This window comes from Zootoca vivipara, chromosome 2 (assembly GCF_963506605.1).
Source record: "Zootoca vivipara chromosome 2, rZooViv1.1, whole genome shotgun sequence".
In the NCBI taxonomy this organism is placed as follows: Eukaryota; Metazoa; Chordata; class Lepidosauria; order Squamata; family Lacertidae; genus Zootoca; species Zootoca vivipara.
Window position 1 is genome coordinate 47,403,394 of NC_083277.1, and position 142,018 is coordinate 47,545,411.

A 142,018-nucleotide genomic window follows, 5' to 3' on the forward strand; every position below is an offset into this window, starting at 1 on the left:
AGACAAAAGATGCTACGTTGCACAATGTCCCAGCAAATTGGCATGGGGGTAAATAAGCAGATCAAGAGGCTCAAAGTATCTTTATTGGCTCTTTGTGGATAGGAATCCCAGATGCTGTTGATTACTGTGAACTCAACAGTGGTGGATGAAAGACACAAAATGAACAAAGTGACCCTGGACAAAGGAACAAAGAATGTAGGAAATACTGTTTAGCCAGTGACTAAAGAAAGCTCCAGTACATTGCAGTCTCCTTCTGTACTCCCCTCCCCCCAATCAGCGTATCATTTTCTAGGCAAAAAGACATAACTACCTGAAAACAACAGATTGGTGGAGACCTTTCTATAGAATCCATCTGATACTAAGAAGGTATCTGAAGAAGTGTGCATGCACACGAAAGCTCATACCAAAATAAAAACTTAGTTGGTCTTTAAGGTGCTACTGAAAGAATTTTTTTATTTTAAGAAGGTACAGAAACCCTGAAAACCTACCTTGCCAGTGTGGTATAGTGGTTAGAATATTGGAAATGGACAGGGGAGACCCAGGTTCAAATCCCCCCCTCAGCCAAAAAGGTCACCAGATGTTCTTCAGCTGTTCACTCTCAGCCTACCCTACCTCAGAAGTTTGCTGTGAAGATACAGTTGGTGGGACAAGTGTGTACATAGCCCTCAGCTCTTTGGAAGAAGAAGTCGAGTCAGATTCCCTTCCTGATATCAAGCAGCCTGTTTGTTGAGAAGTGTATGTATATTATAGCTGTAGATTAGTTAACGCCATAAATAATGCACTTTAACTTTCAGTGTGTCTGCCTTTCAACCATATTGGTGATTTCAAGAGCTTAGTCATATTTGTGTGGCTAAGCCATTGATGATAAGCCTGAATCCTATTGATGGAGAAAAGGAATCCATTGTCTCCTGTACTGATCCTGAAGCCACATCTTAGTTCTGCTGCACATCAGGCAGAATCCGCCTTTTAAAAATAAGCCTGGTAACAGCCAGATTTATTTAATGCAAGTTCAATAATGTCAAGATTTTCAGCTACAGCTTCCTACATGCAGCTGCTTAATCCCTTACAATACATCTTCATTTCATTTGTTTCCACATGAGCAGATTGTTTATCTGCAGTTGCTTCTACAACTTTCTAGTATCATCACATTGTTTGGCACCAGCTGTCATATTGTAATAATTATTGCAAAACATTTCCATAGCAGAGAAGTGGCACTCTAGCTAGCAATAGCAGAAACCTTCACAGCAGCTAAATGGTGTTGATGAACTGGAGGGTATTTTACCTTTGTGTTGCTCAGTCCTGCTCTCAACAGGTCGCATGGCTTGACCACCTTTCTACACAATAATACTGCAGTCTTGTCCCCACTTACCTGGGAGTAAACCCTATTAAACAAGTAAAGGACTGCAGCATAAGGAAGGCTCCATAGCCCATAACTATGTGACTCTTACGTGGTTAATGTGTCTTTAAATGGTTCAGGAAAGGGGATTTGATGCAGCTAATATGTGCTGGGACAATTTTTTTACAATAATTATTGTTACTATTTATTAGTCCCCTATTCACAAATGTGACTCAAAGCAACATACTACAAAGTATAAACACTAAAAATAATTACAGCAAACAAACCAATACACCCCCCCCCCAAAAAAATAACCCACCTCCATACAAATAAAAGACGGGTCTTACAGAACCTGCCCTATTAAAAGAGATACCTTGGTTCTCAAACTTAATCTGTTCCAGAAGTTCGTTCCAAAACCAAAGCATTCCAAAACCAAGGCACACTTTCCCATAGAAAGTAATGCAAAATGGATTAATCCATTCCAGACTTTTAAAAACAACCCCTAAAACAGCAATTTAACATGAATTTTCCTATCTAACGAGACCATTGATCCATAAAATGAAAGCAAATCAATCCACTGTACTATAAAATAAACAGTATTGTAGATGATAAAAATTTAAATTACTTTTTTTTCTTACCTGCACTGATTATAGTCATTGTTTGGATGTTTTTATCCATTTCTGCAGTCACACAGTCAATCAATCAGTAGTTGAACTGGGTTCCACACAGTCAGAAAAACAAATTAACTGAAAAAGCCTCAAAAACAAAAACGCAAAATAAACAGCGAAAGCAAAAGTGTCAAACTTAATCCATTCCGGAAGTCCATTTGACTTCCAAAATGTTCAAAAACCAAGGTGCAGCTTCTGATTGGTGCAGGCGCCCCGGAAACAATAGCTAACAACTGCATCAGACGTTTGGCTTCCAAAAAATGTTCGGAAACCGGAACACTTCTGGGTTTTCTTTGTTTGGGAACCAAGGCATTTGAAAACCAAGGTACCACTGTAATGAATCCAGAAGTACCCCCAAGGCTATGTAGCTTTAAGTAGCTGTGTAGCTTTAAGTAGCTATGTGTAAATATAAGATTGATACTGGGCTTGGATTCTTAAGTCTCACCTCAACTAGCTATCACTGGGTGGATTTCAGGAGGTTGGCATCTCTACACATAGGCCAGTGTTCTATGAGGTGGCTTGCTTCCCATGCTATTTGGCACATCCTCCTTGAAGGGCGTGGGAGCGTGCGGCTGTGCGCGCCCATGCGCAAATGCTATTTCTGGCACACTCCTGACCTGGAAAGCGCCAGAAATAGCTTGTGCGCATGTGCAGAAGCCTCCTCTGATCCGGAAGTACACCGGAAAAGACGCACGTGTGCACAAGCTATTTCCATCGCTTTTCCGGGTCGGAAATCGGCAGCTGCACTGCGCCGGTAAGAGCGGGCAGCGGGGTTACCCGGGGGCCGCATAAAAGAGCCTCAGGGGCCATATGTGGCCCCCGGGCTGTAGTCTGAGGACCCCTGGGGCCCTGGTGTAGACTATACCTATACAGTAAAGGTAAAGGAGTCCCTGACCATCAGGTCCAGTCGTGTCCGACTCTGGGGTTGCGGCGCTCATCTCTCTCTATAGGCTGAGGGAGCCAGCGTTTGTCCGCAGACAGCTTCCGGGTCATGTGGCCAGCATGACAAAGCTGCTTCTGGTGAACCAGAGCAGCGCACGGAAACGTCGTTTACCTTCCCGCCGGAGTGGTTCCTATTTATCTACTTGCACTTTGATGTGCTTTCGAACTGCTAGGTGGACAGGAGCTGGGACCGAGCAACGGGAGCTCACCCCATTGCAGGGATTCGAACCGCCGAACTTCTGATCAGCAAGCCCTAGGCTCAGTGGTTTAACCCACAGCGCCACCTGGGTCCCTGTTATACCTATACAGTACTGCTGTTCAAATTCTTAAAGTCAAAGTGTGGGTTCTCTGACCAATGGGTTACATGCTTTGAGGACTCTGCATTGAAATCAATGAGACTGAAGGTTACTAACACTGACTTCAGTGGATATACTCTCAGCAGGATGCAATCCTAAACCTGGGAGTAGGTCCTATTTAATTAAATGGGACTAACTTCTGAGGGCACAAGGAGAAGGGGACGTCAGAGGACGAGATGGTTGAACAGAGTTCTCAAAGCTAGGAACATGAGTCTGACCAAACTGCGGGAGGCAGTGAAAGACAGGAGTGCCTGGCGTGCTCTGGTCCATGGGGTCACGAAGAGTCGGACATGACTAAACGACTAAACAACAGCAACTTATGAGGCGGGTGGCACTGTGGTCTAAGCCACAGAGCCTAGGGCTTGCCGATCATAAGGTCGCCAGTTTGAATCCCCGTGACGGGGTGAGCTCCCGTTGCTCGGTCGCAGGCAGCTCCTGCCAACCTAGCAGTTCGAAGGCACGTCAAAGTGCAAGTAGATAAACAGGTACCGCTTCAGTGGGAAGGTAAACGGCATTTCCGTGCGCTGCTCTGGTTTGCCAGAAGTGGCTTAGTTATGCTGGCCACATGACCCAGAAGCTGTACACCGTCTCCCTCGGCCAATAAAGCGAGATGAGCGCTGCAACCCCAGAGTTGTCTGCAACTGGACCCAACGGACGTAACCTTTACCTTTAACCTTTGAGCAGACATAGCCAAAATTGCACTGCTTACCAATTGCTAAACAATTGTCTGATACTTTACAGCAAATACTTCTTGATAAGAGAGGTTAGCCCGAGAAGTGTTGTATCCTCACTTCAGGTACTGCATTATCTAGTAATGGTTCCTAAGGAAAATGCCAAATAGACACTAGAGTTTTCCATATTTGTTGGAGCAGTGACCTGTTCACTCTGCAGTTATACTGTCTGCATTGTGCTGAATTATTTCAATTACAGAATAATAATGTTATGGAATGGAATCTCGTGCCCTAGAAATAAGGGGAAAGAAGGACAGAGTATGTATTGTATCTCAAAAGGCTGTATGAGTTTATTTAATTATGGATTGTCATCATGTTGACCTTTTTGTTGTTGTTTAGTCGTTTAGTCGTGTCCGACTCTTCGTGACCCCATGGACCATAGCATGCCAGGCACTCCTGTCTTGCACTGCCTCCCGCAATTTGGTCAAACTCATGTTCGTAGCTTCGAGAACACTGTCCAACCATCTTGTCCTCTGTCGTCCCCTTCTCCTAGTGCCCTCAATCTTTCCCAACATCAGGGTCTTTTCCAAGGATTCTTCTCTTCTCATGAGGTGGCCAAAGTATTGGAGCCTCAGCTTCACGATCTGTCCTTCCAGGGAGCACTCAGGGCTGATTTCCTTAAGAATGGATAGGTTTGATCTTCTTGCAGTCCATGGGACTCTCAAGAGTCTCCTCCAGCACCATAATTCAAAAGCATCAATTCTTCGGCGATCAGCCTTCTTTATGGTCCAGCTCTCACTTCCATACATCACTACTGGGAAAACCATAGCTTTAACTATACGGACCTTTGTCGGCAAGGTGATGTCTCTGCTTTTTAAGATGCTGTCTAGGTTTGTCATTGCTTTTCTCCCAAGAAGCAGGCGTCTTTTAATTTCGTGACTGCTGTCACCATCTGCAGTGATCAAGGAGCCCAAGAAAGTAAAATCTCTCACTGCCTCCATTTCTTCCCCTTCTATTTGCCAGGAGGTGATGGGACCAGTGGCCATGATCTTGGTTTTTTTGATGTTGAGCTTCAGACCATATTTTGTGCTCTCCTCTTTCACCCTCATTAAAAGGTTCTTTAATTCCTCCTCGCTTTCTGCCATCAAGGTTGTGTCATCTGCATATCTGAGGTTGTTGATATTTCTTCCGGCAATCTTAATTCCGGCTTGGGATTCATCTAGTCCAGCCTTTCGCATGATGAATTCTGCATATAAGTTAAATAAGCAGGGAGACAATATACAACCTTGTCGTACTCCTTTCCCAATTTTGAACCAATCAGTTATTCCATATCCAGTTCTAACTGTAGCTTCTTGTCCCACATAGAGATTTCTCAGGAGACAGATGAGGTGATCAGGCACTCCCATTTCTTTAAGAACTTGCCATAGTTTGCTGTGGTCGACACAGTCAAAGGCTTTTGCATAGTCAATGAAGCAGACACTGCATAAAAAGTAAAAGATTTACCTTCAAATTATTCATCGTCAATTCTTTTAAATCAAAAGACCAGCAGATGGGCAGTTAGCAGTTCAACAAAGGCCCAGTGTCCTTCAACACCATTTTAATGCCTTTGTTCCAGTGAGAGAAGCAACCAAGAAACTCAATCACCACTCATGTGGAAACTGCAGGTGTTGTGGTAAAATTTACGCTGACACTTTTATCGCCTGGTAAAGATTTTGTTAGTCTTTAAATCAATTATCTCCACTTGGGGACATTTACTATTTAAAATAGCTGAGACAAACCAAATGTAATTGTTTCAACATCTGCCCCCTCAGGATCCTTCTGCTGTAGTTCTTCCCTGAGAGCCATTCAGTCGACAAATGCAGAAAAACAGATGTAACTTTACACAGTATTTGGTGGAAGAATTTAAATGGGCGAGGCTTTTCTACTTATTTTTCCTTTTCTTATTTAATTATTAATCAAACGAATATATTTTACTCAACCTAAAAATGTTGTACGAATCAAGTCAATACAAAAAGATGTATAACCCCCTTAGAGAATTGTTCAGTGTGACATGGATTTTTGTCGGTACAGCCTATTTCCCTTTCCTTGTATCTGCCAACCCAGCCTTTGCAGTTTTCATGGAAAGTCCTTCTCACGGACCCGTCAATGGGTAGAGCCCATTTGTCCTTAGGGTCTTTTGGCGGTTCAGTTGCTTTCCTCAAAGTCTCCTTCACTTTTCTGCATCAGCTTAAGACACATCTCTTTTACCTCCATTGCTGATTTCCTTTATTACTGGATATTGTGGCTTTAATTTAATAGTGTTGAGAGCTATTCGAATGGGATCCTATAGAACAAAAAGCGCTTTGAAATATAATACATAAATAAATACATGAAGATGGTGGCTGCTACAGAATAACTTCATGTTATGGGCCACCCAACCTCTGTTGAGCATTGTGGGATTCCAGGAGTCTTGGGCTGTGTTTCCTTCAGAAATTGGGCACAGCGGAGACAGCAGTGTCTTTCAGCTATATGGTTCTAATTACACATGCACACTTGAGTCTACTGTGGAGAGACAGAGCATTTATATCTCAGAGGGACTTGCTTCCTGTTGATGTGAGGCAATCTTACCTTTTGCAGAGTCTGACCACAATAGATAATATTGGGTCCAAAAAGGGGACCCAAGCTTCCCGCTTACTGAGCTATGCAATAAGCAATCAGACAATGGGCCTATTTTCCAGATGGATAGACACAGAGCTGGCCCAACCATTAGACAGAGTGAAGCAATCACTTCAGGTGTCCTTTAAGGGCAACAGACTGTTGGTTATTACAATATTTTGTTATGGTATTTTCACTGCCAGGGATGGAAAGAGAGACACTTTTGATATTTTCTACCTTAGGTGTCAAAGAAGTTTGACCTGTATTGGGGTGGGATAAGGTAGGAGGAATCATTTACTGCTTTTCCTTGGACACCAAAAACGTATTGGGCCAACCCTGGCTGGAAGGAGAGATAGGCCATATAACCCAGAACTGAGAAGACCTTTGCTTCAGGCTGTAGTTCACTAGAAGAACATAGGCTTAAAATAGTTCAAGTGCTCAATCATTGGCTTTTGCACCACAGGAAAAAAGCCAGGGAGCCTTGAACCAGTACCTTGGCTTTGATCCTAAAAGAAAGTTTATAATGTACCACCAGCCGTAGTGATCAATGATTACTTATTGTTGTCTACCTACAAGCAAAAGATGGTCATGCCTCTATGCCTAACCTAGCTCCCAAGGTTTCTGGGGGATTAAATAAGGAGGGAGAAGAACCAGATGCATCACCTTAAGATCCTTGGAGAAACAGGTGAGGCATAAATGCAATAGAATAAATAAATCTCCAGTTCAGAGCAATGTCACCCTATCAAGCACACCCTGAATGGGTATGGGATACTTGCTAACCTGCTCCCCTTTACCACTACATCATAATTCCATCCTTCACTAGATCTTCATGCACATGCACCGGCACATGGTTCTGGCATCGTGTTCCCGCACTGCATAAAACTAGTGATATAGTAACACACTGCTGCCATAAATCCACTGAGTGTTTGGTTGTTCCCTTGTCATCAAGGATTTAGTAGTCCCATTTCCACCCATTGACTGTAACATGCAGATAGAAATCTGTTAGGAAGATGTTACTAACATTTCCCTTCAGTTTATGGTCCTGTCAGCCTACAGGACTCAAGTGCGTATGGGAACACAAGGCATTACTCCTGCCATTTTGAGCTGCTAACTCACGGGATGGGGATGGGGGAGCCTAAAAAGTGCTTATGTTATGAATGTGCACATTTCATCATATGAATAGCCAGAAATCTGAATTTTATTAAAGCAGACAGGTCAATGGGCTCCTTTGTTCCTCGGAAACTGTTTGCTGTGGATATTCCCAGACCGATGAAATTAAGTAACTACTGTATTCTCAACTCGCTGTGAAAGGACAGTCATTTTAATCAGCAAACATTTATTATACCAAAAGCTGCCTGTCCTAATTGGGATGGGAAGCTCAATTTATCGCAACTACTCATGTGAAAGAAAAGGGGACAGTTTTAAAATCTGTACAAGCACAACACACATGCTTTCAACCACTCTATGCTTTGCCAAACATTTTGTAGGGTTAAGGGGCAAGTTACTTCATCAGTGAAGTATTTCTGCCTTCACAGCTTTTTTCGAAAACATGTTGATTTGAAGCAAGGTACTTTTAATTATATGTTGTGGCGGAGCAAATAAACATCTTTTAGAAGTTATAAGCAGCAAATCGTAAGATGCATAATTATTTTTAACCAGAATCCGTTGAAATCCATGGCATAATGCAGAAGAAGTGGAGCAAGGTGTTTTAAAGAGTTTGGCTACATGTAAACACCTGAAAGCCTGTCTCTGTCCCTACCAACCTTCAGGTACTGATATTTCCAGAGGGTGGGGGCCTCTCTTGATAGTTTCACCACCCTCAGAAGTGCAGGGAAGTGCCTGGAGACCACTTTTCCTGTGGCTGCTGAACTCTCTTCCCAAAGAGGTGTGTCGAGCTCAGGGGTCAGCAACCTTTTCCAGCCGTGGGCCAGTCCACTGTCCCTGAGACCATATGGTGGGCCAAACTATATATTTTTTTGGGGGGGGGGTGAACGAATTCCTATGCTCCACAAATAAACCAGAGATGCATTTTAAATAAAAGGACACCTTCTACTCATTTAAAAACACGCTGATTCCCCGACCATCTGCAGGCCGGATTGAGAAGGCGATCGGGCCGCATCCGGCCCTTGGGCCTTAGGTTGCCTACCCTGGGAGTCTCACATCTTCCTTGCAAAGCTGAAGATGCATTTATTTACCCTGGCCTGTGACAGTTAAAGTACAGTGGTACCTCGCAAGACGAATGCCCTGCAAGACGAATTTTTCGCAAGACGAATGCGTCTTGCGATCTGATGGTGACTCGCAAGACAAATTCGTTTTCCGAGAAATTCGTCTTGCGAATCGCGGTTTCCCATAGGAATGCATTGAAATTTAATGCGTTTCTATGGGCAAAAAAAGAAAATTCAATGCATTCCTATGGGAAACCGCCATTCGCAAAATGAATTTTTCGCAAAGCGAATTGACTTGCAGAACGAATTAATTTTGTATTGCGAGGCACCACTGTAATTTGTTTAGTTGGACCCACCCCTTTTATATAGTCTGTTGTTGAATCCTGCCTGGGACCTTATGGTGAAGAGCAGGTAACAAATAAATAAATGCCCAAGTAGTTTCGTTGTCTTCTGGGAGTCAGTTCAGCTTTGTGAAATGTTAAACATACAGTGCAATCCTATGCATGTCTACTCCAAAGCCTTAGGTCTGCTGAGATTGACTGCCATGTGATTATATATGACTGTCACCTTATGTGCCTTGAAAAATGGGCCCATAACATTTCTGTTCCGAGTGACAGCTTAATTATTGAAACTTTATGAAGTTAGAAATGAACACTGAGACCAGCGCAAATGCAATAAAATAATAATTAAATAATGAGCTATTTGCCGACAAAACCCAGGAATGAATAAGCTGAGTCATTTTTTTTATCCTTCAGCAAAAACATGGTTGAATTTATTACTGTTGCTCTTGAGTGGTGCTACTATAACAAAGGTTTTGTAAACATTCCCATTTTAAAGTCCTGTTTCTGAAGATTAATTCTACTGAAAAAAATTGCTTCAGGTTGACAAAGTGGGAATGTCTTCAGAATGAATAGGCTATTTTAAAGGCTCAGCTAATTAGGAGACTGAGATTTACCAGTTTCAAGTGCATTTTTAAATTGCCTGATCACCACTTATTTTTCCAATTGGCTGGCCTCTAAAATTCACACAAAAAATAAAAATAAGAACCTCTTCATTTTGCACCAACTTGAAAATAGAGTGTGCCGTTTAAACAGAGGTATTTAAAAAGCGAATGCACATTTCTGACCAAGGGGGGAGGTATTTCACATGCAAGTACAGATGTGGGAAGATCCGAAAACTGCTGTCAGCCTCATGTGCAAAAAGTTTGCAGAGTTTATTGATCTGAATCAGATGCACGGCAAGCTTCTATGCTTGCAAGCGGTTTTTATCATATTTAGAGCCGTTTAGCAGGCCGGCAGGCGTGGTGATGGTTGCTATTACCGGTATAAACATCTAGCAAACCAGGAGGGAGGCGCCTTCTCGTTTCGCAAGGCAGGGGCGGAGCGAGGCAGGAGGCGTGGCCCGGGAGCTCTGCCCGTCCGGAGCCGGGGAACTCGATTGCAAGCGGGAAGCATGGTCGGAGGGAGCGGTAAGCAGAGTTGCGAGGAGGAGGCGGCGGCGCGCCAGGATGGAGCCGTCTGATGGCTGGGATCCCTACGGCCGCCCGGCCCGCCGGACCCAGTGGCTGGTCAGTGCCCTGGCATACCACTATGGGCTGGACCGGGGCGTGGAGAACGAAATCGTGGTACTGGCCACGGGCTTGGACCAGTACTTGCAAGAGATCTTCCACCACCTGGACTGCGAGGCCGAAGGCAGGATCCCCGGCGAGGACTTCCGCACCCTGTGCGGGGTGCTGGGGCTGCAGGCGGACGGCGGGGACGAGGCGGCCGCCGACCCGGAGGAATGCGCCGGCCTCTGCGAGGACGTCGCCCCGGAGCTGACTTTCCGGCAGTTCCACGCCAAGCTGTGCGGCTACTTTAGCGCCAAGGCCGGCTGCCCCGCGACGGGCCGGGGCGTCGCGGGGGTGGCGCGGCTGCCGGCCGGCAAGGAGAACGAGCACATCGAGACCCAGATCCGGCTCCGCAGCCCGCTGCGCCGCCGCCGGGAGAATGAGGCGGGGGTCGGGCACGGGCCGTCGAACAAGAAAGAGGGCGGCCGTCGGAGCAGCAGCAGCAGCAACGCGAGGGGGTCTGGTTCCACCTCGTGCACCTCCTCACCGTCGTCCTCGCCGTCCTCTCCGCCACCTTCTCCTCCCGGCCCCGGCTCGGATCGCCGGCTCGTGCCGCCGGGCTCGTGCTCCCGGGAGTGCTACGAGGAGATCGTGGCCTTGGAGCAGGCGGAGGACCGCATCGTCAAACTGGAGGACGAGAACGCTAGCCTGCGCGAGCTGGTGGAGGACATGAGGGCGGCTCTGCAAAGCAGCGACGCCCGGTGCTTGGCGCTGCAGGTGAGTTGGCCGGAGGGGGTTGGGGGGGGGAGGCGGCTGTCCAAGCCTGGGCCCACTTCGTTGGAATTCAGGCAGAAAAGAGGTCATAGGAAGGAAGGAAGGAAGGAAGTGCCTGTAGGCATGTGCAAAAAAGTGTCTTTCTCTCAGCACCCTGTAAAGTCCCTGTAAAGTTTCATCAAATAGTTTTCAGATAGTTGAAGGACTGTTACATAGACAGCGCGCGGCCCTCTAGGGTTCTCTGGGCCTGGGAAATCTCCCCAGGCCACGCCTCCTCCACAGGCACGCCCACTCAAGGCCACGCCCCACAGCAGTGTCAGTTTCCACCTTCTATTCTGACTTCTCTTCAGATCTTATAGACCCCCTTTTACTGATTCCTACTTTTCCTGAGTGTTTTTACCTGAATGAAATGTGTCCTTGATTCTGAATAATGGCCCTCTTGGTTGCTTCTTGGACGAAGGAAAGAGACATGGATATGGGGGTGGGTGTAGAAAAACTAGCCCACCAAACAGGTCAACTTTTCATTTCTTGCTTCATGCGCTTTTGTCTCTGGTCCTGCCCAGCACTATCATGTGGCTGCCAGAAGGTTGTCTAGATGGGAAGGAGCCCCTTGATGTGAATGGAATTCAGAGCTCTGGCACAGGTGGTGGAGCAAATTTGTTTTTTGTTGCCCAGAGGGCAGGACCTGGAGGGAAAGGTCACCAACTAAAAGAAAATGGATTTTGACCAAACATGAGGAATAACTTTCAAACTGTAGCACTTGTCGCTGCTGTCACTCCCCACAAGTTTTCCTCATCTTCTCCTTCCTCAGCTCAGGGGATGGGTGGTCATAAATAGTACTCATCAGAGTTACTACCAGATCTGACTCCGCTATGCATAAGGTCCCTTACTGCAACTTGCAGACATCTGAGAAGGTGTAATCCCACTCTGTGATAACACAAGGCCTTATTAGCGGGAGCCCCCACTTTGTGGAGCTTCCTACCCAGGGAGGGCCCTCTGGCGTCCATGTTTCCTCTTCTTTTTCATATCAAAATTGTCCCGTTTCTAAAGCATTTTTGGTTGTGTGCATGTGTGAGTACACTTTGTCATTTGCTTAAAAAAAGACCCGCTGTGCCATTTTTATTGTTTTGTTTATATGTGATGATAGGTTGGAGCAACTCTTTTGAAAATGGAATATACCGGTAAATGTTTTAAATAACATTGAAAACTCCTGCCTGTGCCAACATGACTTCCTCTTCCTCTTTCCCGCCTCCCCACATGCACCCCCAGCTCTGTTCCAGAGGGTCCTCCAACTCCCTGGAGCAGATTGTGAGGAGTTCCACTGCACAGGCTGAAGCCTATATTCTCATGCATGGGCACCACTTGGATACAACCCAATAAAAACAAATGGTCATAAAAGCAGCTTTATCCTGTACTGATGTGTGGGTATATTTACTTTGAAGATAAACGTAAATACAAATTCAAAAAAACTTAAGTTTGTGTTCATAGTGATGATACAGTCTGCACTTCTACATTTGGTGCAACAAATCATACTATCAGGCTGTTAGTATGGGTACCCTGGTGCACTTCTGAATTTCTGGCAAGTTATTACATCAAAGTGTTTGTGACTTTGTGAGAGTCAAAGATACACAGAATACACTCTCAATTGTGTGTTCTGCAAGTTTGTTCTTGTATGGCTTCTAATGTGTTCATTGCTTAGCATGCATCATGATGACCCACCTTAAAAAATTTAGTACCATTCTGCTAAGATCCTAAGACCCTCCTGTTCACGGGTGATGCCTTGATCAGTTCTTGTATTACAAGGAAGCCACCCCATGTAATTGAAATGGAGGTGGGGAGGGAAAATTTGAGTACGATACAGTAAGCCCACAACTTACGCACTTAACTACAGCACATTCAGCTTTGCACACTTGGCTCTTTTTTGTAATTTATTTAAAAATAATAATAATTGGGGGCAGGCGTCTGGGGGAAAAAAGACTTTGGCAATCCCATCCACCACTGAACCCAACATGTTTTGACCACATGTGACTTTGGCTTTAGGAGTGATCCCCAAAATGTAACCCTGTGTAAGTTGTGGGCTGACTGTATTCATATTAATGTAAGAAAATGTAATGTACGGTAGTCACAGGTTTGTGCATAGGTGGCTATAGGAAGGAACGTAAAATGGCAGCAGTTTGCTTTCCAGCCTGTAACCATCACAAAGCAGTACTGTTTCTGTTCCACTGCGGTTTGGTTTCCACCAAATACTAGGTTATTTGTCTGATTGCCCACTATTTTAATGCTACTGTTAGATGTAAGCTATATAACATACATTGTTTTTACATTTCATTTACATTAGAAATCAATGTTAAAAGAATCCATTAATTATGTGTTGTTTGGGGACTTAAAACAACAGTGATGTTAACAAATATAGGTCATATTTGCTGACTGATTTCCATTCCTGACCATAGACTAAGATGCAAACTATAGCAATTTCATTTCCTTTTCTTGTTTTAATTGGAAATTTCTGACATCTATAGGTCTATGGTTCACTCTTTGTGGTACTTTAGCCTTGTTTGAGACCTATATGAGCTGCACTTTCTAAAACATCATAGACCAAAAGTGCATTTGAAACAAATTTGCTTGATTAAAGTGTAGCTTCTTTCCTTCTAATTTATATTTCTACCTTTGCCCTGTTGATTGTAGGTAGGATTGTGGAAGAGCCATGCTAACCATAAGAATAATGGGACCTGTTTTATAAGCAACCGGAGACAATTAGCTAACAGTCAGTCCCAGACTTCCAGGTGCCTTCAAAGTGTTCTAAAGGAGGTTGAATTAATCCGGAGTTCTAGGGATGGACAAATTGAAGAAGCAATTAGGTTCAACCAAGAACTGGAAAAAGAGCTGAGGAATTCTCACGAAGCTCTGGTCGCCCTGGAAGACTGCAACCGCAGTCTAAAGAGAGAGCAAGCGGAAATGAGGAAAAAGGTTGAAGAAGCACGGTATGCTGTCCTAAACAGCCTTGGAAAAGTAAAGGAACTCGAAGCTAAAGCCCATAAATTGCCACAGCTGCAGATATATATTCAGCAGCTAGAATCAGAGCTACAATATTATAGGTAAGCCTGAAATCGCCAAAAATAAATATCAGATGCAGCGTATATGTGTGGTTTGCAAACTCAGTTGTAAACGTCTTCTGAAATGTGGTGGGTAAAGAATTGGCCTCTACCTAGTTATTTTCTTAGTAGGGACTCTCAGCAAAGCGTCACTTATCTCCCTTCTAGTTAAGGCCACAGCAAGCATGATTGAGTTGGGAACAGGAAAGGCTATCAAAGAAAAGCCCAACATGCCATTGACAGAAATCAGCAGATGTTAACAATCTAATTTAGGAGACATTATTAATGGTCTTGTGGGAGTTGATGTTTAGAAAGGGCAACATGTAATCTAATGGGAGAGGCTGTTTTTTTGGGGGGGGGAGGCAGAACCCACCAGCTGGTTATCATTAAGGGCCCTGGTTTCAGGCTGCATTTTAGCTTTATGTGAATATTTGTACAGCGCTACCCATTGGGATTCCTCATGTTTTGGCACTTCATGACTTTTCTTTATGCTGTTATACCAAATATTTCAGGCCACGCTTGAAGAAAGTTTCTACAGGAAGTTAAGAATGGTCATTTACATTGTTGTTTCTTAGGTTAGGCAACAGCTGCTTTGTCAGGATGATCTTCTAAAGTGAACTGCATTTGTGGGTTTGTCCATTTAAAACTAGTTTTAAAACTTGAAACTTAGTTATCAGTATGTGTTGCCATAACTGTATTCGCTAATCAAAACGGCAGTATGATGTGATATGTGCCAGCGTCTCGTTTTGCATATAGTTGTGAGCAATTATTCCCATTTCCCCAGTCGTGATGAAAAGAGCTAAGGGATCATAACACTACATGGATGTACTATGGAAGCTTATTACAATGCAATCCTATATGTATGCCTAGTTAGAAGGAAGTCCCATTCAGTTTAATGGGACTTGCTTTCCAGTTAAGTGCATATAGGATTTTTGCTTTAATGACTTGACTTTCTTTGCCTTACAGAAGTGGGGTGAAAATTTAAGGAGGAGTGAGCCACCTTTGCTTGAATTGTCAAAGGACTGTGGCTCACTGGTAGAACATCTGCCCTGCATATGGAAGATCCCTGGAATCTCTAGGAAAGATACCTGTTCCCAGGGCCGGCTCTAGGTAGAGTCCCGGTGGCGCGGGGCGCCAGGCTGGTAGGCAGGGCACTGCGCCGCAAAGCCGCGCGGAAGCCATGCTGCGCCCTGCGAGGGCGGGGGCGCTGGAGCGATCTCCGCCCCTCAGCGCCAGGGCGCGCGACCTGCTCGAGACTGCCCTGCCTGCTCCAAACCCTGGAGAGCTGCTGGCTGTTAGCATTCATAGACAGTGTAGTGATAGATGGACCAATAATTTGGTAAGGCAGATTCTAGTGTCCCTAAGTAATTTGACATACTAGTATCTTAAGTCCTAAAGATCTGGTGCTTGTATTAGCTGTATGTGCAGTGCCCTTCCAACATAACCGTATATGAGCTTTGAAATTTATTTATGCACACATGTACATTGGGGCTGTGTTTGGCACACTTATTTGCAGGTGCAGTACATTTTTTAGGACTGGACTGTAAGTGACATAAGTAGACTATAAATGTCTGCTTATAGTCCTTTTTTTAAGGTTAAGATAGTATCAATCCTTTCTCATGGTTAGTCAGTGCATTGATAAGCACTCTTAGGCTCCATAGATTCTGGAGAGACAAGCATCCATAGATATGTGTAGAATTATAACTAGTGTTTACTACTGTAAAGAAGGCATTTTGCTGCTTCGTTCTGTGCTCCACGGGTAAAACCAGATGATGACCCTCCAAGACAAAATGAGCCAAGGTGCATAGCTCTCATTATTGCTGACATAGTATACTTGGCTCTCCAAACAAACTTAATAGTGACACCAATCGTGGATAGTACCAATTCCATGCCTGGTAGCCACTAAATAGCCTTTCACTCAAGACGGACTAAATCAGCAACCAAAGCCAGAAGCAATTGAATAGACGGCTTTGCATTTTTTAATATACCCGGGAGCTCACTTTACCGTTTTTCTTAATAATGAGAACAATTACAGCATTAATTTGTATGGGGTATATCTGACCAAGCATGTTGCACTGAAATCTCATACAGCCCTAATGTAAAGAGGGTTGAGGGGGGTTGTGGGCCAAAGACCTTTTAGCTGGAATGGTTATTTCCAGTGTTATTTTTCTAGAAGAAGAGGTGGTGGAATTCACCATAAACACCTCCCTCGTTCTCTTAGAATGGCAATGGCACCCAGCTGAGAGGTGCAGGAATAGAGTTCCGGCTGAAAAAAAGTGCTGGTTATTTCCAAAGTGGCCTAAAGTGCATTATGGGCTTAGACCACTCAAACACACTATATATGTGTTAGTGTATTTATACAAGTTATTCAAAAGCGGAGATTTTGAAATCTCTGAGCAACTACAATAGCCATTTCCCTCCGTAACCTGACATTTCCTCTCAGAGCTTACAAGAGTTCCAAGTGAGTTATATGGGGAATCAAAGCTATTGTGTCCTGTAATTGTGAAGTAAAAGAAGTTTTTAAAATAGCCCGGTACCATTTTTATAAACACTGTATACATAATGAAACAGTTTGTTAAATGGTTGAGGGTTTTTTTAAATAAAAAGTTAATAAATGCTTTTGTCATTGGCAAGTAGATTCTTTTGACTTTCACCCCAATTTTAAGCACATTTCTAAAAAAATTAGTTCCATTAATTTTAGTGGTGGACAGTTCCCAGTGCTGTGTAGAATTGGGGCACTGTACAATTGTCAGTGGGACGCGGGTGGTGCTGTAGTCTAAACCACTGAGCCTAGGGCTTGCCAATCAGAAGGTCCGTGGTTCGAATCCCTGCAACGGGGTGAGCTCTTGTTGCTCGGTCCCTTCTCCTGCCAACCTAGCAGTTCGAAAGCACATCAAAAAGTGCAAGTAGATAAATAGGTACCGCTCCAGCGGGAAGGTAAACAGCGTTTCCGTGCACTGCTCTGGTTTCACCAGAAGGGGCTTTGTCATGCTGGCCACATTACCTAGAAAAACTGTCTGCGGACAAACGCCGGCTCCACTGGCCAGTAAAGCGAGATGAGCGCCGCAACCCCAGAGTCGTTCGCGACTGGACTTAACTGTCAGGGGTCCTTTACTTTTTACAATTGTCAGACGTGGGCGTTGACCAAGAGTTCCCTCTGCATCATTGTTGGGAGAAAAAGGGCTTGCAAGCGGGTATGTACTGGCCTTGGTACTGAGGGCTGAAGCTCAGCTCTAGAATCTTGCAAAGTTTTTTCCCCATTGTTTAATGGTGCATGAAATTCATCTTTTAAGAAAAGGGAGATTACCTGGTTACAGATCAATGGGAAATGAAGCCTGGGCTTGCCCAGGGAACACTTCAGAGAGCTACAGCAATATGACAATCTATGGCTGGAGAGTTTTATGTGTACAGCATGTGAGTAAAGGCATGTTCCTTGTAATAAATGATGATCATCTTATCTCAGGCCTGCTTGGAGGAAAATGTGAAAGCGTGTAATTTGGGAAATTCAGAATATGGCTTCCAATGCACAGTGTAGGAGGGCCCATAGAAACCTGGAATCTTTACTTCAAAAGAGAGAGGAAGTGAAAGAGGAAGTTTCTGTGTAATTTAATAAACTGTAGAATTGTGGAAGAAATTCTGTAGGAACCAGAATACTTATGTGCTTACCTCTGTATCCAGCTAGGGCAGGTGTGGCTCAGATCTCTGTTCACATTTTATTATTTGATGAGACAACTCTTCCCCCTCCCTTCTTTCTTTTTTATTTTTGGGAGCCCCTTTAGAAGCTTCAGAATTTAATGGCAGAAGAGGGGAAAGGAAACAGGATACACACGAGCAGGCCATGCTTCCTATCCTGTGTGCTGCTTTGTTATGATGCCCATAGAGAGGTGTAAAGCTTGTTTTGTATTAACAGCTTGCACATTTTACCACTGACGGAGTTTCAAAGCTTATGTTTTCAGCTGTTCTTTCGGCCGTTTTAAAGACTTGCAGAAAGCAGATGCGATTGACGCAGAGTCACCTCAAAGCCCTCCAGAGCTTTGCTTCCAGCCTATAGTTGAAAACATTCTGTTTGTTTTAGCTTTTGCTTCTTCTTACAAGGCCACCAGTCACTGTTTGCAGCTAATCCTTTGATTATTAGATTGTCTGCTGGAACTTCAGTCTGGGAGTGAATTACCCTTGTACTGGCTGGAGGCTGCGTTAACCTGAGCTGGATAGGACACAGTGAGAGCTATATAAAAGGAAGCACTCCGTGTTTCAGGGATCAGGATCATGTTTCTCTGAAGTGGGATGATAACCTTGTTTATTTGTGGTGCTGAGAAACCAGGAGAAACTAGAGCACTTTCATGAATGTCCATAGACAGCATTAATTACTGTATAGCAAAATGTTTCCATTGTGGTTTTGCAGCACAGGAGCAACACCACCACTGCTACCTAAACTGGGTGCACGCCAGACATTTAAAGCACATGGCTTCTCCTGAAGAAACATGGGAACTGTAGTTTGTCAAGGGTGCTGGGGATTGTAGCTCTGAGAGGGGTAAATGGCACCCATTTGCTCAGTCCACATGGCACTGAGGGAGGCTGGAGGACAGAGTCTGGAGAACAGATCACATGTGTTCCCTTGTCCAGCAGCTGGGCACTGTAGAACCAACATTTTTGTTATCGTTTCTGTTTCGAACAGTTAATTTATTTAAGAATTTACCCTTCCATGATGCTAAACTGTGAATATGTTGCAGGAGAGTACAATTCCACCCTGTTTTCCCCCCCCCGCCTGCTTTAAATCTTGCTGTTCTTTTGAGTTTGTCTTTCGCAGCATATGCACGAAAGTTGGTTATAGCAGGAAAGCAAGTATTGCCTTGATCCCATGGAGACAAATCCCTCAAGTACTTTACCTGTTTAAAGTATCATGTTGGAAGTGGTCACAAATAGCAATAGGATTAAGGGTTTGGGGGAGTCCTCAACCAATATTCCAATTTAATTAATTTAAAGCCAGAGGTGGGCAGAATAGATAATAATAATAATATAATTTTTTATTTATACCCCGCCCATCTGGCTGGGTTTCCCCAGCCACTCTGGGCGGCTTCCAACAGAAAAATAAAACACAATAGTCTATTAAACATTAAAAGCCTTCCTGAACAGGGCTGTCTTCAGATGTCTTCTAAAAGTCTGGTAGTTGTTTTCCTCTTTGACATCTGTTGGGAGGGCGTTCCACAGGGCAGGCGCCACCACCGAGAAGGCCCTCTGCCTAGTTCCCTGCAACTTGGCTTCTCGCAACGAGAGAACCGCCAGAAGGCCCTCGGTGCTGGACCTCAGTGTCCGGGCAGAATGATAGAGGTGGAGAGGCTCCTTCAGGTATACTGGACCGAGGCCATTTAGGGCTTTAAAGGTCAGCACCAACACTTTGAATTGTGCTCGGAAACATACTGAGAGCCAATGTAGATCTTTCAAGACCAGTGTTATGTGGTCTCGACGGCTGCTCCCAATCACCAGTCTTGCTGCCGCATTCTGGATTAGTTGCAGTTTCCGAGTCACCTTCAAAGGTAGCCCCACGTAGAGCGCATTCCAGTAGTTCAGGCAGGAGATAACTAGAGCATGCAGTAGATGAGAATCTACTGCTGGATTTGTGCAGTCTATCATGGATTTCTGACTTAATTGTTCAGCAACAGCGGCAACTCTTCCCCCCCACCCCAATTTAGGTTGCTGCAATTAAAAAAGCTTTTTTGGGGAAAAATGAATGGATTTTTGTGAGAAAGGACAGTGAGGTTACTTCTGGCACAGAAGGACAGTGAGCACACTAATTTGCATTTGGCTTCTGTTGGTAAACCTGTGAGTTCTAGGGAGGGGGGAGCAAAGTAGATATTGCTAGCTTGGAGGCATGTAGACGTTACGGGCTTAAAACACAGCAAGCTCCATTAAATCACCTCTGGTGTCATGACCTCCACCTCCTTGATCCAAGAACCAAGATCTGCAAGTTTTCTCTCTGATCCTTAAGGGTTCTCAGTTGTTGTGCCATTCCTTCCATTGTATTAAGAGAATAATCTGCCTGAGTTCCCCTGGTGGCTTTCTGTTATGCTAGCTGCCATTTTGGAAGCACCTAGAAGAAGAGGAGCTTAAGGAGTCTCCTCCTCCACAACAAACACTCAGTGAGGTGAGTGAGGCTGAGAGACTTCAGAGAAGTGTGACTAGCCCAAGGTCACCCAGCAGCTGCATGTGGAGGAGCTTGGAAGTGAACCCGGTTCACCAGATCACAAGTCCACCGCTCTTAACCACTACACCACGCTGGCTCTCAGCAGCTACAGCAGCTGGAGACCTCTAGGAGGCGGTTTTATATTTTAGTCTAAAAAAGTAAATAAGATAGGAATCGTTGCCTTTGCCCACTCCTGTCAGCACACTGTACCCAGAGCTGCTGTTTATAGCCAAATTGGCATACACAGGTCTTTGTTGTGGGCCAGAATCGGTCAAAATTTTGAGGAGCTCCACCACTGCATGTCCTTCTATAAGTTCTGCCTTCTCCACAAATTTCATTCCTTAAATTTCTTTTCAGTGAATATATTCAAGAAGGTGTCGAATTTTGTCTTCTCTTAGAACAATTCCATACTATTTTCATCTTACTCAAGTGGGACCTGAAACAAGATGTTGAAGTGTGGAGTACTCCTGTCCAGGTGTACTCCATACCCTTTCCCAGGAGAGCTGGATGTTTAATGAGGAACACTGAGACACCTGCCTTAGGCAGCAGATCACAAAGGGTGGTGGATTATGCCCAGCCTATTTGCCACCCATAGACCTGCCCTGACTCCCTGCCACTGCCACCAACTCTCTGACTAGCTGCTCCCAGCCCCCACCCCCGGCGGTGTTAGTGCCATGGCAGCTATCACCACCCCCACTAATAATCTCCCTCTTGAATGTGGCTGGATGCCATATTGGCTGCATAAGGATCCATACTTGGAAAAATGAGTTAGCTATTGGTTTATATAATGTACTGATAAATTGACAATGGTGCTGTGCACATGGATGTTTTGATTGCTGTCTTTAAAGCTGAAAGAGAAATATGGAACTGGGAAATGAAAATATGAATACTTAAGAACAGCTGACGTGGCTACCATAAATACAATCACTTTCAAGGTTAGTGGGAAAACACTGTATGGGTGTTGAACGAAGCATAGATTTCTCGCTTTTAGTTTGACATTTCAGCTGTTTACCACAAACCTCCAGCCTTTTCTAGATGATTGCACCTCCTTTTATTCTTGCCACCCTCATCCCCTCCATTGTTCCCATCGTCTGAGTGTAGTTTATAATTAATTTGCATGCTGAGCATCAAAAAAGAAAAAGTGATTTCACGATACGTGAGTGCATTTTCTGGTCTGTTAACTACAGTTATAATGTTGAGCTGTAAAGAGTATCCATTATACTAAGTTATCTAGAATAAGGGATGAGAGTGTATTATGTGTGAGCTAATCACATTTTCAATATGCCAGCCTTATCTATTGTTGTCCTTATCTGTTTAACATGACAACTGGACAAAGCAAAACCTACCCTTCACAAGCCTTTTCAGTTTTGGAAATTTTATGGAAGTTGCATTTTGTTACAAAGCGTGTATTTTTAGGTAAGATTGCTAGACTTCTAATTAAATCTCCCATTTTCTCATTTGTTCTTTGTATAGAAAAAAAGGCTGGGGGCATTGACTTAGTTGGGTTGGAGCAATTCCATGGAGGCACAATATAGTGTCACCCACTGTTCATTCAATCAGTTCTACATTTGCACAGTCTGAGAGATTCCATAAGCCTGTGTGGGAGCTGTTTGTTGCACATATTGTAACTGTCACTTAGCAACCTGCATTGTGATGCACACCTTCTCTATGCTAAATACTAAGGCTGTGGAGCAGTGGAATGGAAAACGGGGACATAAAAACCTTGCAGGCCAAAGGATCAAGGGAATTTTGTCAGTGTGTGTGGTACATTCTTCACCATAACAAAGAATCTTACAAGGTTCTGCCTTAAAAAAATAAAAATAAAGTATGCATATATCAAGAATTAGAATGCACACCATGTATATTTCTTCTTCTTTTTCTTTTTTTTTCCTGAATGCCATTTTCAGTTTATTTGCTTTTATAACCGTTGCATTTTTTGTTTTGTTTAGTATTTTAAGCTAAGTTCTATTTTGCGATTAATCATGTACTATACCAGTGCACTGGGTTGTATACGGTGTTAGTTGGAATAGTCCCATTTAATGGACATTACTAACTGGAAGGAATTTTTTTATTTTGTTACTGTGAGGGACAGGGGATATCGCGAAGTCCCTCCCCTCCTGAGTTCAAGCCCGTCCCCGAGCAAAGGGGAAAGCAGGGAGAGTTCCGATTCCAGTGGGGAAGCAGGAAGTCGTGTCCGAGGCTCAGGCAAGGTAGAGGAGCCAGGGTCCCAGGTGGGACAGGAAGGGGCAAGTAAGGGGGGAAGACCCATCCCCCCAACTCCAGAATTACGCAGGAAGAGGAGGGGCAAGAGGATGGGTCTGCCAAAGCTTTTGTGTTGGAGAAAGACGCGCCAAAAGCCATTAGGAGGTTCTGAAACCGACTGACAACATCGCTCCGTGTAAATAGCAATGACTTGAGCACTGTAAATACGCAGCACCAATAAAAGAATAAAATGCAGAGCTGCGTAGCGTCGTTACTCTGAAGTAGTCCACTCCGGCCACTGTGACAGCAACCTCCTAATCATTTTTGGGCTACTTTGGAGTTGCCGGGATGAGCGTGTCAGAGGCGGAGAAGTGGCGGCAGATCGCTGAGCAAGCCCAGCTAGAACTGCAACAGCTGTCGCTGCAGGCGCAGGGAGAATTGAAGGCAGCTAAAGAGGAGACTAAGAAGGTCCAGGACGACCGGCTACAACTTGCGGAACAGGTGAGAGAGCTCCAGGAAAAAGAGCAGCATTTAAGGGCGGTGGCGGTAGACCTCCAAAACAAGCTGGATGCAGAGAAAAACAAGGCGGGAGGGGCACCCCAAGTCCAAGTGCTGCCAGGAAGGAGAGCTGGGACCCTAGTAAGCAAGTTCAATGGAGACCCGAAGGAGTTTCAGGGCTTTGAGACTGAGATTGTGTATGCTCTTGAGCTGCACCACGATGAGTTCCCTGATGATGAGCACAGAGTAGCGTTTATTGTGGAGCACCTTACAGGGGCGGCCAGGGAGTGGCTAAGACCGTTAATTGCAACAAGGAATCCTTGCATGAAGAATGTCAAACTCTTTCTAGAAGGTTTGAAAACGATGTATTCGTCCGATAGTCATATGGACCAGACTAAGGAGGAACTTCATAATTTACGCCAAGGAAATATGACAGTTCGCGCGTATTGGGCGAAATTCACCATGCTGGTGCACAGATTGGGGTGGGATCTGGAGTCTGCCCCAATGCAAGCGGCGTTTTACTTGGGGTTGCATGAGGAGGTGAAGGATGAGCTCTCGAGAGGTCCAAAGCCCAGTAATATGGATCAACTGAGCAAAGCGGCTCTGGCGGTGGGGGTGAGGCAGGAATCCAGATGGAGCGACAAGCAAGCAACGCGCGCAAAGCGGGCTTGGTTCCCACGGTCGCAGGAGAAGCCACTCCCTCGACAACCCTTTCAAGCCACGCCTGGGGCCAGTCAGGACCAGGAACCCATGCAGATTGATAGCGCGCGCGCGCGGGCTTTTCAAACCCCAGCGGCGCCAAGACGCAAGGAGGGAAGGGGTGGGAATTGCTTTCTCTGCAACTCCCCCCAGCATCTCGTCAGAGACTGCCCACATCGCAGGGAGTGGCAAGGAAAGGCGGGAACGGTTGTGCCCTCCCCCACTGACGCAGCACCACAGCAGGGAAACGGGAAAGCCTGGCTGCAGGAGACAAGGGGCGGCAGCCAGGCACAGTCAGCAGACAACAGCCCCAGCCCACCCACCCGCACAGAGAGGAGCAGAGCCAGCCCACCCCTCCCAGAGCAGGAGTGGTTCTAGAAGTGACGCTCACGCTCCCTAATGGCTATCCCCTGACAGTCCTCGCCTTAATTGACAGTGGGGCGTCAGCGAACTTCTTCTCGAGGAACTTTGCAGAAGAGCACCAGATCCAGCTTCTGCAGCTGGATTTTCCTCTGCACGTGGCAACCATTGACGGCAGAGAGCTGCTGGGAGGGGCCATCACTCATCAAACCCCCCCCATGAGAATGACGGTTGGAAGGCACTCAGAGACACTGGCATTCAACGTCACCACCATCTCAGACCCCCCAATCGTTTTGGGCATGAGCTGGCTGGCGCGCCACGACCCCTCCATAAGTTGGCATCAGAGATGCATCACTTTTGGATCGGACTTTTGCCTGGAACATTGCATGCAGCACCAACCAGGGGAGGGGCCTCCGATAGCCACGGTGGCCACCATGCACGTCAAAGGGGGTGAGGCGATACCCAAACCATACTGGGACCTGCAGGAGGTCTTCAGTGAAGCGGAGTCCGACCACCTGCCCCCACACAGGCCTTTTGACTGCCAGATCAACCTGGTGCCTGGGGCAACTATACCCCCAGCCAAGCTGTACGCCATGTCAGACCAGGAACTGGAGGATCTGCGCGCTTTTATCGACAAGAACCTCAAGCGGGGGTTCATCAGAGAAAGCAAGGCAGCAGGGGGCAGCCCGGTCTTCTGGGTGGACAAGAAAGACACGCAACAGCGCCGTCTTGTGGTGGATTTTAGACGGCTGAATTCGGTGACAGAGCCAGTGGCTTTCCCCATGCCCAGAGTGGATGATCTCCTGACAGCGGCACGCAGGGGCAAGATTTTCACCAAGCTAGACCTGAGGGGGGCGTACAACTTGATCAGGATCCGGGAAGGCGATGAGTGGAAAACCACGATGTTCACGCCTCTGGGCTCTTTTGAATATCTGGTGATGCCCTTCGGGTTGCAAGGGGGCTCAGCATGCTTCCAGGCCTTCATGCACCACGTCCTGGGGTCCCTACTCTTCAGGAAATGCTTGGTCTTTCTGGATGACATCCTTATTTACTCCAACGACCCAGTGCAGCACGTGAAGGACGTCAGGGAGGTGTTACAGCGCCTGAAGGAGAACCACCTGTATGTGAAGCTGGAGAAATGCAAGTTTCACACCAAGGAGGTGGACTTCCTGGGCTACAAGCTGTCAGACAAGGGGCTGGCAATGGACAAGGACAAGGTGCAGACCATCCTGGACTGGCACAGCCCCAGGACGCGCAAAGATGCCCAACGCCTACTAGGCTTTGCCAACTTCTACAGGAAGTTCATCAAGAACTTCTCTCGAGTTACGGCTCCCATCACTGACTGCCTGAGAGGCAAGCAGAAGTTCAGGTGGACACCAGAGGCGCAAGCAGCGTTCGAAAGCCTCAAGAGGGTGTTCGCCTCAGACCAGAACCTGTTCCACGTGGTTCAGGACGCGCCCCTACGCATTGAAACTGATGCTTCTGATAAGGCTGTGGGCGCCATTTTGTTGCAACTGGACGCCAACAGAGAGTGGAGACCCTGTGCCTTCTTCTCCAGGAAGTTGACCCAGCCCGAGCGAAACTACACAGTTTTTGATCGGGAACTTCTTGCGATCCACGCGGCGTTCCAGCACTGGAGACACTTCCTGGTGGGCGCCAAGCACCCCATCCAGGTGTGCACAGACCACAAGAACCTGGAGTTCTGGAGAACTGCCAGGGTGCTCAACCAGCGGCAGATACGGTGGGCGGAGTTCTTCTCGAACTTCAACTTCTCCATACACTACATCCCAGGAGAGCAGAATGTCAGGGCGGATGCCCTCTCCCGCAAGCCAGAGTACATGGAGGAGGAGGCGCCACCAGCCCCAAGGCACATTTTCCCCCCGTCGGCATGGTCCTGCGGAGCAGCAGTGGTGAGCGAGGCAGAACTCACAGCACTGACGGCAGCGGATGAATTTGCCAACCGCATCTTCAGAGAACTGAGAGGGGGGAGGGAGCAGGCAAAAGACTTTGCAGAACGCAGAGGGCTGCTTTTCTACAAGGGTGCGCTGTACCTACCCACCACCCAGCTTCGACGTACGGTCCTCAAGCAGATGCACGACAACCCTACAGCGGGGCATTTTGGAAGGGACAAGACCACTCACCTAGTCATGAGACACTTCTGGTGGCCAGGGGTGAGGGAAGATGTTCGAGACTATGTAAGGGGCTGTACCACCTGCCAGCGGGCGAAGGTGGTCAGAGCAGCGCCACCAGGGTTGCTGGAGCCCTTAGCCACACCACACAGGCCGTGGGAAGTGGTGTCCATGGACTTCATCACAGATCTGCCTTCGTCCAGGGGTAAGACTGCAGTGTTGGTGGTGGTGGACCTCATGTCCAAAATGTGTCACTTTATACCGTGTGCCAGGGCAGTCTCGGCAGAAGAGACAGCCAAACTGTTTGTTGATCACATTTTCAGACTGCATGGATTACCTTTAAGGGTTATTTCGGATCGTGGCCGCCAATTTGTTTCCAGGTTCTGGCGGCGGCTCATGAACCTCCTGCAGGTGGAGGTCAGCTTGTCGACGGCTAGACACCCGCAGACCAACGGACAAGCGGAGAGGGTCAACGCCATTCTGCAGCAGTACCTGAGATGCTACGTCAGCCAGCGGCAAACGGACTGGGTGGATCGCTTGCCACTAGCAGAATTTGCCTACAACAATGCAGTGCACGTCTCCACAGGGGTGTCGCCCTTTAAGGCCAATTACGGGCGCGACCTCAGATCTTTCCCAGAGAGGGAGAGGGAGGAGGAGGAGGAGGGCCCACAGGCTGAGGATTGGGCAGAGGAACTGGAGACGGTGCACCAGCAGCTCAGAGAACACTTGGAGAGGGCCAAGGAAGCGTACAAAAAGGGGGCAGATCGCCACAGGCGACAAGGGGAGGTCATCAGGGTGGGGGACAAGGTGTGGTTGTCCTCGGAGGGCCTTCCCACCAGAGGGAGGTGCAAAAAGCTGGCACCCAAATGGCTGGGCCCCTTCACGGTCACGCAACAGGTCAACCCGGTGGCATACAGGCTGGCACTGCCAGAGGACATGAGGGTGCATCCAGTGTTTCATAGATCGCTGCTGTCGCCGTACAGGGAAAGCAGCAGGCTCCGAGACAGCGAACAAACCCCCGAGGGAGGGGGGGAGAGGGAAAGCAGGGAGCAACTCAATGAGGCCACGGCCATCCTGGATTCAAGGTGGGGGGTGGGGGGCCTGGAGTACCTCATGGCATGGGAGGATGCTCCACCGTCCCAGAATGAATGGGTTCCCGCCACTCAGATACAGGAGGAATTCTTGGTGGAAGAATTTCACGCCCTCTTTCCCCACAGACCCAAGCCCTGGCACATGGAAAGGGAGGGGGAGGAGGAGGAGGCACGGGAGAACAGCTCACCATGGCGCTGGGAAGCGGAGTTTGAGGAACCAGAGGATGAGGTATGGGTGTCGCCAAGATCCACCCAGTCAGAGGAAGAAGCAGATTGGCAAAACATTTTTACCCCCACCAGCTCTGACGCCACGGACTTTTTGGGATTCCCGTCCTCCCAGGCGGAAGGGGGGGGGCTCGCAGGACTGGGGGGAGGTGTTCACACCAACGGGCTCGGAGAGCACCGAGTTTTTAGGCTTCCAGTCGTCACCGACACATGGGGGGGGCCTGGGGAGGGGTGAAGGAGAGCTTGGGAGGGGGGTGGATGTGAGGGACAGGGGATATCGCGAAGTCCCTCCCCTCCTGAGTTCAAGCCCGTCCCCGAGCAAAGGGGAAAGCAGGGAGAGTTCCGATTCCAGTGGGGAAGCAGGAAGTCGTGTCCGAGGCTCAGGCAAGGTAGAGGAGCCAGGGTCCCAGGTGGGACAGGAAGGGGCAAGTAAGGGGGGAAGACCCATCCCCCCAACTCCAGAATTACGCAGGAAGAGGAGGGGCAAGAGGATGGGTCTGCCAAAGCTTTTGTGTTGGAGAAAGACGCGCCAAAAGCCATTAGGAGGTTCTGAAACCGACTGACAACATCGCTCCGTGTAAATAGCAATGACTTGAGCACTGTAAATACGCAGCACCAATAAAAGAATAAAATGCAGAGCTGCGTAGCGTCGTTACTCTGAAGTAGTCCACTCCGGCCACTGTGACAGTTACTAACTTTGGTTCATCAATTTCTGTGGGTCTTCTCTGAGTAGAACTTAGCTGGATATAGTCGCTTGAAGATAAGTAGCGAGGTCCAGTTACGTTTTTCTGTTGACTCTATTGCTTGTTGTATTTTTCTTCAGGAAGCGATCTTATTTATGCAGCTGATGTTTCCTGTCTTACATGTGTGAACTGGAACTAACAGTGATACAGCATCACAAACCTAAACTTCCATGTTCTTCACATAAAACAAACACAGTATATATGGTTTGTGATATAAAGAATCTAAGTAAAACAAAAGCCTTTCCAGACTTTAAGCATTTTCATGATACCAGCTGTATCATGCTTAATGCACTTGAATAATACCAAACTACAAACACATGGCAAGTTGATGAAGATTATAAATGATGGAGCAATTGCAATTGCAACATTGCATTGTATAATACCAGCTCTGCAAAACTATTGAAAAACTTGCACCCCTCCTTTTAGGCAACTACTATCTTCTTGTTTAATAACCAAGGGATTTTAGCACTCTCATCTCAGTACCCATATTCACTGAAAATTTGGACAGTCCCTGCAACATCTAATCTATGTGTCCCTATCTGTGCAGCTGAAAATGAGCCAATACAGTCATACCTTGGGTTACAGGCACTTCAGGTTGCGTCTTTTCAGGTTGCGTCCCGCGCCGAACCCGGACATACCCGAACGGGTTACTTCCAGGTTTCAGTGCTCGCGCATGCGCAGAGGCACTAAATTGCGCATATGCAGAAGCGCCGAATCGCAACCCGCACAGATGCGGCGCTGTGGGTTGCAAACGCTGTGGGTTGCAAACGTGCCTCCCACATGGATCATGTTCGCAACCCGAGCGTCCACTGTAATGGCTTTTAGCCCTGATTAAACTTTGAGAAGTCTTTGAGAAGTTAATGCTCAAGAGACCAGGAACACACACAGTAGATGTGCATGCTATTGATGGAGATGCTTGTGAGTTTCCTGGGTGTACAGAATGCTGGACCTTGGGCCAAATGCATAAAAGTGATCCATGTGGTCTTGTGACTTAATGGTCCTTTGAAAATGCACATTCCTGTGAAATAAAATTGGTTTACTGAAAGCAGCTTCTTTAGAACCTACTGAATGCTACTATGTGTCTGTGACAAGCTATGGAAAGTTTCCACTTTCCAGGTACTAGCTGACAGCTCCTATCATTGACATGGATGATAGAGGTGCTAAATACTAGGTAGCAGGTGGCTTTGGAAAACCTCCAGAGATTCTTTTTTTTTTGCCATAGAACAAGATTAAGGTTGAGTGCTTTGTTGTGATGGAGTGTTTGTTTTCATAGTGCAGTGATTTAGTGGCGACTCACAATGTCACATTAGTCATAACACTGAGAAATTGGCACACAGTGCGTATCTGCTCTGTTTTTTATTCTCTACTCTTGACACGACCCCCAACCCAGTATACTTGGCAGTAGTTCATATAACACACTGGAGGTATTTAGTAAAACATGTTGTGAGGTTAGCCAACTTTTAAGGTCCGGGAGATTTGAGTTTAGCTACTGGTTGCTTGAGTTAAGAATAATTGAAAATTCTTCACAGCAACCCAGTAGGTCTAGCATTGTGTTTAATGTCAGACTTGAAAGAAGCCGTTGAAGATGAAAACCAGCCTTTGGCCACCTGGTGCCAGCCAGATGTTTTGGAAAGCCGATGTAAACAATCCAGCTTCATGTAAAGCAAAGGCATCAGCTTATGCCATTTTGGATTGTAAATAAGAGAACACAGTGCCTAGACTTGTACTCTACTTGGCAATGAAACTTGCTGCAGAATTAGGTGGAGGAAGTTGAACTCAAACCCTATGCATGCTGATAGCACTATATAAGTAATGAAAGTAATACTGGGATTTTGAAGAGTCACCAGACCAACTTCAGCACTGGAGCAAAGTGGATGTCCTTGACAACTTCTACCCAAGAAGCCCGAAACAAGATTCAAAGAGGTTGGTGCTTCTCACAAACATTTGCATACACACAAACCAGGCTGCACATGCAAATGTTGGCATCCGTCTGGCTCAAGAGACAATGCAGTGCTCCAAGGCTGGGCAGTGTGTATGGAGGTCCTAGGCTGCCCAGACAACAATTCTCAAAAAATTGTAAGATGGCTTTTCATAAAAGAAAAGTGAGTTGCTGTGGAAAGGGATGGAGCCCAAAGTTCATTCTCTTCCTCAAAATACTCAATAGCAAAGTCCAGATTCTGGGTTTTTCACCTGCTTTTAAATAAGTGTGATAGCCCGGTTTGCATGTTTATCTCTCTATTCTGGTAGCAGGAAGTATACATCTCCTCTATCCTCTCCCAGCCCCTCAATTCCTGTTTTCGATTTAAGCAGGTGAACTTGAGGGTGCAACGTTAATGAATTTGTGAATCATCAGATGGGTCTATACAGGCTGCGATTTGTATTATTATGTGAGTTAATTCAATTTCTTCTCTTTTCCACTCAAGAAACTCTTAGCTGGCTGCTTGCATCCTGATTCTGACTTCATTTCTGCCCTTCAGTGGAGCTGGATTACTTCATGATATCCCTATGACTATGCTGTTTCTTCCATTCTTTGAATGCTTTGTTTCTTTTCCCTCATTTCTTTTAACATAAAAAGAATGTGAAAAAAAGATAAATCCAGAAATAGCAGGGCAGCATCTTCAAAAAGGGACATGGTGTAGAATTTCATATAAATAAAACACTACGTTTTGCAAGAAGATGGATTGTGCAGGGATTCAAATCTCCCAGGATGTAGAGTAGTATTAATCATTGGCGAAGTGTTCTTGAGCGGACAAACCGCATGTGAACAAATCATTGCAGTGAATCCTTATGGGATGATACCTATCAGAAAAGCTATGATGAATGTGTACAGATAGAGGTCATGCATTGGGAAATGGTACTGGAAGCAGAAGAAACCACATTTGCTATTCTCTCCATTCTTATTCTAGTAGCTTGTGTGCTAGTTAATGTTTGGTCGGATCTGGTTGCAGCACACAGCAGAGGTCATGCACTGGAGAGCCCATGTGGTGTGGTGGTTAGAACTAGGACCTGAGAGGCAAGAGCTGAAATCCCATGAAGCTTGATGGGTGACTTTGAGGCAGTCAGTGCCCCTCAGCCTAATGCAAGCATAGGCAAACTCGGCCCTCCAGATGTTTTGGGACTACAACTCCCACCATCCCTAGCTAACAGGACCTAGCTAACAGTGGTCAGGGATGAGGGGAATTGTGGTCACAAAACATCTGGAGGGCCGTGTTTGCCTATGCCTGGCCTAATCAATCTCATAGTTGCTATAAGGATAAAATAGGGGGAGGCCCTCTCCCACCACCTGCAATCAGGTAAACTTGGCTCTGCTGGGAGGAGGAGCCCCTTGCTTCTGGGTGGGAGGCCCAGCAAGCTGTCTTTGATCACAGCCCTCTGAAACCTGGTGCCTGGGCTTACAAAAATAAAAACACAAAAAGCTATTAAATTTAATGGGCAGTTGCTAGGAAAACAGAGAACCTTTCTGTGACTGACCAGGCCGAATATTGTCTTACACACTGTCCCCTTCCAATATGTACCAAAGAAAATTCTGCTTATTCATTCTTTTTCTGTTGCTCTCTAGCTGAGAACTATTTCACATTTTCTTGTCTTAGAAACCCTGGGCATTTTCTTTTTAAACTTAGAAGCTTATCACAATCAGGCTCGAGAAGCCTTATTGTAGACACATCATGACAACAAGTATATAATTGATTCTGAAGTGAAACTGGAGCAGACCCATTGAGCAAAGACACCTTTACCCCCAAAGTTGGAACAGTTTCCTTAAAACATCTTAATTCAGAATATTGATTTTGCCAAATACTCTTAAAAGGTTGCGGACCTACTTGCAGCATGCCCCATAGGCACAGTCATGAAGTGATAATGGGTGGAACAAACCTGACACAACTTTATGGAGTTAAGACTTGGCCACAACTTTATTCATTACAGATTTAGGTAGGCTTTGGCTGAGGCATTGGGTGTGTATCCTATATCAGCCTTCTGTGGGAAGGCTGACGTTTGGACAGGGTCATGCCTAGGTTATGGACCACCTCAAGACACAGGTCAATTAAGCTGGCCCTCCCCAGGCTGATTCCAGAAGTTCTATGGCACTTCTACACCCGCTTGGCTTCAGGACTGAAACTTCTACTCAAACCCCTTTACCGAGGTACCCTGATATTGGTTATAGATAGAATAGCACCTGATATTGGACTGAAAAAAATCTGTGTTTTGCTTTTGCAAAGCAAAGAACACAATAAAGCATCCAGTTCTACAAAGATCGCCTCCTGTCTTCTTATCCCTTGCATGCAAATCTGATTTATTCTTATGGATTAAAGTCTGATTGATACTGGAGATATAGCAGTAACCTTTTAGATCATTGAACAGACCTGAATGTCCTGTTTGCCAATGTAAAGAAACTTTGTTTTTGATGAGAGCCAAAAGTCATTGGTGTGCAGCCTGCACGCTTTCTGACTGCGAGGTACCCTGATGAAACTTTAATGCCATTTGTCAACAGATATCCTTTTATTGTATACAGGAAACAAGCAAGAGTTAGATAAGCTAAAAATAATCCTCGGGCTCAGCAGGGGATCCATTGGAAAAGCCCACATGTGGAGGCACAGAACATTATATGTGGAAGAGACTTCTGAGCTGATCCCCCCAACCTGCCCCTCTGTCCCCTCGGGGTTCCTTTATAGATGAAGAAAAGATGATAGTAAAAGGCCGGCAGGGAGAAGAGAGTGCAGTTTGGTTCATTACTGTGAAAAAGAAGCTGTCAATGTGTCACTTTCTTTCATTCTTCCTCCCTCGCCAGGCCTTTCTTGATCCAGGGAATGGAGACTTAAATCAAACAGTCAGGATGAATGATGAAACCACACAGTGTGTGTAAAACAAAACAAAGAAGAAGAAGAGGGCAACCAAGAGCGGGGCTGGATGTGGGGCACCATCTGGAGGCAGTGGAGAACAGTCATATGATTGTTTCCTTTATTTCGCTGAGGGCAGAGTCTGGTAGTTGAAAGGACTTGGTGGGGAGGCATTCCCTTGTCTCTGTGTAAAAAACAATAGCCAGGCCTTGTAAAGCCCCGGCATCTTCGAAGCATAGGTACTGTTTTTTTTATGGTATGATAAGACCAGAGGAGCAAAGAAGTAGCATTGCCTATCAGCGTTGGCGGGACAATGCCATCAGTTTTTAAAATGGAGCCTGATAGGTCCTTCTGTGTAGACTCTTACTTGGTTTTGTTTCTATTTATAGTTGTACCTCCGTTTACGTAACCCTCTCATTACGTACACGGCAAACCTGGAAGTATTTTATTGGGTTTCGCCGCGCATGCACAGAAGCGGTCCTCAGGTTGCGGAAACCTCGGGATCCGACTGGACCTCTGGAACAGATCCCATACGCAACCAGAGGTACCACTGTATTTATTTTGCAAAGACATTGGTTCTACTGGGCAGGTGATTGACCTGCAGCACCAGCAGGTTCCTTGCAGCTTATGCAACCTGGTGCAGAGGCACATTTAAGGGAGTGCGGCCCATTTGCCCACCCTGGGCACCGAGTCAAGAGGGTCCAGCAGGGGGCACCGCAACAATGTCTAAGGATGGGGAGAGCACAAAATTTTGGCATCTCGGGGCACTGCTGAAATTTTGATGCCCAAAGTCTGCCATTTCCTGGTGCCCTCCTTGTTCAACTTGTACATTTTCTTTTAGTCCAAAACACGTGGAAGGCACCAGGCTGGCAAAAATTGGTATATGCTATAAAGATTGCTTTATGGAGATGTTGCAAAATAGAGTCTCTTTGCAAAATCCTTTGCAAGCTGTAAGTGCAATGTATGTTCTAAATTGCCAGTGGTAATAATCATAATGTTTCCAAATAAATAAATAAATAAGCACTGAAACCTCCTTGGGAAAATGGGGTTGGGAGACTGGGCCTTGCAACAGAAGAGGCCCCAACTCCAGTAGCCACCCACTTAGCCTTTGAAGGTGCCTGAAGCTAGGCCTCAAATAATGTTCTCAGCACGTTCACACAAGCAGCCCTCCCTCAGTTTGCAAAGTAGTTCATCAGGAGTGTGTCACTTCCTAACGTTAAGAAACACTAAGATTAGAAGCCTGTTGGCGAAGTTGCCAGAATCCCTTGTGTGTTGTTTGGAGATCAGGACTGTTAATTTACATTTGTTTATTTTCATTGTTTGCTGACCGTTTTTCATACATTTTTATGGATGTTTTGGGTTTGTGAAGTTTTGAGGGTTTAAAAAATTATGATTTGCTGAGCTACTTGGAAGGGTTCTGTGGAAAAGCACATTATAAATGTGATAAATTGAACAGGGTATTTTTTTTACCTCTTTTTAATGCATCTGTTGATACCACAATGAACTGTGTCATTATGCAAATATGGCAGTTCTGTGGCTCATAGTTTCCTCAACTGTGTGCGGTCTAAACTCCCCTCATTATTGTTCACAGCCTGCCTCCACTGAGCAACCAGCAGAAGGACTTTTCCTGTGTTTACATTCAGCTTCCACAGATCCTAGCTTGCTATTACTTAGCAACAACTCATTTAAGACAAACTTGCAAGTTTCCAACCACGCTATTTCCAAACCATGGGTTATGAAGCTAGCTTGTTCATCTAATCCAGGTTTGATTTAAACCACAAGCCCTAGTTTGTACATAATAACAAACCAGGTTTTGTGGATATTGAAAGTAAACACAGTAGTAGGCATTTTGTTTTCTGTTCTCAGGTTTTATATATATATAAAAATAAAAGGCCACTTAAAAAGTAGAAGGTTATATTTAACTTCCTTCTGCCTTTTATTTTTTTTCAAGATTTGAGAAACTTATTTAAATTCTTTCTTGACTATATTAAAGGCAGTACTGTTAAAAGGATGAAAGAACAATCATTTGCAATGTACTGTATTCTCTTATTCATCTCAGAAAATAACTGAAAAAAATTATATTGTCTTGTTGGGTTTATAGTTTCCTGTTCTCTTTATGTGCATGTCCCTCTCTGTGTGTGAACAAGTCATACACATATATATATTCATAAAATAGATGTATGGATGCACACACAAAATATTTGTGTATGTGTGTACACATTCGGTAGACAGATAAAATATGGTCCACTGGTAATTCTGCATAATTTTGGCTGTGTTCCTTGCAGCATATTTATTAATTTATCACTGCTAGAAAAAACTCTGATATTCCATATATCAATATGTTGTAAATATTGGCTAACCTCCCCCCCCCCCAAATGGCATGCATAGTTTTCTGCCTCTAAACAGGTTCAAATATCAGGTTCAACTTTCCTTTTTAATTTCTCAATGTAAAAATGAAATTCCTTAGCATTTTAAGGTACTCATTCTTGAGATCCATGTTGGTGCATATGCCAAGATCCCTGTTTGGGGCAAGTCTTCTTTGGTCAGAGAACCACAGCAGAGATATAAAATCACAAAATATGCAGCAAAGTAAAGCACGGAAATATAGGTTGTTGGACCTTTAAAATATGCCCCTCCAAGTGAGTTGCAAAATGTCCACTTAAAAAGTTTTTTTCCAAAGTTTTCTCAGGTTTTCCCCCAGCATAGGAATGGTATGTTAAAAATTGGTTTACTTACAAACTCTTCAAAGGTCAGGTTCATGTGCTGCAGAAAAAGTTGCACAGGCAGTAAAACGTAGCTTAGCTAGCAGGTGATAAAAGTTCCTAGTTTATTGGTATGGGAACAGGGTGAGCTCCCATTGTTCGGTCCCAGCTCCTGCCAACCTAGCAGTTCAAAAGCATTTCAAAGTGCAAGTATATAAATAGGTACCGCACGGGTAGGAAGGTAAACGGTGTTTCCATGAGCTGCTCTGGTTCACCAGAAGCGGCTTAGTCATGCTGGCCACATGACCCAGAAGCTGTCTGCGGACAAACACCGGCTCCTTCAGCCTGTAGAGCAGGATGAGTGCACAACCCCAGAGTTGTCCGCAATTGGACCTAACTGTCAGGGGTACCTTTACCTTTACCTTGAAAAGTATTGCAACCCTTTGAAGTTTGGGATAAGAGTGAAACCATAGTAAACAAAAATGGGGCTAAGTTGTTCCATGCCCTAGTTAGATGGATCGTCACCTGTGGTGCCTTAAGAACAAAAGGTTACAAAGGCTGTTGATATAATTAAAAGTTCATTTAGTCCTGCCCTAAGGATGTAGATACGGTAGATGTGTGGCTCTTAAAATTGGATTTCCACAAGAGAATGCAGCCCCACACGGTTGCAGTCCAAACCTCAGCAGGGTGTGCACTTGTTACCGTGTTCACCAGAGTTATTAGTCTGGAGCAGTTCTGAATTCCTATGTCTTCAGAATCACAATGCGAACTTGCATATTATGACTTCTATATGGAGGAATCTCTCCTTGGCAGCTGTTACCACAGTATGCCTAGTTCACGTGCAGCAATTTGCCACATGGATCAAACCGTCTTCATATCCCTTCAAACATCCAGAAAGGAAGATGGTATGAGCATTGCCAAATCTGCATGTTGAGCCACTGCACACAAATGATTTCAAATGTCATATACATGTTGGTCATTGTATGCAAACCAGGCCTTAGAGAATGCCTCTAGACATCTTGAAACAAGTTTATATATGGTCATTTCCTCCCCATGTTAAACTCTTGGCAATGATGGCAGAGCCCTGCAGATAATATCTGGGTGGAGTGGTGATGGAGAGGGTTTCTATTTTGTGCGACAGGGATATTTAATGCTTATTGCGAACATTCAAGATGAGCTGCTTATGAAGTATTGCTTATGTGATGCTCCATTGACTGTGCTTGCAACATAGAACAGGAGTTAAGTAAAGATCTATTATTTCATGACAGGTGAGTTGAGCATTCCCAATGAATGCATGCCCCACATTACTGTATACCGGTACTTAGGACAAGTTATTGATTTCAGTGGAAGCACGTGGAAGAAACCAGTTTTGCCAATAGTTGGAGGTAGTATAGTTGGAGGTAGTATATAGTAAGTCTTTTATGAATTGAGAGACACGGTCAGTAATAATGTTTTGGGGAAATGTTATATACTATGGGGTACCGGTAGCTATCCTAAGCATTTCCAGTACAGAATCTATGAACCACTACATCAGCATGCATTATGGTGTATAATGGTCTCCCAAAGTCTGATGAGAGGTACTAGTGAGTCAGTTTGTCCAGTCTCTGTGAATAAATAAATACAAATCTTTAATGTAAGTATAACTCTTATTATTCAGTGGGACCATGAAAATAAAGAAACAGCCTGGAGGCTTTATAATATATAGTTTCTTTTTCTTTTTTTTTAAGTGCCTTTGGGTCCCTCCAGCCCCATGTATAAGATCACAGTCTGGGTTTATTATGATACTGTAAACAGAGGAAGTGGTCTGTCTATTCAGCTAATAACTACGAACAGCTGGCTGTCTAGTGTCCCCTGATGCAACTAAAGCTGGAAACAAAAAATAAATAACTTGTGTCCAATTTCCATCCTGTATGGGGCCACCATTTTGTACGTTCCCATCCACCAACATTAAACTTTATGTGTCCTTGTAGTGTTGTATCATGGCAAGAACAGCTACAGTGGGAAAATTCCATGAACTTGTGAAATTGCTTACTGAGCAGCCTTTAACACAGATCACAATGCTCACACTATTAACCTGATAATATATCAGCAGCCCTTCACCAACACCATAGACTGATATACGACTACCTTTAATTTAGCTCATTTGTTGTTCTTATTATTATCCCTACTGTACCTTTTCTCCAACATAATTATTCCATTACATTGCCTCACTGTGGGTTTTCCTTATTCTGTAGCCTCCTTTCTTACTCATTCTGTAGATGTAGAATATGCCATTTTTCAAAAGTTGGAATTTATTTGGGGCAAAGCAACCTCTCAAATAATTAGCAGGAGATGCAGATGCAAGGAGACTTTTGTCTTGGAATCCTATTAATGTTAACATTCGAATTCTAAAGTAAAGTGTGAGGGAAAAGTGAAGCTTATGTTGTGTTGTCCCGCCCCCGCTACTGACATCTTTGACTTTAGAAGAAACTAAATTGCAAAACTGACACTTCCCTCACCATCTAGAATATTTTTGCTTGGTATGGAGAGCTATTGCTATGTTAGTTCTCTGAGCAAGATAATAATTAATAATAATAATAATTTATTATTTATACCCTGCCCATCTGGCTGGGTTTCCCCAGCCACTCTGGGCGGCTTCCAACCGAATATTAAAAACAGTACAGCATCAAACATTAAAAACTTCCCTAAACAGGGCCGCCTTCAGTTGTCTTCCAAATGTAAAATAGTTGTTTATTGCCTTGACATCTGCTGGGAGGGCGTTCCACAGGGCGGGTGCCACTACCGAGAAGGCCCTCTGTCTGGTTCCCTGTAACCTCACTTCTTGCAATGAGGGAACCGCCAGAAGGCTCTTGGTGCTGGATCTCAGTGTCTGGGCTGAATGGTGGGGGTGGAGATGCTCCTTCAGGTATACAGGACCGAGGCCGTTTGGATGTAGAACAGGCAATGTTATGCACCAAACAAAGTGCCTTTTTATTTGATCTTATGATCCTGCTGATTTTCTCATTGTTGTACATTCTTGCTGCATGGTGTATATTTTTTTAAAAATCTTGATTGTTTCTATTTTTATCACTCTGTGAATTGTACAAGCCACCTGGAAAGCTAGGGTGAACCCTAAATCAGTAAAGACAGCTCATTTTCAAACAAAATTCAATCTGCGAAACCCCAAAGAAGGGCACATTTGATATATTGGTTAGAGTGACAGACCCTTGTTGATATTCCTCCTCAGTGATTGGGAGTAGGACCAGGAAACGTTTGCTTCTGTGTGTGGCATCCCCATATGGTGAACTGCTAGAACATGGGTAGGCAAACTAAGGCCTGGGGGCCAGATCCAGCTCAGTCACCTTCTAAATTTGGCCTGTGGACGGTCCGGGAATCGGCGTGTTTTTACATGAGTAGAATGTGTCCTTTTATTTAAAATGTATCTCTGGGTTATTTGTGGGACATAGGAATTTGTTCACCCCCCAGAAAAAAATAGTCCGCCCACCCACATGGTCTGAGGGACAGTGGACTGGCCCCCTGCTGAAAAAGTTTACTGACCCCTGTGCTAGAACTTCAACTGAGAACATCTTCCTGGTAGTGAAGTATTTCTCATAGTCTACATTGCCCCCCACCCCACCCAAGGTGGTACTGCACCCTCCTGGAGAGTGTAATAAAAGGTGTGTTGTTGTTTTTAATTGCAGCAGGGAAAGTATTCTTGACTTCGATGTGTTTCCATGGATTCCGTGAATGTGGCTCACTGGTTCAGCTCCTGACCTGAAAGATGGTTATGGGTTCAATCTTGACACCCAGGAAGCTCACTGGGTGGGCCAGTATCTCAGTGTCCCTAATCTACTTCCTAGGGCAGTTTGTGAGGGAGAAAAATGGGAGGAAGGCATCTGCTCTAACCTACCCACCCCACCCCTACAGGCTGCTATTTGCTAACGGCGAAAAATATATGGATACCTATATCTGTTGCTGATTTAGATTGGAAAAAGTAGGAGGAGGGAAGGGGTGAAGTTTTCCTTTCTCCTATGTACCATTGGTGAAAAGCAGCTAGGAGATCTGTGGCTTAGTTATTTTTCATCATTTGTCAGATTTCTTTCAAATTCATTCAGCGTGAATATATGTTACAGGGAATTCAGATTTGCCACCACATATTAGTTTATAGACTGGAGAGGAGGCAAGAGTAACCAAATTGCAGCACACAAGGTACTATAACCGTTTCTCCCTCTGTAGATTTAAGAAATACTTGCATCCCATTAAATGTAGCAGTTCAGGTTTTTTTTATAATTGTAAAGGGAATTGGTTTAGACGAATGCTGTAGTTTTGATCATAATATGCCCTTTAGAAAATGGGAGCTGATAAATGACTTCAGAATGATATATGATATCTGGTAAAGCCATTTGAAAAGGGAACAGTGGCAATGAATCACACTTTTCAGCGGTGTGGTTGCAAATATTGCATGTAAAGCGGCTCATTTCCCGTCGCATTCAGAATCAGCGTCCTTTGCTGGATTTTCCTTCCATGTTTGTTTCATTACTGCATTTTTATTTCAAGAGAATGGTTGTCTGTTTTCTGCGGCAGTTGTTGCTGAGCTCCATAGCTTACTTAAACAGACTGCCTACCAATTATATTTTGCTTAGAGAAATTTATCTGAGGTGTTTTAAACACATGTAAACCTCATGTGGGTACCATATTGCGGATGGAATTATAAATCCAGATACTGTAACTATCTCTCTAAAATATGGCAGACTTTGGTCATTTTCACTAATGGTCTGTATTTAAGTATACAAGATGGGGCTCCAAGCAGTTAGAGAGAATAATTTTGTCTCCTGAAAAGAAACCACTTTCTCTAGAAAACACAGATTCCCTAGCTTGAGCTTTGACCTTTAGGCCTGGGCAGGAGAGCAGTGAAGTATAGAAGAGGAATGTGACCCTGGGCCAGCCCCACCTACCCAGACTGCCTTTGGTTCTTTGGATTCTGGTCACTGTTGCTTGCTCTGAGCCCTTGGGACTGTCAGTGCATAAAATAAATAATTTTGTGTGCAGAATCATTGTTATTCATGTAATTGTTTACTTTTCACAGAATTTGTGGGTTTGATACACAAAGACAGAGCAGCCTTTGTGCTAAGGTACTCCCTGGTATACTGAGTAGGGCCTAGCTTTTAGCGTTTTTATATTATCTGAGCAAAAAAGCCTATTGCCAATCTGTTTAACAGTAACGATACTTTGTGAGCTATCCTTTGATCCAGCCTAACTTTTCAAAGGGCTCAAGTAAACAGGCAGATGTTTTGAGTACTTGTATTTTAGCTATAGCTTCGCACTCCAGTAATGTTCCTTTCTATTATTATTGTTTCATTTAAAATAACTTGCATTGAAAAATAATGTGGGATTCGGGAGGTGACTCACTGCAGTCTGTGCTGTGCTCCTGTTTTTTTGTCGCCAACAGTGTTTGAAATGAAGCAGTTGCAATACAAATGCAAGGCGTCTTCAGAGGAGATTGGGGCAGAATTGTATGTGGGTAGCGCCTTCACTTATTCTGGCAATAATTAAACATTTTAATTAGAATTTTTCAGTCAAAAACCTGGATACCTCACAACTAAACAAACAAAATATCCTGGAAAGTTTCCGTTAATTTACAAGGCATGCCAATGATTTCCATCAGACAGTTCTTAATGGAAGTTAAAATTCATTGTCGGCTAGTACCGTAGTTTCCCCTTAGATTTGAACTGGGATCAGTTATAGACTGATGTGTTCATTCTGGTGTTTCCTAATTTTTGGACAGGACAAACATTAAACGCCCTCCCTCCGACTCTCCTGATGGAATCCAGATTTCTGAATGCTTATGGGATGGCATCATTAATTCCTTAAGGAAATGAATTTACAGCTGGCTTCAGTTACAGACAGCAGTTTCCCTCCTCAGAAGCATAATTTCTTGTGAAATATTTGTATTTACATTGTATCCTATTCAACTTGCTTACTTGTAAATCATGTTTGATGGGAAGCTGTTGTTATAAGGGCAGTTAAAACTATTGGCCTATAGTTCCTAAAGGAGGAAGTCCGATAAAATAAAACTTTTTATTTTAAAGCTTATTTAGGTTGCAGTCCTGTCCACATTTACTTGGAAGAAAGCCCCACTGAACTTGATAGGACTTACTACTGAGCAGGCATCTATACACATTAAACTACCGGTATGTGATCTTCCCCCCTGTACCCCCGCCTCTCTCTAGTGACCATGTAGACCCAGGAGATTATTGGGATTTATAATTGTTGAGAGTATGTGAGTGAGTACTGTGACTACCATAATCAGAAAGCATAGACTGAAAATGTTAAGATACAGGGTTGTATCCAATAAAGTACGTTTCCGAGCACAATTCAAAGTGTTGGTGCTGAAGCCCTAAATGGCCTCGGTGCTCAGTTGGTGCTGAAGCCCTAAATGACCTCGGTCCAGTATACCTGAAGGAGCGTCTCCACCCCCATCGTTCTGCCCAGACACTGAGGTCCAGTGCCGAGGGCCTTCTGGCGGTTCCCTCGTTGCAAGAAGCCAAATTGCAGGGAACCAGGCAGAGGGCCTTCTCGGTAGTTGTGCCCACCCTGTGGAACACCCTCCCATCAGATGTCAAAGAGAAAAACAGCTACCAGATTTTTAGAAGACATCTGAAGGCAGCCCTGTTTAGAGAGGCTTTTAATCTTTAATTGATTATTTTATTCTTCTGTTGGAAGCCGCCCAGAGTGGCTGAGGAAACCCAGCCAGCTGTGCAAGTAGATAAATGGGTACTGCTGTGGTGGGAGTGTAAATGGTGTTTCTGTGCACTCTGGCTTCCGTCACGGTGTTCCATTGCATCGGAAGCAGTTTAGTCATGCTAGCCACATGACCTGGAAAGCTGTTTGTGAACAAACGCCGGCTCCCTCAGCCTGAAGGCGAGATGAGCGCCACAACCCCATACCGGTGGTCACTTTTTACTGGACTTAACTGTCCAGGGGTCCTTTACCTTACCTTTACCTAGGGAAAACCTCAGGGATGATTGGGAGGGGAGAAAGGGGGGGTGTTGCATTGTGGAAGCAGAAGTTGTTCATTCAAGCAATGACTTTGTTGCATGCAACAACACATTTTTTTGAGAATGCCCACATTCATTTCTCCATAGTTAAAAGTGAAAGGAAATGCAATATTCAGAAAAGATAACATATTCATGTTGGGAGGAAAAAGTAGTTCTCTCCTTTCCATATTGTGATGTAGCTTTATTGGTTGCTTTTGCATCAAATGTTACCTTATGATTTGTAGCTTGAATTACATTTATTTCAGGTTTTCCTCCCATCACTGTGGCTTCCCTTTTCCAAGTGTTGTTATTCTGTTTTCATCCTCCTTTCCTCCTTTTCCGGTAATTGAGGAAATTACCGAAAAACAGGAAAAAGCTGTATCTGGGAACTTGCAAGGTTGTCAAAATGCATTTTTAAAAACAATTTCCTAAATTCATGGTGATCCTACCGTTTTGAGCTGAAACTCAAATCAGAGGAAGTTGCGATTTGCAAATGATGGATTAGAACTCTGCAGGACAGGCACCATTTCAGATTTTATTGATGGGGGCGAGGAGAGCAAAAAACATCCAGGGACAGGAATATTCTCAGCAAAGATCAAGGGCTGACTCTTGGTTGTGTTGAACAGTAGGCTTCAAAAAGTAGAGTTTTTAAAAGCATGTCTTATGGCTGATACATAGTGACGTTATCGACACCGTGATTTGTGCATTTGGCATGTGTACCTGGCACATGGATCCATTCCATTGTTATGATAATAGTTGCTCAGCGTATAAATTCAGAGAATTGGCTAGAAATCTTGGCACCCCTGAAGAATAATTTAATGGGATTCTGAAGCCTGGGAGAAGGCCCTCCTCTTTTTTTCTCACTCCCACTTTCAGCAGTGGATTGTGTGAGTGGACTCCTCAATGCTGTCAGTGCATGAGAGACTGTTTGCTCTTTCTCTCGGTTCCTCTTTGCCAGGGGTAAGCAAACTTTTTCAGCAGGGGGCCGCTCCACTGTCCCTCAGACCTTTTGGTGGGCCAAACTATTTTTGGGGTGTGGGTGTGTGAACGAATTCCTATGTCCCACAAATAACCCAGAGATACATTTTAAATAAAAGCACACATTCTACTCATGTAAAAACACGCTGATTCCCGGACTGTCCGCGGGCCGGATTTAGAAAGCGATTAGGCTGGATCCGGCTCCCGGGCCTTAGTTTGCCTACCCATGCTCTTTGCATTAGCTCACTGACTGCTGATTACTGACTGCTCCCATAGGTATTCCAATGTGACCCTGTGATGCTGAAAGATACATACTGCCACTTACAGTGGTGTACCTAGAGGATGGTCAGGTTGGCCCCTGCCAAGGGCGGCATGAAAACGGCACCTCTCTACACTGGCTTGGAGTGACTAGGAGCCCGTCCGCCTGCTCTCCGGGCTTCTCCTCTGGGCACCCAGTGTGCTGGTTCCTTTGGGCGCCTGGACAGAAGAATCTAGTTGCTGTTGTAGGCCGTTGCAGCAGCCCTGCGGGGCCCCCCTCCCCAATTGACCAGTGGTGCTATTAGAAGTGTTAGTGGAGCACCCAGAGGGGCTCAGAGGGAAGAAAGAGGGGGGGTTGAGAGTTGCAGCAGGAGGGAAATAGAAGGGAGGGAGAAAGGAGGCAGAAGGGATAGCAGTGAATAGAGGGAGGCAGAAAGGTAGGCAAGCAGACGAGAAGCGGAGGCAGACCCAACCCCAGTGGCCACAGAGGAAATCACTGGTGGAACGCAAAAGGCGACGAAAGTAAACTTTCTGCGTTTCTGGTCACAGTCTCTCCTGATTTTGGTCAAATGTCATCTACTGTGATTGCAAAAGGTTTTTGAAACTTGCTCTCCCCTCTCCTTTTGCCCTCTTTATTCAAAAAAGAAAAAGCCTATATCCACATTTGTGATTTGGTCACGCCTCCTTCGGCCACATCTGCTTTCATGTGTGGCCCTAACCCTGCAAATGTTGCTCGTGGGTCAATGTGGCAGCAATGTATGGTTGATTGATTCGTTAGAGTAATGCATTAAATATTTCTGATCAACTAAAAAAGGTGCCATCAATTGAGCAGCAGATTTTAAGTCCTGTTTAATGCAAGTACATTTATGTACCAATAAGTGTGAGAAAAGGGGGAATTCCTCTTCTCAGATGATGCCTCATGAAAAAGAAAGTATGCACTTTTCTTTCTTTAGAACAGTTGTAAAAAAATGTGTTTGACAGATTAATAATTTAATAGTGTGATATAATGGTTAGAGAAGGTTTCAGGAACCTGTGGCTCTCCAGGTGTTGCTAGAGTACAGTGGTCATAATCACTTACTGTTGGCCATGCTTGCTGATGGGAGCTCAACTCCAACTACACCTGGACGGCCACAGGTTCCCCATTGCTGAGTTAGACATTGTCTGGGGAGATCCAAGTTCGAGTCTCCACTCGGTCATGAGCATCTCTCAGCCGAAGCTTCAGGGCTGTTCTGATGGTAAAGTGGAAGGAGAAGAACCATGTGTGCGGCCCTAAGTTCACTGGAGGAAAGGCAGAATATAAATGTTACCATGAAATAATTAAGTTGTTATCTGTTTAATCCGATGATTACCTTAGTGATATTGCCTATAGTTTTGTAGCTGGCTGACTCGGCCTATTTCAGTTTCTATGCTGGCCTGTATTATGTTACAGGGAGCAAACATAGTAATTACAGATAAGCAAGATATACCTTGGATTAGATAATATTTTTGGTTAAAAGACACATAATGGAGAGCAAGTGGGCTTGTTGGCAGACATGTCTCCTCAGCTCCTGTCCTTCGTGAACATGACAAATGTTTAAAAATCACACGTGATTTCAGTACAGCACGGCCTACTTAATGGCTCTAGCCTGAAATGAGTTCTTATCCAACATCTCTTGACTGTGTGACAGTGACTATTCACAAGGAATGCTAACCCTTATGAATAATATTATAGGGCCATTGTTGTTGGAGAGAACAGAACAAGCTGTTTTCAAAACTGATATAATGGGGCAAAATTTCACCAACAGTAGCTAATGATGCACTGAATGAATTGAATGAATTTAAATGAATGAGCTTAAACGAATTTGAACAAATCCTATATCTAATTTTTTTCAACTAGATTTAATTTATTCTGACTGTCCAATATATTTAAAGTGCCAGTAAAATGGGAAGTACTTTGAATGTACTCACTGAATTCTCCCCCACCCCACCCCACCCCACCCCCTTTAACTTAACTAGTTCTGCTTCCAACTTCTCTGCTTCCAAACTCTGGCACAACAACAACAACAAAAAACCTAAATAAACAAACAAAATCCTGGGACAAGATATTGCTACATAATTTACCATCTGTTTCTGGTTTCTGACAGTCTGCTAGGCTCCACGGAATCTGGATGAAATGTACTCCTGAAAGGATTTGTATTTTAGCTCCTAGATGAGGATTTTTCAAAACCCAAGTTGAAAGCAGTCAGCATAAGAAGCCTTCCAGCACTGCCTGATTTCCAAATCAAATCCTCTTTCATCTTTTTTTTTTGAGCCCTAACTCACCTATCCCCCATTAGATCATACCAAAATACATTAGACCAATGATATGGAGACCTTTGATTTAATTATTTATTAAGGAATTCCTACATTGCTTTGGCCAAAAATTGGCCAAGACTTGCCTTGAAAAATAACAAATGGCTCCGGGTAGGTTTCATCACTGCTACATGTAACATAAAAAGGTAAAGGTAAAGGGGCCCCTGACCATCAGGTCCAGTCGTGTCCGACTCTGGGGTTGCGGCGCTCATCTCGCTCTATAGGCCGAGGGAGCCGGCGTTTGTCTGCAGACAGCTTCCGGGTCATGTGGCCGGCATGACTAAGCTGCTTCTGGCGAACCAGAGCAGCGCACGGAAACGCCGTTTACCTTCCCGCCGGAGCGGTCCCTATTTATCTACTTGCACTTTGATGTGCTTTCGAACTGCTACATGTTTCTAATTCGGTTCCATCCTTGACAGATGATGAAATATAAGAAGACTCCGTTTAATAATGAAGCAAAGCCAAGATGGGTGGGAGAAAAATGAACGCGAAAGCAATAGTAAGCTTTATTTACAAACCCGTTCATTGGTAATTGCTTAGAGCAGTTGTCTCTTGTCTAACTAGAATTTCAGACCCAAACCCCATTCTTATAGGTATTCTACCGTATTAGAAGAAGCGAGGGAGAGGAGAGAATGTCAGTGGCCTGTAACTTCCTCATGCAAGACCGCAGCAGCCATTTTGTGGCATAGCTAAGGCATAATCACTTAAAGATTTATAAGCAGTACTTAAGTATGCCAGTCTCCAAGAGTAGTCCTCTGGAGGAATATAGATTGAACCCTGGGTTTAGACAAAAGTATATGTGTATCTATTGGGCACTGAAACACTTCCTCAGATTTTTCTTACTCACTAGTTTGTGGAGTAGTGCAGTGTTTCTCAACCTTTTTTGGGCCACGGCACACTTGTTCTATGAAAAAAAATCCCGCGGCACACCAACTCTGTGCCGCCCTATATTTGGTTTAGTTTGGAGGGGAGACGTAAAGCATGCCACTGAAGAACTGCTGCGCGGTAGCCAGGCGGACCCACCAGGCGCTCTCACCTGGGTTGGGGGGTGGCGAGGGGCCCTCTCCTCCCTATCTTTCCCTTTTCCCCTCACCTGGGGGGGGGCCTCCCTCCTTTTCCTCTTCTCCTGGGGCGGCTGGGGTGGCGATGGCTGCGGCGACGAGGCAGGGCCGTCGCGTGGTGGGAGGTCCCGGGCTTCGGAGCTCTTCCCAGCCGCAGGCGGGCTCGCTGGGGGGCTTTAGCTGCTCCCCGCTTGATCCGCCGGGCGATTCCGATGCCCACGCGGCTGCCGCGGAGCCCAGGGGTCTGTCGATCCTCCAGCCGGGCGCTTTCGGTGTCACTCCGGTGGGGTCGCGGGGGGGGCCTCCAGCGGCTCCCCGGTTGATCCGCCGGGCTCACTTGGCGCCCGCGTACCGGCGGCGGCGGTTCCGGCGGTCCGGAGGCTAGGCTGGCAGCATGGGCACGCTGGTTGCTCTCAGGAGCTTCGCGCTGCCGTGCCGCGCGCCATCTTGCCTCGCCGGAAGTCCGTCAGCAATGCAAAGCGCCCTTTTCCTACTGTGCCGCGGAACACCAGTTGAGAAACGCTGGAGTAGTGCATTAGCTGTAATAGGAGATCTCACTGAACTGTAACACGTACCTTAATCGAAGAAAAGGCTTCGACAATAAATTGTACTCAATTAGCAAAATGGAATGGAATTATTTTGAAGGCATTGGAACAAAAATCCTGACTTCCCTGTTATCATTATTAATTGTTGTCTGAATGATATGCTTAACAGCAGACACATTGGCTGCAGTCAGGCAGGGGCTGTTTGGAGAGAGGATGCTCGATTTTAAATATTAGCTTTAGATTGTGGTTTCTAAGAAGAATGTGCTCATGAATAGTTGTGTTGAAATTAGAGCTAATTTGTATTTGGCTGCACTATATGGTGACAAATTTCTCAGGCCCCTCGCAATGATGAGATGTTTCTCCTGTTCCTAAATTTTATTTTCTTTAGCCCCATTTATCAGGATATTTTTTAAAAAAAACCTCAGAAGCGATTTATCACAATGTAATCAAAGTAATACAGGGATGCGGATGGCGCTGTGGGTTAAACCACTGAGCCTAGGGCTTGCTGATCAGAAGATCGGCGGTTCAAATCCCCGTGATGGGGTGAGCTCCTGTTGCTCAGTCCCTGCTCCTGCCAACCTAGCAGTTCGAAAGCACATCAAAAAGTGCAAGTAGATAAATAGGTACCGCTCCGGTGGGAAGGTAAACGACGTTTCCGTGCACTGCTCTGGTTCGCCAGAAGCAGCTTAGTTATGCTGGCCACATGACCCGGAAGCTGTACGCCAGCTCCCTCGGCCAGTAAAGCGAGATGAGCGCTGCAACCCCAGAGTCGTCTGCGACTGGACCTAATGGTCAGGGGTCCCTTTACCTTTACTCAAAGTAATATCAGAGTGACGCCTAGAGGAGAATGAAATAACATCATGCTCTTCTGTAAAATGCTACATAACACAAAAAATGGTGGATAGCTGCTGTTAACTGCATAGAAATAACACCGTTATTCAAGGTGCTTAAATTTGCAGTCTTGTGCACAGTTACCTAGGAGCAAGTCCTTTTGAACTCACTCAGACTTCTAAGGAAATAAGGATAGGATCCAGCTGAATAGCTTTAAAGTTTGCTAGCTGCTAATTTGTTAGGTTCCCTCTCCCCAGGCAGCTTTGGAAACTGGCCCTTGAGACAGTCAGAAAGCTGCTTCTCTTTCCCTGGGTCTAAACAGCTTTTCAAGCAGGGGGGGATGAATTGGCTTAAGAACAGAAGTGCCAAATAGCCAGGTGTCAGGGACGAGGGAGAGATTAACCAGAAAGTCAGTTTGAATCAACCCTGGATCCAGTCAAGTATGGGTGGTGTTACAGAAGCAATGGGTGGGGAGAGAAACGGAGCATCCTAAATTAATGAAAACCCCGTAGGGTTCTAAAAGCAGGAGTTACCATGAAATAGACAAGAGCCCCTTTCAGTATTAGCACCTGTGTTTCATTGTAGCACAGATGTCTGTATGAAGGAGGTCTTTGCCCATACAGTCATACCTCTAGATACGAATGCTGCGGGTTGTGTACAACACGGGTTACGAACGCACTGAACCAGGAAGTAACGGAACAGGTTACTTCTGGGTTCAGTGATTCGCGCATGCGCAGATGTGCAGAATGACATCACGCGCATGCGCAGAAGCACTGAATTGCGCAGCGAGCATGCGCAGATTCGGCACTTCAGGTTAAGTACTGCTCTGGTTGCGTACGGGGCTCCGGAACGGATCCTGTTCGCATCCAGAGGTACCACTGTATTGCGGTATGCCCAAAAGGTTTCCACAGAATCTGGCACATCCCATTGTTCAGTGTATGTCAGGGGACAAGCAGAACATCAGGATAGTGCTTGGTACAGGCAGCAGCAGCAGCAACAACAACAACAACACAACATGGGAGTTAGCATCTGAAGGGGGCTCTTGTTGCTTCAGCTATGTAAGAGTTGCTTTATTTTATTGTATTTATTAACTTTGTATCCCACATTTTTCTCCAAGGAGCCTAAGGTGCCATATGTAGTTCTTCCCCTCCTCATTCAATCCCCACAACAACCCTGTGAGGTAGGTTAGGCTGGGAGGCAGTGACTGGCCCAAGGTCACCCAGTGAGCTTCATGATCCAGTAGAGATTTGAACCCTGATCTCCCAGGTCCTTGTCTGGCACTCTAACTACTACACCACACACAGTAGGCTTTAAGAATGGAATCTTCTATGCAATTTACGTGCCAACAAACCCCACTCAACTCAGTGGGACTTACTTCTGAGTAAGTGAGCATAGGATGTTAGCCTTGCAAGGCATTATAATGTATGTGTGAGAATCATATAGTGCTCTAGAGATCTGTGCAGGTTATATAACAAATGATTCTGTTGTGGAAGAAAGCTGAAGTCAATACGGTCATTTTTGTCAGAGAATAATGCTTTCAAAGAGCAGGAAGTATGCCTCTGAATATTATTACTAAAGAAGGCAATATAATTCCAGCAGGTCCAGTCAGTTTAAATAAATCCATTAGGCTCAAGTGCTCTGCATTTAATTTGCTGCTAAAAAGCACTATTTAACTCTATTTTAAGATGCTGTATAGAAAGGCTGAAGTTTTAAAATGTTTTTATTTCTAGAGGAAATGCCAGTCAGTCCACCATCTGTCTGCTTGTCTGCCTCCTAGTCACTCACTCACTCACTCACTCACAAAAAGGACCTAAGGCAGACTTCCTCAACCTGATGCCCTCCAGATTTTTTGGACTACACATCCCATCAATCGAGTCAATGTGGCCAATGCTGGCCAGAGCTGATGGGAGTTCAGTTTGATGCACCTGGAGGAAACCAAGTTGGGGAAGGCTAATCTAAGGGAATCACAGCAATGCAAGAACATTGTGGTGTTGAGGGGATGAAGCCTTGAAGAATGTTTAAACCAGTTGTGGTTGGTTTGCAGAAGATAAATTATTTCACCTTCTGCTGATCTTAGGGAAGGGGAGATCTTGGTAGACACAAGCAGCCCTCAAGCTTCATTATGAAACCAATTTACCAACTATTTTGAAGTGATAGTATTAAGCAAGTAATTCTTTAGTTGAGCAGTTTTCCATTAGAGAAGAACTGCTAAACCAATATCCTCAGATTTAATGACTGGAGGAAAACTATCATTGGATTGTGACATTATTTAAATTTAATTCACATCACCTACTGGCTTTGGCTGGATCAGACCAAAGGTCCAGCTAGTTCAGCTTTCTGTCTCCAACAGCCAAATGCTTTAGGAGCATGTTGGAAAAACTGAGCCTTTTTATTCATATCCAACAGCCAAATGCTTTAGGAGCATGTTGGAAAAACTGAGCCTTTTTATTCAGATCCAGCTACTGAAATTACAAGATGCTGGAGGCAAACAACCCAGGACAGTGGTATAGTGGACAGGGAATACAGGGAACGCAACAAGAACAATGATGTCATCTGCTGAAGTGGTATTTGACCACACCCACACCATAAATTTAATGCACATTTAAATTTAAGTATTGGGAACTGCAGTTTGTTGAGGGTGCTGGCAATTGTAGCTCTGTGAAGGTAAATTATAGTTCCCAGGATTCTTTGGGGAAGCGACATGCTTTAAATGTATTGTATGGATGTGACCATTCTCGGTGTAAGAAACTTGGGCAATTAGAGGACAGGCCTGACTTGGCACACAGTCCCTTTTTTAGGTCGCCTAGACTCAGTTAATTATTGACCCAAAGGCTGTTCAGGGATCTGATCATAGCTGACCAGGGATCTGAAGTCATGTCTTCATAAACGAAGTCCAGCAGGCTAACCATTAAACTACCCTTTGCCAGTTCACTCTATCAATAGTAAATGGGTATTAGGTTATAGGATGAATAGATAGATAGATAGATAGATAGATAGATAGATAGATAGATAGATACTGGTAGGTAGGTAGGTAGGTAGGTAGGTAGGTAGGTAGGTAAACACAGCTGCCTGCATTCCTTTGGGACACTGTTATGGAATTCTTGGGCTATGAGGACCCCCATGATATCAGCTTCTGTGTTGCAACATTTCCCACAACACTACTGCCCAGCCACTGATAGTCCTATCCTCTTTAAACACATAAGCATATATAGAAATGTACTTTTTATCCAGTTGGGCTAACAAGCCAAACTAATCTCAGTTTTTACGCTAGTAGCAGCTGCCTCGAGTTGCATCCAAACGTCTCACTGATAGTGGAATAGCCTTAATTAAAAGCCAATTAGTCATGGACATTACTTTGAGGTCCAACAATATGCAGTCTTCCTTGCTTCTAGATATTCCCTCTTTCAGGCTTCTCATTATCTTCAACACAAAAGCCTTAAAATGAATGTGGTCTATTTGGCTGTCTCTATGGAAACCTTGCTATACTGCATGGTACACACGCACTTCCCAGAGCCAAAATCTCCTATGATCTTTGCTCCACACAGACGTGCTGCTTATTCACTCTTTTTTGACGTTTATGAATACTAATGAAAAAGAGCCAAGCCCTTTTTTTTGGGGGGGGGGGAGGATGACAGTGGTTCAATGAGATTTATAGTGCTTGCCTTAGACATTTTTACATCTAAAGTAAAAAAAAAGTTAAACTGTTCATTAAGAACACACACACACACACACACACACACACACTTGTGGAATGAGAATTTGTATGCAAAAACAGACGGCCCTATTTGAAATTTACCACCTAGATTGTGGCTTCCCCTCACTTTGTGGTGAAGCAGGTCTTGGAAATTTGCAATGGACTGGTACAGACATTCATGCCTATGCTTGACCTAGCATATGACACATCTGAAAGTCTCTCTTTTGGGAAGGGGAAAGATCACATATTTGGCAACCCAGCCAGATGGGTGGGGTATTATTATTATTATTATTACTACTACTACTACTACTGGCTATCTTGCTATATCCAACTTTTGTAAGATACTGAATTTAATGCTGCAGAATATATTAGGCAAAAACAACAAAACCAGTAAAATAAGGGCTCCTTGGTGTATGTGCTTTAATAGAGAGAGGGAAAGAATAAGAGTTAGCTAGCTAGTTAAAGCAAATAAGGCACTGTGGGTAAGTGGGGGGGGAGTAAATATCTAAGTAAATGCATCAAAAACCTTGTTTTTCCCTAGAACAGGGTTGTAACTGGGAGAGGGGCCTTAGAGGTCACTTAGGGGTATCCCAGGGCCTTGCCTAGAATTTTCAGCTTTCTATAAGGATGGCGGAGGGTGGTTCTAGCCTTTTCACTTATTGCAGCATCAGGAAAAAAGCATGTAGGCAATATCCACCCACATCTGGTTGGGTGCCCATTGGGAATGGCTGGGAAGAAATCAGGAAGGACAATAGTAATTGGAGTCATGACAGACGGAGCCAGTGAATTCTAGTTTTGTCCCCAACCTCACAGCTGAGTTCCATAGCTGCCAAGTTTTCCCTTTTCTCGCGAGGAAGCCTATTCAGCATAAGGGAAAATCCCTTAAAAAAAGGGATAACTTGGCAGCTATGGAGTTCTACAAGGGCAAAACTGAGACTGAGGAGCTAGGAGGAAGCTGACAGCCAGAGCTACTGCCTGGACCTAGTTGTGAGTAATAAGGCAGGCAAGGTGGGAGGCTGGCTGATGGCCAAGTGAGATTGGTGGGACGGTGCCCCACTTGCCCTAATGAACCAACCTCTGCTGCCCTCATGAATACTGGCATTTGGACCTTCTCTTTGTAGCTGGCCTGGACATCATTTAACTCTTCAAGGTGAACATAACTCAACAGCCATGTATGGCAGCTAGACTTTAGGAGCTTGGAAAGTCCTGTTTTTGCTGTCTGCCTGTGACTGCAAAAACAAGTGAGTTGCCAAGCACCTGGAAGGATGCAATACTATCTCCAGACTTAGATGATGTCAGAAGGTACCTTCTCCATCCCATGTTCTTCTGAACAAGGCAATAATTGTTCACACTGAATCACTTCATACTGTCTGATACAAGTTCACAATATTTTTTATTATTGTTAAAATATATTTCCTTGATTTTTCAAAATAACATGGAATAAAACTTCAGAATAATATTCAGCTTTTTAAAAAAATATATATCAAAAATAAATAAATCTGGGACTTCACCACCCAATGGCAGTCAGTACGTTCAAATCCTAAAAAGGTTAACTATATATGGTGAGAAGGGTTATTTTTCATTAAGACATTGAATGCATGGATAGCGTTCAACTCTATTATAGCCGGAATCCCCAGTGTGAGAAACCAAAATGAGCAGCAGGAACCATTAAACTGTGAAATGTTCAAATACATCTGTTAAAAAAGATTTTCACTCTGGCAAGTGATGCTTAGTGTTAAACTTTAATTTGTGGGGTTTTCTTTGCATGCCCAAACAGTGTTTAGAAACTGTTACAAATGCCTCCATATTGTTCCAGCTTTGAAAATTCCAGGTGAAATACAAACGTACTACGTACCTTCACTCCATAATAACTGTACTATTTTGTTTATTTGCATTCGTGGCAAGATACACCGGTAAAGGGCCCCCGGACGTTTAACGGTCTATTGACCCAATACCTCCCTCGCCTATTTCTTCCCTTGCTGCCACCAACCAGTAAGTCTGTGTACTGGTACACAATTGATTGGAATCCAGTCAGATGAACAGTGAACAAAACAATTGAGTTTATTTAGGTGATGATCTTACAAGCATAAAATTTATTCACGGTTTCTCAAATACGTTTACTTAAACTTAACATTTAGTATTAGTTCTCCCCCTGTTCCTCCCTGGCTGAAGTTCCCTTCTTATTACTCTTACAGATTCTGCACCTTATATACCCCTGCTTCTGCCTGGAGAGCGCCCATTGGCCATTTACCTCCCTGCAACTTAACTCTTGCTAGAACCCTAGAGGTGAAACGCCACAGCATTGCAGGGGCAGAGTTAGTTGTTGTTAGTATTTTCGGCAGGGGACTCTTTTTGATGCACTTCTAATTCTGCTGGGCCGTACAATTGCTGAAGAACATCACGTGTGTGACATTGACACCGCCCCCCAAATTGCCTTCGCGGGCTGGTGCCTCTGGGTCCAAGAGTCTGTGACATGGCCATGACTAGCAAATTATGGCTTTCCCATAGTGTCCAAACTGGGCCCCTACTAACATGAACTGCACAAGCTGCTGTCAGCATATACAGAGCAAACTGTTCCAATATCTGCCAGTGCAAACATATCCTTAGTGAAGCTGCTTGGGTGTTATGTAGCATCCTGCCATGCAAAGTGCTTATTTGGCTTTCTCTCCATTTGGCTGTTTACCTTTGTGTGTTTTTTTCAGGTTGGAAGTCCTGAAGCACCAGCTTCCTTCACAAGGCAGCTCGGACCAGAAGGCAGCAGTGGCTGGGGGCCAATATGCCTCATCAGTTGTACAGCGAGATAGAAGTTCACCCACTGGAGGTGCAGGGATGTCAGAGAATGGTATGGAAACCCCTGTGTGCATGTGGTACAATGGCCACCAGCTTGGATGGCATTAAAATAGGTTTAGACAAATTCATGGAGAAGGCTATCCATGGACCAGCCATGATGCCCATGCTCTGCCTCCACGGTCAGAGGCACTAATGTTTCTGAATACCAGTTTCTGGAAACATCAGTAAGGGAGAGGGCTCTTGTGCTTGGATCCTGCTTGCAGGTTTCCTACAGGCATCTAGTTGGCCACTGCGAGAACAGGATGCTCAACTTGATGGGCCATTGACTTGACCCTGCAAGCTCTTTTGATCTTCTTAAAGGAGTACACCATATAGATCGACCCATCTTTTTGAGGGGATCATTTTGTGTGATGATCTTCTGTATTAGCTCATGAGGAGGCAGCCATCCCAAGGAGCAACATAATGTTTCCTCCCAAAAAGGTGGCAGTTTCATTTGCACCGTCTTTCTTGGGCTTGATAGAATTTCTCTTTTCACCAGAACTAGTTGGGGCAATTTAATTCTAGTGGGTTTCTTCTGGCTTGCAAGCATGATGTGGTGCCGCTTGCTTTCAGATACTGGCCATGAACTTCAGGCACTGTCTGCTTCAAGGAAGCATTTTGCAGTCATTTTCCAAATGGAAACGCATCTGGCACATTATTCATCAACCACATTCATTAAGAGAGTGCTCCGTGTTTGTGAGTCTTTGCCTGTTATCTGACAGGATTGCATGCGATACAGAGTTCTTACTCATGTCTGCAGGTTCACCAGAACTGCCTCTTTTTCCAAAGCAGTGCTGGAGAGAAAAACACACTTGCAGTATTCCACTGCCACCCCTTTTCCAATTTGTTCCCCATTCCTGCTTTGAAATGCATTGGAGGGTTTCATGTGAGTTTATGCCACTGCAGCAAAGTGGCCATGGCGCAAGAGCTCCTAAAGGCTCCCCAGGACGACCTCACATCACAGTGCCTCATTCTGAAGAAGGACCCTGGGTCATTTTCTCAGAGAGTCATTCGTCATCAGCACTTCACTGTGGTGGCTTATGCTGTTTAAAGTTTAAAAATGACTTGGAAAACTTTTAAACAGTTGGCAGCAACCATTCTAGTCAGCAACAGACTGCTCCATGGCCAGCAGGCATATCCTATCCCAGCTGTCTCTGCTGAGCAGAGGACAGGCCGCTGACAACAGGGCAGGGGGAGCAGATTGGCTGGTGGAAGCAGCAGATGGATGCCAACCAGTAACAGGCAGCCCTGTGACCAGCTGACAGCAGTGTGTGTGTGTGTGTTGTGAGGAAGGGCGATGTGAGCACCCACCACCCTTCCCAAACCACTAAGAGGGTTTCCTGAATCAGATCATAGTTCACCACTTTCTGGGAAAGCTAGAAGAGTCTAAGCTGAGTCCTATTTCTCTACGTTAAAGCACTGCTTTAACAGCTGTTGGCGGCCCCTTCAGTAGCTGAACACATTCGCACAGAAGTGAGGAGTATCTCCTTGAGTAGTAGGTGGCAGACAGGATGAAGCACAGAGGGCAAGACTGTTAATAGGGCAAGGCTGGAGCATGATGAGAAATGTGTATGTTATAAAACGGATTACATGTGCTCAGTTTTATATGGGAAAGGGAATCCCAGACAGGCTGAAATCTCAAGTTGATACAGCTCAGTGAGTGGGATTTTACTTCTTTCCCTGTCCTTGTTCCCCCATTGCTGATATAAGTTTAGTAATCTCACTGCCAGCAACAAGAGCAACATTTGAGGAACTTCCAGACAGTGGGAACTGTGTATTTACCATTTTCAATAGTTATGGTTCAAGCTGGTGTTTTGGTTTTTAAAAAGTGATGCCCTGTGCAGGAAAAATGACACTACCTTCCATTATCTGCCTCAGTTCTTTCTACTGAATGTAAACCTTGGTAGGGAACCGTTTCAGGAACCATAGCACACCTAGTATGCATTGCCTTGTTGCCAATAAAAGGGAATTGCTTCAGTGACAATTACATTGAAGCCATTTCCTTTTGCTGGCAGCAAACCTGTGTAAATTAGGGGTTCTACACTCATTGAATGTTGCATGTGAATAACTGTACAGACATACAGCTTAACGACTTGTGTACGTAGGAACACAGATTGTACACTCTTTGAATGTAACATGGGAACACCCTTCTAGCTATATACATAAGAAGAATCTTTCGACCATGCTCCCGGCTGAGATGATGTAGCCTAAAACTAAGCTTGAAGTTTGGTGTGCTTTGACTAGCTCCAGAGCACAGACATGAAAGTAAGGAAACTTTCCCTAGTCTTGCAGGATGAACTCCCGGTACATTTTACCACAGTGAAATCCCACAGTGGTTGCCTCTTTTGGTATTCCCTTTAGCTGCTGTTAATTCTTGCAGTCAGACAGAAGCAGTGTCAGTCAGCTTAAGAACTAATCAGGAGTGACAAGGTACTGTATCTGAAGGAGAGGCTTGAAATCTAAACGTTCAGCTTCAAGGTCATGCCATGTCAAACTAAGTGAAAAGCGTTGGCATAAACAACTGTTTGGTAAATGGAAGACTTGCAAATGAGAAATAATAATACTGGGTCATCTTTTAGTGTGCTGTGGGCTAACATGGTCAGCAATTTGCAGAACAAACCCATGCAGAAAAGGTTTTTCCATTCTTGGGCAGGGGTGAGGGACAAGAATGATTGTTTAGTTGTGCAGGCAGGAAGGCTGCTTATAAGTTCATGCCTCCTGTGTGTTTGTAAAGAGCTAAGCTGGGTGTCTACTGTGCCCCAGTGACTCCTAAAACAAAAATGTAATCTTGGAGGTCAGACTCATCATTGGCTTGTGGGCCAATCTTCTCTGCTTGATCCACCATTGACTATTCTCCTTTGAACTCTTATTACCAAGAAATGTAGACTGCTGCCTGGAGCATTTTAAGCTGATCTATCACCAGAGTGAGCTGGCAGGTGATGGGGATGGGGCAGCAAGGTGTTGGGAGGGCAGAGTCGTGAATGCCGTGTAGTCTGCCCTGCCCTTCCCAACCTTGCCTACTGCCCTCTGGTGCAATGGAGGGCGCTGTAAGTACTGAAATAAGATTAAACTGCAAGTCTGGTTGGCAGCTGTACATGGAATTGGGGTGGGAGCAGGGGAGAGTTTGCCCTTTGCCTCAGGCAGCAAAATGTCTTGAGCCAGCCCTGCCTATCACAGCTAGAAGAGCAGTGAGGATTTGTGTAGTGCCAAAAGAGAGAGGATTTATGGGGGAAAGGAAGACATGTGGGGGAAATTTGCATCCATAGCAATAAGGATGCAGGTTTGTAGTACAGTATTCTCACTCTGTAATTCAAGAGCATACGATGCTGCTCTTTTCTGTTATTATCCTGCAGCCCTGCAGTGAGTTGTTTTGTTAAGCTCCTGCTACCATTTTTCTGTGTTTGCTATTACATGTACAGTAATGAAGAGTTGGGAGTTACAGTGAAACGGAAGGCTGCATTACTTCTCCTCCCCTGCTTTACACTTTGTGCTATGTCACTTCCTGGCTGAGAGCGTGTTCCATCAAATGTTGTCTTCCTCCGGTGCCACCGACTTTCTCCTCCTGTCTGAATTCCTGACTCTCTCACTTAGTTTCACACACTTAACCTGTGTGTGTGTGTGTGTGTGTGTGTGTGTGTGTGTGTGTTGTTGCAGTAGAAGAGGGGAAAAGTTTACAAGACACAATAACTTCCCTTCTGCTAAACTGGTCAAACTGTATTGGCTTCTTGTTCATTTGTTTGTTTTACAACAGTGCCCTCTCCTGGGCAGCATGAAAATTGTTCAGCATGTCTCGTCGCTGGCAGCAGAATATACATAGGAAGATATTAGAAGTCACCCCCTCCCCCCCACCTCCCACTACCACTCCATGCTGCTCTCTCCGTCAACCCAGCCTTGTGCCATCTCTATTAAATACCTGTCAAACATTTGGTACAAAACAACAAGAATGTGACATGATCCAAGAGGCTTCATTTCAAAATATCGTAGCTGAACATCTCTCACTGCTCACAACATTAGTCATTTATTTATTGCATTTGTAGCCTAAACCTTTTGCCATGAGGCCTTATGGCAGCATCTGCTATAAACATCTATAAACAACATCTGTACAAAACAGCAAAATGAGAATGGCCAATAAAACAACAGGACCAGAAAGTGAAAACCAGATAAAAGCAGAAAATAAAGCTGTTAAACTGGGTCTTGGATATCACGTCTTAAAGCAACAAAAGAACTAGGTGGAATTTGGCACCTCAAAAGTTCACAAAGGCAATGCCAGGCCAACATATTTAGGGAAGGAGACAATTTTGTCACTGCCACAAAAAATACACTCCTCCAGCTGGTCAACTAACCTCTGAAGGCAGGGGCACCCAGAGAAGGGGCTCCGATATGGTCTTTATTATGAAGCTGAGGCTCCAATACTTTGGCCACCTCATGAGAAGAGAAGAATCCTTGGAAAAGACCTTGATGTTGGGAAAGATGGAGGGCACTAGGAGAAGGGGACGACAGAGGACGAGATGGTTGGACAGTGTTCTCAAAGCTACGAACGTGAGTTTGACCAAACTGCGGGAGGCAGTGCAAGACAGGAGTGCCTGGCGTGCTCTGGTCCATGGGGTCACGAAGAGTCGGACACGACTAAACGACTAAACAACAACAATGCTAGAAGTGAGGCTTTACTGTTGTCAGTTGACATTGTCCATCTGCTGTTGTCAACCCACCCCTTGCAGACACAGTTCTACTTTAGATTCTCATTATTTCATTGGGTTCCTAACACTTTGCCTTCCCATTTGGGAGCCTTATATTCTCTGTGGTTTCAGTCTCTTTCTGCAGATGGATCAAACTAGCACATTTTTAAACCTGAAATGTAGAAAAATGCCACGAATATACATGCACATCCAATTCCACAGCTCTGTCTTAATGTTAAAGAGAGGCATCAAGTGTCAAACCGGCATAGAAAGAAAAAGAAAAAACACCAAGCAGGCTCATTAAAGCAGAAGCCCCGTCTTGCTCAGCCAAGTACGGAGCAGCGGTAATGCAGGTGACGGCTGATGGAACTCATTCTTTGAGCATATCTGGCAGAGATTCATCTCTTGAGAAGAAGGCTGTTTGTATTTCCCTAGCGACACACGTACTGTGATTAACGGAAAAACCTAGCACTCCAGTTTGCAAAGCAGCTACTTGCGATGAATGTGCGAGTAACGGCCAGCAGCACTCTTCCAACTCCAGTCTGTAAGGAAATCCATGTCTATAAAGCAGGCAATTATCTTAATCCCTCAGTCTATTTCTTTCTCCCTTGTGAATACACCCACATAGCCGGAATTGGAGTGACGCTACCTATAAGCTGCAAGCTTCTCTTCCTTTGCAAGCCTCTGTAACTTGACAGCATTGCAAAAATACGGTCCTTCCTCTGGGTCCCCACTGCGAAAGCTCTGCTTCACACCCTGCTCACCACTTGCTGGCCCCCCTGCTGCACTGACTTTTCTGCCTGCTCTTCCACTGCCTCACCTTAATCCTCTTTTCTGCTGCTACAGAACATAGGAAGCTTCATTGTACTGAGTCAAAGCCATCGGTCCGTTTGTTTCACGTTGTCTACATTGACTGGCAGCAACACTCTCAGGTTTCAGACAGTAGCATTTCCCAGGCCCTATTGAGAGATTCAGGGATTGAATTTGGAACATTCTGCATGCATGGGAAACAGACACTGTGCCACTGAGCTTCCAAAATAATTCCATTCTCTCATCACACTGACTATATCACTTCATAAACCCCTACGCCGGCTCCTTATCCACTACAAGATCCCGCACAAGCTTCTTGTTCTTATCTTTAAAATTCTCCATGGCCTTGCCCCACTCCTTATTGTTATTTCATCTGTTTGTTCTTATATTCTGGCTTTAGTTGCATTTAGAGGGCACTTCCGGACATTTCATTTCCTGTTCATTTTTGTGCTTTACATGGCCTTTCACAAACTGCAAAAGCAACCTTTGGAAATCTAGTGGAAGTTTAGTGCCCGTTTTTGTGTTAATTCATGTGCTTTTGGGGAGGGCTAGTTTTACGGTAAGCTTTGGTTCTGGGGGAAAGGTTGGTTTATATGAAAAAATGAGAAAAATATATATGAGAGCATGGGGACAGGGTGTGATGGCCGTGGGCAGGGCCAAGGACTAGTATTTGGTCCTATACTGGAACAGGGCTGAGGGGGGATCCATTCACAACCAGGAAGCTTTCTCATACTCTTTTTGGCTTGCCACTAGTAGACTGATGCAGCTGTACTGGAAGTTGACATAGTATTTCACTTCTTCCTGAGCAAACTCCAATGTAATGAATTGGGGGGGGGCGTGCTTTAGTGTGCCTTCCATTCATTTGCAAAGGGTTTAGACAGAGGCAGTTTCAGACATATTGAGCCAACTGTTCTTAATTAAGAAAGTGACAGGAGCTTGGGGTGTATTATTATTATTTTAATGTAAGAGAGTCATCATTTTGGCCAAGTCTTCCCAAGGGGAAGCTCTCTTCTATCTAGTAATGAAACTTTTAGCATTTCTGCCAATTATTCATTTAAGATTACCCACTTGATCTTGCTTAAATTGAATCTCATTTGAAACTACTGTTTGAAGAAGGTGTTACGGTGAGCACCGCTAGATTTTAGGAAGAGGTTGTTCTTTGTTTCCAGGGGAAGAACAAATGTTTCGTTCTGTGGAAGGCCAGGCTGCTTCTGATGAAGAAGAGGAGAAATGGTCAGGGGAACAGCAATCCCAGGTGGCCGAAGTGAAGAAACTCCTCGCTAGACTTCCCTGTTGCAGTAGCGGGTATGTCCCAAAGAGAGCTTTTGTAGGACACTTCTTTATTGTCTGATAAAGGGGGCAATTAATGATGTATCGCAGGTCAGTTTCATTTGAAGCTGAACATGCAATATGGTTGTATCAAATCAAAAGGGTGGTAGTACACTGAGTACATCAGTGATTATCCCCTGTAGTTGTAGAACATATGTTAATTAAATCCATCCGATTCAAGTAGATGTTAGGGATGAGAACGGAGCTTCCCACACTGCTTTCCCTGGCATCTACAAGGTTCAGATGGTAAATGAAATCATTCTGATTCAGCGCCAGAGAGTAATGCCAAGCCCTATAATATTCAACAGCGTAGCAGCGCGTTCGGGGAGAACTGTACATGCAAGCCAAGGTGTCTCTGCAGCTTCCACTGCAGTCACTCAGGCAACTCGACAAGCAAGCTGACCTTAAACACGAAAACCAGCTTGCCTGTGAAACCCCGTGAGCTGCTGCTGTAGAACAACTTCAAGGATATCTCCAGCTGCATGCACCGTGTCCCACTGTCTAAGCACATAACTTTCTGGGATTGCAACCACAATTGCAATCCACAATTTGGTGAAGAAATTCTTGTAAATACAATTTCTTATTAGTTCTAAATTCCCACATTTAATTAGCAGAATTATTTCTCATGGCCTATTTTTCATGATTTCAAGTTGTGGAGATTCTACAAGTATTATTATTATTATTTATTAAATTTGTTAGTCGCTTTATCAAATTTGTTAGTCGCTTTATCTTGACCAGGGGAACCCAAAGTGACTTACATTCAAAAATAAAGCAAAATACAGAGAAAGGCATCCTTTCATTTCTTGCCTATGCAGTTGAATCCTATTTTGTTTCAGAAAGGGATTTTGTTCCCAGGGGTGCACAGTTCAAATATTTTATGCTGTGCAACGGAGGGCATTCATTTCTAACTTTATGAAGCTACAGTGGAGAAACACACAGTCACTGGAGTCTTTCTGCCCACAGATGTGATGACACAATTCTGAAGAAGCTGATGGCCTCCTTTGGGAACATCAGAAAGGATGACCGTGAGAACACCATTGTGGAACTAGTTAAGCGACTCTCAAAGTTAACGGAACAGCTTGAGATGAAAGGGCAAGAAGTGAAAACACTGGGAACAAATATGGAAGAGGTAGATGTGTGTGTATTATGCCTTTTGGGGGGGGGTGCAAATGCAGTGTGTCACTGCAGACTGGCTGGGATCCAATAGAGTGCACAAATATTGCTGATCTCCATGTTTTGTCTCTGATCACAGCTCAGAAGCTCTGCTGTGCATGTTCACTTTTTGCACAGAATTGGGAGCAGCTGGCAGAAAGGAACACCAGGGCCACGCCTGGCTTCCCAAGTACCAGTGCCACTGCGGCTTACCAGGAGGGGTGAGGTGGCGGGGAGTTCGGTGAACTGGTGGAGCCAATCCAGCACTTCTCCCAATGTATCTGTATTGTGCCAATCTCCCAGCCACCCCTTCCATCACCTCTCGCCTTTGCCCCCTATTAAACCACAGCGATGCCAGTGGTAGGACGACAGGTGTATGCTGCTGTCTCTGCTGGCTGCCGCTGCTGCACAGTCCTTTAGATCACAGTCAATGCTAATCTCTATTTCTGTCTATCTCTTTCTCAACAAGACTCTGAAACGCGTAGGGTACTATATCGTGAAATAGGTCAGCTAGCTCAAGGACAGAACTTGCCCTCCCTCTCTTCTCTGGGAGAAATTCTCTCTGCACACACCCCCTCCCAAATCTGTTTCCCCAACTCTTTTGGAATAGATTTGGGAAGGGCACAGGGCACAGGGTGTGGAGGGGAGAGAAGAGGGAGGGGAACGTCCATTGCACAAGCAGAAATCCTTGCACTAGTGGAACTGTCTTGTTGGATATCACCCACATTCTCTTACGACGTCCTGCATAGCTTGCTGGCAGAGAGCTGTTGTGTCCTGCCACTGTGGAGTGACAATGTATATATTGGGAATGTATACAGTGGTACCTCGACTTAAGAAGGCGATCCGTTCCACGGCGCTCTTCGTAATTCAAAACCTTCGGATGTCGAAGCGTCCGTTTTGCGCATGCGTGAAGCGCGATTTTGCGCACGCCGCTTCTATGCAAGCGGCGAAAATACTTCCGGTTTGCCGACTTCCTAAGTCTAAACCTTTGGAAGTTGAGGCATTCGGATGTCGAGGTACCACTGTATTTGTATGTAGATACAGTACAAGTAAATAATAGCTTCAGCAAGAATGCAATATGAGGTTGCTTCAGGCCTGTGTAGGTTGAAGTCCCAAAGCCCAGTAGCCTGTCCAATCTATGCTGATTACTGTTAAGAGGCAGATTTCATGCCTCAAAAAATGGATGGAATGATCCAGTTCTCAGAATTTTCAAATAATCTGTGCATCTTGGACTATGTGTATACAATTTTATAGTGTAACAATTATGATATCCTCCCCATCAGTAAATATCAAGCATCTCTGAACCTGGAATAAAATCTACGAGTGGGCTGAAATAGCCTCCTACTCAATTATACATAAAGCTTTTAAGTTAATATAGGAATTACTGCCAGACTGTCACTTTCTGTAGGCAGTTTGCTAAAACTGCACCTAAATGGCATGGTGTGCTCTTATTTATGCGTTCAAAACCGTACCTTTAAAGGCTGTTCAAACAAATGAAGCACAACAAAATTCCCCTTAGCTGCAGGCTGGCCAAGAGTAACAGCCACACGTATGGATCAATAATTGATCCAATCTAAAAGTACAAAGGCCAGGAGATGAAAAAGGTTGTTAACTTTGATTCCTTTTTAAGTATGCTCCAGTACGTAGCAGCAGTAAATTCAAAGAGCTGTCCTCCAAAGAAAGAGCTTAATGAAGGTGTCAGGTCATAAATGATAGATTGAAGAAAACATTAGTAAATTTTGAAGATAAGTTGATGCTTTACCAAGCCTAAAATGATTAAATATTGCCAGTGGCATAGAGACTAATACGTGGCTTTTGCTAGACAAATTAATCAAAAAGTGGAGTTGTTTTCATCCACCATGAAAGATGCCTAAATTTTATATAGGCAAAAGCAATTGGGCATAAAACCTGCTCATACACGAAACACTGTCTTTGCATGGAGGAACCACGGTCATGTAATAATGTCAAACCATGGTTTGGTGGTGTGTGAATGGAACTAGTGCACACCTTCCTCCCTCCCTCCACCCACCACACTCTCATTCCCTTCCTCAGTTCCAATCTTGCATCAAACCATAATTTGATGTGGCATCCACAGTGGGCAATCGTGGCCAAATCAAAAGTGAAAGAGGGGGCTTAGAGAGGGAATTAGATGGACTGGGGCTTTGATCAAGTAGCGCCAAACTATGGTTCCATTATATCAGCAACAATCTGTTGTCTTTATTTCAAAATGACCTTATGCAACATCAATTCTATATTAAACCATATTGTAGAGCTGCAATCCAGAAAACCAATTTTTAAAAACTGTGAGCCTCCAGTGGCTGTTGGAAGGAATGTGCTTTAGGTATTTGGGAAGAAATGGGAGTGCAGCAGTAGTCTAAATAGCCCTTTCTAAGCCTTGCCTAGACCTAAAGGTAATACCTGGATTGTGCTTCAAAACTCTGTTTTCCAGTGGCAATTGTGATGTAATAGTGGCTTTCAGAGATGCCCATTACCAGCGTATGTGGATCCTGGCCAATTCCAATTGCACTTCTGCCACCAGGACCTTTAAAAATCTGTAGCAGCAACCATGATCAAAAGGATGAGAAGCATTACAATCTACATCCAGCCTGTGGTGTTATGTAAACTTCAAAGAAAATTATGAACTTGTGGCTGCAGCACAGTTTGCACAATAATTACAGCACCATTCAATAGCATTGATCAAGGAGAAAACAAGCTGTGTGTGTCCAACATGTTAAAGATCCCGAGTTGCTTTGTGGAATTTCTTCATTGGCTCTGAAAAGGCAGGTAGCAATTAGCTTCTTGATAAACTGAGGACTAGTGGATACTTACAAGAGAGCTCGTAATTGCCTTTGTTTATCTGTTCCAAACAAGGAGAAATAGGCAGAGAATAGAGAACACTGCGGAATATTCACGCAGTCAAAGTAAGCGTGTGTCGAATTGAAGCTCAAGAGATCTGGCAGCGTGGCTAAAGAGGGACACAGTTTTTGAGGGTCTTGGTGTGTTGTCCTGTTAATTGCTTCGAGTGAAGCAAATGCAGTCCTCCTGGCCTCTCTGTCTGACACTTGGGACTCTGTCTAGGCCACATCCTTCCACAGACCACTCCTGTGGTTCCACCCACTATCTGCCTCTCTCCTTGCTGGGGACAGGAGAGAGATTTGATTCAGTTTGAATTTCCAAGTTGAATCTTATCAGATTTGTACTTTCTGAGACAGTATGCAAACCAAAACAAAGCAAAGCAATCCATCAAAATTCATGCGTATCCAGGTTTTGCTGTGTAGTTCTCCAACCAATGTTTTTTTAAACACACACACACACACTAGGGGGAACATTAGTGCACAAGAATGAATATATTAGTTTAAAAACTTACAAACCTGCATCATATTAGGAGCGATGGCTTGCAAAAATGCATTTATTAGGATAAATTCGCACAAGTGTCAAGGAATTTTCATGAGAGTTTTGTTTTTGTTCTAAATGAAAATTGAATCATAGAATCATAGAGTTGGAAGAGACCACAAGGGCCATCCAGTCCAACCCCCTGCCGAGCAGGAAACACCATCAAAGCATTATTGACATATGCCTGTCAAGCCTCTGCTTAAAGACCTCCAAAGAGGGAGACTCCAATTGCCTGTAGAAATGTGGAGAACTGATTTTAAGATTTGAAAAATGAGAACTGAGGGAACTAAAACAGGCAGTCTTGCATCCCTAGTCCCTGCCTACCATTGTGGGCCCCAGGAGATCGCCCATAAATGTAAGAACGCATCCTTTGGTCTGAAAAAGGTTCCTTACTACTGGTTTAATGGATAGAGGGAAATAAAGACTTTGAAATGGATTCTGGATTTGGGAATACCTTGTAGAGTGTCAGTAGTGAATAGGAAAAGAACCTTGCTAGCCCAAGTTAGGGGGGGGGAGTGCAGTGAAAGTAATCTACCACAGAGTCACACTGCACATGAAAGCTCATACAGTAACAAACTTAGTTGGTCTCTAAGGTGCTAATGGAAAGATTTTTTGATTTTTTTTTGCCTGGAATAACAGTTGCTTGATGCAATGTTGTTTAATCTTCCTACAAACATACCTGTGGGTGGGATTCAACTGACGAGTCCCACTAATGGAAGCCTACCCAATGATTTATGCTAGTACAAGGGGGCATACCCCCTCTCTTCCCCCTGTGCTCCTGTGTTGTACAAATTGGCTCCACAAGGGTCAGGAGAGCCCCTAAAACAAGACAGGGGAGTGGGGGGATCATTCCATCTGGCAAGCTGCTTGAATTGTGCTGCTTGAATTATTACCGCGGCACTAAGTTGGATACCTCCCCATATAAATGCTAAATAAACAGCTTGTCTGGAAGTGTCCTCATTAAATAGGCAAGCTGTCACAGTTTTGGGGAACATATTTCTCCTTTAAAAATAATAATGACAGTATTGCTTAAATAGAGCACAACTGGTCCATGTTCAAGAGCATTGCCCCATGATTAGCTGTTAAACTGAATGGAACTTGTGACCACACAGAAGATTCAAGATGAATCTTGTGTGTTGAATTATTCAGCACAGGCGCCATGATTCAGTCGAGTTGCTCTGCTTCCTGCATTGTGACATTAACACTGCAAACCACACTTACCTGGAAATAAGCCCCATTGAATTCACTAGGACTTACTTCTGAGTAGGCATGATTAGGGTGTGCTATAAACTTCTAGCGCATGTGAAGGAAATGAATATTTTGGTGACAAAGATGTTTACTTAGACCCAGCTGGGTGGAAGTGGGTATTGACATGACCTTCAATTCAATGAAGCCCTTGACTATGTTCTTAAAAGAAAGAGGCAACCAATTCTAAAGTGCATGTTTAACTTGATCACACAGGTGGTCCCCCTGAAGTTAATGTATATGCCAATATTTTCTCTCCTGCTAAATGGTTCATACACTTAAACTTTAAGCAATCAAAAGTGTTTCACAGGAGTGCAGTGAAGCATGTGTTTCGTTAAGTAAGGGCTTTGCAAAATACTAATGGCTCAAGGAGAATGAAAAACACCAGCTGAGATCTTGATTTTATTTCTGCTACAGCAGACCCACCAGGCATACAGGTGCAATAAAAGCCATGGGATAGAATTAGTGGTGGAAGAGGTCAATCCTACCTGTATTGCTTCCTTTTGAAAATATATGTGAACCTACAAGGCACACTCAGAAAACCTGAAATCCCCAGACGATCTTGGCTATGTTGAACAGCCCATGAAATTCCTATTATTATTATTATTATTATTATTATTATTATTATTATTATTATTATTAATTCAATGTGTATACCACCCTTTATCAAAAGATCCCAGGGTGGTAGACACGTTGCAGAACATCAATGATAAAAACAATAAAAAGCATACTGACAGGCAGCCTAATAATAAGGTAGTCATAATAATAACAGTCCTCTCCCAAATACTTTCACAGGCCATAGATTATTTAATAGCCATAGGCCTGGGTAAAGAGGAATGTTTTGCCTGGTGCCTAAAGAGTCGTTCTGGGGACAGCATTCCGCATTCAGGAAGCCACCACAGTAAAGGCCCAGAATGCAGATCTTTGCCTTTACTTCCTACTCACTATATCCTTTAGTGACACTTTCCACTTGGCAAAATTAAGTTCATGTTCATAATGGGCATTTACCACTGATTAAAAGAGTTGGGGAAGACATTTAATGCTTGTGCTCCAGTACTTTTCATGTCATCTATTGTTGTCCAGATGAAAGGCCCATTGCTAGGGGAACTGCAGCAGAAGGTGGAGGAGACTGAATTGCTGAAGATGGAGATGCAGATGTTGGAGACAGAGAGAGTAAGGCTGTCCCTGGTGGAAGAAAAGCTCTTGGATGTTTTGCAGCTGCTTCAGCAACTTCGGGACCTGGTATGGCAAGAAAATAGTGGGAGGTAGCTGAGAGTCTGGACCCTGCCCCTCCGTATGGATACACCACCTTGTATCTTTCCATAAGCTTTCCGTTAGGTGGCCACATCCAGTGTCATTTTGAGTTTGCTGCAGGAAAGCTTGGCAGCGCATGGCTGCATTAGGAAATGACAGCCCAAACATCCAGATGAATAGCTTTCCCATCAGAGATATTCATCCTCTCTCTCTCCCCTAAGGAAGGTTTAGGTCGAACATTGCTTCAGATTGATCTGAAACATAGGTCGGCAACGTCCAGCCCATGGGCCAGATGCAGCCCACAAAGGACATTTATCCAGCCCATGGGCCGCCTGTGTACCAAGCCGCCCACTCGACAACTCCCCTGCACGCTGCGCTAAACCACCCACTGCAAGCACATAAGGAGGAGTGCAGGGAAGAAACAGCAATTGAGGGGGGATTGCACACCCCTTTGATACCTTGCACGGAACCAGCATTGTGAGAATCACAACTTCTCCAACCCTGCTTTTTTTTTTAAAGCAATAATAGTGGTGGCAGCTTCATCATTAGCACAACCATGGAAGTGCTAGACCTGATCCAGCACCAATGCTATACCAACATGCAGAAAATGGTGGTTACAATGAAGGAAAGTCTGCTTGCTTTCCTATTTTATTCTTTTACATGTCTATATTAAAAGGTGGGTAATTGGCTTGATCAGGTTGTAAGGAGGCTACCGTTTTAGTTAATGTTATTCCTAAAGGTTTTTATTTTTTTAAAGACAGAACAAGAGAGAGGAAGAGAGAGACTAAGATCGTTTTATGTACTAGACAGAAGCTGTTCGTGTCATTTTTTAAAAGGTGTTTTAAAGAATAAAGAAAATATCTACACAAGCAAGGAAGGGAGCCTTTCCAAAAGGTTGTATGAATGCTCATGTGAATACATGAATTATGATATACATGGGGGTAGGGTAGGGAATCAAGAAAACTATAAAAAAATTATCCAGGCATGCAAGTGAGTGGGTGATCTCATGGGATAATTTGCATGTAGAAGGTCCCAGATTCAATCCCTGGCAGTTTTGACCAATGTACACATTTTGCAAGCTATTTTCCCTAATGTAGCACAGTTTGTATGTTATTTACACTACTACATTCATTTTCAATGCACTTACCTGCAATATTTTTATAAACATTGTTTGGTTGGAGATCTGTGTCACAAAATAGGGAGTTTTGAAGGATGATTGTGTTTCAGTTCTCATATTGTTTCGGGAAGTGCAAATATAACAGATACACCTCTAAATTCAAGCTGAATCGAACTTCTCCCCATCCCTTCCCTGTGCACAATTGTTCCATCTGGCAGGCTGAAATTGCTTGTGCTGACAGAACAGTAGACACAGCATGGCATGAATTTCCTCCTTTAGTGGAATGGAAGACACATGTACTTTCCTGAAAGCATCCTAGGGCATTTAGTGATCAGATGATTTTAGTTTCACCTGTTAGCATATCAAACATATAACAAGCTGTACAAATATTATATATACAACAAGACGTTAAGGGTAGATCATTTTTAAAAGTTGCTTTCATTGATTCGTAGGACTGGAGTAATGGTGACTGTGAGAAGCAAGGTCTTTCAAAACCATTTGAACAAAGCAAATTGGCCTGCTCTGCATCTTCATCTGGAGTTCACTCCTCTTGCTTTTAAATGCATGCAAAGCTGTTATTTATTGTGAATGTGATTGACTTGATGATTGCTTTATCATGTTTGAAATATGCCTCAATGCTGCTAGAGGCTCTCCAGAGTACGTAGCTTTTTTCTATTATGTTAACTCGCTACCCGGCTCGGCCGAGCCTTCATATCCTGTGTGTGGCAGTGCTTGCTCTTTGGATCAATAACAATCCCACGAAGGATATGCTATTAAAGCGCCATGACTGATTATGATTGGCAGAAAGAATTGTGGCGTTCTGTGTCAGGATTCTGTGACATGTCCCTCATTGACCGGCAGTCTCACTGAAAGTCATCTCAGCTTAGCAGACGATCCATCAAGCAGCGTGTCACACCACTCTGAGAACAGTGTCATGAGTCCTGTATGCTGTCATATATTGTAGCTCAAGATGGTGATAAGATCTGTCAATGAATAGGGTGAATTACAGCACCCTGGGAGAAATGCCCCCACATTGTTAGGGTCTTGGGAATCGGTAAGGCTTTTGTTCTCTCACATGAAACTGAATGGCACTCTTGTAACCCTGAGGGAGACCAGTTTCATTTCTTGCTTTCACTGATGGATAGGAATATTTGAAGATGAGGGGGGTCTGGGGGGGGGGGGTTTCTAGGCACCAAAGCTGCCTTTGAGGGGACTTCTGCATCCTGAAAAATTCCTTACTCTCATGATGTCCAGTCCTTGCTTCAGCGCCTCTGAGTATCTATTGCTGCCTATGACTCATGTATTTCTGCTTTTCACTCCTCTATTACCTTGGTGCCAGCCAAAATAATACCGTTTGATCACATATGCATAAGCTGTATTCAGATATCCATTGTTTGCATCCATCTGTCTCAAGAGACAATGGAAGAGTGCACCATTGGGGGTAAAGTCAAATTGTTGGAGAGTTACAGTGCCTGCTGTAGCTGTAGAGACCAAATGAGACATGTTTTATTGCAGGTGGGGCAGATGAAGGTGTCTGGTTTCACTGTTACAGATGCACCATGACGTTTCTTCTCTCTGCACTCCTCTCAGCTGTCATTTCTCCTCTGGGCACTGCTGTGGATACACAACCTGACTGTCTATTTCCAGGCACTGCAGTCGTCTGCAATATACCCACACACAGTGAGGTTAATGTTCCAGGCTTCATGTCACATTTGCAGACATCTTTGTAATGCAGAGTTGGTCTGCTGGTGGGCCTGGTGCCTGAAGCCAGCACCCCATAGAGCAGGGGTTGGCAATCACAAGTGGCCCATGGGGCTCGTTTAACCGACCCATGGACCCCCACTGCCTGCTTGGTCGTTTCCCATGCGCAGCGCTAAACTGGCGCGGAGCAGAGCGGGGACCACCTTCCGCAATGCTGGCCAGATTACCATTGGCTACAGGAAGCTCCTGCAGCCAATGGGAAGCTGCGCACACATCCTCCACGCCGGAAATAGCGTTTGTGCATGTGTGCACACTCTGGCCCACCGCGGCATCTGCAGGACCATGAACCAACCCAAGCCACAAAAACTTTGCCACCCCCTGCCATAGAGCATGTCCTTGGGGATCCTGCTATCTTCCATTCTGTGTACATAACCAAGTCAGCATAGATGTTGCTGAGACACAAGTGCAAACATGCTGGGAATGTGGGCTTGGGAAAGCACATCTTTGTTTGAGACTCTGTTCTGCCATGTGGTGCCCCCAAAACAAGTAGCAGGTTCACATGAGAGGCCTCCTTATATATACTTTTCAAGTTTTACAAGTGATGTGGTAGGCTAAACCCTCATGTGCACAAAACTCATGTGCTGGGGCCATATGTGAACTGGACTCACTTTTTCCATTGCAAACTGATATGCTATCCACTTACACATTGCTTAAACTGCCATTAGTATTATGCCATTAGCCCACAATCACTTTGAATGCTTTTTTATTCCATATCCTCTGCTTGTACACCCTTGCACCCAGGTGTGTCCATGCATCATTGCATAGGTACTACCCTCTGAAACTGCACTCTAGAATTTATCTCTTGGTCAAAATATAACCAAAAATAAAGAATGCCAAAAATAAATCCTGTTTATGCCAGTTTATAGTTAGCAGTCTTTAGCTTTTCGTAAGGAAAAGGCACAGTATAGATCTTTTAAATACACAAAATAATGAATATGGGGGAGGTGTTTTTTTTTGTTAGATATAGTATTGAGTTTCCTTTTTTGTTTAGGGAGACTATTACTAATGTGCTTTCTATTTAGAAATGTCCATATAAGCCTCTGTTGAAGCTAAATGTTCCCTAATATTTTGTGTTTTGAAGAACATATCTAAGTGCGCCTTGGGGAAAATCTTACTGAGCACTTTGGAATCCTGCTGTGACCCAGAACATGGTAAGTGAGTAAAGCCATACATGGAGAGCCTTGTCATTAGGTGTCACTGTCCATAGAGAGACTGCCTAAAGCAGCAATTTGATGGGGAACATGATTTTGCTATTGCAGTGGATGGAAGAGACTTTTCATTCCAGCACTGCCTGGTACATTCTTTTGATACCCAGAAATGGCTAGGGAAGGAATGGGGAACCTGTAGCCCTCTGGATGTTGGACTCACAACTCCCATCATACCTAGCCAACATGGCCAATGGCCAGAAATGGTGGGAGTTGGGAGTACAAGAATATCAGAAGGACCATAATTTCCCCATCCCTGAGATAAAGAGAAGATGTTACACTCTTGAGAGTCAGGGATGGGTCCAATTAAGGAAATCCATCTAAGCACCTGTCCATAAGCAAGCTCAGGCATTGGTCAAAGGATGGAGCTCATAAAGACCCCAATGACTGTTCTCTGATAGTTGGACAAGAGAAAAGGTGAGATGGGTGAGCAGCTGTTGGGGCTGTAGGAAGGCAAATGAAGGAGCAACCCTGTTAGAGAAGGCACCACTTCCTGTTTTTGTTTAGAGGGCCAGCATGTCTAATTGCTGTCCTGGCATAAAGCAAGTTGCAGGGGAGATGCTTTTGTCATTTGACACTTTTGGTGAGAAATAAATGAAATCTTAATTTCACCATTGCTGTGCTTTGAGAGAGAGGGAATTGTTACTTGAAATCATCTATTAAATGGAAGGTCTCCCCATCTTTGAAATTACATGGAAATGGAAACATAACTACCGTAGATTCTGCCATTAGCGTGAACTTTGTGGATAACTGGAGGCACCTCCCTCTCACTCAGTCTTTTTATCATTGACTGTAAGCTTTGCCCAAACGCATATTCAACCTATTCCTTTTCATTGGGATTCTACAGATATGTGAGAAAACAGAACACACCCTCTAGGCTAATTTTTTCCCCACTGCATAAAAGTTTTAGTGTAACAAAAGAGAATACATGTATAAAGGAAAGTAGCATCCTTTAGTGAAGGAAGTGGGTCAGACCTTCTTTGTAATAACCTTTCATGTTCATATGCAAAGCCTAAATCTGCTGAGTCCTCTCCTCAGGCAGTAGCCCCACCGTGCATAAGCTGTTGTTACGAGAACCTTTATGACCTGATGGGTTTTATTTGATTACTTGGTTTCTAATTGCAGAGTTTTTGCATTGACCTCCTTGAGAGGGAACTGGCATGCTGCACATGGACAGTTTGCAGGGAAAGGCAGAGCTTTTCAAACAGCAAAATGGGTTGAAGAATGGATGAAAATATATGAGATAACGATTCAAAATTTAGCCTGAATGATCTAAATGCAAGTAATGGGAGGGAATTAATGCATACAGAAGGGTTTGTTTTTTCCATTATCTCTTTGACTCCAGCAGGGACTCCTTGTACCTCAGTGCTAGGCATCTGGATATTTGAACCCTTCAATACAAGTCCTTCAATAAATGGCAAATAAACTAAGGCTGTGCCAAAATCCCCTCCCTAAAAATATCCTGCCCCCTACAAAAGTGGGGCATGGTTTTCTGTTGTTTTCTTGAGGGAGTGGCATGGAAGAGAAATTTCTTTGAATTTTTTAGGAGACTTAGGCTGAGAAGACGCTGAGAGGAATTCAACATGATGCTAAGGTGATTGTCAGGCCAAGCATTTCACCAGGCAGAATGACCTCCTCCTCCTCCTCCTCCTGTGTGCTGTTCTAGGGGGTTCTTCCATCCTCCCTTCCATTTAGGCAATTTATGGGGCCTGCAAGAGGAAGAGAACAGGGAAAGGCCCATTGCACAAGTGGAAGTCCCTTTGCAGGGCTTATGCTGATGGGGCTCCTTAGTTAAATCCTGCCCCGTACTTTTAAAGCACATTCAGAACACATTTTACACTCAAAGAATTCTGGGTACTGTTGCTGGGAATTGTAACATTGGCCCTGTCTGCACTATACATTTCACTTTGTATTATACCACTTTAAACAGACATGGCTTCCTCCAAAGAATCCTGGGGACTGTGGTTTGTTAAGGCTGCTGAGAAGTGTCAGGAGACCCCTGTACACCTCACAGAGCTACAATCCTTGGAGCTGTCTGACGATCAACCCCCATTCCCAGTGAAATCTGGGAATTGTAGCTTTGTGAGGAGACTTGGAGGAACATGTATGCACCTTGAACTCCTTGCAGGTCTGCTGCTTTTGTCAACAGCCCCGTGTGGAGCTTACAGTGCGGTTCCCTCCTTACTTCCCATTTCTTCCCTTGCTTCCCTCTCCTCCCCGCTTCTTTCCCCAACAAATAGAATTCTCTGCATCCCAAATGAAAAGAAATTCAGCCCACAAGCATTCTATTTTAAGTCTGCCTCATTTGCAACATCAACTTTCTTTGTACTCACTACTGCACAAATTGCATCCTGAAATCTTGGTGTGCAGCACCTGCAGGACATCGCTGGCATTAAAATCCCAGCCCATATTTTCCCCCCATTTTATCTGGACTTACCCATGCCATGGAAAACAGGTTAAGTTATCTATTAAAAAAACCACCATTTTGCCAATGACTGGGTTTCAAAATCTGATTAACCTCTTTGCAATATTCAGCACCCGACTGGAAGCACCCACAATCAAACGTTACCAGGTGGATTTGGTTAGCAATTTTTTCTCATTGTGGTGGGAACTCGACCTTGATTTAGGCATGAGATTATTTTTTTACAGCCCAAAGGTTTTATCTGTGGCTATTTATTTGTGACTACAGCTTCAGGAGGTTTAGCCTTACAGCACATTGCCAACATACAGAGACAGATACATTTCAAAACTCATCTTTGTGTGTTCAAGGATGTGGATTAACTGACCACAGCGTGTGAAGCAGACGGAGCAGCCAAGATAACTGAAGATTGCTCCACTCTGCTTCACTTTGATATGAACAGGAATGTGTTCACCATGCAGTCCTTCAAAAAGTCTGCATCAAATTTTGGCAATTATGCCTACATTTTGTAAGAAAGGATATGTTATTGATATTCATACCGCTTCGTCTTTGTTTTGTTAACCTTCCAATTCACTATTTGCATTTTTTTTCTGTTTTAAAGGAAAACCACATATCATTGAAGTCTTAGATACCCTCTACCATGAACTGACTGCCTGTGAACTCATTCAAAGCAAGCCGCTTGAGAAAACTCCAGGTCACCAATCCTTGGCTAACTCTTTGGTTATCTCCTGTTGAGCAACAGTGCCACCCACAATGCATTGTGACTGTTACAACCCAGAGGGCTTAAAAGCTACAACAGCAAAGCACAAAGTTCTCCACAATCTAGAAATGTGTAAAAGCTGTAATAATAAAAGACAATTGCAGAAATATGAGGAGCCATTACAGAGTCCATGCACTGTCAGCAGTGACTTACAGTGGGTCTTGAACACATCTCTGGGGTCTGTGGTGTGTGTCTTTCTCAGACCATGAGCCCTGCTCCACAGGAAATTCCAGAAATTCAAACTTGAGACCTTATCTGTATACAACCTGTGTTCTGCTGCTTGTTCATTCTCTCACTTTAAATTGTGAAATTGGGTATGATACTTCTGGGAAGTTCTGTAATCTCTCATCTAATTTCTAAGCAAGCCTTATCCAGGAGACTGCTCCCTGCTCCCAAGGATAAGTGGCACCTAAAGCCTTCATGTTATTGGTACCAGAAATATTCTGATCCATTGTATTAAAATTATCCTGTTACTAACCCTGTAGAGCTTTAGCTTCCTGGTTATAATAAGAGAGATTAATGTTATCTGCTACATTTCAGTAGTTTGTCTTCCCTGGAGCATCTAACAGGTTTGTGTGCCAGGGAACCTTCATAATGTACAAAGGGAAAATGAGTGTATAATGAAAACACACCAAGGTCACTTAAACTTGAGGTAGCTATAGGTTGCTATCACTACCTACAGTCATGAGGGACTATGTGTCCTGCAAAGGGCATACATTTGTATGGTGTCAGTATGCATGCTTGTAAACACAGACCTTATTTAATTCTTATAGTTATGTCTGCATTTCTGTCCAGCCAGTTATTTTATTTAAAATGGTAGCCACCCTACAAATGTAGTTTTGCTTTGATAGGAGCTTTTTCACTACTATCGTATTGCAAATTTTAGATTGCTATATTAAATGCTACCTTTATCCTTTTGAAATGATGGCAGTGAATCTTTTGACTGGGTTGTTGGGCATTGAGAATACCTGGGGCAGTAGGAAGGCTGGGCTCTAGGGTGAGGGGCAAAGGCACAAAGAAAAATCCCCAGTAGGAACCTTGAGAGAGTGGAACTATTTAATCACACTCTTGCTTTTATCAGCATGCCAGATGTTGGATTCATCTGTGACCTATGAAGGAGCCTCCCTCACCCAGAATCTTCCGAACTCTTAGCTCTGCGCTTGCAGATACAGTAACATGAGGACTGGGAAACCTTTATATGTTGTTGGACTCCAACTCCCATCAGACCCAGCAAGCATGGATTTATAGTTCTGCAACCTCATGGAGGCCCACAGGCTCCCCAGTCCAGTACTAACGAAAGAGAAGATTGTGCCTTGTTCCCATACTTCCCCACACTGCCATGGACCAATGGAGAATTGCTGATGGTCATAGCAGACCACTCAACGCCTTTTCTGCCTGGTGTAGCTCTTGTACCGCATTGTGCTAGATGCCACATGATTTTTAACTGCATTTTTCTGGCATCTTTTATTTCTTATACATTGCACTCTATTGTTTTGCAATTTGCGTTCTGCAAAACTCAAATTGTAATACAATAAAACAAAACAAAACAAAACACCAAGATGTTATAAAAATACAATTAAGCCCCACAATGAATATTTAATGTACACATGCCGTGGACCAGCTAATGAAGGATACGAACCACTGGTGGCCAGGAACCACAGTTTGGGAACTCCTGATCTAAACTGTTGACTGTACTGGTTTGATCCATGTTCAGTTATGCCTTTGTAGTAACTAAATTGTTAGTACATGACCTTGGTCTACATCCAGTGCACCTGATTGGGAATTTGCTTTCCATAGTAGGTGCTGCTATACCACACCAAGAACAGATTCTCTGCTGTGTGCATATCAATCAGGAACACACTTGATGCTTTTGCAGCTGAATGCTTGAACCAACTCCATTGAAAATGGTTGTGTCTTGGGAGCTCCCTCCAGCTCCACAGTCCAGAATTGTCGGAATCCCTGCAAAAGTTTCAACCAAGTCGTTGAAACAATGCATGGACCTAAATGCAGCCATTCTTCAAAGTTCTCTGTTCTCTGCATTTTGCAATGCAGTTCTCCAGTCAAGTAATGTGTACAAATATACACAAATCAGGGCAGGTGAGCATAAATATGCACATTGTAGTGAAAATAACATACAGAAATGCATTTTTTTGTGGGAAATTGATTTGCAAGCTGACATGGAAATGTGGAGAACTAAACTTCAAACTGGAAAAAATTAAGTCAAAGTCAAAAACGATGGCTGTGCCCATCCCTATTCTTACCCCATTGTTCTTGAGCAAAGAAGAAATAAGTCAGGATGTCTTATCTTATTTATGAAATATGTGCAATTTTAAATAGGTACTTTCCCAGTCCTTAATGGAATAAGATTTTGGATTTGGCTGAAATAGACAATTCAAGATGCAGAAGAACATTAATTCAAAATTAAGCCAAACTTTCCCCAGGGAAAATAGCTAAAGTCACAGACTCATTTTGAATGTGATTTTTTAAAATAAATTAGTGATGTTTTATTTTCACACCACAGAGCAATTACTGTATAAAATACATCCTGAGCTACAAAATAGTATGCAAAACTATGCCATGTGCTGACAATACTATGAGGTTGGTATGCAGATAGCAAAAGCAAGGTCATGGTCTGAATATATTTTCACTATTGTTCCTGCAACTGATGCATATATAAACAGAGTGATATTTTGCTCAACACAGAAAGCCTCAAGAGAAGAAGTCATTATGGAAACAAGGGAACTGGATCTCTCACAAAAGAGAAATATAAGTGTGTGCAACCAAATTAAGAGACCATATATTTCCCTTCCTGCTTCATGATAATATCTTCTGAAGACCAGACAGTTCCCATACTAGAAGCAGCTGAGAAGATAAAAGAGAACAGCAAAATGCAGCATTCAGCCCATGGAATCTGAATGCCACACCGTCTTATATGCTCCTAGAGAGACCCAAAATGCATTCCACAATTAATATACGATTCCTATATAAGCCTCACTGGGAAAAACCAGAGGTGTATTCTACTGCCTATGCTTTTCATAAAGAAGGAGAGCGGGAAAATAATAGCAGGGAAATATATGACATACCTGACAAGGTATATTGTCCCGAAGGATGGCTGTGCCCTCAGGTCATTTACATGTAGATTCTGGATGTATTTTTGCTTCCCTTTGGGATATCCACTACATTAAGCAGTCATTTCTCCTAATGAGAAGCTGGGGAGCTATGTAACCCAGGTGCCCTATAGCCCAGACAAAACACCAATTATGGTGTAACCAGAGAAAGGAAAAAAGCTGTCACTGAACACAGGTGGTTGCTGCTGTGAAGAGCAGAGTAATGAGCAGGTGCTGAGAGAAGATTCTGCTAATAAATTATACTGGAATAAGCTCGATGCAGGAAGCAACAGAGTCTGTTCTTGTGGAGCCAATCGCGAAGGGCCAAACTAGATGTGATGGGGATCAATGAACAGGATATTCCACATCCCCCCCCCCCAAGTGTTAAGAGCAGCTGTGAGGAAAGGGTGATTTGAGCAGGGCCAAAGCACTGGCAGAAGCAGGGGCGAACCCTTTTTCGCCATGCATGGCATTTCGTCATTGGAAAGAACACGTTTTCCTTAAGGCGGTTCAAGCTGCCCACTCTTGCCAAAACACACAGGTCATCAATCACACAGGTGCCTGCATGGTTTGCCCTGTGAGGTAAACAGCATAGACTAGAGCATAGGAGAAAATATTAGCTGCTCCCTCCAGCACCACCACACTGTCTGAGGCCTCCCATGCAGCTGCTTTAAAAAGCAACACAGCTTCAGTGTTTTGCCCATGCCATGTCCTGTTTGGCTCTGTACTGTGAGGCTTTTCATTGTGACGACAAAATTAACAGAGTAAACTTGGGCACTTTCACATCCTACATTTGAAGCACTATGATATCACACTGAACAGTCATGGCTCCCCACAAAGAATTTGCCAAGGGTGCTGAGAGTTATTAGGCGACCTCATTCTATTCACAGAGCTCCAATTTCCAATCCCTCTTCATAAGCAACTTTTGGAATTGTACCTCCATGAGAGGACTAACAACTCCTAACAACTCTCAGCCCCCTGAACAAACGACAGCTCCCATAGTTGTTTTTTTTGTGTGGGAGAGCCATGGTTCTTTAAAGCAGTTTCCACAGTGCTTTGAACATACATTGTGAATGTGGCTTTAGAAAGATGGTCTAGAGCAGGCACCCCCAAACTCGGCCCTCCAGATGTTTTGGGACTACAATTCCCATCATCCCTGACCACTGGTCCTGTTAGCTAGGGATGATGGGAGCTGTAGCCCCAAACCACCTGGAGGGCTGAGTTTGGGGGTGCCTGGTCTAGAGGGTTTTATTGAACATGTCCAATATGTCTAAGTAAAATATTTGGAGGGGGTGAATTGAGAAATAGGGTTGTTGTTTTTTATCCAGACACATCCATGTAAAAACCATATTGAAAAATAGCAAAATATTCTACATGGAATAAAGACAATCCTTTTATAATAGGTATCTTCCTTTTTCTGGAGTGAGTTGCCCACAAAATTGCTTTTCACTGCCCACAAACACTGGCTGTCTCTTAACTAACTGTTAGAGGTTTAACAAGAGAATTAAAAGATTCCTCCTGTACCACCATTATGTATTCATTGTCATTTGAGTTGGAAGAAGGAATTAGAATTTATACCAGAAGTATATCCACTCCATGTACCCCCAAAATGTTCCAGTAGTTCTTCCCAACCCCCCATAACAGATTTAAGGGAAGCACAGGGCACTGAATAGGGATGATAGATATCCAAAATATCCCTACCTTCCCATTCCTCTGATAGATTATTTTCTCCAGGAAACTGTTGGATACCACCCTTCGTCATTAAGGTGCTTCAAGACTCTCTGGTTATTTAGTCCTTGTCACTGCAAAGAAATTTGTAATGAAATGACTAATGAGTTTCCAAAATGGAAATGCATCTTTACACAGGAAAGTCGCAGCACATTAATTAAATAGATTAGACATATACCTTGATCTGTGCCTTTTAGCAATGTGACTTCAGAAGGGAATTAACTTAAACTATATTGATAAGGTGCTGTGAAATCCAAATTGGTTTCCGGCACGACAAGAGGTGTTTGCACTTAGTTTGTTGTTAAAATTTCTTTCCCCATCGATATGAAGTGGTGTGACTGCCTCATCCAAGCATCAACATATTCTGCAACTGGATTGTTTCTCCAGAGGTTTTTCCAGTTTGTGTCATTATGGAGTGGGGTTCAGACTTTAAGTCTGGGTTCAGACTTTAAAAATGCTGATCTTCTATTTGTGGCCCCTCTGGAAGAGGAAAATGGACATTAGAGCATTTTTTCACACAACACTAAGCCATTGTTGCTATGTGCAAAGTCAGGAGATCAGGTTTAAATAATTTTTTAACCTTTTTTAAAAAACAAAACAAAACACCATTTGATTTTAAAATCAATAAATGAAGGTAGATTTAGAATCATCTTTCAACCTTCCTCTGTATTTGTTTCCCTTGTGAGCAGGTGCATTGCTTTGGGAGCACACTTTTAGTGCTCCGCCCAATATTTTTGGAGTTGGTTCTATACATTTAAATGTTATGATTAACCTCCACATTTCAATCTCAATTGTGTGAAAGTGTGGAGGGGAAGGCTTTTCATTTGCAATATCCCTCTCCCCATCTCCACTGAAACTCATAACTGAGAGAAGGACTCCTCTCTACTTGTGAAACTGACACAGTAAATCAGTTTCCCAGATAATTCCTATCGGTTTCTCAGATGCTGGAATAACTTTGCATATCCATCCTTTCCCCCGGTTACAGCTGCTGCTCCATGGAGAACAAATGGAGTTTTGGGGAGGAAGCACCCTCACAAGGGGTTCCTTAGAGCTCAGCACCCTTAACAAACTAAAGTTCCCAGGATTCTTTGGGGGAAGCACTTTAAATGTATGGTGTGGGTGTGACCTATGACCCTATCAAGTCAAAATATATGTTAAACAACAACAACAACGAAGCCCATCTAAGCACACCGTACTCTTGCTTACCCCCATTAATCTGCTTCCACTTGCCTTCCAATCCCTGATTTTTTAATACTCATGTCTGGTAATTATTCCCGAATTCCTTTTCCTGATGTTCTCTCTGGTTTTCATAACCTCTTGCACATTGAATTATGCAGAATTTTAGGCTATGTTCAACATAACTAATAATATTTGCAGGGTTGCATGGGGGGATCCTTTTTTATTTCCCCTCCCCTATTTTTCCAATTTCAGAGTAATCATCCTTCCAATGAACATTGTGAAAAAGCCTTGCTATTGAGGGTAAGCATGGGAATGAAATGACTCAGCTAGACAGCTGATGGCCTGCTCTTCTGCTTATTACTTCAATCACAATACTCTGTTATTTTGGGCTCCTACCCTCTGCACGTCAAGTCAACCTGCTGTCTCTGATTGCCAGCTCGCCTTAGCGCACATTTAGACCTTAATATAAATGTACATGCATGAGAGACCCATTGACATAATGGCTGTTAGCTCACTTACGGCTGGTGCTTTTGTCATTGACTTCAAAAGTATTAGCCTTGCAGGTAAAGACTGGCACCGATAAGGACATCTCAGGTGCATGTTAATTATCCACTCCATCTGGCACCAAAAACTGCCTGCAAGTGCAAAAATAGAGACCATTTCCTGAAGCAAGAGAGTGACTGTATCACAGGCACATTCTATTTTAAAAAGAATGATGTGCGGAAATATCTCATTTCTGAGGTTAAGTTCTAGCTGCGCTATAAATGTCATAATAAATCATGTATTATATTTCTTACTTATGGGGATGGCTGTTGAACCAAGGAATGAGCAAACCATCACTTGTGTTTGAAGCTGTGACATAGCAGCCTGCATCTTGGCAGGATCATCTGTGGCAGTGATGGGAAACCTCTGGCTCTCCGGTGGGACTACAGCTCCCATAATCTCTGAGCATTGGCCACGTGGGCTGTAGCTGATAGAATTTAAAGTCAATCAACCTCCAGATGGCCCAAAGTGGGTGGGTGGCCTTGAACTCTTATGACCTTGAGTCACCTAAGTGCTACATTTCCTTGAGTTCTCAGATCATGACTATAAACCACCAGTATTTGTTTTCCGTTAACATGGAGAAACCTTATTTTGCTTAGTAAGTAATTACCGTCGCTTCTGAAAAGTTACGGACACTTAAAGTTCAGTCCTACATATGTTTACTCAGAAATAAGTTCCACTTTTGTTCAGTTTCCAAGTAAGTGCACAGAGCATGGCAGTTTTAGCTTTCAAGTAAACGATCTTGCTTAAGATCCTTAATAAGCATATAGAAAGAGCAAAAAATGTTTTTTTATACCTACTTAGGTGTAATTTTGGGATGCATGTTGGCTACATGACCTCAACTTTTGGAATGTGCTTGTTTTCAAAAGCCACTGTTTGGGGTCAACCTACATGTGACGCTTAGCCTTGTGGAGCTTCTGACATTTTCTGTTTAAACCAACTTAATCTGCAAAAACAGCCGAGGTGAAGACTGGCATTGGAACGGCATTCTGAATGTTGGAGAATTCGGGACAGACGAAAGGAGGTACTTCTTTAATGTTGTGCACAATTAAACTATGACCCAAGAGGCAGGGATAGCCATCGACTTGGATGACTTTAAAAGAGGATCTGACAAATTAATGGAAGTAAAGGCTATCAACAACTACAATGGTGGGTATCCTCTGGCTCAGTGGTTGGAGGGAGTATCCTTCTGCATACCAGTTGCTGGAAAACACTGGAGGGCAGAGTGCTCTTGTGCTCGGGTCCTGCTTGCTGGCTTCCCTTAGGCATCTGGTTGGCCACTGTGTGAAAAGGATGCTCAACTAGATGAGCATGCTCTTCTTATGTTCTTTCCCTTCCTTTCTACTAAAAATTGCATCGCCAGCTGCATTTCCTCCTACAGGTCTTTCCTCCTGTAATAAGAAGAGCAGCTTTAGGGGTATTTTAACAGAACAAAAGTACTAGGGGCAGGGGAAGGTTTATGAAAGCGCATTCTCTTTGTGGTTCTCCACAGGCACATGTGTGCATACACACAGGCCTTCCACTTTAGACTGTGGACTCATGGTTGCATTTTTTTTAATAGAAAAAGAGAGAAATCAGGGGAAAGCCTAGAGAAGACAAGCATCAGGTACAGTTTGGCTCTAAGCTGCAAACAAATATACCATAGCAACTTGTAATCCATGCCTCCTAAGAAAATATATGAATTTAGAAACAGGAGACTTGGTTTAAATCAACAATTACAACTGGCATTTGCTTCCTTTGTGATTTAAATAAAATCAATCCATCCTCTGTGTTGATCCATCATGCAATGTGTTTAAATTATGAAAATTATTTTGCAAGTGCACATTTTGATTTCATTGTTTGAGGGGGCATTATTTTACAATAGAATTCCTTTGCAAATCCACATGACAATAAGACTCTCAGGATGTGTGAGTGACAAATCATATTACCACACAAAGGCCTATCTTTAAGAAGAGAAATTTCATGGAGGTTTAATGCATAACCCTTAATTTTTACCTTGGCATACTTGTTGAAAAAGCTACCCATAACTCTGCATAATGCCAGCTTATGACAAGTGGAGTCTTAGCATGAAATTTAATTGAGCACCACCTTTCTTTCTGAAGCATTTGGATTTACAACGATGACTTTTGTACATTTACGGCTCCAATCTTATCCATCTCCAGCATGGTTATCTTTCTTCATTTTATGTGTAGGGCAGCATGGTGTGTGAGAGCCCAAAATAACAAATCTCTGTTTCTGGATGCAATTAATTCTTGTGCCTTTTGAAAGAAATGTAGAAAAGACTGACGTGGATGAAAGGAAAAGCAAACAACAGCCTCCCCTGCCCCAGCTCCACCCGATAAAATTAGACAATTGGGGTGGGTGGGGAAGAAGCATCAAAGAAGATAGTGCAGATCAAAAGTATGAAAGGAGGAAAAACAAGCCCAGATGCAGACAGAGAACAGATGCTATAGACAACTTAAAAATATATCTGAAGCACAAAAGAAGTTGTTGTTTTTTTCTAAGTGAGGAATGAAAAAAAGGGAGGGAGAAAACCATATTCTCTATAGTAAAAACAATTTCAAAAACCCGAAGAATTAGTATAGGTGGCATTGGCATATAAGGTTAAACTACAAGCATAACCAATGCAGCATTTTAAGACTGAAACCCCTTGCTGCAGGTTTTCGTTTTATGCTGCATTTTGTTTCCCTTTTACCATATTGAATTTTTTGTAAGCCTCACTGTGTTACTATGAAAAAAGGGAGGAATACAAATAAAATAACTATAATAATAATTTGATTTTGGAGATAAGCAGCAAATGGGAAAAGATCTGAGGTGATAGAATGGCTTGTACTACTTCAAAGACTAAATGTCTTATATAAAAGCTCGATGCAAGAACTGGAACAGCCTGAACTTATAAAATAAAAAATTGATAAACTCTCAACTTAAAGGGGTTGTTATATGGAAAAAAATGTTGAAAAATATCATACCTCACCTCCTGAGTGACACTGCTTTTCTGGATCAATTTCAAACTGGCTTTTGGATCAGAAACAGCTTTGGTCGTCTGAATGGATAACCTATACTGGAAGGAGAATGGGGGCAAGCACAACGCTGCTATTCCTCTGGACTTCTCAGCAGCTTTGATATGGTTGACCATGGTATCCTTCTGGTTTGCCTGAATAAGGTAAGAATTGAGATTGGGTACAATGCCCTTCAGTGATTCCTATCTGAATGTCCAGTTCAGGAAGGTGGCACTAGGGGACTCCTCCTTGCCCCATGGTGGTTGGCCGGGTTGCATTTTCTTCCCCATTCTGTTGAAACCACTGTGAGGGAGGTCATCCAGGGACTCCTGCTAACCTAAAAGCTTCAGCTTTCTAAAATTTTCATATTTTGAAAATTAATAAGTAAAACAGGAACATTATGGAAACTTTTGTAATGTTCAAAATACATAATCTAAACAGTAGTTTTCCATTAGAAGAAAGGGGAAATGAAGAAAGAACCCTGGGGCAAACTCCAGCTATCATAGCTTGGCACTTAAACATAACCAGTCAAGTTAGAAATCAAATTCACAGCATGCTCAGTTTACTCCCTGCTAGCATGGAGGAAAGCTGTCTTTTTGTCTCAAGAAATTCACTACGGAATGGGCAAGTTGTCAGGCTGTGTAGACAAATGACTATTTAAATAGCTAACAAAACAAGGAGATAACTCTGTGAAACCTGACATCAAGCACAAACCCACCACTGATAGCTATTTTATTTTCAAAGGTTTCCCCCCTTTCTAATAGCCCAAGAGATCAACAAACCTCGCACATTTTAAATTAACAGGATTTTAATTTCACATTATACAAGCTGTTTCACACTTTCCATTTCAGAAGAGGAATAGTCTCATTTGAAAAGATGGTAATTTGCATTTTAGAAAATATTAATCAGAACCATCAATTAAAGGGACTGTTTTCAAAAGAAACTATAGCAATGGATGCACTGATTCTAGGGAAACTGAAATTAAAGCTCACGCCACAGAAGAATGGCCAATACTCAGGGATGAAGCATCATTGAAACTGTTCTCTGTAATTCTATTACTGCTTGGTGTGGTACAGCCTCCAAGACAGACAAGAAAAGGCTCCAACGAGCTGTACGAATTGCAGAAAGGGTAATTGGTGCTAGCTTGCCTACAATAGAGACAATCTATGCTACCAGAGTTAAGAAGAGAGCAGAGAGAATTGCAGCAGATCCTTTACATCCCGGTCTTCATCTGCTAGATTTACTCACATCTGGACGTCCCTACAGGTCTTCATATACAAAATCGGCCAGGCACAGGAACAGTTTCCCCCCCCTTGTGCCAATAATTGTTAAATTTGTAGATGTGTAGCTGAAGGGGAGGTCAATTATGGGTGGGTTTCTTTGCTTATTTGTATTGTGAGCGGAACAGTGTGTGTATGTTTACATTGCAATGTAGCTGAAACAAATTCCAAGTATGTTGGAAAATGTACTTGGCCAATAATAAATTCTTCTTCTTCTTCTTCTTCTTCTTCTTCTTCTTCTTCTTCTTCTTCTTCTTCTTCTTCTTCTTCTTCTTCTTCTTCTTCTTCTTCTTCTTCTTCTTCTTCTTCTTCTTCTTCTTCTTCTTCTGGAAGTTGAAGTTCAACGGCATCTGAAGGGCCACAGGTTCCCCATCCCTGCTGCATAACAAAATACAGAGTAGAATTATGTTTGAACTGCTCTCGAGGAGGAGGAAGGGCAGGTGCTCCAATAAGTTCCATTGGTAAATCCCTTCCAGAGTTGCCACTTTTCAGCCAGGCAGATTATGGAAACTCCATATATCAGTTGCACTGAGGGGGCAAAATCAAACTAGGCTCTCAGTTGCTTAAGTGAAAAATGATAATTTTTCTGGAAATCTAGTCACAGTAGTTTTAGACCTCCAGGGATGCAGAACAGGCCAAGAATGTCTACTAATTATTCGGGCCTGAGGCATTGTACCCTTTCCTAGACAAAAAAGGATATGGCTATAGTTGTTCATACCTCAGTGATGTCCAGGTTAGACTACAATAAAAAGCTCTGTGTAGAGCTGTCTTTGAAAAGTGTTTGCATAGAATTGCATAGCCTAGAATTCAGAATAGGGATGGGGAACATTTTTTTTTTTTTACCTCAAGGATGCATTTCTCCTTGTGTTATGTCAGGGATCAGCAAACCTTTTCAGGAGGGGGCTGGTCCACTGTCCCTCAGACCTTGGGGGTGGTGGTGGTGGATTATATATATTTGGGGGGGGGGGTGAACGAATTCCTATTCCCCACAAGTAACCCAGAGCTGCATTTTAAATAAAAGCATACATTCTACACATGTAAAAACGCCGATTCCTGCACCATCCGCAGGCCGGATTTAGAAGGCAATGGGGCCGGATCCGGCCCCCAGGCCTTAATTTGCCCACCCATACATTATGTAATGGAGGCCACTTGTCAATGGTGGGTAGAATGGAAGGATTTGTCCAATTTGGTTTTCTCCGTTTCTCATTTCCTCAATCTTAAATTGAGTTCACATTATTTAGCTATGGGGAGATTAAGGAGAACAAAACATTTCATGAAAATTCATCAACAGTTAGTGCAAGTTTTCCCAATAAACATATTTTATATGCCATTTTAACTAATATCCACAGTTTTGAAAGCAATTTCCCCTAATATAATATTTTTGTATGTTAATTTTCAGCAATATCTTCATGGGGGGGCGCTTTCCCATAAAAAAGGCATTTTTGTAAACATTGATTAGATAACTGCATTGCAAAAATCAGAGAAGTGTAAATTTCAAAGAGAGCTGTGTTTATGTTTGCATATTTTTTTGGAAAGTGCAAAGCTGATAGATTCAGCTTTAAGTGTGTACTGAATCAAATTTCTCCTCCATCCCTAGCAGAGCCAGGCAAAAGTGGGCTAGGCAATAAATGCAACTCTTACTGGTGGTCCTCAACAATAAATGAAAATGAAAAATAAAATTATGGAACTTCCTCCCTATGGAAATTCACCTTGCTGACATTCAGGTGTCATCTTTAGAAAACTCTCTTCCAGAGGCCTTTTGGAGTTTAGGAAAGTCTTGTCATTGCTAGTAGTTATTTTATGCCTTATAATTATTATAGCCCTTTCCTGTCTCAGGGCACTGGATTAGTAGCAGCTCTCAACTGTTGCAAAGCAGTCCTTAAGATTGGTCAGGTTTGATGGCACAAGATCTGTGCACTTGAGCATCAGCACAGAAAAAGGCACTACAAAATATCTCTTACACAGCCATGTTTCAAGGATTACCATCACAGTTTGCAGAAGAGTGCCCTCCATTCCAATGACTTTTTCCCTTTCTGAATATGAAGACACTTTTTGTGCATGACTCAAGCGATGTAACTGTTTGGGTCAACGGAAGGTTTTAGCAAGTATAATTAAGCATTGGATGGAGGCAGCTATACTTACGACAGAAAGGAAAACACAGCTGGAGATGCTTTTTCGTAGCTGACTTAACCTAAGAATAAATAGATCTGGCTGAGCCATGAATTTGCGTCATAAAATCAGAGTGAAAGAGACCACTCAGCTGAATAATAGCATATGAGAGGAACCATTTTAAAACACAAAAAACCCTTTTTATCACATAGCTTCTTTCGTTTTCCTTTTTCTCCTCTGTGTGCTTCAGCACAATTAACTCTCCTAGACAAGGAGACATATATTTTTGGCATTCTGTCTAAATTTTTATGAATGCTAAGCTACTGCAGGCACATGATACAGAAATCCCTTGTCTAAAATGCGAACGTTTACAACTCGTTAAGACTAGTAACAGATTTGAGAAGTGGGCCTGACTACATAATGTTGCAGTGTATCCACCTTGCCTCCTAACAATGGGGTGAGGAACCTGAGACCCAGGGACTGAATGCGGCCCCCAGTTCTCTTCATGTGGCCCTTGGGAATCCGCCCAGATCAAAGCCACAGTGACCCTGCTCTGCACCTTCCTCTAATACCTGAAGGAGCGTCTCCACCCCCATCGTTCTGCCCGGACACTGAGGTCCAGTACCGAGGGCCTTCTGGCGGTTCCCTCGTTGCGAGAAGCCAAGTTACAGGGAACCAGGCAGAGGGCCTTCTCGGTGGTGGCGCCCGCCCTGTGGAACGCCCTCCCATCAGATGTCAAAGAGGAAAACAGCTACCAGATTTTTAGAAGACATCTGAAGGCAGCCCTGTTTAGGGAGGCTTTTAATGTTTAATCGATTATTTTATTTCATTTTTCTGTTGGAAGCCGCCCAGAGTGGCTGGGGAAACCCAGCCAGATGGGCAGGGTATAAATAAAAAATTATGATGATGATGATGATGATTTTACTTGGCTGGAATGTTTCCTTGAACTGTCACAATTCCATTTGCTTGCTTGGGTGGACAGTGGTGTATGTCTGGCGACACCCACTTTGACCACACCCACCACTGGTATGCCGCCCCCAAAAGAAAGACTCAAGCGATGTAACCGAGGGAATGTGGTCCAGGGGCTAAAAAAAGGGTTCCCACCCCTAGCAGGAGACTTCATCTCGAGGGTTTCTCCCAGCTAGCCAGGCAGAAATGCCCCCCTCCATTTTCCTTTCCTGACACTCAACATTCTGTGGCTGCTGAGCATGCTCAGCCCTCACTGGGCTATTTTTGTTTAAAGGAAGAATTACCCACTAAGGATTTTATTATTATTAATGTACTTCTGCAAACCTCGAGGTTCTCCTGAGGAGACTGATACCTTCTCTTGTTCCATTTCTGCCACCATCTGAGTTTGCTCTGTTTGAAGGAATTCCATCTGCAGCCTCACATCCGTGATCCTAACTTGGGCATCTTGATAGTGTTCCTCCTCCATAGGAGCACTGGGCTAAGAAGAAAAGGACAAATGTGAATTGCATTTCAAACGCTTTGCTAATATGAAATTGGCTAAGCACAGCAATAATAAGATATTTCACTCTACAAAATCCACCGTCTCTAAAGGAGGTTTATATAGGTAAATGGAAGAGATATATAATTACTTCACGCTTGAAAGGCAAACTGAGGAGGAAGTCATTTTGTTTAAATGCTTTGCGTCCTAGGAACTAGATTGCACATATTAAAAATTACTGATTTTTGAGAAGTTGGATTTTACTTCTGCAGCTTGAAGACTGAGGAAATGTCTGCATAAATTGTGAGACTGGTGATGGCGTAAGCAGCTGGCATCACTCTGCCTCTTCCTTCAAATAAAATAGTGTGGATAGGAATTTCCAAATAGGGATAAGAACTTTAGAGGAGCCCTGCTGGATCTGGCCAAAAGCCCATCTAATCCAGCATCCTGTTCTCACAGTGGCTGACCAGATGCCTATGGGAAGTCAAAAAGCTGGACCTGAGTACAGTAATACTTTTCTCACTTGTGATTACCAGCAACTAATATTTCATTATTCTACTATGTTATCATTCAGTTACATAGTATAAACACTAAAGCATTGGCTTTTGTTCAAGTTCAATCATTAGCTGAGGAAATGAACAAGATAATATAGACACGTAAACTTCCTGAATAAAGCAAATATAGTATTGGCCACAATCTCTTTGCTCTGTCTCCAGGGTCAGAAATAATAATAATAATAATAATAATAATAATAATAATAATAATAATAATAATAATAATATATTTATACCCTGCTAATCTGGCTGGGCTATATTGATGTGGGCTATATTTGCTCATCTGGCTGGGCTATATTTTACATTGTTTTTAAGTTGTTTTTGGTTGATGTTTTATATTTGTTGTTAGCCGCCCTGAGCCCGGTTTCTAAACTGGGAAGGGTAGGGTATAAATAAAAATTTATTATTATATTATTATTCCCCAGCCACTCTGGGCAGCTCCCAACAGAATATTAAAAATGCAATAAAACATCAAACATTAAAAACTTCCCTAAACAGAGATGCCTTCAGATGTCTCCTAAAAGTCAGCTAGTTGTTTATTTCCTCGACTTCTGGTGGGAAGGTATTTAACAGGGCGGGTGCCACTACCGAGTTCCCTCTTGCAGGGAGGGAACTGCCAGATGGCCCTCAGAGCTCGGCCTCAGTGTCTGAATGATGGGGCTGAATGATGGGGTTGGAGATGCTCATACTGGGCCGAAGCCATTTAGGGCTTCAGCACCAACACTTTGAATTGTGCTCGGAAAAGTACTGAGAGAAGCAGTAATGCTTCTGAATACTAGTTGCTAGAAACTACAGGAGGCGAGAGGGCTCTTGTGATTGGGTCCTGCTTATGAGTTTTCCACAAGCATCTGGTTGGCCACTATGAGAACAAGATGCTGGACTAGATGGGCCATTGTCCTGATCCAGCAGGCTCTTCTTATGAAGCAAAACCCCTTATACTAGTAACCCTTTCTCTATCTTCTCTCAGTTGAACTAAACGTGCAAATGTTGCATTCCATACTCAAGGTCTGTGGAGCTTCTACATTTTCCCATTTATTTGCCACTTCTTTTTCAGCTGGTATTATAAATTTAATGTAATTGTTTCTAACAGAAATACTAACAATGATAACATCTGTGCTGCTTAACTAGATAGGCCACTGATCTGATTCAGCAGGCTGTTCGTTCTTATGTTCACAACTTGTACCAGACCATAATCAATAAAGCAGAAGGTGACTGGCTGCATTAGAAAAATATTTATTTAAAAAATCACCCCACGGAATGCATCTGTTCTGTGGAATGAGTGCTAGCTGGTAATGACCACTAAGCACATCACTATGGTAATGAGAAAAACTCAGCGGGTATGCGGCACACTAAGGATTCTGGGAAATCAATGAATATGCTGCCCGTGATGGTGGATGATTCCAATGGCTGACCTTTAAACAACTTTGTACAATGCAAGTAAATAAAAGAGGGAGATGTAATGGAACAAATATGGTCAATAAAGTGTCTCCAGTGCCCCTACTAATGAAGAGGACTCTCAAAGCACTTTTCTAGAATAAGCAGCAATAATTAAGTTCTCATATGTTCACAGTGTGGGCTGGGGCTGCCTAACAAAACAGAGCTATCAGCTGTTGAATAGCAACGCAGCACATGGTAGGATGGCTGGGCAAACACCCCTACCAAAATGGCAACTTGGCTCTCAGATATTTGCCCTTCCTGCTTCAACTGCTTCATACAGCAAATATTTTTGAGGCACTTTAACAGTAAAGATGACCAGAACCAAAGCAAACTGTGGGGAACTGTAGCTCTATGAGGGGGAAAGGGGTCTCCTAACAACTCTCAACACTCATAACAAACTACAGTTCCCATGATCCTCTGGGGGAAGCCCTGACTGTTAACATAGTAGCATAGTGCTTTAAATGTATGGTCCGGATATGACCACTGTTTTGACTTGCCAGAATAATCTAGCTTATCTCTGTTGTGGGCCTCATGACTCACCACTCTTGTCCTCTGTCTCAGCCTCTTTCTGTGTGTCTCTCTCCCATTTCAGTTTGTATTTCTCATTTCACCTTGTCCCCCCACAGTACTGTGTCCCTACATCTCTGTTTATGTCCATCTGCTAGCTTTTGTGACTGAGAGAACAAAGTTAAGTGTAGAATATACATTGAACAAAGGTACTTCAGAGACAAACCATAGTGTGAAACTGCTGAATTTACACTTATGAAGAAGTTCAGTTCCATCACTGTGACCTGAATGAAAATAATGGGTTTTGTGTATTACATGTGTTTATTAGCTCATCATGAGCGATGCTACCCTGTAATCATTTTTACACACATTTAAGAACAACATTCCACACATCTGATAAAGAAAAGCTTATGTCACAATATATTTCAAGGTCCTGCTAAACTGTTGTTTTTGCTGCAACAAATTAACATGGCCACCGCCCCCCCCCCAAAAAAATTATAGTTATAGAGGACAGTTATCTCCACCACTTATAAATTTTGGTAACTGTGATATATAAATAGTTGAAAGAAATAAAATAAATGAATATATCTACAAAGAACTGCCAGTAAGTTCTGGAGCTTACTCACAAGTAAATGTACACAGGACTGGAACTTTAAAGGACCATGAAAATTCTCTGTATCTGTATCCATAGTCTCTAAACCACTGTATAAACATACCGTATTTATTCTTAAATTCTATTGATCTGTCCTGCAATTCAAAAGAAAAATACAATTTTCCTTTGTATGCTGGCCAATTTCAGCAGTGTTTAAGTGGAGACCATCTCTAGGCTGAAACAATTTCACGTCACAGATATAACTAAACTAGAGAGAAAAATACATGTCTGAGTTCTCAAGAGTCAATCTGAGCTGCTTGTGTCAATGCAGCTTAAAATATGCTGTGCTGCCCTGCAGAACTGTCAAGTCTGTTCTGCAGAACGCACAGTGCAATGTTTGTGCTCCTCTATGTTGACCATCACATCTGTTTGCTAAACTCACAATGTGCAGAGGAGGTTCCATTTTGCTATTTTCTTTACCTGCCAAGTTGATTATATTATTAATTCCCTTTCTGACCCCACAATGTTACTTCAGAACATCAGTCAGATGAATTATCCCCCCACCCCCCAAAAAAACATAATAAAAGCTTTTTCAGAACTCATTGCCGATAACGTCTCCAAGAACTAGTTTTAAAAACAAGCAATTTATTAGAAATATAAGAACAGAATGTATCTGAAGTCAGTCTAGTCTGCAAAGAGCACAATTCAGGATACCAGTCTGGTCAATCACTGGAAATTTTTACTTATTTACCCGACTTCTCACCTTGCAGTATGAATTTGGGGAAAGAACTTAGCAGGAACAAGATTCATCCAACCCAGCTTCTGCAATGTCATAGGCATGTGAGACTGAACTTTGGAGACCTGCCTTTTGGGGATAGAATATACTTAAGCTGGTCCTGAGCCATCTTATGATATGAAGGCTACCAATAAAATCCGCTTGGGCTAGGTACAATAACACTAAGGACCAACCAGTTGCAAGGGATCCAACACTTCCTCTTCATCTTGCTACGGTTGGAATAGTTCAGTTGGCTCATGGCCCAGTTTAAACATGACCGCCACCATGCTGACTCTGACATAAGGCCCTTTCCCATGGTAACAGCAGGTGTGGTATTTAAGATTCATTGACAAGGGTTAGCAGAAGTGAGCAGATGCTGCATGCAGTTGGGGAGATTTGAGTGGGTGAGATCTTTTAATCCTAATTAAGGCCACCTTACGGGCTGCCATCATTGGGAAGAGCTTTACTGACCTCTATATGGGAGACTCATAATGGTGCACTGAGGAGGTCATTCCGTCAGCACTGCTCTGCTTGCCAGATGGAACAATCTCCCTTCTCCTCCCCTCATGCACGGTTCTGGGTGAGCTATTGATCCTCCCGAGATTTGGAGAGGGCACGCCAGGGTGTGTGTAGGGGGAGCAGAGGGGGAAGTCTCATTCCACTGGCTTCTGCTAGAGAAACAACTTAGCTGAATCTGACCTACAAAGCTTAAATCAGACTGTTAAAGAAAGTGCTAACATTCTCTAGTGCGGGCATAATCTTGATTTATCCCTAATGCCCTTTAAGTATGGTGTTGGTAACAGATGCCTGAGCAACACAATGGTTAGGGAAGGATAGAATGTCTCTCCCTAAAGAGTTATGTGCACCAGACTATGTGTATCTCTCTCCCATTCATTCAGATCTGCATAGCTGTGATGGCACACAGAGCATGTCATGTCAGTGATCTGCTTCCCATCACCTCTATGACAAGCTGTTTATTACTATGTACTCACTGTGATAGGTTAACATTGGTAGGAGTGTCTCTGTAAGTAGCTTCGGATGCTCAAATTTGCAAGCTAGGAGGACTGGAGGGTTGCAATTGGCTTCTGAGCCCAATGTTCCCCACCCAGGATTTAAACATTGGTTTCATTTTATTTCAGGCAGCCCCACTGTGTGCCTCAATGCATTTGCAGAGTACAGAAAATATCTGAAAAGAACATATTATACATTTTTTAAAAAAAACTCAGCACAGACATCCGTGCAGCTTTAGCAATGGGCATTGCTGCCATGGCTAGAATTGCAGCAGGCATCCAGCCAGGCCAGATGCAAGACTAACACTGATTGATTTCAGATTCATCCAAGGGCCGTGGTGTTGACTGAAGGAGACAGAGTGCTCTCCTTCAGTTCCAAGCTCCTATTTTTTCCAATTAGAATGCTAGTTACTATTGGGGGTTCTGTGTCTGACAGACAACAGAGAGACAATGACATGACAAATGACATTGCAGAGCAGCCTCCAGCAATCTGAAGTCATCAGCACTGACATGGCTACTATCATAAATAACCTCTAAATAAGAAAGCCACTTGCACTGAGTTCCAACCAGCATCATTTCATTTGGACATCAGGAAGGACAAAGGCAGGCACAAGGAAAGCAGAAGCAGACACCAGCAGCATTCTCAATGACTTAGAAAAGCCACCAGAGGAAAAACCCTACTCTATCATTATAACACAATGCTGGCATGTGCAGCAAAATAGCCACAGCTTGAGATCTCTGAAGGACACTGTCTCCCACCCAGATTTCAAGTTTACATTTCCAGAGCCAATGCATTGTATATTCTCACTGTTTCCATACTAATTCTCTGGAATTGCCATCCTCGTCTATTCACTTTTATGAAGCATCCATGTCCTTATCAGCCCATTGCATTCAAGGTTTGTCTCTCTCTGTGTTTTTTCAGAACTGATTCCTTGCAATGCTTTTATTAAAAAATGCAGTTGCAACACCAGCCTATGTGGTGTACATAAGTAAAGCACTATTTACTTATTTACACTTATTTACACTATTTACATTGAACTTCTATGCACATTTTCCTGAGAATAAGTCTCATTGAACTCAGTGAGGCCCAGTTCTGGGTAAACATGCATAGGACTACATTCATAGATTATTCAGGACTCCTTTGCCTTTAATTAAATACTTCCCGTTTGCAGGTTCATCTCATTTTGTTTCTTCCTGATGAGTGGGTGGAAGAGCAGTAATGAATAGTCTCTTTATTGCTCTGATGCCAGTTTTTGTTTCTGAGTGAGGAGACTTTAATAGCAGAGTTTTTCTTCAATATTATTTTTATAGCAAAATATTGATATTTATTAAAAATGAAAGGAAATGGTTAACTGAACCAACCACTTTGCAAGATTTAAAAATATGTTGGATCTGCACGGAAAATGAACTATCCCATAGACTCTGCAACTGCAAAACTTTTGTGATGGTAATAGTCAGTCTAGGGGGACACAGGGTGACACATACCCCTAAACACTTTGTGAATCTAAGCTTGGCCTCATTAAGGGGCAATATTTTGATATGAGTAGGAAAATGAGAGTACCCCTAAACAATTTTTTAGAAATAAAGCAGTGGTAATAGTTGTGATAATCACTGAGAATGTACACACAATATATACATATGTCTGATTCAAAATATGAAAGCATCAGAGTTTCTGTACACTATCAGAATAGCTACTTGTAATATTTATTCGGGCTGAATTTTGAAGAGTCTCTTGAAATAAAAATAAAAATGTGTATGTATGTATGTATGTATGTATGTATGTATGTATGTATATAAAGGTAAAGGGACCCCTGACCATTAGGTCCAGTCGTGACCGACTCTGGGGTTGCAGCACTCATCTCACATTATTGGCCGAGGGATCCAGCGTACAGCTTCCAGGTCATATGGCCAGCATGACAAAGCCACTTCTGGCGAACCAGAGCAGCACATGGAAACGCCGTTTACCTTCCTGCTGTAGCGGTACCTATTTATCTACTTGCACTTTGACGTGCTTTCGAACTGCTAGGTTGGCAAGAGCTGGGACTGAGCAACGAGAGCTCACCCCATCGCGGGGATTCAAACCGCCAAGCTTCTGATTGGCAAGCCCTAGGCTCTGTGGTTTAACCCACAGCGCCACCGGCACCCCAATTCCCAGTGTGTGTGTGTGTGTTATGGAGCTAGTCAAATTAGCTTCTTCTAAGAGAAAAGGGTGGGTGTATGACACAGCGTATATGAACGCAAGTGGAGATGGTTTTTTTAAAATGACTTAATCACAGCCGCGCAGCAAAGGTCTGATGTGGAGGTCACTCTGCTTGGCTTTTCTCCGTCTCCCTCTTTTGCATCAGCCACAAATTCATTCCTAATTGCTGCTGAGGAAAACAAACTGTCAGTGTGATGGTAAAGCGCAACACACAAGTGTGATGGTAAAGCGCAACTCCCAATCATAACCATTCTATGGATTAGCATTTCAATTTGAACAAGCTTTAATTTAATTATCTGATTCCTGGGGAAAAGATCTATCTTGATGTTTGGTTAATAAAACGCCTATCATTATGGTGTGTGGGTGGGTGTAGAGTGGGCATATAAATGACAAGGATTCTGGAGGATGCAGAGACACATTCCTCCTCTCACAGTTCTCAAGATGGTCATTTCCCCCTTTCCTTGCAGGACTTAATAGTAGTCATTCGCTTATCTGGAAGAAAGTAAAGGAATACAGACATTGAGGATGGAGAAGAAAATAGATCCATTTTGCATCTCAAGGTGAGCTTTCCCAATTAGCCTTTCTGAAACAGCACATGAAACGAAACACAACGCCATTTGAAATTTGCACTTCTCTGAAATTTGCAAAGCAGTTCTCCAGACGAGTATTGAGTACAAAAATGCACGTACATGGGTGAAGTGTGCATAAACAGGCATATACTGATGAAAATGGCATACAAAAAATGCATTATATTAAGGAAAATTGCTTAGCAAAAATGTGTGTGTTAGACAAAATTGCATAAAAAACTGTTATTAGGGGAAATGCCGTGCACTTCTGCCACTTGAGGCAATGCTCTTCAGCCCGTGCCATGGGTGGGCTAGCTCTGATCAGCACTGTAATCTACACCCCATAGCTCCAAAATGCTTGTACGTCGCTCAGAACGTGTGTATGATGTCTAATGCAAGGGAAAGACCACAGCTCAGAGGTACAGCACCTGCATTGCATGCAGAAGGTCTCAAGTGCAACCCCTGGCATCTTCAACTAGGGCTGGAAATGTTCCCTGCCTGAAGTTCTGGACATCTGCTGCTAGCTGGTGCAGACAAAACAGAGCTAAATGGATTATTGGTGTGACTTGGTATAAGGCAGCTTCCTATGTTCCCATATCCCGCTCTGTAAGCCAGTGGATAGCCAGCACTGGTTATGTAAACCCCAGCACTAAACCTGGGGGATCATTATCAGGACCTGTTGTTGGCAGGAAGCAAAATGGAATTGGCAGTTCCTTTTCAACACAGTCTGTCAATGCTTCTCAGCAGGGCCCTGACTGACAACACTCTCAGCTACTGAAGCACGTGGCAGGAGCATTAAAATTATTGACTTCTTCTCTCAAGATTATCGACTGCTATCCAAGAGCTGTGAAAGCTGGATCTGATTAATTCTAAAAGGGGCATGAGGATGAAGGAAGATTAGTGCAATTAGCCTTTTTTTTTTTAAAAAAAAAGGCATGCTTGGGGGGTCAGACCTAGAGACCAGCTGCTTGACCGTTCTTCAAGGGCAAACTCTGAAACATAGAACAGCTCTAAAGGGAAAAGTCTGCACCGAGTCTCAGACCATGAACAAGCGGAAAAGGCAAAATAGCATCTGACATTGGCTGAGAGGAACAGCCCAAAATTTGAGTGGAAGCACTATGTCTTACAGGGAACAATAAGCTCAAAGGAAGAGAGAATTCACACTATCTTACCTGTAGGCCTTTTTGGACTGCTACTGCTTTCATCTTCAACCTTGAACATGCTGCCTAGTGCTGATGGGAAATGTAGTCCAGTGGCCTCTGGAGGTCCCTAGGTTAGCCACTCCTGCTTTAGAGGCAATTCCTCTTCTACCCTCAACAGGATATAATAATACTAATACTACTACTAATAATAATAATAATAATAATAATAATAATAATTTATTATTTATACCCTGCCCATCTGGCTGGGTTTCCCCAGCCACTCTGGGCGGCTTCCAACAGAAGAATAAAATAATCGATTAAAGATTAAAAGCCTCTCTAAACAGGGCTGCCTTCAGATGTCTTCTAAAAATCTGGTAGCTGTTTTTCTCTTTGACATCTGGTGGGAGGGCATTCCACAGGGTGGGTGCCACTACCGAGAAGACCCTCTGCCTGGTTCCCTGTAACTTGGCTTCTCACAGCAAGGAAACCGCCAGAAGGCCCTCGGCACTGGACCTCAGTGTCTTGGCAGAATGATGGGGGTGGAGACACTCCATCAAGTATACTGGACCAAGGCCGTTTAGGGCTTTAAAGGTCAGCACCAACACTTCGAATTGTGCTCGGAAATGTGCTGGGAGCCAATGTAGGTCTTTCAAGACCGGTGTTATGTGGTCTCGGTGGCCACTCCCAGTCACCAGTCTAGCTGCCACATTCTGGATTAGTTGTAGTTTCTGGGTCACCTACAAAGGTAGTCCCACATAGAGCGCATTGCAGTAATTCAAGCGAGAGATAACTAGAGCATGCCCCACTCTGGCGAGACAGTCCGCGGGCAGGTAGGGTCTCAGCCTGCGTACCAGATGGAGCTGATAAACAGCTGCCCTGGACACAGAATTGACCTGCGCCTCCGTGGACAGCTGTGAGTCCAAAATGACTCCCAGGCTGCACACCTGGTCCTTCAGGGGCACATTTACCCCATTCAGGACCAGGGAGTCCTCCACACCTGCCCGCTTCCTGTCCCCCCAAAACAGTACTTCTGTCTTGTCAGGATTCAACTTCAATCTGTTAGCCGCCATCCATCCTCCAACCGCCTCCAGACACTCACAAAGGACCTTCACCACCTTCACTGGTTCCGATTTGAAAGAGAGGTAGAACTGGGTATCATCCGCATATTGATGAACACCCAGCCCAAACCCCCTGGTGATCTCTCCCAGCGGCTGCATATAGATGTTGAAAATTATGGAAGTCCCACAACAGTGTTGTGTCGAGCTGTTGAAATGTCACTAAGCAATGACAGTTGTGGTCTTTTGGAAGAAAAGTCTTATGCAAGCACTATGCGTGACCATATATATATCACACACACTAGCTGGCCCTGCCACGTGTTGCTGTGGGTTACCAGTTCCGTTCCCTGCAAACCTGAGCTATCCCGTCCCTGTCCTGCCCCCAGCCACAACGCAGGCGAGTCCCTACCTCCGTTCCCTGCAAACCTGAGCTATCTCGTCCCCGTCCTGCCCCCAGTAACAACGCAGGTGAGTCCCTTCCTCCGTTCCCTGTAAACCTGAGCTATCCTGTCTGCACTCTGTCCTGCCCTTGGAGATGCAGCTTCTGGGTTCTATTTCCCAGTATGCCCAGCAGTGTCTGCTGTCTTGAGTTTTGAGGTCCACAAAACGGGTGTGGGGTGTGCTGGGGTGTCATCTGTGTATGCAAATGGTATGTGGACATTTGCTTATTCGCATGTGACGTTGTGTCCAAATTTGAATGCAATCAGTCAAGCGGTTTTGGTGTGAGGTGGATACTAACCCACATGCCCAGTTTACATTTTTATATATATAGATGGTTACAGCATGTCTAATTCCTGGAAAGGTCTACTGTATCTGTACTAACTATGTACACATATATCTTACAATGTGCACATATATCTAAATGTTTCCTCCTTAACAGATCAACGTTATAACTGGACAACGAATAAGATCTATGTGAGCTTGCAGATTCCTTGGTATAAGAACTCTTCTGAAACTTGTTATCCTGGAGTTTGCTCTGTTCACCAGAATGAAGAACAACATGAAGCTAAACTCAGCATGATTTTTTCTTTCTCTAGTTTTTTTGTTTGTTTTAATATCAAAAATAAGGAATTTCCTACACAGAGAAAACTTAAAGGTAGGCTAAAGTGTTCAAACCCTTTACAGACTGTTGCATATGAAATTTCTGCACACATGCAAAATTTGCTTCTCAATTATGCAAAATTTGCTTCTCATGTTACAAAACTGAAGCAGACCTAAGCCATTTTATTGCACACATTCTTCCACATACGTGCCACTATGAACAAAACTACTTCAGCGACCCCTGCTGGGAGAAAGTTGAACACCCTAGGGTTTTTGTTTTTTCTTAAATCTCACTGAAATTCATTTAATGCAAGCATTCAGGTTCAATTTATAAGCTGATCAAATAACAGCATTAGGAAGGGAATCTGCATTTTAAAATAAAACAGAAACTTAAGATGTATATTGAGTGACAGCATTTCAAGTCCAACATACAGTACCAATATGCTTGGCCCCACTGACCTTCAGGATGCTATCTATGCACAGAACATTTAAATTAAAACTGATGATGGAGCCGCAGTGAATTTAGTGTTAGTCTTTCATCTTAAGCTAAACTGGGCTTTAATTCCCGCCCGCCCCCGCCCCCGCCCCCTGCACAATGGTTTGAAAGCTAAAAGTGTTTATGAAATCCATCCATCTATTTAAAGGGTTAAGCTAAGAAAAAGAGTTAAACACTCCTCCCCTGGCCCCACTTCCCCAAGCAGGCCCCATGATGTGGCTGCTAATTAGTTAAAAGAAGCATCCAGGGGAGTTCCAAATAATGCATCTCATGTGTCTTTATTATCTACGTCCACAGTATGTTATTCTATAGTAATCCAATTACAGAAGGGTGTGTTTCAACAGAGGTGGATTATCTGAGGCAATAGTCCTAGCTGCTTGGTGTTTAATTAGAATAATAAAAATCACCAGGCAACTGAAGTGAAGAAGCAGGTAAAAAGACTGAGAATTGTAAAAATCCAGGAATGAAAAGGTATTTGCCTTAGCAGCACAAATCACTCACAGCAATGAATGAGACCACAGTGCATTATTTCCTTAATGAGAGGATAGTAGCTTGTTCTCTGTAAGTGTACTTTGCACAGGTTGACCTGAGCAGACCAGTTGTGGACATTTAACTTTAATCCAGGTGTCCTGAACCCCGACTCCTGAAGAACAGCAAGAGCTCAAACACACCATTTGTATGCATGAATCAAGCTGTGCTCACACTGCTGATGGAATAATCAATCCCCAAAAGAAAACACTCTCTTGGAAGGAAGCTTTGAGGACACAAGAGGGTGGAAAATTTGCAAACGTCTGCTACATCATAGCTCTCCCATGGCTTGAGCGGAAAACCCCAAGTGTCCTACAGAAAGGTCACAATCTCCAGGCTTTATTTGCTATTACATACACTTAGTCTGCGCACATAGGACACTTTCTTATTGAATCAGTGGAGACAGAGTACTTATTTTGTCTACATAATCTATGCACAATCTAGCTCTATTGCATCTTTGATCCTGAAAAGCACTTATTGAGCAACTTGTTTTATCGTAAAATAGAAGCTCATTGGAGATTCCTTCTACATTACCATCTGCATGTCCACCTGAAAACAGGTGTAGGCAGGCCTAGGAATAGGGAAGGGAGAGGGATATATCCACACCTGCCCAATAATGTTGTGGGTGGGTGCATACCAAGATCACAACCACCACTTCCTTCTTCATTCACCTGGAGCATGTGCCAGGGAGGAAAACGCTTGGATAACCTAATCAAATGGTTTTCAAATGTATATCAAGTAGCAACACCCACCTTTGTGGACAGCAGGATTTAGAATCAGTCTAGATTGACAGCAGCATGTTGACGATAAGAATGAATGATTCCAGGTTGAGAAAAAAGAAAAATACATTTTTCTGCTGCATGCAGGTTAGTGTGTACACAACCGGAGACATCCAGCATCTTAAAGTCCTCGTCAAGCCTGGTCAATGAGCTAGATGTGATTTTTAAAAAACTGGCACTGTGGATGAAAAATTGAAAAGGGGTGTGTGGTGCTTAGCAAGGTTTGTTTCTACATATAGCAGACTTTAGCTTTGGGGAGGCCCAGAGTGTTGCTTCACCTTATACATACAGTAGGACCAAGAGACATGGATGGGAGCTGCTGAAGTTACCTGCAACACCTGTACCATATCTGTTCTGCTCACCAAGTTCTGATGATGCGAACAGAAGCTGCTAAGAACCAGTAGCAGATTTTTTTTAAAAAAAATGGAACCCTTCACGAATTTGCGTGTCATCCTTGCGCAGGGGCTATACTCACTTCTCTGTATCGTTCCAATTTTAGTATATGTCCTGCCGAAGCGAGTACAGTAGCAGGACTTTTAAGCTACATTGAATGGATCTTCCCTGCTCAACCACTCCATTTAACAGTCTCTTCAGAAACAGTTTGTTGCTTTGTAGTTGCAACAAGGCAGCCTACTCATTTTAATGGGTTGTTGTTGTTTCCCCCCCCCTCATTTTCTGCCATGATTATTATTTCTAAAGAGCTTCAAAGGAGTTTTCTGCCTTTTTTTATTCTTCTTCTGCTTGTAGCTCTGTTTCCGGATGCTCTTAAATGTTAGGAAACAAATGTGTGCCATAAATCACATTTTAAGGGAAGCTTACCAACTAATCTTAGGTGTTGGGTAATAAGAGTTGGGGTCCCTTCAGGCCAGTTTTTGAAAGTAAATAATAATTAAACAAAATCTCAGACAGGTTGTGGAGTATGGCAGGATTTTAAAAGTCAAGAGCTTGTCTTGCCTCCTCATTTTTCTTACAAAACAATAGTTTATCATCATGAAAGAGGCAGGGTGCTCAGGTTGAAGACATGCAAAATTAGGGTTGGCAGACCCCCAGGCCTGAAGTTGCCCAGTTTGCCTGACTGGCCCCAGGTGCCAGGGGGAGGGTTTGAATTTCCAGGTGGGTGAGAGCCCCTATTTAAAAAAAATTAACAAGCTGATCGTGTGAGCAGCTTTCAAATTTCAACCTGGTGGGAGCTAACTGCAAACTATTGCATAGACTCTAGTCTAGGCAGAGGTTGGGGGGCATTATTATTTTTAATGCAAAAAAGCACACAAATAAATCACTGCTGTGGTACACCCACAGTTGTGAGTCCCAAGATTATGATTATGTACCCCCTACAGCCCTACCTGTTGCCATTGGCTGCAGCCTACGTGTGACATCACGAATGTACATGGCAGCTGAGTGGACCCACAAAGGTGGGTCTTTTCCTCTTCTCCAACAGAACACATTGTGCAACAGCTGTGACATTCAGCATTGCCTTGTTTTCTTCCACTTGTAGGAGGAGAATTGGCAGATGGACGGATGTGATCATCTGGTTGTGAGATGCTATGGAGTGATAATAAGGCAAGGTCACTTGCTGAGCAGGACTGCAGCTTCAAGACAGCCAATACCCACAGCTGGAAAATGGCTGATGTCTAGTGATGGACTTAACAGAAGCTGGCAGGTGTTGGTGGGTGGAAACTGATAAAGATCATATTCAGAAGCCAGTGGCTAGAGCTGGCTGGTGTTCATGGGTGTAAGCTGCTTGAATTTCACCTTTGGAAGCTAGTCAACAGAAGCTGGTGGATATTTTTGAGTTGAAGCCAGGGCATGAATGTGAACTGGTGGAGAATGAAAGATGAATGAACATTATTCATTGGTGTTTTTCATGGATGAATGGCACCTATAAAAATGGGAGGTTTCAGTTGTGGTCAGGACAAATGATGTGTGTATGTGTATGAATGGTGGATATTCATGAACAGATGAAACCCATGGAAGATGGCAGGCTGAAGTCAGCAGATATTTTTAATGAAAAACAAACCCATAAACCAGGCAACTAGCAGCCTTTAAGCCAAATCTGGTCTCATAGACAACCAAATGGTCCACTTCTCTTTCCTGACCTTTAAGTACAGGGAAAAGAGTCTTTAAGCCAAACAAAGCTTCTTTGCAGCTGGCTTCAACTGAGTGAAGAAATATTCTCCTTTACAGATGACAATATTCTGTTTGAGGGACTTTCAAAGCACTGTCCTCTATTCGGAGAGCTGTCTGACCCAAGTTTGGCTATCAACAGTTTGCCGGTCAGTTTTCTCCACTATGCTAAAATGTAAATTATAGTAATTATTTGCACATTTGCCTTTCTCCACATTAGTTAGCATATTCAAATTTTATGCAAATTTCTTGCTTTTTTGTAATTAGTTTTCTCATTTTGGGCAATACGTAAGGGTCAACCCTCTGGGAGACTGCCACATGGGCTACTTATTTATTGCAGGGTGCATCTTCCACCTGGCTCAGAAATCTAGTTAATCTAGTTTAAGAATACAGTTGTGTTAACAAAGGGGATGGAGAAAAGACTTGGGTCCTTGTCTTCCTGGTTGGCCAAGTACCCTCTTCTAGTTTGGATGATACCATGACCTCCAGCAGAAAGAAATGTGGCAATCTCATCCCGTTCCAACACAAACCAAGGCATTCTATGAAGCTGCCTGAAAGTAACTTATGTTGGTCAATCTAGTCTAGTTTTATCCATTCTGACTGGCAGCACTGAATGCAGCCAATCTTATCAACTCTGCAGAATCAGCTGAACATTTGCTGCTCTGATTAATGGACTCCTATGTCAATGGCTCTCAGCTACTCATAGGTCTTACACTTTCCTGGCTAAGCAAAAGGGACAGCTCAGCATATTATTAGATTTGCTGTTTTATTTAAAGATAGCTATGTCATGATGCATCGTTGCTCTGCTCTCTGTGCACAATAATTTGTATGGGGAATAAGATATGATAAATCCTTCCTTGGTGCAGGATACAGACTAGATGGCCTCGGGGCTCATTCTAGCTCTTCGATTACAATTCCACTAGCTCCCAAAGCTTATATAGCCTAAATTGAGCAATGTACTTTAAGAAGTACAAAGAAAATTTGATGCTTATGAAAAAGTACATAGGGCTAAGGATGAGAAACAAAGAGAAACAAAGAATTTCATCTTGCTAAAACCTTTTGTTGTCTTTTAGGGAGCAAACAAAATATACTCCACAAGTATTGGGAATTATTTTTTCTTGCCTGCTGAACCCAATATAGAATAAAACAAAAGAATAACTCCCTTAGGAGGCTGGCATTCTGCATTTGTAAAGGCAACTGCTTTCAAACAGATAATGAAGAAGGCTTGGCTTATGTGGTGAGTTCTTTATGAACTCATTTCCTTCCTGGAGTTCAGGAATTATTCTACTTTGGCCATTGCTGCAAGACTGGAAGAAGCTTCAGTGGGAAGACGCCAGCATTTCTTTTCTTTCTTTTTTAAGAAATAAGGTAAGGTGTGCAATTCAACCATCTTTTAGTTTGCAGTTCTATGAGAAAACTTGGCATTACTTAAGTTTCTTATTAAATCACACAGGATATTCTGCTGCATAGCATTTGTTGCTACTTCTATTTGGCAGTTGGAAACTCTTCTTTCATTTTCCACTAGATTTCATTTCAAGTTCTCTCCTTGGATAGTTGGATAGATTCACACACACAAATTACTGTTGTTTTTTTGTGAGCTATCAGTATTCCAAGAGAAAACCACTGCAGTGGCATCTTGGGCATAGCCAGGATTTTTGTTAGGGTGGGCAGAACTGACGTGATTGGTCACTTAGTTAAGTATTTCTATTGTTTTACTTGATCTAGGGTGTCAGGTGCCCCCTGCCCCCCCCCCAGCTATGCCCATGAGTGGAATGGAGTGTATGATTAGTTCACTGTTATGGCTCCATAGCTCAGCGAGGTGGCATGGCCCTCTGACCAGACTGGGGCCACAACGGGAGACCAAGGGTTAAAGCCCGCTAATGCCTGTGCCCGGGTCTTAATCTGGGCTGGGTCCCTGTGCTAGCTATTTTTGAAAGAAAATTCCTGTGCTTAAGGACATGATTAACATATTGCTGAGTTTGACCCTTACTGGGATTTACTAAGCTTGTAACTCTTGTTCTCACCAATATAAAATTAAGCTCTGGAGTAAATGCGGTGATGCTGATCTGGTGAATTGCCCACTTTTAGAGATAAAAGCCAGTTATTTCCTTAAATATGTGGCTTTCAGCACATTTAAAGCATTTCATTTCAGGTGTGTGCTGTAAACTTGTTTTCTTCAACTTAAATCTCTGCCTAATATATGTAATAAAAAACTTTTGGCTCAGGAAACATGACCTATTTTTCACAATGATAAAGATGAACTTTAAAAGAGCCTTCTGTACCAGAGTAGATAACTTTCATTACACCTTCAGTATGTATGCCCTCCACCCCACCCCCAATTCATAAGCCATTTTAAAAGGCTGAAAATAATATTCTATCAGGCTGGGGAAAGCTGTCCTAAACATAATGGTCAAAAACTGATGTTTCTATTGGATCTTCCTCTTTTGCCCTGATCCAACTAATTGTGCTTAAAAATGTATTTATATGTGTGACTATTCTGTTGAAAGATGCTTAGAAACAATTTACATTATTGAGCTGGCAGGGTGATAATGTAAGCTGAATTATAATCCCTAAATTCTGCTTGTTGTGAAGTAATTATGTCATTATTTCAACAGTACCATGCACTGTCTTTCTCTCTGTGTCTCTTACTCACACACATACTGTACAGTTCCATATTTACCCTGCCAAATTAGACTCATTGCATTTTGTGTGACATCTATAAGAAACAACCACTATATAGAAATACCCAACCCAGCTAAGAAGATAGAGCCATGCACATAAGCAGGCTTAAGCATACATATATGTTAGTAGATCAGGAACCATAGATGTAATTCCAATGCATATCAGAATAAAAATTTCAATGGGTTGGCTGTCTTCATTCTGGCACAACTAGTCAAACACTTCTCTTTTTTTAGCACAACAAGATGGATCAGAGTGTTCAGGTCATGTAAAGTGCTATTTGTTAATAAAAAGACAGTATGGGCACCATAGCTGCCAAGTTCTCCCTTTTTTTAAAGGAAATTCCATTATGCTGAATAAGCTTCCTCGCAAGAAAAGGGAAAACTTGGCAGCTATGATGGGCACAAGAGAAATGGCATAGAACTCCAGGCTGGTTTTGCATATTCTTGTGAATCAGTTGATAATTCAGCACTTCAGCTCAGTGTGTTAACTTCATTGGAAAGCTGTGCATTTAAAGTACCATCAATCAGGTGCTATGGAATTTCTATCTATACTCAATCTGTGATGCATCCATCCATACTTGAAAATCACTATGGTGAGCATGTATGTGTGAGTCGTCCCTCAGAGACAGAACAGAGAAAGATGAGGAGGAAAATAGGGTAATTTGGAGAGAAGTAGATAGATACAACCACTTTAACCTACATCTCCATCTAATGCATGGTATAACTAAAATCCTCATCACATGTCAATATGATACAGACAGAGATACCCTGCAGTGAGTCTTTCTTCATAGTTTGGCATGTTCAGGAAACTAGTTCAATAAGTCATTATATGCATATCATAGGAAGTGCTGAAGTTTCAACCCTATATAAAAACAGCTTCTTCTAAATACGAAGTATCTTTTTTAAAGTAATTTTTTGGGCAAATGGCCACAAATGAGAACACTGAAGCTTCTGACTGCTCAGCAACCGATCCGAATAAAATGAGAAATCTGAACAGTGTAAAGAAATCATCCTAGCACTTCTGAACATATGGAAAGGCATGAATCAGTGGCTGGTACACCAGATACTGATCATCTTCTATCCTCTGTTACCTTGATATTTCAATGGAAAATCAAGTTCCTGAACCAAAACCACTGACCAGATGAGTTGCTATTCAAATATTCTCTCCCCCCCCCCAATTTAGCCATGTACTCTGGGCAGCACCGTTTTCTAAAATAATGGGTTAAGCAAGAGGGAGTCAATGTAGTGCCCTCCAGATGTTGCTGAACTACAACTCCCATCAGCCCCAGGCAGCATAATCAATGTTCAGGGATGATGGGAACTGTAGTCCATGAAGATCTGGAATACTTGGTGTAACCCTGAACATTATACAACAGCAGCATGAGTCTCTTCTACGTCTCTTGTTGCCACTCTTCCATATCATTTGAGGGTGCTGAATGCCATATATTGTATAGGAGCAATTTGTGCAGCATATTTCAAAGAAATTCTAGAATATCTGTTGGTAGAATCCAGTGGGCAAAATTGTTTTGCTGTAAAAGACAGAGCAACAAATTGCATTATGCATATTCTTGTCCCACAGCTGAAATTATGAACAAAGTAAAGATCTCCTCCAACGCTGGGATACTGGTCATGCTACTGTTATTAAGCACAGCTCAACCCCAGCCCTGCCCTCCCTGTTTGTGTGAGCAGCATGAAGACCTAAGGGGTTGGATTTTAAACTGCAGTTCTATGGGGCTGAAGGAATTGCCTCCCCTGTCATCAGAATTATGCCACTCTTGCCATACCATCAACATTCTTCATCTGCAAAACAACAGTTTAACCACGGTTCCTCCTGGTGCACTGGACAACTTAATTTACCTGAAAGAAGTTGATTTCTCCAACAACCCTTGGCACTGTGACTGCTCTATTTTATATTTCAAGCAGTGGCTGGAAGACTTCAGTAACGCTTCTCTTGCCAACCTTCAATGTGCATCTCCGGCTTCTGTAAAATTGAGAGCCTTGAGTCAGCTGACTGGGAATGAACTGGAAGGATGTAGGAAGCCTCAACCCATCAAATGCCTTGATTTCTTTTGGAGAGACTTTGCTCTTATTTTTGTGGCAATCATTGTCTTAATTTTAGCAACGTGCATTCTACGACACTCAAAAGAATTAACTTCCCAAGCCGCCAGGAAGCTACATCCTTCTGAAGTCCCACTGCTGCAGATTCATGACCCGGAAAAACAGAAATCAAAATGAGCTGCTGCGGTGACTAATAGCTCTTCAGTAAGATTACCAAAGTCATCTGTTTAAAAGGTTGTGTTTGTTCAGGCTCCAGGCGCATACAGAGCCATGACTAAATGTCCCTTAGGCTAAAGAAATAGCACCAGTTATATTCTGTTTGTTCTTGCTGATTACATAAGAACTTGTACAATGTACATAGTTACTTTACGTTTTCCCAAATGGCAATACCCACACCCTACCCTTGATGTTTCTGTGAGCCATTGGGGTGAAACCAAGGATAACCAAATTCTGTTGGCTGTGTAAATAGTTACGTAGTAATTATTACTACAAGTGCTAATACCATAGCATGGGGTAATGGAAATGTGCTCTCGTGCACCATGGCTTCTGCTGCTGTGGCACTCAACCGTATAAACATTCCCAAAGATAATTAATAATATCACTGCTATACAAACAGGGCTATGTATATGAAAAAAAATAGAGTTTAAGTTAATCTTAAACTAAATTGGGTACCAGGCCAAAGAATTTAGAACCTTAAACTCACACTCTTGCCTAAAAAGGAACTGGATTAGAGAGCTCAGTTTGCATCTCTTTTATGTTGGATCATTTATTAATGTGCTATAGCAAACTGGCGTGCTCTGGTCCATGGGGTCACGAAGAGTCGGTCATGACTAAACAACTAACCAACAACAATAGCAAACTATTTTAGAGCCCAACCAAAAGCCTGCTGTGATATCAAATGATTATTTGGGATGGAGTTTATGGTGTGTATTAATGTATCATATACCCCATGAATATATTGTGAATAGAGAGCACCAGTTCTAAAAGTATTTGTCTTTTAAACACGTCTGTCTTCAGGAAGTGGATGGCTGAATTTCATGGCTTTGTCACTGAAACTTTAGTACTCTTTACTGATGAGTCTTCATCCATTGCATACTGTTCCTAACCACTAAGCCCAATAGTGACTTTGCTTGCAATAATGTTAGTTATGAATTTATAGTTGTAATGGTTTGTACACCCCCTGCTTCAAGACACCATGCTGGCTTTATTAGGATGCACCAGGATGCCTTTTGTTATTTAAGAGGACATAAATCCTCAAAAACGAGCAAGGTGTTTGTTGGTTTAAATAAAGCATGCTGATAGCTCACGCTCAGCAAGTTCTGTGGCATGTTTCCACGGCTATTCTGTCTCTTTCCAGTTTCATTACTTACTTACACACACACACAGAGAGAGAGAGAGAGAGAGATTGCTGTGTTCTCACTTAATGCCAGATATATTTCAGAGCAAGGATGGGGAACCTTCCAGATGTTGCTGGATTACAACTCCCATCACCCCTGACCATTGACCATGCTGGCTGGGGTTGGCTGGGACTGGAGTCCTAACAACATCTGGAGGGCCACAGGTTCCCCTCCTCTGGTTTGAGGATGCTATGGCAGTGACCCGTATTATTTCTCAACAGCTCTCATGAGGATGGCAAATACCTGAATTTAAGAAAAGGGTATTGGGTGAAGAAGTGAGTGGCTGCTCCATGAGTAGGAATTCTGTCCACCATTTCTGAAGTAGGAACTCTCTCTTGTAAACAGCAGGGGTGCTTCCAGATTGGGTCCTTTTTCTTCTTAAGTGCCATTGTGTTTTAAAGTGCTATAATTTTTTAAAGGCAGGCAGAACAGAAAGCCAAATACCTAAAAGTGAAAAAGTCAAAATGTCACCACTGCTGATAGTTGGGTGATCATCAGATTTTTTTTCTAGCAGTTGTCAGCTGAAATCCAATTCAGGGGGGGGGGAGGCAGAGGCAGGGACCCAAAAGTCTGGATACCTTGATCTCTGTTTACAGTGTGGATGGAATACTGAAGCTACATCTGTGCCAATTTCTGTAATAATTAGGGACTCTCTAAGAATCTTTAAACAATCGACAGCACAGTCATACACATGTCAACTGAGAAGTAAGTCCTACTAATCTCCTGCATTTGTTGCCAAATAATTGAGTATAGAATTGTATCCTTTGGAGCCTAGCTGCATTTGGATAAACACACAGTTCCTAAAATATATATAATTGGTTGGCATCCATCTGTCTTGTGAGACAATGGAGGAGTGTGCCTTTGGGGGTGAAGTCAAACTATTGGAAGGCTACAGCACCTGCTGTGGCTGTAGAAGCCAATACAGGTGTTTTGTTGGAGTGGGGGGCAGATGAAGGTTTTGCTGCTACAGGTGCACCATGGCATTTCTTCTCTCTGTGCTCCTCCCAGCAGTCATCCCTCCTCTGGTCACTGCTGTGGGTACACAACCTGTCTGTCTGTCTCCAGGCACTGTGGTCATCTGCAAGGGATTCCCACATGGCCAGGTTAAATTTGCCAGCCTTCATATCATGTTTGCAGACACCCTTGTAATGCAGAGTTGGTCTGCCAAGGGGCCTGGGGCCTGAAGCTAGTTCCCCACAGAGCACGTCCTTGGGGATCCTGCCGTCTTCCATGGCTGTGATGACACTTCAGATTTCAGAGAGCTCATGTCAACTTAAAATGAAAATGGACTAGCCCAGGAACGAATGAGAAGTCTTCTGTGTTTGGAAGCTGTCCAGAAATGAATATGGTGCATAATGGTGAATGTGACAGTATTTCTTTGGAAACAAGTCTTCTTATGAAAGTCTTAGCAGAAGTCATTGTGGAGCAGCAGTCTTTCCAATAAGCAGAATTCTCCTTATCAGGTGGGAACCCCTGTGCCTTTATCTGGGGGGATATTTCCAGAGCAGGAGCTAACTGGCTCAGAAAGAGGATGGAGGGAGCGTCACCAGCTTATCTTGCCCAGCCACTTCTTTCAGCAGCACTGGGCCACTTCCCATGCAGCCAATCAACTCCAGCTGCACAGTGCATGCTGTTGATTACAGTCTTTGCTGCCACAACCTGCAGAAAGGCAAGAAATTACTATGTCATGGATCTAAAATGGAACATACAGAAAAAGGCTCCTCCAAGGGATTTCGAAAAGCCCCTCAAGTAGTCTTCTGACCAACTCTACCTTCTCGTAGGCACTGAAGAGTATGCAGTGAATCCTGCTGCAAAATCAACATAAATACTCAAAAAAAACCAAAAATAAAAGAATGCAGAGCTGTGAACTGATTGATCTTCTCATGTGTTTTGGACTTGAGGTAAGTGTCAGTATCTCTATGCGTCTTTTCTTTCTGCAGAGCCGCTCTCATGCTCTCTGTGCTGTCCATGACGTGGTGTCCAAATGAACCTTATGGTATATCCACACATAGCAGAAATAATGAGAGAAAAGCACAAAAAAAAATTTTTAAGGGACCTGCATGCCCATGGTAGCAAAGAAAAAGTCTGAATGTTTTAAGCGTTTTTACCTTTCTTAATCCTTTTTTTTTTTAACGTGGTGTTGGCAAAGTTTTTCACTGTATACTGTTAGGCATGGGTAGGCAAACTAAGGCCTGGGGGCCGGATCCGGCCCAATCGCCTTGTAAATCTGGCCCGCAGACAATCAGCGTGTTTTTACATGAGTAGAATGTGTGCTTTTATTTAAAATGCATCTCTGGGTTATTTGTGGGACATAGGAATTCGTTCACCACCCCCCAAAAAAAATATAGTTCGGCCCACCAAAAGGTCTGAGGGACAGTGGACCGGCCCCCTGCTGAAAAAGTTTGCTGACCCCTGCTGTTAGGCATCTCAGTATTTTAAAAGGTTTTGCATTTGGTTGTTAACTAACAAACTTAATGGCCCTGAGTAATATAGTAGGATAACCTGAAATTATTATTCAAATCAAGTATTGTTTCTCTAGCAACCCATTGATTTTGGTAACTGACAGTTTAAACGCTACTGTGTAAAGTACTTTGGTTTCACTTGGATAAAAGTACCTAGGTTTTTTTCAGTGAAAATAAACAAACTGATCTCCTTTATAAAATGAACCAACCACAATTAACATGTTTGGAGCATGCATAAATCATAACACAGGGGGTAATTTAACATTAATGGCTTTAATTTGCTTTAACATTTTCATTCACGATATGGTACATAATTAGATCTTATGAAAGGTTTATTCTATGCATTTCATGCATCACAAGGTTTTCTTGCTCATTTGCTACAGATAAGCTTTAGCTCTCTTTGGAGAACACAGCAGGAACTGCTGCTGCATCAAAAAGTGAAAGCACACAAGAAATTAAGGGATGTTCTCAAAAGTGGGGTGGGTGGTGCGCAAAGTTTGTTAGCAGGGTGCTGAGCTCCTCTCTGATACCCTCCTTCCCCAGACTAGGAACAATCTGTGACTGTTTCTTCATCTTGTTCTGTTTACCATCTATTAACCTGGGTAGGAAAAACCATGCTAGGACCACCACTTGGCCTTAGGAGAATGCTTCTCAAAATTTCTGTTTGTTGCCTGCCTCCATATCCAGCACTCCCCATCAGTTCCATGAATAAGAATGTGGGTCTATATGTGCAGCCCACTACCATGAAGAGATGTAGACAGGATAGTTTTCCAACATTGCCATTGCAAGAACAACAGAACAGGGCAGCTTTGCTTTTGTCTTAAAACCACATGCAGAAAAATACAATTGGGAACAAAGCTGCATTTTATCCTAAGGTAGGCTGTACTGGTCTCTCCTGGCTAAATCTTCATGCCTCCCATGTGTCCCTCCTCCAACCCCATAGGACACCCTTCCATAATTTGAAACATTAGCCTACAGGGCATTATTGTATGTGAGGCTTTGTTGTATTTAGATCAGTCCAACATGTCCTGCAAACATGGTATTGGTTTTTCTGTTTATTTTTTTTTTGTCTGCAGAGACTCCTCTGCTTTTTTAAAAATAGTTTTTATTGAATTTTCCATTTTTTATACAACCATCATATTGTCCTCACACAAATTTTTATCTTACTCAAAACACTAAAAAGAAAGAAATAAAACAGAAAAAAACAAGAATATAAGTGGACGTTGCTAAGAAGGAAAAAAAACCCAAGCAACACCCAAAAGAATAAGAAAGAAAAAAGAAGAAAAAAGGAGAAAAAAATTAAAAAAAATAATTCCAATCTTATCTAGGCATACTTCTTAAATCAACGACTTCCTCGTCCCTCCCTACCCGGGTTCTTTTTTTTATTTATTTCAACTTTTGCAATCTTCATAGATTAATAATTTTCTCTAATAATCCATTCTCAATCTTTACAACATCAACTAGTTTTCTCTTATCATCTCAAATTCACTTATATAAACATTAAACTAAAACACCCCTTAGCCTATAGGTACTCTAGAGGAATTTCTAATTACCTCATCCTTAATATTTAAACATATCCTTACCCTAAAAAACGTTTTAATTGTTACCCCCCTCCCTCCCCCGATTGGCAATCCCCTGCAAACCCCGACCAGTTCCTTATCACAGTCCATTTTCGTACCATTCTATCAATCCCTTGTAAATATTTTCATATAAATTTCACCCTATTCCCTCTCTTGCCCATTTCAATGCAGCCCATCCTTTTCCCCTCTCCCTCTTTTGTCCCAATTCTTGTACTTTGACTTTTTCTCCATTCTTCTTGTTCTTACTCCCCCAGAACCCAATCTTAGTTAGCTCTTTGCACTTTAAGATCTTGTCCATGACCAGGGTTTGGTCTCCCTCTCTCACTGAGAGACCCCACTCCTGAGTCTCTCCCGGTGCTGAAGCCTGCTGAATGTAGCCAGTGTCCTTCGCAGCTTCTCTCACAAGTTGCTCTAGGTTCCCGGTTTTCGGCTCGATCTCCACTTTTAAGTTCAATGTATCTTCTGGAGGAGAAAGTTTTAATTGTATCTCTTCCCTGAGATTCTGTATCAATTTTCCATTTTCCCGTACATCCTTTGCCAGCTCTTGTATCTGCTCTAATAAAAACTGCATACAGTCATTTCCCAGCTGTGGATTCATTGTTTAGTCTATTTAGTTCTTTGTGTTCTCAAATTACAGAGAGAGGCTCGGATGGCTGGTTCCCACTGTAGTCTCGATGTGCTGCGCATTTCATTTTATTGTCCAATTGTTGTTTTGCACGTAAATTCCAACTTTTGTGTTTTTTTAAACCAAAGTCTATAACGCAGTCCTTAATAAAGCATCCTTGCTACTTCCAAGCTAAATTCAAAGTTGAAAGATTGTATTAGGACAATTTCCTGATCAGTGACCTCACAATGGCGGCTGGTCTTTGTTTCCAGGTTCCTGCCCCCAGGTCTCCGGAGGGATCGTTCTCAATATTGCCAATTCTTTGCAGAGATCAATAAAAAAGCGCTTTCCCCTGGCTCTGCCCCAAGGGAAAGGGTTCAGCTTAATTTTTTTCCTAGAGGCTTTCAGAATCCCTTTCCAGCGTTTTAGCTGCGGGCTCTGTGATTGCATGACTGTCTCGGTAAGGGGGGGGGGAACGACCTCCGTTTCCTTTTTAATTCCCCTCCCGTGGCCGAATCTTCTCAGTTTGGTCCCAATAATTTACTCACAGTGCCAATCTTGATTTGGAGGTATCTGGTGCTCTGCAACGTCGGCTTAGGGCTTCACTCCGCTGAGGTAGCGAATGGATCCAAGGCTCCGTCCCGGACTGACTGCTCTCGGAGCTCAAACAAGGAGCTTACCGGGCATCAACCAGAACTTTAAGGAGCTCTGCTGGATCTCCACGACCCCCGAAAGCCAAATCGGGGGGTTTTCCGGGTGGCCGCGTCGCCCAGGCGGCTCACCCCTCCTCAGCGGGGCCAGGGTCCTCGGAGACTGAAAGACCCGTGCCGATCGCTAATGGCGCCAGACCGGAAGTGATGGTTTTTCTGTTTATACCCAAGGAAACTCAGCTGTCTTTTGAATTAAACAAAGTTTACTGGACAAAGGTTAAAAACTCTTTCTTCTAAGATGTTAATCTCTCTGGGCCAAACACTGCATTGAAGCTTGCAACCATCAACAAATCTGTAAACAGGCACATCTATTTAGTGCATGGAGAAGAGGGGTGCTGGTTTGAACTGCCACCTTGACTCATTTCCTGCACTCACTGTTCTTCAAAATGTGTAGGATGGTGATGCTTACATATGAAATGTGTGATATATAAAATTATTATGACTTGTCTACAGAAAGCGTCAGGTTCGCCACCTCTGAACAGCAAGCTCCACCAACTCCCTGAAATCTGCTTTCTTCAGACAAGATTATTGAGTCTAATCCCACATTTGGAGAAGGACTCTTCTTGTCCCTTCAGAGGTTAGTATTTAGTTATAAAAGAGATACCCCATAAGGAACAGGAAGCGGAGATGTAGTTCAGAGTAAGGAGTGTTTTTTCCCTTCCCCTTCTCTCTCCCCCACTCTGGCAGTGGTCTCCTTGGATATGCCCACCAGAGATAATTCCAAAACGTTCCATAGAGGAAAACATTAAATCAAAAGTTAAACTGATCCTCAATCTGATGTTTCAGCAATGGCCTGGTAAAACAAACAATAAATTATTCCCTCCAAAGTAATATTCCCTTTCCCCATGGATGCCCACATGCTATAGACTTCCTACATGGGAGATGAAACTGCAATGGAAATGTGCAAAACCTATGTGTAGACTACAGTGGTGCCTCGGTTTAAGTACATAATTGGTTCTGGAAGTCTGTACTTAACCTGAAGCATACTTAACCTGAAGCGAACTTTCCCATTGAAAGTAATGGAAAGTGGATTAATCCATTCCAGACGGGTCCGTGGAGTACTCAACCTGAAGTGTACTTAACCCGAGGTATGACTATAATTGGTTCCGGAAGTCTGTACTTAACCTGAAGCGTACTTAACCTGAAGCGAACTTTCCCATTGAAAGTAATGGAAAGTGGATTAATCCGTTTCAGACGGGTCCGCGGAGTACTTAAACTGAAAGTACTCAAACTGAAGCATACTTAAACTGAGGTATGACTGTCTAATGAGTGGCAAGAGCATACCTGAGAGTATACAATGGCTTGCACCCATGTCACTTTGTGATGCATACAGAAGACAAATCTATATGCAAGTTTCATGCTGTTTTGACAGGAAAGTGTAGGAAATCTATATCAGCCACTACTGGAGCCTCCCTTTATAGGAGAAGGGAACAATAGATTCAGCTGCAAAAGTACAGAATGGGGAGGGGAGAGGCATTATCTCTTGTTAAATTAAAATCTTTGAAAAAATACTATACATTAGTACACATTCATGAATGTGCTGTGACTTATTTCTTTGCACTGATGCCATGATTTCAACTTTCAGAATGGTCACAAGTCAAGGAATAGGATTACTGATACTTCTGTTCCTTGAAGCCACTTCTGCAAATTCCTGTCCGCACCCTTGTACATGCTCTCCACCTGACCACAACCCACTAAAAGTAGACTGTGGCTTCAGAGAGCTGGCAACTCTTCCACTTCTACCAAGTTCAACCCAAGAACTGTACCTCCAGAACAACAATCTGGAAACAATACCTGCAGGAGCGTTTGATAATCTTCAGGCACTGCGTATCATCAATTTATCTAGCAATCCGTGGCATTGCGATTGTGGAATTATGTACTTGAAGAACTGGTTAGAAGACCAAACGGGAAACACGTTGATTAGTGACATTAGATGCTTCACTCCACCTTCACTTCACAAAAAAGCAATATCTGAACTAAGAAGGAGTGAGCTTCCTTCTTGTTCCACACCCCGAAGATTCTGTTCCGATTTCTTGTTTAGTGACACATTCCTCTTCCTCTTCATTTTTGTGCTCTTTCTCTTCCTGTGGGTTTTGATTACAAAAAGGCCTAAATTTAAAGTAGAGATTTGCAACAACAGCATGGAGACCCCAAACACATTACCTTCAACTTCTTATCAGCTGAAAAGAAGAACAGCAAGAGTCTAGAGTAATTTATCACTGCCAGTGATTACTGCGTGTTAGATTGCCAAGTGAGAAGAAAGGTCAAGCAAATGATTTCTGTTTATCGTTAAAACTGAAAAGAATTGTTATTGGCTTTTCATTTTAAGGGGTGGGAATTCAATTCATCAAGAATGTGCTCACTGCATGAATACCATCATACGCAACTTTAAAAGACTTTAGTGTCCTTATTTTAATCATTATGTTTCTGATTTATGATGCCTTCATGCTGCTGGTGAAAGCATATCCTGCAATTAGAGGTGCAACTCGGCTCTGAGATCTGAAACGTTATTACAGTTTTAGGCTAATGGGTCAGTGATAGGGCTTGCAGCTCTGGCTGAGCTGAGTTGTTTCCTGGTTGTGATCATCACCATATTGATAACCCATCAGCCCAAGCCTAGAGGCTGACGTGGTAACATTTTGTACAAGCCAATGGGGAAATATAGCTTTCATGCTCTGGTAACCCTGTTTATGTGACTGCATGTCAGAGAATTATCAATTACTGTTCACAATGTGTTGTACATGGAGCTGCCCTTGAAGATGGGCCAAAGATTGCAGTTAGTGCATGCTGCAATGTTGACAGACACTTCACTCTGGTCATATGCAACTTTAGTGGAGGGTGGCCCAGAGCCATTGGGTTGCACCCCAGATCTTGTACTCTTCTAACCCCACCCTTTCTGTACTTGTACTTTTCTCACCCCACATTCTGCCTACAGGGAGGCTGAGCACCCTGGCAAAGCACAGTGCCAATGAGACCCAACTACTCACACCTTACTTTGCCCACAGGCACATGCAGTAGTTGGTTGTAATGGAGAGTAGGGATGGGAAGGTGGAGAAGGGGCATGTTAGATGTTGAACAAGACTTTTTTTAGCATTAATATGTCCATTAAAAAACCACTTCTTGCGGATAAGATTGTGGACAAAGTTGAGGGCCCAGTCTACATAATGGTGTGTGGGACCCATAAAATACTGCTGGCATCCAATAGCTCAGAGTAAGCCATGACAACAAGAGCCAGAGTTCCTCTTCTCCCTCTAAAAACTGGCCTAAATCAGCAACCATACATATAAATCACCATATGCAAATTTTATGTAAATTTGTGCCATAACTCTGACACACGTGCATGCATGCAGAACACATTTTCCTGTCTCAAATATACTTTAGCTACACCAAAGTCTATAAATGAAACCCATTAATTTGATTCTTACTCCAACTTAACTTAATTTTTTCTGATAACCATCTCTCACATACGTGAAAACAGCTAGAAATGTCTTTGTTATGTTACATAAAACAGACAGCTATTTAAATAAGGAGCTAAATGTCCATCATTATTACAGATGGAAGGTGAAGAAGGGAGTTTATATTGCAAGGAATATCTCGGGAGCAGAATAGGACAGTTCACAAACTACATTGCTCTTGCAGGACAAACCCGAATATAGCCCTCTAAGTCATAATAGTTAATGTGGTAGCATGGTTCGGGCGCACATTGTTCTACCTAGTAAGAAAAATTCCAGACGGGTTGAAAACTCAAGTTACTAGCTCTCAGGGAGGAGAATTTCCCCCTTTCACATCCTTTTATCCCTCACGATAGATGAATTATATCTACCTCCCAGGTCCCACCACTAGATGTCATATGGGGAACTGCTGGATAAACCATCTTCATAGAATTGGAAGGGATCTTGAGAATCATCTAGTCCAACTACCAGCAATGCAGGAATATGCAGCTTTTCCATATGGGCATAGTACCTAAGAGCCAGTGGGGTGTAGTGGTTAAGAACGGTAGACTCGTAATCTGGTGAACCGGGTTCGTGTCTCCGCTCCCCCACATGCAGCTGCTGTTTGACCTTGGGCTAGTCACACTTCTCTGAAGTCTCTCAGCCCCACTCACCTCACAGAGTGTTTGTTGTGGAGGAGGAAGGGAAAGGAGAATGTTAGCCGCTTTGAGACTCCTGAGGGTAGAGATAAAGCAGGATATCAAATCCAAACTCCTCCTCTTCTTCTTCTTCTGCAAACTTTGTGTTATCAGCACCGTGCTCTAACCAACTCTGCTATCGGCTCCTCACTTTCCCAGTTCTTAAATTCAAATGCTTCCATGGGATGCCTACTCCCTGGGCAGAGGTCTATTATTTAGAATCCCATAGAGCTATCAACAAACTAAAACAAAGACTAGCTTTCCCCGTTTCTTTCCTGGTAATAAAGAATCTGAGCAGACATTTTTCCAGTTCAGCAGAAATCACTCTTCAAAGCCCAAGCATGGGTAGGAATGAAAGTGCAAAGCAAAAGAATTACAAAGAACAAAGCATTTTTCTTTCTCGGATTACCTGTGGAGTGAAAAGCATTTTACCAAGATTAATAAGAACTAGACGTACACTTCAAGCCAAGGAATGTTCATTTGAAAACACCACACTATTTCTCTCTGTGTTTTATTAGTACTAGTGAAAGGGTAAGACAGTTAAAATGGTTGTGCACTATAGAAAGGTCTCATTAGTATTCAGTAAGAAAAGTGGCCGATTTTTCTCTCTCACACAAGACTTCAGATTATGTTCACATGCCTGGGCTGCTAATGCTTAGCAGCCAATCTTAATGAGAATCTTGCAAAATCAATCAAACCCTATCAAATATCTCATGGATGTCATGGTAAAAACAGAATGACTACAGTATATAACATCTGCATGCTAACAAAGAATGTGCGCTAACGGGATATATTCTTAGCCATTTTAAACATTTGAATGGATTTATCCAAAATCCATTGCATATCTTTTACTTGTATTGTTTGGCACCCAAGACCTGGTGCGAGGTGTAAGTTTTGTCAAACCATTCCTGGGAACTGTAGTTTGTTAGGGGTGCTGGTAATTGTAGCTCTGTGAGTAGTAAACATCAGTCTCCATGATGCTTTGTGGGGGAGCTATGTGCTTTAAATGTATGGTGTGAACACAGCCTAAGTAAAAATAACTGAGACAGGATAATCAGTACAATTAACCATGTGGTGGGGCAACATACATCATCCTGAACAACAAATGCTTAAGAAAACAACCACATTTTTAAGATGGCACTGGAATGAGGGGATATGGCGCCAGTCATACCTCAGAGGGGGAGGCACTCCAGAAGTGGGACACCACCATGAGGAAGGCCCTGTACCGTATTGTTGGTGGAGGAAGCCTGCAGCACGTGTGGGAGAGACACAGTAAAGAGAGGCTGCACATAATGTGCAACTCTGAGAAATGTGGCACTAAGAAGGGGCTCCTTAAGAGAACTTAAAGCTTGGTGGGCAGGACGGAAGAAACACAAGTATGCACATTTTTCATTGGGGGGGGGAATCAAGTACCTAGTTTCTATATAGTGTCTGTTTCAGAGGTGCTGTTTCCAAATACAAAAATCCCTAGGTAACCTATCTAATATGATTTGAAGAGAAAATCAATAGGTACCCACAATTTGGCTATATAGTACTGTACCGTATCAATCTGAAACCATTAACTGTAGCCAGTACTCAAGTGTTGATTAAAAATGCTATGAGTAGCAAAAAAGAGGGGATTTATTTATTTATTTATTTATACCCCGCCCATCTGGCTGGGTTTCCCCCGCCACTCTGGGCGGCTTCCAACAAATACCAAAATACATTAAAATATCACAGATTAAAAACTTCCCTAAACAGGGCTGCCTTCAGGTGTTTTCTAAATGTCAGGTAGTTGTTTATCCCCTTGACCTCCGATGGGAGGGCGTTCCACAGGGCGGGCGTCACTACCGAAAAGGCCCTCTGCCTGGTTCCCTGTAGCTTTGCTTCTTGCAGTGAGGGAACCGCCAGAAGGCCCTCGGCGCTGGATCTCAGTGGATGGTAAAGAGTCATACTCTGAGAACTGATTTGGCTACATAGCATGAAACAGCTCTGTTGGCATTACACATGCACTCACTTTCATGTGCTAACAGGTTCCCATCTGCTAATTGTGTACATTTTCCATTTTGTTCAATAACAATTCAAAAAGCACCATTTTTGCCAACCATACTATTTAAAACAGGCATAGGCAACCTTGGCTCTCCAGATGTTTTGGAACTACAACTCCCATGATCCCTGACCACTGGCCCTGTTAGCTAGGGATCATGGGAGTTGTAGTTCCAAAACATCTGGAGAGCCAAGGTTGCCTATGCCTGATTTAAAACATCGAAGGATTCTGAGTGGCTAATCTGAAAAAGGCAGATCTGTAATCATCAGCACACTTACTCTGTTGCTATCCTATGGCAAGACATGTCTACCTGGAAGTAAGTTATGCTGAACTGAGGACTGCAGTCTCACTATTTTTAAAATAATGTAATATGTAGAATTCACACTTGGGGAAAATGTCCCTCTACTACAGCTAATTTAGACCTAACATCTTCAGAGCAGTCAGTCTGGTTCTCTTAATGTTTAGAATGGTATGAATATATAGATCTATGCTTTTTAATCATTGTTGACTGGCCTGAAAAAGCTGCACAATTAGTAGATTGCAGCCTTGTGGCATGCTATTTTAAAAGCTATTTATACTCCCCCCTCCCCCACAATTTTAAGGCAAGCCTTCCAAAGCAGTCTACATTAACCTGACGAACACAAATACTGTACCATTTAAAACATTGTATCATTTAGAGTATCATACTGAAGTTAGTATATGTGCAATTGTACATTCATCATCATGAAGCACCACAACAAATGCTTCATATTTTCCTAATAACCATCATAATGCAGGCAACTCGGCCACAGAGGAAAAGCTTGTAAGAATAAATCGTTTTCAGTCGCCAGCTCTAGAGCTCTCTCATCTCAACTGATGGAGGGAAATCTCACTTTCTAAAAATTGCCAACAATCCTGCATTGCACTGTCTAATTAAGCTAAGTGTTCTCGGTCAAACAGAATAGCTTTGGAGCATTAATGGAGTCAAACTCTGACATGATTACTCTGGCTGAGCAATGTGCTCCTGCATTTCTAATAGTGCCCCTGTTTGAAATCTGGGCCCTGGGGACTGGCATTTGAAAAGTTAGCTATTCTCATCAGAGTATTGCAGTGTCACTTTCTCAATAAAAGCAGCAGGGATGAAATCACACATTTTCCAAACTGGTTTTTCCCTTGGAAGCTCCCCCCCCCCAAAAAGGCAGAAGCTAGAAAACAGAGAAGTTCTAAGGTGTACCAGGGAACTGCTAAGGTTCCATGAGGGGAAGGGAACACCCACACACCAAGAGAGAATATTGTTATGCGTTTGCATGGAGCAAGAATCCTCACACACTGTGCCAAGTTCTCCCCATACTGTACTTTCTAAAATTAGTAAATGTAGGGCTGGATCAATGGATTTAGCAAGGCCTAAAAAACAAATCAAGCCAGCTTTTTCAGGGTCAGAGCCATGGTTGATTTCTGCTGGCATCCAAGACTGTATCCATGGGAGAAACAAGACCCTTTTGGAATGATAATGCTATGAACCCCTCCATCGTAGGCCCAGGTTGTATATATGTGTAAATAAACCATATATCCACAGTCTCTGCTGTGCCTTATTCAGAAAATAAAACACAAACCATGGGTAAGCATTGGAACCCCTGGAATCTTGCACCACTTGGAGATTGGGGTGGAGTGCAACACTATTACGAATTGTAAAAGGGATCAGTTCATGCTTCACTTGCTTTATATTTAAAAGAAAATAAAAACGGATAGATTAAGATTGAAAACACGACACATTACTAATTAGACACTAGTTTAAGATGATATACATTTTCTGCTATTCTTTACTGATCCCTGGAATGATCATTTTAGTACTCCATGTAGACTCTGCGTAGATTGTTACCTACGTGAATGATTAAAAAAAAGACATTGCAAAAGCATTTTCTCAACTAATATTCTGTCCTGCACACTGCATAGACAAGAAAATTACACTATATTGGATAATTAATACTGAAAACAAACAAACAGGAAGACAGTTTAATTAGAGTGGGATTAGATTACTCGGGCCAGTAGTCAGCAGATTTTAGTCAATCAAATTCAGCCTTGTGTGGAAATGATCAAAAGCAGCTCTCAATTGATGCTCAATTAAAATTTATGTGGGGCTCTCCCTTCTGTTTAGAGACTTCTGACCAGCTATTAATCTAATAAATATTACAAGTAAAAATATGAATTCGGCCAAATGGCAATAAAAGAAACATGGATGATGTGGCAGGAAGCCCTACAAGTGCAGAAGCTACCCAATCACCATCAAAAAGTGAAAAACAGCAGCATATGTTTGTGCCTGAGCAGCCAGCCTCAGGCTCCTGATAGCACAGCAAGGGAAGAGACAGCTTTTAACTGCTGGATGCGCACCAGTGAGTTGTCAGATTGTTCAAAAAGGCAACCTGGGATAATTTTAGCCCAAATGTCGAAGGGAAAGCAATCTGTTCCTAGGACTCTAATGCTGCCCCACCACTTGCCTCACCACCATTTTCCAAGCTGCACTTGTGCACATCATTTGCCAGACTAATTAAGATGTGATTATTTTAATGTGGAGCAAAATGGAGAATGGGCAAGAATTGTGCAAAACACTCCAAATATTACTGCAGAGCAACCTTGAGTATCATTCGGGCTGCAGCATTTCCCTTTCTCTGTGAATTAACACGTCCAGAAATCAGTCGTAATTATCTCTTCTTTGTGGCAATCTTGACAACCAATTTGTGCTACCTGACACTATACCAACCATAGCTGCCAAGTTCTCCCTTTTTTTAAGGGAAATTCCATTATGCTTAATAGGCTTCCTCGCGAGAAAAGGAAAAACTTGGCAGCTATGATACCAACCAGCCTGCCAGGACATCATTGGCTCAGGGCATATTACACCCACACCTAGCATCCAAATTCAATTGTGGTGCAATTGCTATTTATTGTAATGCACCCACAGAATTGGGTGTGGGTTATGAAGTGGCACTATATTGTTTGATGATGATGATGATGATGATGATGATGATGATAATAATAATAATAATAAATAAATAAATAAATAATAAATAAATAAATTATTTCTACCCCACCCATCTGGCTGGGTTTCCCCAGCCACTCTGGGTGGCTACCAACAGAACATTAAAATACAATAATCTATCAAACAAGCTTCCCTAAACAGGGCTGCCTTCAGATGTCTTCTAAAAGTCTGGTAGTTGTTTTTTCTCTTTGACATCTGGTGAGAGGGCATTCCACAAGGCAGGTGCCACTACCGAGAAGGCCCTCTGCCTGGTTCCCTGTAACTTGGCTTCTCACAGTGAGGGAACCACCAGAAGGCCCTCGGCACTGGAGCTCAGTGTCCGGGCAGAACGATGGGAGTGGAGACGCTCCTTCAAGTATACTGGACCGAGGCCGTTTAGGGCTTTAAAGGTCAGCACCAACATTTCGAATTGTGCTCGGAAATGTACTGGGAGCCAATGTAGATCTTTCAAGACCGGTGTTATGTGGTCTCGGTGGCCGCTCCCAGTCACCAGTCTAGCTGCCGCATTCTGGATTAGTTGTAGTTTCCGTGTCACCTTCAAAGGCAGCCCCACATACAGCGCATTGCAGTAGCCCAAGCGAGAGTAAACTAGAGCATGCACCACTCTGGCGAGACAGTCTGCGGGCAGGTAGGGTCTCAGCCTGTGTACCAGATGGAGCTGGTAAACAGCTGCCCTGGACACAGAATTGATCTGCACCTCCATGGACAGCTGTGAGTCCAAAATGACTCCCAGGCTGCGCACCTGGTCCTTCAGGGGCACATTTACCCCATTCAGGACCAGGAAGTCCTCCACACCTGCCCACCTCCTGTCCCCCACAAACAGTACTTCTCTCTTGTCAGGATTCAACCTCAATCTGTTAACTGCCATCCATCCTCCAACCGCCTCCAGGCACTCACACAGGACCTTCACTGGTTCTGATTTGAAAGAGAGATAGAGCTGGGTATCATCCGCATATTGATGAACACCCAGCCCAAACCCCCTGATGATCTCTCCCAGCGGCTGCATGTAGATGTTGAAAAGCATGGGGGAGAGGACAGACCCCTGAGGCACGCCACAAGTGAGAGTCCAGGGGTCTGAACACTCATCCCCCACCACCACTTTCTGAATACGGCCCAGGAGGAAGGAGCGGAATCACTGTATGACAGTGCCCCCAGCTCCCAACCCCTCTAGACGGTCCAGAAGGATGTTATAGTCGATGGTGTCAAAAGCCGCTGAGAGATCCAGCAGGACTAGGAAACAGCTCTCACCTTTGTCCCTAGCCTGCCGGAGATCATCGACCAGTGCGACCAGGGCAGTTTCAGTCCCATGATGAGGCCTGAATCCCGACTCGAAGGAATCCAATGGTCCGCTTCTTTTAGGCGTGCCTGGAGTTGTTCAGCAACCACTCGCTCAATCACCTTGCCCAAGAATGGAAGATTTGAGACTGGGCGGTAGTTGGCCATATTGGCCGCATCTAAAGATGGTTTTTTAAGAAGCGGTTTAATAATTGCCTCTTTCAGCGGGTCTGGGAAGGCTCCCTCACAGAGAGAAGCATTCACCACCCCGCAAAGCCCATCACCCAGCCCTTCCCAGCTAGCTTTTATAAGCCAGGATGGGCAAGGATCAAGGAAACAGGTGGTTGGTTTCACTCATCCAAGCAGCCTGTCCACATCCTTGGAGGTAACAGATTGCTTACCCTCCAAGTTCCGGACTGCAGAATCCGGGACCGGCAGCCATTTGACACCGGAAGTTGCGTCAATGTAACTTCCGGTGTCGCTTTGCCCTTCTATGGGCACCCAAAATGGCCACCACCGGCTTCGAAAGTCGCTTGTACGCATGTCAGGAAGTGTGCCGACGCAACTTCCGGTGTCGCTCCGCCCATCTATGGGCACCAAAAATGGCCGTCGCCAACACCGGAAGTCACGTCTATGCACTTCCGGACATGCGTAGATACGACTTTTGAAGCTGGCAGCGGCCATTTTTTGTGCCCATAGAAGGGCAAATCGGAAAGAAAAAAAATGGCCACCGGCAGGAGAAAATAACGGAGAAAAACGGGAGACGAAGTGATACGGGGGACCACCGGGAAAAGGTAAGTAAAAAAGGGGTTTTCCCGGGGAAAACGGGAGACTTGGCAGCTATGAGATTGGAATTGATCCCACACAACTTGACTAGACAGGACTATAGCACTCCCACCCCGGCCCTGCTCCCAAGGTGGAGTCTACCTCTTCCCGAATCTGAGTGACTTTATCTGCAAAAAACTTTGCAAAAACATTGCAGATCATGTGGTCCGTACTGGGCCCCAATGGAGCAGGTGGTTCTGCTAAATTGAGGGGTGTACAGAAGCATCTACATGAATGGGTGAGAGATCCACACAAAAGTGCTGTGTGGAAGTGACCAGAGAACTCAGCTCCAGCCAGATCCTTTCCTTTCCCGCCCCTTGCCCTGCACTTCCTTCCTCCAGCTCCTTCTCCCAGATGTAGCAGCAACCCACCCAGTTTGAGCACATGCTCTACCTGTGCTGGGATGAGAGACTATCACCCTATCTATTTTGCCTTGAGGAAAAAGCTTAGGGATCCCAACTGTGTCATAGGGCTGCAAGAAAGGCCTTTCCAACTGCAACTCTATCGCCCACCCACCCCCAATTCTTAATTATTTCAAAATACTGTTGGTAAATTATCAGTACTTGCAGGCAGTGAATTTTGTACTGAAGTAAAATTTTAAGCTGGTTCCTATGAACCCAGAGAAATGGATCCTGACCCAGGGAGAGCCCAAGGATCCAGGCAAGCAGGCACGATGTTGCCGCTGGCCGTAGAATGACAGAGACCAAACTAAGGCTGTCAAAAGCAAAGTACAGTTTATTAAAGAATAAAAACTGTTGCAACAGGGTCCTTCCTCTCACGCAGGAGAACAAGGAAGGAACCCCAAACAGAGGTGTCTTGCCCTTAAAAAGAAATTTGAAATTGGTTTCAGCCCACCCCCCAGAAGCATCATCCATATGTCACAGAAGGGGTGTAGCCCAAGACCGCTCTCCCTAGATTCATCATAGGTACATCATGAACGGGGAGGTCTGGTGGCAGTAATCTGAGCAGTCTGGACCCTGCCCCCTGCCCCCAAAACCTAATCAACAAAAAAGAGAGATATTTACATTTCCCTGTTTCCCAGCCAAGTTAATCACACCCTTTTGTCTGGCACTCAGGTATCAATATGCCAGGGATTATCACTTTAATTCCTGAGACAATGAGAAGGTTCCCCCCACCTTCAAAATGGTGTCAGAAAGGCCTGTCTTCCTGTGCTGCTTCAGACATGTGCCTGTACTGTACATTCATGTACATGTTTTGTGAACAATTATTATATATATATATATATGACCTCAAAATTCTTATAACAGTACCATTCTACATGTATAAAATGCTGATTTATTTGAAAGGAATAACATCCTTTAGAAAAGCTGGGAGGAAAAAGCAGCTGGAATTCCCCAGAGCAGACAAAACATGGATAATTAAACATAGAGACCTTAAAGAACTTTCTTCGAGTTTAGTATGGTATATGTTCAGTTAGCAATGGATGGCTCTTAAGCTGGATCAACATTGTCACCTAGTGGCCGCTGATGTCCTTGGAAAACAGGAAAACTCAGATTTTTGCACCAGTGCTGTGACACACAGCTACATTTATTGTTGCATTGCAAACCTGATGCTTTCCCCACCATGAGATGATTCAAACCTAGCCCTGACCTAAAGTCCTAGCCAAATAGAGCAGAGGACAGGGGTCATCTGCCCCTCACATATGTGTAAGCCTTGGGTCAGCATCTAGGTTTTGGGTTCAGTATCTAAGGGATATTCTTATATTAAGTTCCGGCTCAGGCCCCCACTTAGGAAACCTGGAACTCCAGTTTAGTAGCCTTCCCACAACATGCATACATGCACACTCCTGAGGCATGTGCAAACAATGATATGTATTCAACAAACAAACAATGGTGGATCAACAAGAGATTAATATTTTAGAGAGCAGTACAAAAAGTGTACTTTTTGTCTAGAATGTCCCACCTTCTTCCATGGTCCACCTTTGCCAAAGGAAATCTGTGCTCTTAGGCTTACTCATGAGTTTGGAGGTGCAACCAATGATCAGGGTTCTTCTAGACGATGAATTTGAGAAAGTTGCAATTAAGAGACTCCAGGCAGAAATGAAATCTTACACTACAGCATCTAAAGAATTACAGAAATGCATAGGTTGGAGAAATCTTCAAGAGGGACATGTACACAGGGAAGAGAGTTCTGCATGAAGCTAGAACTTTGCCTGCCATTTTCATTTGCAGTTTTCACCACTCTTGTAGGAACAAGTCATTGTTAAACGGAATAAGTTGCTTATCTCTTTGGCAACCTTGAAGAATCAGAAATATTTTCCTCCAATGCCATTTTGTCAGATCATTGCAATTCTGTTCAAACTTTCTTCAGAGTATGCATACAGAGAGGAGTGAGACTGTGACCATTTGCAGCAGCTGCTGGCTCCATCCCTGCCCCATATATTTGCTTGTGAAAGATTCTACATGTATACAAACTGCTAATGCATAGGCTCTGTCCCCACGGTAACAGATCCTTGGTTAGGGTGTGATTGCAGAGACAAAGCCTACAGACATGCACTTTACACTTCATAGGCCCTTTCAGACCCCTCCTCCAAATGGTGGGGCCAAAGGCTGTGAGTGGACATGATTCCTCTTCCTCCCATATGCATGTTCAGAAGAAGAACAGCTGAATAGCACTGTAGTTTCTATTATAATATTTTAAAATGTATTGACCTAGTCAGTACAGTACAATGCAAGAATTAAAAATGCAGTATCTGTATATATATTTTTAATCTGGCTTTGTTAAGTATGTAACAAGGGTGGTCACTTCCACACTGCCACTGCCATGAACACACACACACACACACACACACACACACACACTTCTTTGGCAATGCATCTGTTTCTAACAAGCTGGCCTTCTTAATATTGGCAGGCTCCTCTACTTTTCTCTGCCAATGCTACATTTCCAAGTAACTCAGAATCCAACAGCACTTTGGATGAAAAGGCTCCCCTTTTATTCACTTATAATCACATAAGCCACAATAATTTTCCTTGTGGGTCTTCTCCAATAACCCTGCTGATTAAAGAGGTGCATGTGCTGTGTGTTCTTTGCTCAGTTCAGTGTAGATCACATCTAGAAGTTTGGAAAGTTGTGCAATGTGTTGAGTCCCCTTCCTTGAAGGAAGCCATGCAGTGTGTATCTTGCCTGGGGCAAGTATGCAATTCCCCTTAGGTGAGCAGCTAGGATGCAAGCTGGACCTGTCTGCTCTCCTGCTGCTGCCCTTGCTGTGCTGTGCTTCTCAGGTCAGGAAAACACAGCACAGTATCTGGACTCATCCTCTCCCTCATCCTTTCATCACCGAAGACAAGGAGTGACAACCACAATCACAGGGGCCATAGCTGTGCACTGCAGCAGCTACACTCCCCAGTGGTTGGAAGGGAAAGTGTAAGGCTGTCAGCTGTCACCACACTGCTGTGTTTTTTCTGGGAAACAAATAATAGTGCTGTGACAACTATGTGCCTTTTTCTTTCTTTTCCCCAAGGCATAATGTGAGGGGGAAAGGGGGTGCACTGATGAGGGGGGTGTTGTAGGAATGGGATTTCCTGAATTGGCAAGTGGGTAAACGAATGGCCCTTTAGGTTCCCACCAACACTAGGATTCTATTTCAATGCGGGGATAGCACAAAGAAACAAAACACACACACACACACACACAAAACCAGAAGTTGGAAAAGGAACAATAAATAGTAATACAGAGTAATACAAATGGCAGACAGAACAGAGAAAATTCTTTCAAAACCCTGGACTCTTCCCTGTATAATTTTGATGCTTTCCTCTGGTGTCTCCAAAAGCTGTTTATTCCCTGCCACAGTTTAATGACTATTTGTTTTTAGGGCACAAAATTACAGGCAGGATTGAGGGACCACACACTGGTGAGAAGCCCAAAGCAACACCATTTATTGATCTTTTCCTTCATCATCACTATGAAGGTGGGCAAGGCCTCCTTCCCTGCTACTCCCCAGTCATACTGATTCATTGTCATGGTGGCAGCACTGCTGAAGTGGAGTGAGCTGAGGCAACTGGGCATACAGTATGTATCCAAGCACAATTCAAAGTGTTGACCTTTAAAGCCCTAAACGGCCTCGGTCCTGTATACCTGAAGGAGCGTCTCCACCCCCATCATTCAGCCCGGACACTGAGATCCAGCGCCAAGGGCCTTCTGGTGGTTCCCTCATTGCAAGAAGTGAGGTTACAGGGAACCAGACAGAGGGCCTTCTCGGTAGTGGCACCCGCCCTGTGGAATGCCCTTCCAACAGATGTCAAGGAAATAAGCAGTTATCCTATTTTTTAAAGACATCTGAAGGCAGCCCTGTTTAGGGAAGTTTTTAATATTTAATGCTGTATTGTTTTAATATTTGATTGGGAGATGCCCAGAGTGGCTGGGGAGACTTAGCCAGATGGGCAGGGTACAAATAATAAATTCTTATAATATTATTATTACAGGTCACTGTCTGGTACAAAGTCAAACTATTGGGCCAGCCAATTTAATATTGTTTACAGGATGTGAGGGTGATCTGACTCTGATGTCTGTCACCCCATTGATCTGCATGGTTGATTCAGCTGATCTGGCTGTCTAGGCAGGTGTCCCCTTCCTCCCTCACCGCTCCATGTGGTTCCCTCCCAAAGCTGACACTAAAACACTGGTTGAAGAGTGGTTCACTGGTTGAAGATTGAACCTGGGACCTTTTGCGTGCAAAGCAGGTTCTCTACTACTGCGCATGTGCTTGCAAGGAAGTGCATTAAGGGCCTCCACATAAATGGATAGCTCTGGTTTTTAGGAGTAGATTCTTACACCATTTTTTAACAGGAGGTGGATATTTCAGCAGAACAGTGGAGAACAGTAGCATTGAAGAAGGGATATACCTCATTTTTCACTTCTGATTCTATCTTTGGCCAAGGCCAATGGGAAATTGATTTGAATCTGTTGGGAACCTTTGTTTGCAGAAAATATTGAGATATCGGTCTATTTGTACAAATTGTTGTGAGGGACTTTACACATTGCTTAAATTATGTTCTCTGTTTATCAGATCAAGAAAAGCATGCAGGAGACTTATAAGGCTCTCAAAGTAAGGTGCCCCCATCTAACTTTACTTTGCAGGTTCTAATAAGTACTCAACTTTTTCCATTTAAGTGAGGCTTTATAAAACATTGTAGATTTTCATTCACAAGTATGTAATACCTTTTCAATTTGCACAATACCTTTTAATGTAATAATAATAGCAATAGAAAAAAATTTATTTATACCCCGCCCTCCCCAGTCAAAACCGGGCTCAGGGCGGCTAACACCAATAAAATTACAATAAAACATAAAAAGCAATAAATTAAAATACAGATTAAAATACAATATTAAAATTTAAAATGCAGCCTCATTTTAAGTAGTCCATAAATCCAAGCCATGAGCGAGGAAAACACACGGGTCAGACTAAGTCCAACCCAAAGGCCAGGCGGAACAGCTGTCTTGCAGGCCCTGCGGAAAGATGACAAATCCCGCAGGGCCCTGGTCTCCTGTAAAAGAGCGTTCCACCAAGTTGGCGCCAATACTGAAAAGGCCCTGGCCCTAGTAGAGGCCAATCTAGCCACCTTATGGCTCAGGATCTCCAGAATATTGTTGTTTGTGGACCTTAAGGTCCTCCGCGGGGCATACCAGGAGAGGTGGTCCCGTAAGTACGAGGGTCCCAAGCCGCATAGGGCTTTAAAGGTCAAACCCAGCACCTTAAACCTGATTCTGTACTCCACCGGGAGCCAGTGCAGCTGGTAAAGCACTGGATGAATGTGATCCCGCGGCCGGGACCCCGTAAGGGGCCTCGCCGCTGCATTCTGCACCTGCTGGAGTTTCTGGGTCAGCTTCAAGGGCAGCCCCGCGTAGAGTGAGTTACAATAATCAAGCCTGGAGGTGACCGTCGCATGGATCACTGTGGCCAGATCAGGGCGAGAGGTAAGGGACCAACTGCTTGATACGGCGGAGATGGAAAAATGCCACCTTAGCTGTGGCTGCAACCTGCGCCTCCATGGAAAGGGTGGCGTCGAAGGTTACACCCAGACTCTTGACAGAAAGCCCTGGCACTAATTGAGCCCCTGCAAGAGATGGGAGTTGGCCCCCCAACCCCATGTCGTCCCGACCCAGCCAGAGGACCTCTGTCTTCGAAGGATTTAGCTTCAACCGGCTCCCACGTAGCCATCCAGCCACAGCTTCCAAGCACTTGGTCAGTGTGTCCAGGGCCGAGGCAGGGTGGCCATCCATCAACAGATAAATCTGGGTGTCATCAGCACATTGATGACAACCCAGCCCAAAACTCTGGACAATCTGGGCAAGGGGGCGCATAAAGATATTAAAAAGCATTGGGGAAAGGATTGCGCCTTGCGGGACTCCACACACCAAGGAGTGCCACGGCGACAACTCCCTCCCTAGCGCCACCCTTTACACAGGAAATGGGCAGGTATAAAGCAAAATAATGGCCTGAAGGCAGATAATCTGTTGCACCATTATAGCTAAGCAGTTCTTGGCCTTCTCAGTGTTTGGATGGAATGTTTATGATCACAATACTGCAACAACTCAGCCTGCAAACTCCATATATGTCATTCCAAGTTTTCTGAATGAAGAGAGGACAAAAGGGCAATAAATAAAACCAAAAGCTTGTCAGGCTTCTGTAGATGCATTGCCCCTAACCTATGAAAAAGCAAAAATGGTAACTGAAAAGGGGAGGCGACATTACCTGGCTCTGGATCTTTTATTTCCTTGTGCTTCTGACAGTAAAATACAACTGAACAGTCATAACATGGATGACGAAATATGGAAATGTGGATGATCAGTTTTGTGTATCTAATTTTATGGCTTCCCTGTGACTCATGTTATACTACATCTCCCAGAAACCACTTGAGTAGACCTCAACCTGACAGCTTATCTCAGACACTGTGATATGTACAATGTTTTCCATATCTTACCAAGTGTCTCCATAACAGCTTCTGACAACATACCACTGAAGTAGCAAAGTTGTGGCATGAAGATACTGCACATTATACAGAAAAATGATGTGGTGTTGACAAATTCTATTATAATAATAACAGTAGAAGAACTTTCTTGTGTCATGTGGAGGCCATTCCAACCATTATCCAAATGATCACTGCCCTTGCTCAAGGTCAGAATCATGGGAAGAAGAGTTTGGATTTGATATCCCGCTTTATCACTACCCGAAGGAGTCTCAAAGCGGCTAACAATCTCCTTTCCTCTCCTCCCCCACAACAGACACCCTGTGAGGTGGGTGGGGCTGAGAGACTTCAAAGAAGTGTGACTAACCCAAGGTCACCCAGCAGCTGCATGTGGAGGAGCGGAGACGCGAACCCGGTTCCCCAGATTACGAATCTACCACTCTTAATCACTACACCACACTGGGAAAGCCAGAGAAAGAATCACAAAGTTGTTCCTTGTGCTTTTGACACCATTAAGCGTTGCATTGGGGTAAATGATGCCAGCTGATACGATTCCCAATTTGAAGTTGTGTTTGAACTGATAATATTATGATCCAGGCTAACATATTGTTTACTAGCTGATTCTTCTACCAAAAAAGTCAACTCAGAATTCGACTGCTATGCCATTTCGATTTTAAAAAACAACACCTATCTGAAGGTTTAATATTTATAATATATATTCATTTTGGTTAAAAGACAATTTTTATTCTACAGCATGAAGAGAATATAAATATATACAAAACTCTGCCCAATACACTTCTTTATCATGGAGTGCTGAACACCATATGAGTGCTTAACCTGCCAAATTCATCCATAAAGAATCTGGCAATATCTACAAAAACATTGGTTAATATTTTCCATTTGAAATTAAAAGCACAACTGTTTCACCTAGAAGTTATTAGATTGTACTAGAAAAACAAATAAAAAACAAAACAAAATATACTTTTGTAGATTACCCAAATCCTACTGAAGCAGAGGACTCAAGAATGTGCTCAGTTTTAAGAACATTCTAGATTGTCATTTAATTTTCATGAAAATGTACTGCGCAGTGTTTGGCACAGTGTCTCGCACTTAGGGCCAAACTAGATCAGATATCATTCATACATATCAATTGTGAATGGCTTTGTAAAAGTAAACAGCAGGCCTTCAAATCTGCACTGGACTGGTACCCTGGCAGGGGCTGGAGGCTTTAACTCTTTGTCCCAATCTGAGGTCCCAATCTGAAGCAGGGATCTGTGTGCTTGCTATTTGCATGGGAAGAAAAGCTCTTACTTGCACTATCTGAAGACTTTCTTCCCATGCAAATAGCAAGCACAGGGACCGCAAACTAGAGTGGGACCACAGTGAGGGTGAAAAGGGTAGAGCATCACCCACCCCCCAACAACAATCCCAGTATGGATTAGGGGTCCCAGACCTACAAATTACCAAAAAAAAAAAAAAAAATTGGGGGGGGGGGGACTTTACCATACCTGCTAGTTGTGTGAATGGCATTTCATCTTGTTTGTCCCTTAAACTCCTCTGGGATTTTTAGTCCTGTCCATGTCAAGTTAACTAAGAATAAGGCTTCTGCCTTAATTAGTAAGAAAAGAGAAAAGAACATGGAACAGTCACACCTTTTAAGAGGTAAAATTTGGTAAGGGAATACTTTTCCTGGGATGAATGTTTGCAGTAGGCATATGTACACTTAAGAGTTACTACTGATATTTCATTATGATGAATAAATCTACATAAAAATAGTAATAAGGGGTGTTTCAAGGTTCATATAATGCGTCAGTTGAATAAACCTCACTATAATAACGTCTCTAAAACATCTGTTTGAGCCTCCTAAGATTTATGAGTATTTCTTCATTGATTCAAAATACCTATACCCCATGGCTAAGAAAATCGTATTATTATATTGGGCAAAAAAATACACAGGGAAGGCATAAAACAAACTTGGCCAGAAAGATCTTTTTTTTAAAAAGAAAAGAAAAAAATAATGCCTCTCCTAGTAGCTATCCATTTGTCAAAAGGCTCACACTCTCTTTTTCAGTTGCTTAAACACAATACCACTTTTAGCTTTGCATATGTAGTATGGTCAGTGGTGCTATTGTTCTAGAAAAAGAGGTCCTGGATCTCACCATGATCACCTCCCTCATTCTCTTAACATAGCAATGGTGCTTACTTGAGAGGTGCCGGAAATAATTTTAGCAAGTTTTGGCTGAAAAAAAGCCCTGAGTATGGACATATAAATCATAGTTTTGTGCTCAAGCTACAGTTTCTTACAAAGCTATATAGCTGCTTACACAGCCTTCTTGCACGTGCAAACCAGAGGTACACAAACACAGAAAAGAACATAACCCACAAAAATAGATACACATATCCACAGTGGTGCTTACTTATCAAAAACTTTGTTTTTGATGCCTCCCAGTTGGCAACACCACTCTGAATGAAACTATGGCAAAGTTGTCAATTCTAACACATTCTAAAGCAGCTGCTTGCTGAATGTATATTGTAGAGATACACTCTGTACGCTTTTAGAGCAGGGGTGTGGGGGATCTTATTATGTCACTCAGTGAAATAGAACAATTGAGAGAAGGCATAGAAAATTAACTGCAAATGTTATTTTCAAGAAATCTGTTATTAATATATGCCATGTGGTATTATCTAAACACCATAGCAACTGTGCAAAATTTTAAATCAAAGAACTTTGATTCATAGCAGATCCCCAAATTACAGATAAATCCTTTTATTTATAGCATTTTTCATAGCTAACGAATTGTGGATGATCTCTGTGATAAAACTGCAATTTTACATTGGCATGCTTCAGTGTCATTTGACCAGCTGCAGAATTTAATTTGTGCCAAGGCTCAGCTTCACAACCTATTTCTTTATGAAATAAAGAATACACAGGTTATGAGAAGGCCATCTTAGCATGTGCTGAACATATTCCCATCACTGAGTAACCAAAGCCAGTTCCAGTAAGTAAATATAGTGTGAAATATGGAAAATCATTGGGACTGAATAATCTTAAAAGTGAGTAGGTGGTCTACTCTGATAGAAGAACAGTATGCTATCAGAACTCAAGATTCTGCAATATCATTGGAGAGAACCACAAGAAGAGTAAGGCAGGAATGAGAAAATGCTAGCCTTGCTGATTCTGATCCCCAGTCAGAAGCTCGGGAGAGAGGAAATTGAACTCACTCTGATATCGAACCTCTGTACTTACCTAATGAGTCGTGCTAATCAAAGGAAAATAGGAGAGATTTGTGTGCATTTACCTCTTTCTGCTTGTGGATCTGGCTCAGGACAACTATTGTTTTAATATGCCTTATCTGAGTGGAAATTTGAACCCTGGTTTCCCATGTTGCAGTCCAACCCTCTACCCACAATACCACACTGTCTCTTATATGTCACTGTTTCACAGTGGACCACCCAAAGGAGTATGAAACAGACGAGAGTTTTTAAAACATCATTATACAGTATGGTGGTGAACTGCTTTCAAAGAACAAATAGTAACAAAATCCCCACTGCTCACCTACAAATAACAGTATCAGCTACTTAGGCAGATGCTATCATGAAATTGAATTCAGACTTGTGAAATAAGGGGCAGTATCCAACAAAGTAGACGGGACCCAGGTGGCACTGTGGGTTAAACCACAGTCTAGGGCTTGCTGGTCAGAAGGTCGGTGGTTTGAATCCCTGCAATGGGGTGAGCTCCCGTTGCTCGGTCCCAGCTCCTGCCCACCTAGCAGTTCAAAAGCACATCAAAGTGCAAGTAGATAAATAGGGACCGCTCCGGCGGGAAGGTAAATGGCGTTTCCGTGCGCTGCTCTGGTTCACCAGATGCAGCTTTGTCATGCTGGCCACATGACCTGGAAGCTGTCTGCGGACAAACGCCGGCTCCCTTGGCCTATAGAGCGAGATGAGCGCCGCAACCCCAGAGTCGGACACAACTGGACCTGATGGTCAGGGGCCCCTTTACCTTTACCTAACGAAGTAGTTTTGTTGGCACAGAGTGTTTTATTTATGCAACAGAACTTTCCATTCCTCTCCTCTCCTCCATCCCCCTCTCCTGCCCTCCCCAAATCTGCACCAGAGGGTTAGGGTAACCACAAGAACAGACTGGGGGAGGTAGGAAGAGGAGGGAAGGGAAGGGGAAGTCCTTGTGCTAAATGGAACTACTTTGTTGGGTACAGCCCAAGGGCATTTTTGACAATGTTTGTAATCCTGTACATAATTGCTAAGGAGAAAATAAAAATCTGATGATTGCATTCCGTGCTTACTATATTAGCACATATTGCTGTACCTTAGCTGTGTTTACTTTTAGAGGAAACTTTAGCACATTTATCATGAACAACAGCAAAAACTGTTTATGCTAGGGGAAAGCTGCAAACCTTTGTTTTCATCCACAAGTAGTGATTAATACAGTGCATAGTTCTAAAATCACTGACATGAAAGCAATCCATTTAGTTTTCCACTGAACTACATCATGTTGTTACCTAAAATAAAAAGATTGGCAGCCCTAGTAGCATCTCATCCTGAAAATCTATTGTATCATAGGTTAGGACATTGATCAATTTATCAGCAAAATGCAAACTAACAGCACAATTTACTGCATACCACTATTAGTATTTTATTTCCTCATTAACAAACTTCTTTTCTTGACTCACCAGTGTGTTTTGTAGCTGGCTTTTTAACCAAGCTTGAAGATCTGTTGGATAAAGTAGACAGATCTTGGGAACAGGACCTACCGGTATAACACAGGAAATTTAAAGAACATGAAACTATGTGACTTTCACCAAAGAATCCTCTGAATTATAGTTTGTTAAGGGTGTTGGGAATTGTAGCTCTGTGAGACTTAAACTACAGTTTCCACGATTTTTTGGAAGGAAGTTATGTAATTTAAATGTATCATGTGTATGCAGTTGTATACTGTATATACTAACCTATTTTTATCAAAAAATGTACCTTTCCTTAATCCAGAATCATTCATGCTTGCTCTCAACATGCTGCTTTCAGTCTAGATTTATTCTAGATGCCACCATCCACAATGATAGGTGTGGTTATTTGAAACACCTTCATTTGGTTATCCATGCCTTTTTCTCCATGCCCATGCCCCAGGTGATGAAGAAGGAAGTAGTGATTGCAACCTTGGTATATGTACAAACATATGTAACTGGGCAGATACAGCTACACCCCTCCATTGCTAGGAACAACACCTACACCCAGGACTTATTCTCAGATGGAACTCACCAGAACTCAGTCCGGCACATCAGGTGGGTTCCAGAACCTCTCAGGTGAGTTCCAACACCTCTCGGGTGGGTGCCATTGCCATTCTAAGAAAAAGGAGGCATTCATAGTGAGTTCCTGCACTTCTTTTTCTAGAAAAATAGCACTACCTACACCTGTTTTCAAATGAACAAACTGCAGAAGAATGCAGAATCAATGAGCTTTTATTTTCAGAATGAAACCAGTTTCTCATAAAGTGCTTTTCAGGAGCAAAAAATATGCACTTGTGTGGACTGCATTGAAAAAAACAAGTACTGTCCCCATTGATGTCATAATAAAATGTCATGTGTACACACCAGCATCTGGGGCTGCTGAGGAGTAGCATGGCATACTCATTTGAGTGTTCAGGAATACTAAATGAAGCTGGGTGATGTGGAACAATATCAGGCTGCCACAAACTATGGGTTGCCTTAGGCTATAACAGTACAAGTAGTGCAAGTAGTGATTTTATTATGGAAAAAAAGATACAGCCTGAGGTAGCATAGGAATATTTGGGTGGTGTTTTATACAGTTTATTCTCCAGCACAAGAAGGATTAAAGCAGGGAAAAACGAAACCAGTCCACAAACATGGTATATTTCCCAGGGCACAACTCTTACTGCCATAGAAAGGGCTAACTTCTTTTCTAGAAAAGAGTGTGGGGGTTCTCCCCCCCCCCCTCAAAATGGGACTACTTAACATCAGAAGGAAGGCATACTTACCTAAATAGCCCTCACAACATATTCTACCATTCTTTGTACATGGCAAGTCAAGAGACAATCTCCAGCTATCATAGTTCATTCCCTCCTGCCTTTCCTTCTCTGCTTTGACAAGGCCAGCAATGAGGAAGATGGAAATTGGCCTCATGCTGTTTTCCAGAACCAATTATTTCTGAGATCAGTGCAAACCTATACCAATAGGACTTAACCTCTAAACCATTATTGGATTTCAGCATAAATCTGCATGCCTATGTATACTTGTACCTGGCTGGGAATAATCAGTGGGTCTTCAGAGGAAACATGAACAGGACTTCCTTATGGGGGAAAACGTTTTAAGAGAGCATATTCACACGTGGCTATCCAAAGGACTAATGAGGCTGCCCAGCCAAGGCCAGACCACAAGGAAGGTGGATCTGGGTTTGTTTGTTTTTAATAAAAAAAAACCTGGTAGAGCCCAATCATTCCACTGGGATCTCTTCCTCCAGTGTTCTGCTTGCGGGCACTGCAAGACTTTACACAATTTCGGTCGACATTCACGGGGTACGGCCTGAGGCAGCGGCCTCACCCTGCCCAATGGCTGGGCCGGCTCTGCTAAGCACATACACGTGTTC

The 142,018-nt window shown here is 43.4% G+C and overlaps 3 protein-coding genes and 1 non-coding gene across 5 annotated transcripts; 3 read left to right on the forward strand and 1 right to left on the reverse strand.

Annotated features, from left to right (window-relative positions):
* The first annotated feature begins 10,194 nt into the window (after nucleotides 1–10,194).
* Nucleotides 10,195–77,545, forward strand: EFCC1 (EF-hand and coiled-coil domain containing 1). Of its 2 annotated transcripts, XM_035106268.2 has the most exons (8): nucleotides 10,195–11,098; nucleotides 13,781–14,190; nucleotides 55,266–55,405; nucleotides 62,048–62,183; nucleotides 63,171–63,336; nucleotides 69,081–69,239; nucleotides 73,211–73,280; nucleotides 76,355–77,545. In XM_035106268.2, the coding sequence occupies exons 1-8, from the start codon at nucleotides 10,280–10,282 to the stop codon at nucleotides 76,486–76,488; spliced, it is 2,034 nt and encodes a 677-aa protein (XP_034962159.2). In that variant the 5' UTR covers nucleotides 10,195–10,279; the 3' UTR covers nucleotides 76,489–77,545. The 2 variants fall into 2 exon arrangements, with proteins under 2 accessions (XP_034962159.2, XP_034962161.2); XM_035106270.2 differs by lacking the exon at nucleotides 69,081–69,239.
* A 26,459-nt stretch (nucleotides 77,546–104,004) lies between these two features.
* On the reverse strand, nucleotides 104,005–104,110 carry LOC118081623 (U6 spliceosomal RNA). The gene has a single exon (XR_004692094.2). It is a non-coding gene; the product is annotated as a U6 spliceosomal RNA (small nuclear RNA).
* A 5,756-nt stretch (nucleotides 104,111–109,866) lies between these two features.
* Nucleotides 109,867–110,861, forward strand: LOC118081574 (platelet glycoprotein IX-like). Its single transcript, XM_035108069.2, has one exon. The coding sequence runs from the start codon at nucleotides 109,980–109,982 to the stop codon at nucleotides 110,625–110,627; it is 648 nt and encodes a 215-aa protein (XP_034963960.2). The 5' UTR covers nucleotides 109,867–109,979; the 3' UTR covers nucleotides 110,628–110,861.
* Nucleotides 110,862–113,441: 2,580 nt separating this feature from the next.
* Nucleotides 113,442–119,892, forward strand: LOC118081573 (platelet glycoprotein IX-like). The gene is made up of 3 exons (XM_035108067.2): nucleotides 113,442–113,748; nucleotides 117,657–117,780; nucleotides 118,789–119,892. The coding sequence occupies exon 3, from the start codon at nucleotides 118,790–118,792 to the stop codon at nucleotides 119,408–119,410; it is 621 nt and encodes a 206-aa protein (XP_034963958.1). The 5' UTR covers nucleotides 113,442–113,748; nucleotides 117,657–117,780; nucleotide 118,789; the 3' UTR covers nucleotides 119,411–119,892.
* The last annotated feature ends 22,126 nt before the right edge of the window (nucleotides 119,893–142,018 follow it).

Excerpts from the sequence above, each read along its gene's own strand:
- LOC118081574 (XM_035108069.2), top strand. The coding sequence starts at position 109,980 with ATGAACAAAGTAAAGATCTCCTCCAACGCTGGGATACTGGTCATGCTA.
- LOC118081573 (XM_035108067.2), top strand. The coding sequence starts at position 118,790 with ATGGTCACAAGTCAAGGAATAGGATTACTGATACTTCTGTTCCTTGAA.
- EFCC1 (XM_035106268.2), top strand. The coding sequence starts at position 10,280 with ATGGAGCCGTCTGATGGCTGGGATCCCTACGGCCGCCCGGCCCGCCGG. Across the intron at positions 11,099-13,780 it reads CCCGGTGCTTGGCGCTGCAG|GTAGGATTGTGGAAGAGCCA; the intron begins GTGAGTTGGCCG and ends TGTTGATTGTAG. Across the intron at positions 55,406-62,047 it reads TGCAGGGATGTCAGAGAATG|GGGAAGAACAAATGTTTCGT; the intron begins GTATGGAAACCC and ends CTTTGTTTCCAG.